Source organism: Vombatus ursinus, unplaced genomic scaffold (assembly GCF_900497805.2).
Source record: "Vombatus ursinus unplaced genomic scaffold, bare-nosed wombat genome assembly UNPS02014872.1, whole genome shotgun sequence".
Taxonomy (NCBI): domain Eukaryota; kingdom Metazoa; phylum Chordata; class Mammalia; order Diprotodontia; family Vombatidae; genus Vombatus; species Vombatus ursinus.
This window is the reverse complement of record NW_020954650.1, coordinates 7,257,557-7,379,452: the sequence shown is the minus strand read 5'-3', so window position 1 is coordinate 7,379,452 and position 121,896 is coordinate 7,257,557. Positions and strand designations below refer to the sequence as shown.

The 121,896-nt window shown below is 37.8% G+C and overlaps 1 protein-coding gene and 1 pseudogene across 5 annotated transcripts; both read left to right on the top strand.

Moving 5' to 3' along the window:
* The first annotated feature begins 1,171 nt into the window (after nucleotides 1-1,171).
* XG (Xg glycoprotein (Xg blood group)) lies at nucleotides 1,172-63,051 on the top strand. Of its 5 annotated transcripts, none has more exons than XM_027842445.1 (11): nucleotides 1,172-1,523; nucleotides 26,316-26,357; nucleotides 32,159-32,206; nucleotides 46,614-46,676; nucleotides 48,663-48,731; nucleotides 50,898-50,939; nucleotides 51,268-51,303; nucleotides 54,810-54,854; nucleotides 55,341-55,376; nucleotides 56,607-56,723; nucleotides 61,686-63,051. In XM_027842445.1, exons 1-11 carry the CDS (start codon nucleotides 1,463-1,465, stop codon nucleotides 61,700-61,702), a joined length of 576 nt encoding a protein of 191 aa, XP_027698246.1. In that variant the 5' UTR covers nucleotides 1,172-1,462; the 3' UTR covers nucleotides 61,703-63,051. The 5 variants fall into 5 exon arrangements, with proteins under 5 accessions (XP_027698246.1, XP_027698245.1, XP_027698247.1 ...); XM_027842444.1 differs by having other exon boundaries at nucleotides 50,898-50,945; XM_027842446.1 differs by lacking the exon at nucleotides 51,268-51,303 and having other exon boundaries at nucleotides 50,898-50,945.
* LOC114028208 lies at nucleotides 2,077-3,365 on the top strand (annotated as a pseudogene).
* Nucleotides 63,052-121,896: the final 58,845 nt, after the last annotated feature.

The following is a 121,896-nucleotide window of genomic DNA, read 5'->3' as shown; positions in this document are numbered from 1 at the left end:
GGGGGGGGCAATTGGGGTTAAGTGACTTGCCCAGGGTCACACAGCTAGTAAGTGTTAAGTGTTTGGTCTGAGGCCAGATTTGAACTCAGGTCCTCTTAACTTCAGGGCTGGTACTCTATCCACTGCACCACCTAGTTGTCCCTGAGATTTAATTTAATTAATTAATTTATTTATATTTTGGTGAGGCAATTGGGGTTAAGTGACTTGCCCAGAGTCACATAGCTAAGTGATTGTTATGTGTCTGAGGCCGCATTTGAACTGAGGTCCTCCTGACTCCTGGACTGGTGCTCTATCCACCATGCCACCTAGCTGCCTCTAATCACACATTTTTTTGCCTTTTTTTTTTTTTTTGGTGAGGTGATGAGGGCTAAGTGACTTGCTCATGGTCACACAGCTAGTAAGTGCCTGAGGCTGGATTTGAACTCACGTCCTCCTGACTCCAAGGCCAGAGCTCTATTCACTGCGCCACCTAGCTGCCCTTTTAGAATTCAATTTATTACTTGTTTGTATTTCCCAGGGTAACTGGAAGAGCACAATGCATGTAAAAAAGAGCTCAGTGGGGCAGCTAGAGGTGCAGTGGATAGAGCACCAGCCCTGGAGGACCTGAGCTCAAATGTGGCCTCAGACACGTAACACTCACTAGCTGTGTGACTGGGCAAGTCACTCAACTCCAATTGCCTCACAAAAAAACAAAAACAAAAACAAAATAAAAACAACAACAACAACAACAACAACAAAACAACTCAGTATGACTTGCAGGATGAACTTATGAAAACACAGAAAAGGCATCTGGAGGTGGAGTGGGGTTGAGGTAGGTGTTCAACATTTCTAAAGTCTCTTCCAGTTCTCACTCTACGAACCTAATACCATCCAAAGGTAAAAGATTGACCAGGTTTCTGCTCTCCCAGTTTTTTTCCACAAGGGAACATTGAATCACCTGAAGTTTTGCAAGCTACTTACGAACTTGTGTGTGCTCTTGGTGCAGGAAAACCAGCTTCTTGCCGTGGCTCTAGGGTAAGTGCCTTTGAACTTGGAGTACCACCCCTTTCCAAAAGGGAGGCAAGGTATAGGAGCAGGCTATACCAGCTTCCAGAGGCCCCATTTTCTCATTGGCGCTTTAATGACAAGCCATGCCATCCTATTAGCCGTACATGGCAGCCTGATTGACACCTCGTAGTGAGAAGCTAATTACGCACGCATACTTCAAGCGTGCATGTACCTGTACCTGCCTTTGTTCTTTGGCTGCCTGGACGTAGAATATTCTTGACAAGTCTATGAGTTTTTGGTGAAGGTGGAATGTTGCTCTGGCTAATGCTCCCTACCTAAGAACTGTTTGCCGCGTAGCTCGCCCCTTCTCTCATATCTACACTTGAAGACTAGACATCCACAAAGGTGGGAGGGATTTTGAATATTGTTGTTTATTTGGAATGAGCAGCTGTTGAAGTTCCCTCCACTGAAGACCATGGAAAGATGGCAGAAAGTATTCTTCCTCATGCTCCTGTGCTTTCTGATTCACATTCAAGGTAATGGGGGTGATATAATTTGGGGGATGTTTGTTTAGGTGTGGACTTCCCCTCTGTAACTTTTTTTCCTCCTTTCTCCAAACCAGTTTCTAGCTAGTGCTTTATAGCAATTTGTAAGAGACTTGATTTAAAAAAAAAGAGAGAGTTTACTTATTAGTTTTTTGGTGGTGGGTGGAGACCAAAACCCAATTAGAGAACTAGGAAATGGAGTTACAACCATAGTCACTAATCAGCAAGAGACTAAGTCATAGAACTGGAAAAAAAAATTTGTTCTTTGTCCCTAAAATAAATAAATTTCTATTTTGTTCCTATTTGAGTTACAAATGGGTATATTTCCTCCAGTTATCTAAATAGATGACTCTGTTTTTGTCATTTTTAATCACCTCCTTCTACTTGAAAATAGGTAAGATGATAGATGATTTGTAACCCTGTGTCTTTTAGCATTATTTATTTGGGAGATGATGAGATTTATCAAAAGTTTCATCTTTTAAAGCCTGTTCCTAAAGGATCAAACAACAGCAGCTTTTATTTTCCCACTTTAAAAGCACTGAAGAGGGGTGGAGCAGACAGCGGTGGTTGGCAGAGCCCCAGTGGCAGCCGGCAATCCTGCTGAAGCCAGAGGTGCTGGCCCTAGATGAGAACGAGGATAACTTGGAAGTCTTTGGCAAGGATGCTTCCCTGATGGACATGAACTCTTTTAGTTCTTTGATGCCAACATCCCCTTTATCCATGATAAACCAATACAAGTTTGAACAAGAGCTGGTCTTAAATGACTTTTTCATTACAGTTTATGATCTGGAAAGTCACATTACTACAATCGAAACTTTCATCACTTACAGAGTTACAACTAAGACATCTTAGGGTGAATTTGATTCTAGTGAATTTGAAGTTTGAAGATGTTATCAAGATTTCTTTTGATTAGGAAAACTTGACGAAGCACATCCTACCCTCCTTATTCCTCCTTTGCCTGAAAAATTCATAAGGCATAAGGCATGGTGGAATGGTTTAATGATGACTTCATAGAGACTTGAAGAAAGGCACTGCATAAATTCTTAAATTGAATTGCTGATCACCCAACTTTAACTTTTAATGAAGACTTCAAAGTTTTTCTTGCTGGGCAAGTCTGGGAACTCTCTTCAAACAAGAACAAGGTTCTGGATTGCTTAGCAGGATGGAGTAGACAGTCAGAGCTGTAGCATCTTCAGTGAGAGGAGTTAAAAACATCCCAGATGAGTTCACTGAAATGAATGATGATGTGGGAACATTTAGCCAGGAGATAAACTTAATAGACAAAATATCTCATGGAATTTACAAGGAAGAAAAGGAGTGTTTTTGAGGAAATGAAGGAATGTGGACCAATCTGTACCTGGTGGTCTGCATCAGAAGATGATCTGGTTGACTCCCTGAAAGGTGTGGCCAGCTGCATTGACAAGTGCTATAAGGTCACTGAAAGACAAATATTTGACCTTTTAGAGCCACTTTCCAGTTGTACATGAATATGTTCTTTGTAGTGAAATATTAATGAGGGTTATGAAAAGAAGAGTCCAAATTCAAGCAGAACTGGATTCCAGAGTCGAAGCTTTGATCTACAAAAAGGCTGAAAAAGAGTTGCTTACAGAAGAGATGAGAAAACTAGAAGATAAGATAAAATGTGCTAATAATTCTCTGAAAGCTGACTAGGGCAGAAGGAAGCAAAACATGCTAAGTGATATCAAGTTGGCATTTACATACATAGCTGAGAAAAATATCAGCTACTATGAACAGTGCCTTGCCACATGGGAGTCCTTCCTTACAACTCAAACCAACCTTCATTTGGAAGAAATATCTGAAGGTAAACCTTGAGCATACCTAAGGATGTTTTGCCTACCTTTGGTGATACAGTGTCTACCAACCAAAGACATTTTTTATGGTGTGGGGTGCATTTAATATAACTGGGTCAAAATGCAGTCACTGTGTCTGGAAAGCCAATACTTTGAAAACTCAGGTACTCCAGAGTTCTTACCTGCATTTTGATCATGGTATACATATACATACATACATACATACAGATGGATATATGTGTGTAATATATATGTACATATCCATATCTATATCTATCTATCTATCTATCTATATATATATATATATATCTTATTTTGTTTTTTTGTTTGTTTGTTTTTTGAGGCAATTGGGGTCGTGACTTGCCCAGGATCACACAGCCAGTAAGGGTCAAGTGTTTGGTCTGAGGCCAGATTTGAACTCAGGTCCTCCTGACTTCAGGGCTGGTGCTCTACCCACTGCGCCACCTAGCTACCCCTATATATATATATCTTATTTTAAATTCATTTATTTCAAAATTTTTGTCAGTAAGTACTTTCATATGACAATTTTTTCTCAAACATCTTGCAACTGGTATATGACATTTTAATTAGGTTATAAAGGCTCCATTGAATAAAAAAGTTTAGTAAAATCATCCAAAAGGTTTTCCTCCCAAGGGTTTCAGGATGAAAGTTCTCTTACCTAGACATAGATTTTCCCCCTGTTCTTTTTGTTTTTGGAGAGTAGCTTATCCTATTTAAGAAAATTGTAATGATTAAAAACACATTAAATACAAACAGTGATGATGCTGGCCGACTACAAAAACAAAGATTAATTAAGCATTTACCATATGCAGAGCAGTGTGCTAAGTGCTGAAGCTGATTGAAACCTTAGATGGGATATGACCTCCCCTTTTCTCTAGGACCTGATAATCTTGTGTAAGGATAAGACACAACATAGGTATGAAACTTTAGTGCAGCGGACTGCAAACCAGAGCCCAAGGGCCAAATCCCTCAAGCTAAAAATGATTTTTGACATTTTAAGCTTCATTTTAAAATGTCAAAACCATTCTCAGCAACCAGGCTGTACATAAACAGGTAGTAGGGAAACATAATTTTCTGATCCTGGCTTTAGTTCATCAGATTTACAAATCCAAGTGATATGTGAAGTCTGAGTCAGAAGGTGGTGAATAATTATGAAGATTAGGGAAATAGCAAAAGAGAGGTGACATGGGATCTGGGCTTTAAAATAAAGGTAGGAATTTAACAAATTAAAAGAAGGAAGAGTGGGAATCCTAGCCTTGCTTAGGGAATAGTGTGAATAGAAACAAAGGAAGAGCTCTGTCAGGAGCCAGACTAGTCCAATCTGTTGGGAGAGTAAAGGAGAATAGTGTGAAAGAAATCTGGAAGAATAAAGTGGCATCAGGTTTTGAACTGCCTCTTCTAACTCTGTGGAATAAAAGGAAGTAATCACCAGAAAGTGAGAGGTGCTATTGCTGGAGTTGTAGATGTAATGACCTATAGGCAAAGGCTGGCTTTCTTTTACTTAGTTAAAAAGTACTGTATAGGTGGGAGTTAGTTATTTATGAATTGCTTTCACCCTGGGTGGTACATCTGATTGTCTAGTCCAGGGGTGGGGAACCTGTGGCCTTGAGGCCACATGTGGCTCTCTAGGTCCTCAAGTGCAGCCCTTTGACTGAATCCAAACTTCACAGAGCAAATCCCCTTATAATGATTAAAGGATTTGTTTTGTAAAACTTGGACTCAGTCAAAGGGCCTCACCTAAGAATCTGAAGGGCCACATGTAGCCTCAAGGCCTCAGGTTACCTACCCCTGAACTAGTCCAATGAGCAAAGTTACCTTTTTAAACCCATCCCAAAGGAACTTCTCTACTTGGAAAATTTCAGAGAAACTTCAACGAATCCTTTTTTTATATGTAAAATAGCATTTTCCAAGTTCCAACATAACAGTAATATGTAGTTTACTATGTCATAATATAATTACTGTGCAATAATAGTAACAATAGCTCATATTTATGTAGCACTTTGAGATTTGCGAATTACTTTTAGATGGAAGAGGGTGTTGGTAATATTTTGTCTTTGCTGTCGTTCAGTTGTTTTAGTCATGTGTGATTCTTTTTGACCCCATTTGGGGTTTTCTTGGCAAAGATACTGGAGTGGTTTGCCGTTTCCTTCTCCAGCTCATTTTACAAATGAGGAAACCAAGGCAAACAGAGTTCAGTGACTTGCCCAGGATCACACAGCTAGTAACTGTCTGAGGCCAAATTTGAACTCAGGTCTTCCTTCCTCCAGGCAGGGTGCACTATCTACTGCACCACCTAGCTGCCCTGATTTACCAATCAATAACAATCTAGTGGAATACTCATTTTGGAGGATAGGATAAGCCCCAACCTACCTTTCTAGCCTTTTGACACATTGTCATTCTTCCCACATTCTGTGGTCCAATCAAACTGGCCTTTTTAGAGTTCTTCACTCGTGACAGATGGTGATCTGCCATCTCCGTACCTTTGACTTCAATATCTGGAATTCTGTGACTTCTCGCTCCCACTTCTTAAAATTCCTAGGTTCCTTCCAGTGCCATCAACTCAAGTGCCATCTTTGCCATTTCATTCTTCCTTGATCCCCACACCCGCAAGTTACCTTCTGTTCATTTTGTCCATATTTTGTAAATAAATACACAAATATATGTACAGGCTATGTTGATTTCCTTGGTAAAATGTAAGATCTTTGAAGACAGGGACTATTTCACTTCTTTGTATTTCCAGCTCTTAGCAAAGTGCTGGGCTCATAGCAATCATTTAATAAATATTTGTTGATTGATTGACCAAAATCACATTTTTCAAGGCTGGATAGAAGCATGTTGTAAAGGTCAGGAAAAGCACACTATTGTCTTTGCTTACTATTTTTTAGAACAAAAATAAAAAATTGGGTCATGTCCACTTTACCTGACTTTAATTCATCTTGCCCCTCAAAACTGAATGGGCTTAAAATGATATTGAACAAGAGATGGGCTTCATATAAATTTGAAAGGAAATGAATCCAACTGCTGACTGTTATCCATGTTCCTAAACATAGCATCTAATTGTGTTTTGTACAAGAAACTATACTCAGTAGCCATGATTTTCCATAGTATATCTCCAATTTTTACGTTTCCTTAGTCTTCCATTCAGCATTTTTATAGTTCCCCACCCCCACCCCCCATAGTTACTAGGGCATACAGTTGCTCCATGAATGTAATAATAATAATAATAATAATACCCTTTCCCTTATTAGTTCTTATAGCATCTTTATGACGTTTGCTGTTATGGAAATCAAGCTACTTGATCAAGGACACTTCATTTGCCTAGGGTCACTTAGCCAATCAGCAGTGAAGTCTATCCGGTAGAACCAGCTGCATAATCTTGAAAGGCTTAAGTTGTCTTATGTTATCAAGGCTCCAGAGTTAACATTGTTGACCTAAATTGAGATACTGTGTATTGTTTTTTGCCTTTATATAATTTTATATTAAACCATGAACACTTTGTGGTTTTAATTGTTATGTAATATAGAAATGATTTTATAGAATGTTTGTAATAAAATCAAGAAAAAAAATCATAGAACTGAAATCTTTTCCCCCTAGAGTTCAAGGTCATGACACATTTTTTTTTTTTTTGGGCATGTGCTCTTTCTAAGAAGACTAGGTTAGGGAAATGATTATTCCTCATATTATGTCATTGAAAAAAAATTATAATGACTAGGAATCTTCAAGGTCATTGTAATGAAAGATGCATTCTATGTCTGCTCTACTAAAATGCAAACACTCCTACAGTATCTTTAAAACACTTCAAGTCGTGATAAAGGGTTTTCTTGGCAACAGCTGAACATTACTCAGGCCTACGCATCACAGTCAAAAATACTTTCAGCAATGTTTGTTGCTCCTGAGCTATTCAGGACAGAAAAGGACCTATTACATTCTTTTTTTTCCCCTTCTTTCCAATTTTTTTCTATTACCATAAACTGCAGACTTGGCATGTCCACCTTTGACTACTTGATATGACTGTTTCAGGAAATGCTTAAGTGCCTGATGGCCTTGGCTGGATTGTTTTAAGTTACTTATCCTTTTTCAAAAAGTGATTTATGATGAAGCAGTTCAGTTTAGAGGGGAGTCAGAGCACTAATTCTCTAAAAAAAGAAAACAAAAGCGAAAACAAAAACAAAAATAAAAACAAAAAACCAAACCCACTCATAATTCTCTTTCAATGCCAACACAAACACAAACACAAAATTGTCATTAATCTTGCTGGTGTCAGCAGAGGCCACATTGCTCTCAAGTGTAATGCTGAATTTTTATGCTAGTAAATAAATACTTTCTGTAATTTGGTTTTATTTTGCTAAGACTGGAAGAAAAATCTACTGCCCCTCTTCAGAGCACAGTAGACCGTGGGTCTCCACAGTGTGATACAAAGCAGTAATCAGGTTTCTAAACACAGAAAAAAACTACCAGGACATCAAACAGTCTCTAAAGCCTTTACTGGTGGTGTTCACTCTGGAGATCAATTGATGATACCTATACATCTCCAAGGTTTCTATTCTCTGACATGGACTTAGGATCATGGGATTTAAACCTCAGAGGTCATCTAGCCCAACCAGCTCATTTTACAGATGAATAAATTGAGAACTAAGAGACTAAATAAATTAATAAACTAAGAGAGAAGTTAAATGACATGCCCTACCTTACCCAGGTAGTAATTATTAGGACCCAGGTTCCCTGACCACAAATCCAGGACACTTTCCACCTTACTTTTGTACTGGCTGTGCCCCATACCTGGAATGTGATCCCTTGTGACTCTGTCTTTACTCTTGCCTTTTATAGTCTCTTTGGGGACTGTCTTCAAGTGACATCTTCTACTTGAAGTCTTTTTTTGTCTTTTTTTTAGTTTTCAACATTTACTTCCACAAGATTGTGAGTTCCAAATTTTCTCCCCATTACTCCCCTCACTTTATGATGGCATGCATTCTGATTACTCCTTTCCCCAACCTGCCCTCCTTTCTATCACCCCCCCATCCCCTTCCTCTTTTATTTTCCTGTAGGGTAAAATAGATTTATGTATGCCATTGCCTGTGTATTTTATTTCCCAGTTACATGTAAAAATACTTTTTAACATTTGTTTTTAAAACTTTGAGTTCCAAATTCTTTCCCTCCCCCCCCCGCCACTCTCATTGAGAAGGCAAGCAATTTGATGAAGGTTATACATGTGTAGTCATGCAAAACACTTCCATGATAGTCACATTGTGAAAGACTACCTATATTTCCCTCCACCCTATCCTGTCCCCCCCTTTTATTCTATTCTCTCCTTTGACCCTGTCTCTCTTCAAAATTGTTTTCTTCTGATCACCTCATCCCCCAATCTGCCCTCCCTTCTATCATTTCTCCCCTCTCTTATCCCCTATTTTCCTATAGGGTAGGATAGATTTCCATACCCAGTTGAGCGTTTATGTTATTAAGCCAAATCTGATGAGAGTAAGGTTCACTCATTCCCTCTCACCTCTCCCCTATTCCCCTCCATGGTAAAAGGTTTTTCTTGCCTCTTTTATGTGAAACAATTTATCCCATTCTACCTCTCCCTTTCTCCTTCTTCCAGTACATTTCTCTCTCACCCCTTAATTTTCTTTTTTAGATATCAACCCTTTATATTCAACTCACCCTGTGCCCTCTGTCTATATATATATATATTCCCTCAAACTACACTAATAATGAGAAAGGTCTCATGATTTACAGATATCATCTTTCCATATAGGAATGTAAATAGTTCAACTTTAATAAGTCCTTTATGATTTCTCTTTCCTGTTTACTTTTTCATGCTTCTCTTGAATTTTGTATTTGAAAGTCAGTTTTTCTGTTTAGCTCTGGCTTCTCAAGAATGCGTTAAATTCCTCTACATCATTGAATATCAATATTTCCCCTTCATTGATTATCCTCAGTTTTGCTGGGTAGGTGATTCTTGGTTTTAATCTTAGCTTCTTTGACCTCTGGAATATGATATTCCAAGCCCTCTGATGCCTTAATGTAGAAACTGCTAAATGTTCTGTTATCCTGATTGTGTTTCCACAATACTTGAATTATTTCCTTCTGGCTGCTTGCAAAACTTTCTTCTTGACCTGGGAACTCTGGAATTTGTCTATAATATTCCTAGGAGTTTTCCTTTTGGGATGTCTTTCAGGAGGTGATCAGTGGATTCTTTCCATTTCTATTTTACTCTCTGGTGCTAGAATCTCAGGGCAGTTTTCCTTGATAATTTCTTCAAAGGTGATGTCTAGGCTCTTTTATTGACCATGGCTTTCAGGTAGTTCAACAATTTTTAAATTGTCTCTCTAGGATCTATTTTCCAGGTCCATTGTTTTTCCAATGAGATATTTCACATTGTTATCCATTTTTTCCCCATTCTTTTGGTTTTGTTTCATAATTTCTTGATTTCTCATAGAATAATTGACTTCCATTTGCTCCATTCTAATTTTTAAGGAATTATTTTATTCAGTGAACTTTCGGACCTCCTTTTCCATTTGTCCAATTCTGCTTTTTAAGGTCTTCTCTTCATTGGCTTTTTGGACCTCTTTTGTCATTTGGTCTAGTCTATTTTTCAAGAGGTTATTTTCTTCAGTATTTTTTTGGGTCTCCTTTAACAAGATTTTGACTCATTTTTCATTATTTTCTTGTATCACTCTCATTTCTCTTCTCAATTTTTCCTCTACTTCTCTTACTTGATTTTCAAGATCTTTTTTGAGTTCTTCCATGGCCTGAGACCAAGTCATATTTTTCCTGGAGGCTTTGGATGTCGGAGCTTTGACTTTCTTGTCTTCTTCTGAGTGTATGTTTTGATCTTACTTGTCACCAAAGTAAGTTTCTAGAGTCTGAGTTTTTTTTCTGTTGTTTGCTCATTTTCCCGGCCTATTACTTGACTTTTTACCTCTTTGATAAGGTAAGGCTTTGCTTCCAGTGTGGAGGGCATACTGTCCCAAGCTTCAGTGGTTTTGTACAACTATTTTCAGAGATATTTCTAGGGACTGGTAAGTTTTCAGTTCCTCCAAGGTGGTATGACCTAAGGAGAAGTGTTTACTCCTCTCCTGGCCTGTGATCTGGTCTGTGAGTAGCCACAAGCACTCTTTTCTGCTGTGAGGATGGTTCCCTCTCCACTGCTGCCACAAGCTTTGCTATGTCAGTGCTCATCCTCTCCCCAAGACTGCCACCCAGGACTGTGGCCCAGATCCAAGTATGGACAGAGCAATAGAGTCCTGCCTCAGTGCTAGCAAAGAAACCCCTATAATCTCCTTCTAATCAATTGTTTGATACCCTTATAGTCTGTGGGCTGAGAGCACTGGAACCAGCTGCTGCCGCCACCCGAGGGCTGCGCTGGGGCCAGAGATGGACTGTGCTCCTCTCTCACCCAGATCCTATAGACCTTTACTACTGACTTTCTTAGTTGTCTTTGGCATTTATGGGTTGAAAAGTCTGGAAACCTCCACAGCTGCCAGTGATTCTGTGTCCTGAAGCCTGCTCCGAGTTTGCTGGGTTCCAGTCTATGCCGGCACAACTTGTGCTGGACTGTACTCCTCTTTCAGCCCAGCACAACAGACCTTTCCTGTTGACCTTCCAGGCTGTCTTGGGCTGGAAATTTGTTTCACTCTGTCTTTTTGTGGGTTCTGCTGCTCTAGAATTTGTTTAAAGACATTTTTTATAGGTATTTGGAGGTGTTTGAAGGAGAGCTCAAGCAAGTCACTGTTTTTACTCCACCATCTTGGCCCTGTCCCCCCTTGAAGTCTTTTCTGTTCCTGCTATCTGCTAGTTCTCTTCCACCCCACCTCCCTCCCCCCATTTACCTTGTATTTATCTTGTTTATATTTTGGATATACATATTTAAGCACATGTTGATTTCCTGAGAGTGTGTAAGCTCCTTGAGGGCAGGGACTATTTCATTTTTTTCTTTATATCACCTTACACATAGGAAGCAGTTAATAGTTGTTTGTGGATTGACCAGAGTTGATTGATGCATCCTATTGCTTCTCTAGTACCAACCTTTCCACAGGGTAAATAACCCAGTCCCTTGGCTTTTTGGGCCTGCCACATGTGGGACAACTCTACTGGAATTCCCTGTGTCAGGTCCTAGTGTGTCATGTAGTAGCCACCAAACCCTATATTTTTTCTCATCAGCAAGCCAGCATTTTATTTCAATCACCTCCCACCAAGCTGAGCTCCTCACCTACTATTTTATCTTCAGCACAGGAGTCATGCTTTCTTTCCCCTTCTCCCTTCCTCTGCTCTTTTGTTTAAAGGATCTTTACTTACCCCTGATAAGGAAACCCATAGCATGATGTTACAAAGTTATAGAGATCTTTACTATTTATCCTGGTCTTCCCTGCTTATGGACAGGGAAATAGCTTAGCCTTAATATTTCTTGGTTTCCTACATCTTGCTAAATGAACCTCTTCTTTAAGCTCTTGTTTACAGTGTCAGCCCAGTCCTATCTGGGCTGGAGGCTGGATTCAAGCCTATGCTTTCAAGCTAAGGTAGTTTGGCAAGATTGCTAGATGTCTCAACCCTTCCTAGAACCTGTTCCCCAACCTTAGCTCTGGGTGTGGAAGCCTCAGGCTTTCTGAAGGTCCATCTTCCCTGGCATCTTTAAAAAGTCCTCTTCTAGCTTTCAGGCCACCTCAAAGGGGCCCTGTTTTCCTTCTCTCTTTTCACCCTTCATCTCAATGGCCAGAAGTGATCTGAAGTCTTGTCCTTGGCCATGGCTTCCTTGGATGAAAAGACTCTTTCCTGTTCAGCCTCTAAACTTTCTCCCTTGGGATCTGTTATAGTGGAAGTATTACCCATGCTGATGAAATAAGAGATCTTTCAAAGTATTAATAACTGACATTTACAAAACATTTTAAATTTTAAGTAATACCTCATTTGAGTAATATCTCATCAACCCTATAAGTTATTCAGTTTTACAGAGTAGAAAACTGAGGCTCAGAGAGGTTACAGCTCAGTCAGTATTAGAGGTAGAAATCTGAACCACGGTAGGAGTGCCAGAAGCCAGCTGTCCCTATAAAGATTTAGAAATAAACTGAATGGTGAATCAAATTAATGCCAATCTTTATTTTTATTTAACTGAACACACAAATCCAACCAAATGGCATAAATAGCAAGTGAACCAGTTTGAGTAGTAAAAGGATCTATGTATTTTTTGGAAACAATTGAATCAGTCAGTCAAGCAATAATTTATTAAGCACCAGATACTGTACTAAATAGTGGGGATTTAAAGAAACACCAAAAAAAAGCAACCAGTTTTTGACTACAAAGAGTTCACATTCCAGTGGGGGAGATGACATGCAAAAAGCTATTTGCACATTCAAGATATATACTGGGTAAATGGAAGGCAATGTCAGATGAAAGGAACTGAGGTGGGGGTAGGGGGTGGGAAAGGCCTCTTGTAGAAAATGCGATTGAAGTCTTGAAGGAGGCCAGAGAATCCGAGAGTTGGATAAGGAAAGAGACAATATTCTGATTTGAGGACAGCCAACAAACAGAGGTACAGAATCTAGAGATGTAGTTTCATGTTCAAGGAATAGCAAATAGGTCAATGTTGCTGGATTATAGAGTATCTGGAGCAGTGTTTGAGGAGGCTAGAGAGATAGGAAATTTAAATAGTATTCTTGTTGAAGTGATATTTCACTCCCATCCAATTGAAATTCTGGTTACAGATAACGGAAAATTCTCAAGTTTCTTTATAGAATCCTTGAAAGGTGTTGCCAATATAGGTGTAAGATTTGCAAAATGACTTTGTTATAGCCATGTGCCATACAATGGGCCATAGTGGAAAAGATATAAATTGATAAATTACTTTAATACTAAAGTAATTCAAATTCCATGAGTAAAACTGACAATTGTTGAAAATGCAAATACATATGAAGACGATGTTTTGGACAGTTGAGAAGAAGATAGTTTTTATATTTGTCCTCAGATTTCAATTGCTATTGAATTTGAATGTGGTAACATGGATAAATCAGATGCAGATTAATATTAGAGCAACTAGGTGGCTCAGTGGATAGAGAACCAGACCTCGAGTCAGAAAGACCTCAGTTCAAATCCAGCCTCAAACACTTACTAGCTGTGTGGTCCTGGGCAAGTCACTTAACCCTGGTTGCCTCAGTTTCCTCATCTGTAAAATCAGCTAGAGAAGGAAATGGCAAACCCTTCCAGTATCTTTGCCAAGAAAATACCAAATGAGATCACAAAATGTTGGACATGACTGAAAAACAAAATTAACATTGGATTGTTAACAAATTCAGCTGACAGGGAAAAAAAATTAGTCAATAGTTATATTTTTCATTTCTTCCCTTTTCTTTTCTGAGCTTTCAATAAGCTGCTATTTTCTTCCTGTACAAAACTAAATAATTCAATGAAAATTGATGGTTTAGCTATTTCATGGTTTCATTTGTTCACTATGTGATCACTAACCTTTCCCATATAGTTATTGTTCTTTATTTGTCAGTGGGAACTTTTTTTATTAATTTATTTTGACTTATCAATAATCACTTCCATATGCTTTTGAGTTTAAAATTTTTCTCCCCCTTCTTCCCCACCACCCTCCCCAAGATGGCACACAATCTGATATAAGCTATACATTTACATTCATATTAAACGTATTTTCACATTAGTGATGTTGTAAGTAGAAATTAAAACCAATAGGAGGAACCATCAGAGAGAGGAAACAAAACTCAACAGAAGAGAAAAAAAATAACAATTCGTCTTCCATAGTTCTTTCTTTGGGTGTGAGCAGTATTTTCCATCACAAGGCCTCTGGAGATGTCTGAGATCCTTGTATTTCCAGGAAGGGTTAAGTTTATCAATATTAGTCATCACACAATGTGGCTGTTATTGTGTACAATGTTCTCTTGGTTCTGCTCACTTCACTCAGCATCAGACCATACAAGTCTTTCCAAGTTTTTCTGAGGTCAACCTGTTCATCATTTCTTATAGCACAATAGTATTCCATCACATTCATATACCACAACTTGCTCAGCCATTCCCCAATTGATGGGCATCCTCTCAATTTCCAATTCTTTGACACCACAAAAAGAACTGCTATGAATATTTTTGTACATGTAGGTCCTTTTCCCATTTGTGTGATCTCTTTGGGATATAGCCCTAGAAGTGCTATTGCTGGGTCAAAGGGTATGCACATTTTTATAGCCCTTTGGGCATAGTTCCAAATTGCTCTCCAAAATGGTTGGATCATTTCACAACTCCACCAACAATGACTTAGTGTTCCAATTTTCCCACATCTTCTCCAACATTTATCATTTTCCTGTTTTGTCATGTTGGCCATTCTGATAGGTGTGATGTGGTACCTCAGAGTTGTTTTAATTTGCATTTCTCTAATCAATAGTGATTTAGAGCACAGTGGGAACTTTCAAGGCATCTTCATTGATAGCAATTATCCCACACTTAACTTCGCAAAATTCTTTACATTCTCAGTTGATTAGTAGGGATATAAGTATCCATTACAATAATGACATATCCTACTAGGAAGACATTGGAATCTGACTTTAATATAATTTTATTCAACGTACATATAGCTTGGCCTCTATCCAGAGAAACTTCATTGTTGGAGGATCCAGAAAGACCAGTTTCACAAAAATAAAACCCAATTTTATCAGAATTCATTTTTTTTTTTAAATTTTTAACATGTGTTTTTAAAACTTTGGGTTACAGATTTTCTCCCTTCCTCCCTCCCCACCCACCCTCATTGAAAAGGCAAGCATCTCTATACAGGTTATAGATGTGTAGTCATGCAAAACACTTCCATAGTAGTCATGCTGTAAAAAACTAACTGTATTTCCCTTCGTCCTATCCTATCCCCCATTTATTCTATTCTCTCTTTTGACCCTGTCCCTCCTCAGAGGTGTTTGCTTTTGATTATCCCCTTCCCCAATCTGCCCCCCCATCAACCCCCTGCTCTCTTGTCCCCTTCCCCCTTTATTTTCCTGTAGGATAAGATAGATTTCCATACCCCATTGTGTATGTTATTCCCTCCTTAAGCCAAATCCTGTGAGAATAAGATTCACTCATTCCCTCTCACCTTCCCCCTTTCCCCTCCATAGAATTTGGTTTTATTAATCATACTGAGGAAGCACTAGGCACAGGGTCAAGAATGCTGAATTTTGAGTAAAAGGATGGGTTTTAATCTTGGCCCTGCCGTTTATTAACTGTGGCAAAATAATAAACTTATTAATTTTACCTCTAACTCCAGTGAGTTTGGAAAAGCAGGACATTGGACTTTAATTCATTCAAGAAATATTTATAAAGCACCCCTTTCAGCTTTATTATCTATTCCCTATGACTTAACCCTATCTCAATAACTAAACACAAAAGTTCTGAATTTATAGCAAAGAGAAACCATTCCATATTATTGTTTCCTGGGAGGGTTTGGGAGGTCAGTCTTATATCAGTCAATGAACAAATATTTTTAAGTACCTCCAATACACAAGACACTGTGCTGTGCTAGTCTCTGGAGATAATATATGTAAAAACCTTCGATGTAATTTTTAAAACTAAGTACAAAAATCAAAAGTGTCCTGCTCATTCTAAAACTTAAAAAAATTTTTTTGAAATACAATATTTATCAATCCCTTTATTACATTTATTCCCTTCTGAAGACATGTTTAATTAAAACCTATTATTGCTTCCTGAAATAATCACATTCCATTTATTTAAGAATAAAATATTCAGTGCCTCTTGAAATGTTGGGGGCCAGAGTCTCAGATTTTCCTGCTTGAGCTCCAGGCCAAATTTTGCTAGACAGAAATAACACCTCCTTCAGTCTGGCAATTAAGTATTATTATGAATCACAGCATCTCAATTCAGGGTAGTTTTGTGAATAGAGGTTGTCAAAAGGACTTGGAGTTAGGAAGACCTGGCATTTTTTTTTTAAATTTATTTATTTTTAGTTTTCAGCATTCACTTCTACAAAATTTTGGGTTCCAAATTTTCTCCCCATCTAGTCCCCCCTCCCACCTCAAGATAATGTGCATTCTGAATACCTCTTCCCTCTAATCTGCTCCCTCTTCTCATATCCCCTTTCCCTTCTATTTTCCTATAAGGCAGGATAGATATCTATACTCCATTGCTTTTATATCTTATTTCCCAGTTGCATGTGAAAACAATTTTTGACATTTGTTTTTAAAACTTTGGGTTCCAAATTTTTCCCTCCCCCTCTCCCCATCCACCTTCATTGAGAAGGCAAGCAACTTGATACAGTTATACATGTGTAGTCATGCAAAACACTTCCATAGCAGTCATGTTGTGAAAAACTCACTATATTTCACTTCATCTTATCCCGCCCCCCCCATTTATTCTGTTCTTTCTCTTTTGACCCTGTCCCTCCTTAGAAGTGTTTGCTTCTGATTACCCCCTCCCCTAATCTACCTTCCCCTCTATCATCCCCCTGCTCTCTTATCCCCTTCCTCCCTATTTTCCTGTAGAGTAAGATAGATTTCCATACCCAATTGAGTGTGCCAAATCCAATGAGAATAAGAGTCACTCATTCCCTCTCACCTTCCTCTGTTTCCCCTCCACAATAAAAGCCTTTTGTTGTCTGTTTTATGTGAGATAATTTATCCCATTCTATCTCTCCCTTTCTCCTTTTCCCAGTATAATCCTCTCTTACCCCTTAATTTTATTCTCCAGATATCCCCCCTACATCTTCAATTTACCCAGTGCCTGCTATCTATCTATCTATCTAAAAATACATACATATAATTTTTTCCCTCCAACTACCCTAATACTGACAGTTTCTCATGAGTTACAAATATCATCTTTCCATGCAGAAATGTAAACAGTTCAATCTTAATAAGTCCCTTATGATTTCTCTTTCCTGTTTACCTCTTCATGCTTCTCTTGAGTCTTGTATTTGAAAGTGAAAATTTCTATTCAACTCTGGTCTTTTCATCAAGAATGCTTGAAAGTCCTCTATTTCACTGATTAATTTTTTCTCTTGAAGGATTACATTCAGTTTTGCTGGGTGGGTGATTCTTGGTTATAATCCTATCTCCTTTGACCTCTGGAATATTATATTCCAAGCCCTCTGGTCCCTTAATGTAGAAGCTGATGATAAATCTCTTGTTATCTTGATTGTGTTTCCACAATACTTGAATTGTTTCTTTCTGGTGGTGGATTCTTTCAATTTCTATTTTATCCTCTGGTTCTAGAATCTCAGGGCAGTTTTCCTTGATAATTTCTTAAAAGATGATGTCTAGACTCTTTTTGTGATCATGACTTTCATGTAGTCCAAAAATTTTTAAATTATCTCTCCTGGACCATTTTCCAGGTCAGTTGTTCTTCCATTGAGATATTTCACAGTTTTCTATTTTTTCATTCTTTTGGTTTTGTTGTATAATACCTTGATTTCTCATAAAGTCACTGGCTTCCATTTGCTCCATTCTAATTTTTAAGGAAGTATTTTGTTCAGTGAGCTTTTGGACTTCCTTTTCCATTTGGCTAATTCTGCTTTTGAGGGCATTCTTCTCCTCATTGGCTTTTTGGACCTCTTTTGCCATTTAGGTTAGGCTATTTTTTCAGGTGTTATTTTCTTCAGTATTTTTTTGGGTCTCCTTTAGCAAGCTGCTGACTTGTTTTTCACGATTTTCTTGCATCACTCTCATTTCTCTTCCCACTTTTCCTTCTACTTCTCTTACTTGCTTCACAAAATTCTTTTTGAGCTCTTCCATGGCCTGGGATCAATTCATATTTTTCTTGGAGGCTTTGTATGTAGGAGCTTTGACTTTCTTGTCTTCTTCTGGGTGTATGTTTTGATCTTCTCTGTAACCAAAGAAAGATTCTAGGGTCTGACTTTTTTTGCTCTGCTTACTCATGATCCCAGCCAATTACTTGAGTTATAAACTCTTTGTTAAGGTAGGGATCTGTTTCCAGTGTGGAGAATGTACTGTCCCGAGCTTCAGGAATTTTGTGCAGCTATTTTCAGAGATACTTCTAGAGACCTATAAAGGTTCAGTTCTTCCAAGGTGGTATGATCTAAGGAGAGGTGTTTACTCCTTTCCTGGCCTATGCTCTGGTTTATGAGTGACCAAAAGCACTCTTTTCTGCCTTGGAACTGTGAGGAGGATTCTGTCTCCACCGCTACTACAAGCTCCACCATGCCAACACTCCTCCTTGCCCTAGGATTGCCACACAGAACTGTGACCCAGATCCAAGCACAGGCAAAGCAAGAGATTCTTGCTTCAACACCAGCAAAGAGATCCCTGCAATCCCCCTCTGATCAGCCAATTGATTCCCCCTCTGTCTGTGGGCCAAGCTCAGGAAGCAGCCACCACCCTGGGGCTGCGCCCAGGACTAGGGCTAGGATTGAACTTCTCTCTCACTGCAGTCACAGACTTTTCCTACTGACTTCTAAGTTGTCTTTGGCATTTGTGGGTTGAGAAGTTTGGAAACTGCCACAGCTGCCTGTGATTCAGTCTTGGAGGCCTGCTTCAGGTTAGCTGAGGCTGTTTTTCCTGTGTGCCCTGGCTGAACTGCGTTCCTCTCCTAGCCTGGTGTGATAGACCTTTCCAACCAACCATTCAAGTTGTCTTGGGCTGGAAATCTGTTTCACTTTGTCTTTTTGTGAATTTTGTTGCTTTAGATTTGTTTAGAGCCATTTTTTACAGGTATTTGGAGGGGTTTAGGGGAGAGCTCAAGCAAGTCACAGCTTTTACTCCACCATCTTGGCTCTGCCCCAAACTTAATTTTTTTTTTTTGAAAACAGACTCTCTCTCTATCTCTCCCCTACTGGAAGCCCAGTGACTAATTGCTCAAAAGCTGGTTCCACTACTGGCTGTATTTCCAGCCTACACCATTTCATCTCTCCTTAGGCAGCTTGGTGGGCCCCCTGCTCCTGGAGCTCATCATGTTGGTGCCAAATTTAGTGCAGATATTAGACTGGCAGGGCCTTCTGCATCTCAGAATTTCTGAGTTCAAGAGATCTGCCATCCTTGGCCTCCCCAATAGCAGGGATTACAAAACCTCTGTGGCATTCAAAAAGTTCAAAAGACTTAATTTCTGGATGATTTAATAATTTTATTAATAATGCCAGAATGTTTATTAATAAAAGGATGGTCATTTGGCCATCTTTCTCTTAGATCAAAGACAATCATGGTGTTGGGCTCAGACTTTGGAAGAGGAGTTTTCCTGAGGGTGGCAATAAGCTCTGATTGGTTTACAATTAATGAGAGAATAAACATTACAATGAGGGACTGAACCTATTCAAATGAACTTTGACTATGTCATTTACTTGTAAGTTAACCTAACCTTGGGCAATCTATTCAAATTTTTTATCCCTACCTAAACCTGAGTAGAGCACAATGGTTTTCCCACCTGGGTGGGATCTGATCAAGATTGTTAAGAAAGTTAATCCAATTTCATTATCAGTAATGTCCTTCAAGAGACTGAACTTTTGAAATCAGGATTTTAATAAAAGGGGAAGCTCTGGATGTCCCCCAATCATTGGGTATTAATAATCATTTCTCTTACCTCATACTTAGCACTGTATAAATGTTAACTATTATTATGGTTATTGTTGTTATCCTTTCCAAGCCTCAGTTTGTTCATCTATAAAATATGGAGGTTGGAATAAATGATCTCCAAGCTTCTGTCCAATTCTGACATTCTCTACTTCTAAAAATTTACATTCTGATGATATTGAATGTCAAAAATCAATAATGATCAATAATGCAACAATATTGGTTGAGAAATTTTTTTTTTATTTCCTTTAGGAATTGAGGAATCAGAGTAAGAGAAGGACTTGATCCCAAAGAACGTGAGCCCTTTGTGGGCAGGTGCTGTTTCATTTTTGTCTTTGTACCCCAGAATCTAGCCCAGGGCCTTGTTGGATAAATGCTTGCTAAATTGAATTATCCGTTCAACTGATCAAAGCTCACTAAGCTTATTGATGGAAGACACAAGGACAGGATTTGGTTTCCAGTTCCCTGAGTGGCAACTATGACTCTTGAAGTCAATTTTTAATGATGAGAGCTTATTTCAGTACCTCAGCAGTCTCCCTGCTGCCTGCTTGCTGAGCAAGGTCAAACTTCTTTGCCTGGAATTCAAGGCTCTCTACATTTGAATCCCTTGTATTTGTCTATCTTTGCCTCACAGTATTCCTCTATATGTACTATAAAACTACAGTCATATGGGCCTTCTCTCTATCCCCACTCCTGGAAACAAAACAAAACAAAAAAAACAAACAAAAAACCCCCAGTGCTCTGTGGCATCTCTATGCCTTTGTTTTGCTCTTGGTTGCCCTGGTAATATTCTCCCTCCAACTCTGTTTTCCTATTGCATTGCCACTTATCTTTTAAAGCCCAATTAAAATGGAATCTTTCTTCATGATCTTCCCTCATCCACCTTGCCATTAACCAACCTCGTGGATGCACTTATTTTAGTTTACTGTTTTTCTGTCTAATGAGGGAAGAGAATAAGCATTTACATAGTGCTTACTATCTACTACGGCCTGTGCTGAGTGATTTTCACAAATATCACCTCATTTGATCCTCACAATAACCCTGGGAGATAGGTGCCATTATTATCCTCATTTTACAGATGAGGAAACTGAGGCAAATGGCATTTCAGAACTAGGTTGTATTACTCTCTGAGGTTTATTAATTTTATTTTGTATTATCATTAATTTATTACTCTTTATTAACCTGTGCCCCGAGTCACACAGCTAGGAAGTATCTGAGGCTGGATTTGACCCAGGTCTTCCTAACTAGAGTCCACTAGAGTTGTATCCACTAGTTGTCTCTGACAGAGAGTAAGTAGTGAGGATCATGGGGTGAACTCCTTCTTTGCCCTGCTAGTCAGCCAACAAAACCTGCAATAAAGCTGGAGAATCATAGAAACAGAATTGCAGAGGTGGAAGTCTTCTCATTCATCATCTAGTCTCTCTCTATGTTTAAGAAAAAATACACACCTACCAGATATCTAGCAAGAAACGATGGTGGATAGAAGACTGGTCCTGCAGTCACAATGACCTGAGTTCATATTACTATTAGCTGTGTGACCCTTAACCTCTGATTGCTTCAGTTTTCTTATCTGAAAAAGGCGGATGATCATAGCACCTACCCCATAAATTTGTGGTGAGGGTAAAAGGGAGGTAATATTTGTAAAGCTTTTTGCAAACCTATATGAAAGCAATATGTAAATGCTAATTATTATTATTATCACCTTCCTCATTAAAAGAATCAGTATATGATATGTCAGATAGGTAGTTCAAACAACGCATACCATACTGCATGTGTAAAGAGCAGTAGGAGGTGATTGGTAGGTTGGGTTCATCAGTAGAAGCTTCATGAAAGAAATGGGAAGGAAGCTGGGTACATGAAGAGGAGAGAAGGAAAATAAAGCTCCTTGAAGGGAGATACTATTTCCTTTTATTTTTCTATCTCCAACATATAGTACCTCCAACTCCTAATTGGTATTTAATAAAGCACAAGCTTTATGGAAGAGAAAATGCAAAAGATGGTTGTTTGTATGTGTATAATAATAATAATAACTCAGATTTATGTAGTGCTTTTCTTTCCTACACACACTATAAATGTGCTACATTAGTTTGCTTCCTGTTCTTCATATAGGCCTTTGTAATGGCTGACCACCCCTGCCCCCATGTCTGGAATTTCTAATTTCTCTGAATTCCTTCAGAACAAGAAGTCTTTCCTAGCCCTCCCCACCCCCACCCTCAGCCTTCCAGTCTGACATTAACATCCACTGACACTCTGTATACCTGTACGTACATAATTATTTGTATGTTGTCTCTCTTGTTGGAATATGAGCTTCTGAAGGGCAGGTGCCATCCTTGGCATTCCCAGAGCTGACCACGGTAATTGGTGCACAGAAAGTCTTTAATAAATGCTTGCTGATTCTAAAATTTTGTGAAGTACCTTTACATACATAGTCTCCTTTGATTCTTACATTAACTCCAATATAATATCCACTTATCTAGGGGCAATCAGCAGATCAAATTGAGGCTCAGAGAGACTAAGGGTTTACCCAAGGTCAGTCAATTTACCAAGTTTGTTTGCAAGGGTTCAAATCCAGGTCCTTCTGACTCCAAATCCAGTGCTACTGTCTGTTACACATGACACCTAGCTGTCATAGTTTCCAGTTAGCCTCTATTGTCCTTGAGAATGGATCCTGTATCTTACCTCTAAACTTTGAATCTCCTGAAGAGCTTACCTGACTCACTGCTCTGGGCTCTACAGTGGAGAATTATTAGGTTACACATTTAGAGCTGGAAAGGATATTAGAGGCCCAGAGGTCCCACGCCCTCATAGGTGCTTAATAAATGTTGAATGAATTAAAGAATTAATGAATGTTAATGTAACCAGATTTTCTGACTGTCCAAATCCCTTCCTCTGCCCATAAGAAAATTAGTCCAAACTTGTCTGAATATTGTAAAATATTTAAAATCTAACATTCAATGTACAAGAGACCTGGGGTTGAGTTGTGTGGTCCCTTAGAAGGTGTTGCCCAAGAATAAATGCACTCCTTCCAAAGCAGCAGGGCCATCTGTGACTTTGGTTTTATCTGCTGGCCTGAGCAAGCATACAGAGCCTCAGTTCAGATCATGAGGAATGGTGGTGCTCCCACATTTCTTGTAGCATGTATGAATAATGCAGCCATCTGCTCCACCCAAAGTGACTCATAATCACATTCCAGTTCCTTTGGTTAAAATTCTCCTAATGATTTTCTCCACACCCCACCCCAACCCCTGCTTGTTGAGTAGTCTCTCTTGGTTACAACTTCAGAGTTGCATTATTTAGTTACTGAAGTGGTCTGAAGTCACGGGATTATATCCTAGTTTTACCAGCAGTAAATGACTTCCAGGTCATTTTACATGCTTACTCAAGTAGTAAATTAATCTATCAGTCAACATTTATGAAGCACCCACTATGTGCTAGGATACAAAAAGAGGTAGAAGACAGTACTTGCCCTCAAGGAGCTTCCAATCTAATGGAGGAGACTATATTCAAACAAATATGTACAGAGCAATCTATATACAGGATAAATAAGGGATAATTAACAGGGAGAAGGCACTGGAATTAAGAGGGGTTGGGGAAGGCTTCCTATAGAAGGTGAGATCGTAAAGGAAGCCAGGGAGGTCAGCAGTCAGAACAGAGCAAAGCAAGTGTTCCAGGCATGGGAGACAGCCGAGAGAAAATGACCAGAGCTGAGATGTGTGTCTTGTTCATGGAACAGCCAGGAGTCCAATGTGAATGGATCAAAGAATACTTGCTGGGGAGTAAGGTATAAGAAGACTGGAAAAGTAGCAGTGGCATAGATTATGAAGGGCTTTGAATGTTAAACAGAGCAGTTTGTATTTGGTGCTGGAGGCAGTAGGGAAGTCACTGGAGTTTACTGAGTTGGGAGGAGGGGGCTGTCACATGATCGGACCTATGCTTTAGGAAAATCACTTTAGTGACTGAATGGAGGTTGGATTAGAGTAGAGAAAGATTTGAGAAAGGTAGTCTCACCAACAGGCTATTGCAATAACATTTTTGTGATTTACATATTTTTGGCTGGAAGGAGATGATGGATGTAGAATTTATTTTCTAAACAAGAGGAATGACCTTACTCCAAGTTTAAGAAGAAAAGCAATGCTATGAGTAGAATCATTGTTACACACTCTGTTTTTAATCATCATTTTTCAAGCAAGTTTTTTTTCGAATACTATACGTGTAAACAAATTCTTTAAATATTTATCCTGCCTCAACTCCTCAATAATTCATTTGTTTGTCATATAATTCAAAAGGCTTTCATGGTAAGATTACAGAAATATGAAGGGTGCTTGTTATTTCCACTTTAACACACTCGAGAGACAAGAATTGATCAACCTATCTAGGCTTGTAATTGAGTAGTTATTGATCTTATATGAAGAGATAAAGGATTTTTCTCTGTTTGCTTTTAGGATGCATACTTGTTTAAGTGAAAAGACAAAATGATTATTCACAAAATATTCATACTAGGCTCTTGTTCCCTGCCTCTTCCCTCTTTCTTTAGAACCAAAGTAACTATATCTAAAATTTTACTTTAAGCCTTAAATTTTTATTTCTTAAGAATCAGTTTCCCCTAATTCCTTCCTTCCTCATTTTTTTTTCAGATGCTATTTATCAATTTGATAACCTAAAGAGTCAGGTTGAGTTGGGAATAACAATAGCACCTGTCTTACAGGGTTGTTGTGAAGATCAAACGAAACAGTATTTGTGAAAAGGCTTAGTCCAGTGACCAGCACATGGTGGACATTATGTAAAAGCTTATTCATCTCTCCTCCCCAGTAAATGAAACTATCTTCTACGACATTGGTTCTTAACCTCTGTGTGTGTGTGTGCTGAACCTTTTTGGCAGTCTGGTAAACTCTGTGGGCCCCTTCTCTTAACAATATTTTTAAATGCATAAAGCCAAATATGTTGAAACACAACTATCAAAATATTTTTTTTAAAAAAAACTTACAAACCCCAGGTTAAGAAACACTGTTCTAAGATTAGGTGCACCTTCCCCAAATGCCAAACCTACCACTTGACAGTAGCTTAGAAACATTGGTTTCTCATTTACAGAGAATGCTACAGGGGTGAAGAGCGAGCGGCCTTGAGGCCCCATGTGGTCCTCTAGGGTCTCCAAGGACAGCCCTTTGACTGAATTCAAACTTCACAGAGCAAATCCCCTTAATAAAAGGATTTGTTCTGTAAAACTTGGACTCACTCAAAAGGCCTCATCCAAGGACCTAGAAGGCCACATGTGACCTCGAGGCTTGCAGGCTCCCCACCCCTAAAGAGATCCCTTTTCTTTATTTAGTGACTAACACGTTTGGCATATAAGATGCCCAAAGTCAAGATTTAACCACATAGGAAGGGGCTAGGATACACAGGATGCCCTTGCCGATTGAAAAATAACAAGAACTGCTTATTAAGCAATGCATTTTAATTCAAACTTTAGATAAGACTGTCTCTGTTGTTAGAAAGCTTACAGTCTAGTCAGTGATGTACTGCAGAGATTCTGTGCCTAATTCTTTAGCAATTCCCTGTCCAAACTGTAAAATAGAAATAATATTTGCCACTTAGTTCACACTTGGTAGAAATGAAGAAATCTACTGAATTGAGATCTTGAGATGTTTAATATTCTATAAGCACAGTTATCGTTTGCATGAATATGCAGGGGAGGTGTTATGGTTATACCTAAATTCTCATTATGAAAGACTTCAAATTCCTGTCTGGAATGGTAAAAAGAAATGTTCAAGTTTAAGATATATTAAAGAAAGAATCATTCTTATGAATGGAATAGTGGCAGAAGATTGAATCAAGACAGTGAATGTAAGCTTCTTGAAGGCAGTAACTGTTCCATTTTTGTCTTTGTATACCCAACGTCTAATATAGTACCTCATACATAGTACTTACCTTATATATATTTATTTAATTGAATGGAATACTGGCCTGCAGGATCAAATAAGGTCAAAATGAAACTAATGAAATCATAGATTTAAATTTGAAAGGTGCCTTAGAGGTCATCTAGTCAAACCCACTTATTTAGCAGATGGGGAAACTGAGTCACACATAAAGGAAATAAATTGCTCGCGGTCACAGAAGTGAACCAGAATTTGACTCTACCTCCTGATTGTAATTCCAACATCCTTTCCTCTGTAGAAAGAGAAACTAATTTCCCAGAAGAGGAGCATAGTTTTCTTTTCCATACTATCATTTTTACTGATAAATCTTCAAAAGCTTCAACTGTAGGTATTCCCTTAGCTCCCTTCATAGTGCTTCACATGCAATAGGAATTAAAGAAATGGAAAATGAATAATTCAATGAAACATAGGTTAATGGATAGAGCATAGGAACAGCAGAATAAAAAAAAAAGTTTAGTTTTTTTCCATCAAGGTGTGACTTAATCATGTTTATTTTTCCAATAGGTCAAGGTGACTTCGATTTAGCAGATGCACTTGATGATACTGGTAAGTAACTGTCTTACCAAAGAATATAGAACTCTAGTGTCCTAGGCTGAGAGTATGAAGATACTTCAGGGGTCATTAAATACAACAGCCACAAATCATAGATCCAATCAGTTTGTCAAAAGTTGTCATCTTTTCCACTCCCATTGTGATAGTCTAATGGACATCAGTGCTTGGTTTTGAATCTCAGGATGCAGGAAGTGACCACACAAGACTATTCCATAGTTACAGAGTGAAGCAAGAGTTAATGAATGAATGTCCAGAAATGGGTGGAAATGAGCCTCCTCTTTGAGTGAGTGAAGTTGCTGCAGGTTCATTGCAAGCTGCCATAAGCTGAATATCCTGGGTACCAGTTTCCAGATTCTGGTGGTTATATTAGGCTCCATCTGTCCAGACATTCAAAGCAGCATTCAGCAGAGCCTTTGCTCAAAGATCTTAAAGGCTGCAGTATAGGGAGATGATTTTTACCTCTCAGGGACCAGGTGGAGAAGTACTGACACAGCTTTTGTCCTCCTCCTACCCTACCCCACATTGCAGTTCTCGGAGGGTAGATGAATAAAATCGAGTTTCTCATCTTGCTTGAAAATTTTTCATTGTTTCAAGGAATGGTCTCTACCTGACATCCTGGTGATTATGGAGTTAGTCAGTCTGCTGACCTCTAAACTTTCTTCCATCCACAGGCTTACAGCAGCCTTCTCAAATCAAAGTCATGTCGTCATCTCCCTGATGTCATGGTCCACTTCAAGAACAAATGACAAACCACACAACAGCCTACAACAGCCTTCTAACTTCTTTCCAGACTCTAATATCTCCCCACTCCAATCTATCTTAAATACTCTTTGGGAGTAGGGGTGGGGTGAGGTGGAGTCTGGATCTATGATTTCATTGGTACAGGAAAATTCCTTGTCCAATGCAGATCAATAATAGTCCTACAACTTTTGGTCTTAGAGAATTCCCTGATGATACAAAGAAATTAAGTGACTTGCCCACAGACACCTTAGACGGTATATGTTAATGATGGGAATTAAATTTAGATCTTCCTTACGCTGGGCCTGGTTCTCTAACCACTATGCACTGTGTCTTGGCTTCCTAAATGATTACTTTGATCATGACTTGCCTTTGCTCAAAATCTGTCAGTGGCTTCCCATCATCTATTAAATCAGCAGTACAAAGAGGCCTTTGATTAGGGCTGCACTTGAGAACCTAGAAGACCACATGTGACCTCGAGGCCCCAGGATCCCCACCCCTGTACTAAATGAAGTACAGACTCCTTTTCTGGCATGTAAGGTCCTCCATGATCTAGTCTCAACATACTTTTCCAGAATTATCTCCCCAATTTCCTTATCATACCCTCTATTCCAGTCAGTTGGACTAGTTATTCTCCAGAGAAGAAGGAAGCAAAGGTAGGTGTGAGTGTGCCTATTTCTGAGCTTGCAAAACAAAACAAAACAGAAAAAAACAAGAGTTCATAGAAAGCACCAGCCTGTCACCCTATCTGCACTAGAGGCAGAATGAGCTGACCTGAACAGCCTTTATTCTCTAGTTTTACATCTGCTTTCAGGATACATTTTATATAGATACTGTCACCTCTCTTTTTCCATCATGCTCACCATGTTTTCTTTTTGTTTTGTTCCTGTCCATTCATTTGAACTTGTAGTCATTGATATCTTTTATACACAATCAGTTGGATTCTTTGCCCCTCCCTTTTCCCCAATATTAATCAGTTTATTACATAGTTTATTCAAGAGCCACAGCTTGAAGATTACTGTAGAAGGTAGAGAAGGACCTTCTCTGAGGTCACTTTATAGACTATATTCTCCCAAATTATAGATTGTAAAATACAGACTAGCCCTGAATGCCTTTATTGGCTTTTTATCCCTTTCAAGTTTTTTTTTTTTAATGCTTGGTAGAATTCTTTTATAGATTGCCAATTCCTATGGAATAATTTCATGCCCCCATAGCTGAGTCTGTTACATTTTGTTTTTCTTTCTGCTGACTAAGAAATTCATCATGGTCAGGCCCATAATTAGCCAGGTACAGGCAATGATCTTCTTGGGGAGGAAAACAGTGGTGTCTTAGATTTCTTTTTCTACTTTTCCTAATCTTTTCCTCTTCTCCCAGTTATTCACTTTGGAGCAATCAGGTGCTCATATGAGGTCTCTATCTCTCAGATGTTCAGAGGAGGCCTTTATCTCTCAGATGTTCAGATGGGGTCTCTATCTCTTTGTCTCCCGCCCCCTCTCTTCATCCCCCTACCCCCCAATTAAGTCAAAATCTCTATTATCGTTGTTGCCTCACCTTTAAGGACAGGAAAAAAGATTTTTTCCTAGGACTTTCCCACAAATCTGATCTGCCTGTGGTTGCCAGTCTATGTTTATTGTGGTAAATATAGAATGAGGATGTGAGAAAACAAAGCTACAACAATAAAGCCTTATGAAGCATACTCTTTCTTGGATAGTATTTATTCTGTATTCTATGAATTCATGGATTTGATGTTGTCAACTCAATTTTAAAAATCATTAAATTGATCTTCATAAAGCTAGTTCTGTTGAAATCATTATATGTATTATGTGGGTATATATATATACATACTTACACACATGTACATATATACACATATTACATATACATACGTGTGTGTGTGTGTGTATTTGGCAAGCTCTGGCTCACTCTTCCAGAGAAAGGCTGGGTACATCCACCCATTCAGGTTTGAGGAGTATCCTGAGGCCTTTGGGGGATGTCTTTTCTCTGCTGCTGTCTGCTAAAATCCCTCTGTTATGTCCTTCCTACTGTTAGGTGCCAGTGAGTAGCTCCCAGCTCCATTTTAGCACTTGACAACAATTAGTTTTTATAAGGCATATTTAATTCAAAGCTATAAGCAAGAACCAAAATACAAACATTTTCCCCGCACTACCTCAGGGAACACTTCTATCCCACATAGGTCTCTAGGGAGAACTGGATCACTCAACACAGTTTCTCCATAACAATGGTCCCACCAAGTTCCTATCCAGATGATTCATGACTACTAGATGAATCTCTGTATCAGTAATCACTGAGCTGGGTCCCAAAAGGTCAATTCTTGGTTCTTGGGGCATCCAGGATGAGCTGATTGGAAATCCTGATATAGAAATGCTGGAACATCCAGGCACTGGAGCTCCTGGACACTCAGTCTGCTGATCTTAAGGTCACAGTAGCTCATTTAATATCCTTCACCTAAAACTGAAATAAATACTGAGGCAGGCAAAGAACCTAGGTCCATTTTCATAGGGCCATATGGCCTCTGAGAGAAGGTCCAATGCTTCTCCCCTTATGGCACAGTTTCTTACCAGACTCTGCCAGGTAAGGAGTTAAACTATAAGAGTGCAGCGGAAAAGAAGAATGAGCCAAAGAGAAAATGTTACTAGTTACTAGTCCTTCTTGAATCCTCTGCAATCAATCAAAGTACCTCCTATCCTCTTACTGGAAACATCTGTGGCACAGAATGTCTATGCTCCAAAGTCTCTCCAAGGCATCTCTATTACACATCATGTGACTCTCCCAGAAACAGGCTCTCCAGCTCCTCCCATGGGATGGGAAACACTGTCAATATTTTCTGTGCATGTGCCTCTCCTTCTGTGTGTGTGTGTATGTATGTATGTGTATATATGTGTGTGTGTGTGTATATATATATATATATTTATATATGTACATGTGTGTATTTAAATGACTGCTGCCTTACAGAGAATTTTATTACAGGAAGGAACCTTATTGATCACCTGTAAAATGAATTGTATTAGATTAGGCTGCTAGGTGGTACAGTGGATAGAGCCTGGATTGGAATCAGGAAGACCTGAGTTCAAATCCTGCCTCAGACATTTACTGGCTCTGTGATGATGAGCAAGTCACTTAATCTCTTCCAGGCTCAGTTTCCTCATCCTGAAAACACGATAATGACACAGATAATAGAATCTACCTGACAGGGTTGTCATGAGGACTAAATGAGATAATACTTAATATGCTTTGTAAATTTTGAAGTACTACTGTTGTTATTATTAGATATGGAAAACAAGTTCCAGATAATTATAAGTAATTTTCAAAAATCACACTTCTAGTTAGAGGAAGAATATGGTCTAGAACCCAGGTCTTTTCACTTCTAGTCCAAAGTCCTTTTTTTATTTCACTCTTAACGCAATCACAGAGATTGGCTTTAAGACAATAGCTATCATCAATAGCCTTAACAAAGATAACAACCTCTCTCAAACTCTGAGACAGCCCAAAGGAAGTAGAGGAGAGCAGGGTGCGGAAATAGGCTGGTGTGAAAATGGACTGATTATACCACAGTGGCACAGCTCTATATTTTTGAAAGAGGAAGATAAAGAGCAGCACTGAAACAAATTTGTAGCAACATTAGTTTGTGCCAGAATAGTGCAAATGGGATGCTCCCTAGTGGTTTGCCCTGTGCAGATGAACAGGGAATGTTCCCTCAGTGCATTTGTCTTTTTGTTATCTATAGATTTCTGAGTAAGTCTTCAATTAAAATAACAAAGGGGTTATCAAGCACCTACTATGTTCTACGCACTGTGCTAAATGTTGAGAATACAAAAATGTTCCTGCTGTAAAAGTGTTTGTACAGGGAGTAAAACAAACAAAAAATTATGGGGAGGGGGTGGGTAAGCACTAACAAATGAAGGCAGGGTCAGAAAAGACCTCTTGTAATAGGTTGCACTTGAATCGAACCTTGGAAAAAGTTGGAAGAGATCCAAGAGACCAAGGTGAGGAGAGAGAACATTTTAGGCATGAAAAGAGCAGGGGCAAAAGGCACTGAGGTGAGAAATAGAATGATGTGTTTGGGGAGCTGCAAATTGCCTGAAGTCTTAGCTACAGAATTTGGGAACACAGAACTAGAAAAGGAACCTCAGAGGCTATCTAGTTCCACCTTTTCCCTCATTTTACAGGTGAGGAAATTGAGGCACAGGAAGCACAAGTGACTTTCCCAAGGTCACACGAGTAACCTAAAGCTAGATTTGAACTCAGGTCTCTAACTCCAGAACAAAAGATCTTTCTACTGTACAATACAGAAAAAACTAAAAGATTTGGCTAATTATAATTTCACATCAAAAAAGAGTTAGGTTGATTATAATTTTGCATCAAAAAGCCAGCAACAGCTTCCTTCTTGGGAGCATATCCTGAGTCCTTCCTGTTGGGTCTGCTTATATTATTCTACCTTTACTTTCCCTCAAGAAAGGAAGGCTAGGCTGTCAATAACCAATTGGCCTCAGTCCACCACAGCGTTAGGACAGTTTCTCAGGGACATAAGTAAGGATGTGATTTCAGGGCAAGCAAACAACCTTGTCTCCAGTATTCTGTTATATCTATATATCTATGTCTACACAAGCACAGTATTCATTATGCATGGATATCTCTACTCACATATACATATATACACATATAGTGTACTCACATACATTTGTGTATATAACATATATGTATATACATTAAAGGCTACAAGACTCTGAACACCCCCAATGTAGACTCTAATATGAGGGAGAAACATCAGAACGTGTCCTTTTGACATAGGTTTGCCAAGCTTCTCTAACTTAGTCCTCTGCTCCAACTTAACTGCACTAATGTACAAAACCATAGAGTCTCAGATTTAGAAAGGACCTTAGAACTCATCTGCTCCAATCCTGTCCTGATCAAGAATACCCTAGAATCTAGACAATACCAGAAAATGGGTAATCTACTTGAAAACTACTTATTTGAATACTGACAAACTCAATTTTTAATTATTTCAATCTCAATCTCTCTCTCTCTTTTTATTGTAGATGAAATTACAAGGAGACCTAACCCAGTTACTAAGAAACCAGGATCAGGTGGGTTATATCTTTAACTGGTTGAAAACATCTTAAACTGTAGTGTGTGTGTGTGTGTGTGTGTGTGTGTGTGTGTGTGTATGTATATGTATTTGTATAATACACACACACACACACACATACGGTTTGTGCTAAACGAGGGTACAATTGTTTAGTCACATATCTAGGTTCAATTTTTCTAGCAAGATGTAAATTAAAATTAACTTAATGGATACTAAATACTTAATAAACAGCTAGGTGATACAGTAAATAGAGTGCTGGACTTGGGGTCAGAAGACCGTGAGGAATTCCAATGAAGAGAAACTTAAATCATCTGGAGGCAGTCCTGACTACTTTGGAATAGCACTAATTATTATAGGCTAGAATTGATATGATGCTTTAAACTTTGCAAAAACACTTTACATATATCATATTTTATCCTCACAACAACCTTGAGATATAGATGCTATTATTATTCAAATCTAACTTTAAAAACTTATTAGCTGTGCAACCCTGGGCAAGTCATTTAACCGTGTTTGCCTCAGTTTCCTCATCTGTAAAATGGGCTGGAGAAGGAAATGACAAACCACTTCAGCATCTTTACCAAGAAAACTCCAAAAGGGGTCACAAGGAGTTGGATGTGACTGAGAAAGACTAAACAACAAATGGATTCTTAATAAAAATAGTAGCCAGTGCTGATAATGTCTAGTGGTCTAAGCAAGTCCACAAGTCCACAAGCATTTATCAAGCTGTGCCAGGAATGTACCAGGTATAGGGATAAGCAAATACAAGCGAAAAAAGAGAGTGTTTCTGCCTTCAAAAAGCTTACATTTTAATGAAGGAAGACAACACATAAAAAGAAACTGACAATGAAGTTAGGGAAAAAAATACCAGTGTGGAGGCATGGTGGAAAAAGAGATCTGGAAGGTCAGGAGCAGAGCCCAGAGAGGAATAAGAAGTGAACATGGCTGGCCTAGGAATTTTCCTTAAAATGGAGGTTCTAGGAGGAACTTGACCAATCACAAGAAGAGGCCACAGGGAGAAGATAATCTTTTAGGGTGAAAAGGTAGTCTGGGTCATGACAGAGAGATCCAGACAGTCAAGAACAAAGCCCAGAGAGCAATGAAGGATTGAACAATGAATGATCTTGGGAACAAATAAGGCTTAAAAAGAATTTTTAGTTAATCAAGAACTCAGAGCTGTAATTCTAGATCCATTTCTGTCTCCTGAATATCATAAGGTCAATTCACCTCAAACTCAGTTTCCATAGTTGTAAATGAGGATATAAAGATACATGATGGTAAAAACCCTTTGAACAGAGAACATTCTCTCTCTCTCTGTCTCTCTCTCTCTCCATCTTTTCTTCCTCTCTTTCAAATAACTGTCTATATAGTGTAGAATTTTAGACTTAGAAATTACAATCACAGAACCTCTGAGGGACCTCATTGATGGGACAAGTAGTCTAAGTTATACCTGGATAAGAGCTTCATCTTTAGCATATACCTGACAAACAGTTATCTGGCCCTTCCATGAAAAATTCCAGTGAAGAGGAACTTAAATCATCTGGAGGCAGTCCTGACTACTTTGGAATAGCACTAATTATTATAGCTAGAATTTATATGGTGCTTTAAGTTTTGCAAAAGCTCTTTACAAATATTAGCACATTTTATCCTCACAACAACCCTGGGGTATAGATGCTATTATTCCCATTTTATCTATGAGTAACCTGAGGCAGACAGAAGTTAAGTGGTCACACAGCTAGTAAGTATCTAAGGCCATATTTGAACTCAGTTCTTCTTGACTCTAGGTCCAGGCTTCTATCTGCGTGCCACCTAAGTGATCCAAGATACTTAGGCAATTTTTCATCATATAAAGCCTAAATCACCTCTTTGCAATTTCTATCCATTATTCCTTGTTCTGCTCTCTGGAATTAAATAGAAATCTAATCTTTTTACCATAAGAAAGTCTATGAAATATTTTCAGACTGCTGTCATGTTCCTTCTAAGACTTCTCTTCAGGCCGGACATCCCTAGTTCCTTTCATGAAGCCTCATATGGCATGATCTTGAGCCTTTATTCTTATTGCCTTCCTCTGGACATATTCCAGTGTTTCAATATTTTGAATATGCCTAGTATAATCTAACACAATATCCCCAGTGTAGTCTAACCAGGGAAGAGTACAGTAGAACCGTCATTGTTGATATCAAGAATTATTCAACTAGAAAATTTTATATAAACATATATGTATATATGCATATATAATATGCACACATATATATGTGTACATGTGCATGTGCTATATGTGTGTAGAGATACAGGGTGTGCTATATGTGTATAGAGATATATATGCATATAGCGTGTATGTATAGACATAGATACATAGATATAACAGGATGTTGGAGACAATGTTGTTTGCCTACCCTGGCATCACTTCCTCACTTATACCCCTGAGAAATTATCCTACCCCTGTGGGGGACTGAGACCAATGGTTATTGATAGTCTAGCCTTCATATTCCGAGGGAGATGAAAGGTAGAAGCCACAGTCAGACATAAACTTGGGGAGTCAGGGGACATGGAAGAGAATGGACGTCACCCTAAGAAACTACAAAGGTAAAGAGCCTTAGGCTCTTTACAATGGGCTTAAAGGACACTAACTGAAGTATGTGATTGGGCCATTGAGGAGTCATGGAGTTGATTCTGGGTTTGCTGAAACTGTTTGAATTGCTGAAGTCCAGGCTATTGATTCCTCATGCTCATCCTCTGTCACATACTGTTGCCCTCTTAGGGCTGGGGGGTGGGGGTGGGAGTGGAGTACTTAATCATTTCCGAGCACAAGGTCTTTCAGCACTGAACCAGCACATGTGATTCTCCAGAAAGGGCCTCACAAAAAGCGTGAGCCTACTTCCAAGGGTTAACTTTAAATTAATTATAGAGAGATGTCTGTCTCTGTTTTAGGATTTTCCTAACGGGACTCAGAGCTTTTGTGATTGAACTCATAACTTTTTATCTAAAGTAGACTCCCTAAAAAAAAACAAACAAATTATAGAAAAAGGAACCACATGGACCTCAGGGGCCACTATATCACCCCCTAAACTTAAAATGAGCTAATTTTTGTGTGATTGTAATTATTTGCCTCTCATTTGAGCCTCACAACAACCCTGTGAGGTATTATTTTCCCTACTTTATAGACAGGGAAACTGAGGCTCAGAGAGGTCAAATGACTTGTCCATCCTCACAGAGCTAGTAAGTGTCAAAAGCTGAATTCAAACCCATATCTTCCTGGTTCCAAATCCTATACTCTTTTGCCTACATACTAACTCTCTAAAGACACAAAGAAATAAATCCTGTCTTCCACATTACAGCTGTTTATTTACTTCAATGCAACTATCATACCTTGTTCTGAATTCAAATGAATGCAATTTAAGATTAAAACAGCTTTCAAAGTATATTTTTGCATTACCTTCTTTTATTTTAAATTATTATTTGGTAAACTGTCCCCCCATCAGATAGAGGTTGAAATGCTCCTAACAAATTTCTCTTTTAACCTGATTTATTAAAAAAAAAATCAGCCAGTAAATAAACATTCATTAATTGCCCACTATGCTGGGCACACCAAAAAAAAGGCAAACAATAGTTCTTGTCCTCCAGGAATTTAATGAGAGAAAACTACATGAAAACAACTATGTACAAACAAAGTATTATAGAGAGTAAATTGGAAATAATCAACAGAAGGAAAGCATTATCATTAAGAGGGATTGGGAAATGTTTCTGCTGGAAGTTGGGATTTTAGTTGGGACTTGAAAGAAGCCCCGGAATCCAAGGGTCAGAAAAGAGGAAAGAGAGCGTACCAGGCATGGGGGTCAGCCAGTGAAAATGTCCTACAGTTGAGAGACGCTGGTTCTTTTGTGAAGACCAACAAGGAAGCTAGTGTCACTGGATCATAGAATAAGTGGGAGAGGGAGGGGATGCGAAGTGTAAAAGAAATGAAAGGGTTGGAGCAGGGGGTGGGGGGAAGGGGGGTGGACACAGGTATGAATGTCTCTGAATGCCAAACCAAGGATTTTATACTTGATCCTGGAGGTAATAGGGAGCCACTGGAGTTTATTGAGTGGGGAGTGGGGTTGGGAGGAGGGATATGATCAGACCTGTGATTAGGAAGATCACTTTGATAGATGAATGGAAGATGGACTGGAGTGGGTAGAGAACCGCCAGCAGGCTATTGCAATAGTACAGGCCTAGGGCCTGCACTAGGCTGGTGGCATTGGCAGAAGAGATATACATAAAATTTCCCAGAAACATGTCAAACAATGAAGGTAAAATTCTTAAAATCCTTCAAAAAGTAGCTATCAAATGCCTGATGTAGCCTTAAGCCATGTGCTAGGTGCTGTTTGGGATATAAAACTTATATTTAAAAATATATATTTTCTGTCCTCAATACATGACTCCTTTGGTGATGAAATGGCTAGCCTATTTTACTTTTAGTTAATTAAGACTGAGGGGACTCTCCAAAACAGGCTAATTCAAGGAAACAATAACCCGTTGTAGAAGAGGAGAAACCATCATTTATTATCAAAAAAGGCTTATATAAAGATACTGGCACAGTGGATAGAGCACTTGACTTGGAGTCAGGAAGACTCATCTTCATGAATTCAGATCTGGCCTCAGATGCTTACTAGCTGTGTGACTTTGACCCTGGGCAAGTTATTTCATCCTGTTTGCCTTAGTTTCCTCATCTGTAAAATGAGCTGGAGAAGGAAATGGCAAACCACTCCAGTATCTTTGCCAAGAAAACCCCAAAGGAGGTCGCAAAGAGTCAGAAACAACTGAAATGATTCAACAACAGCAATAACATAACACACAGATGGAAAAATAAATGTATAAAAATAATTTTTCACTAGAATAATTGATTTATAGAATCTCAGCACAAGGCAGCACCTCAGAGGTCATCTAGTCCAATTCATAACTGAACAGGAATCCCCTCTACAACATACCAGAGAAGGATTCATTTAAGATTAAGGGAAGATCCTCTCTGATAGTGCTTTGGTACCTCCCAAAGTAGTCCACTCTACTTTTGGGTAGCTCTAATGGTTAGGAAGTCTTTCATATTGCTTGAAATTCTGTTAGTGAGTTCCTCTTTAAAATGTAAATTCCATACCAATCTTCCTACCTTTGCAAATTATGCAGTCCTCTGTTGGCAAACAGCAGGATTTTTGCATACCTTCTTAGACATTTTTTTCATCTGCTATTATGAAGAATAAGATCTTTTCCTTTTACTAAGGAGAAAGGGCATGTGAAATCCTGATTAAAATTTTAAAATAGGAATCCACAGAGTGTGGTTCTAGTCTGCAATTCATATATTCTACGCCTCTTTTTCTTTGAAATTGTAATTTCATGTCATCAGTTTTTTTCCTTTCTTCTCCCAATACGCCTCCTGCATACGTAAGGTACTCTCATATGGTCACAAAGATACAATGATCTAGTCAATATTTTATTAAATTAATAAAAAAAATTAAAAGATGGGGGAGTAGCACTGCCTAGAGGATACAGCATTAGATATGGAGTGGGAAGACTGAGGTTCTTAAGCTGTATATGATGCCTACCAACTGGGTTACTATGGGCAAGTCACTAAACATCTTAGTGCCTCAGACAACTCCCCAAGTCACAGGCTGGTTGTTTTGATGGAGGGACTTCCTGTAATGGAGTTTCCCTGCCTAATGAAATTGATTCTTTTAGATAATTTAAGAATGGAAATACCATGGAAATATGTAGTAGTTGGAGCTCCCTTTGTATCATCAAACCATTTGAATTAGAATTCCAAAGAAGGATCTCTGGTAAATTAGTAGAGAAGAACATGGTTCATATAAAGCACAGTGGAGATTATAAGTAATGGTGTTGTCCTGAATTATCAAAGAAATTTAAATTAGACTTTTCTAGAAGTATTGCTCGTGCAGTTGTAGGTTAATTGCTTCTCTTCCCCTTTTTAGAACTCGTTAAGAATTACAACATATACTATTTTAATTGGGATAAGAAGGAAGGAAATCTTTTTAAAGTAAATTATATTTTAATTTCTTTAAGGAACAAATTTTAATTTAGATGATGGTGGTAAGTACTAAGAAGAAATTTCTCAATACAATCCATATATAACAAATTCTCAATCAGTATATTTTCCCAGGGATTGTTTCTAATGATAACTACCTAAACGTATGAATTAGGAACCAAAACTTTAAAAAATTCCATTTATAGAATGCAATTTTTATAGGTACACATTTGTATGTGTCCAGATAATTGATGTGACCTTAACATCCAGTTTACCCCCTATATGGCTTGAATGTTCATAGCTATTTGCAAATTGTCTTCCTCACTAGAATGTAAGCTCCTTGAGGGCAGGTACAGTTTTTGCCTTTCTTTGACTTTCACCACTTAGCACAGTTCCTGGTACATAGTAAACACTTAATAAATGTTTGATGGTAGCATAGTATTTTGGCATGATAGAAATATAATACTCAGACAGAAATGAACTCCTACCCCTAAAAGTGTCCATACTACTCAGTATGGCTAGGTGATGAGGCATCATCAGCATGGTGCAATAGACAAAGTGCTGGTTTTAGGGTCAGAGGATCTCATGTCAAATATTAGTTATACCCTTACTACCTGTGTGAACTAGAACAAGTCACTTGTCCTCTATGGAACTCAATTTCCTTAGGTATAAAGTGAAAGGGTTGTAGTAGATGGCTTCAGAGGTCCCTTCCATCTCTAAATCTGAGATCTTACGTTACCTTCTGGCTATTTTGAAATGGACAAAGGAGAGATTATTACATACATAGGGTTTGGTGTAAAAACATGTCAAACTCAAAAGGGAAACATTGTTAAGATGTGAATAACCTCAAACCAAAATTTTCTGATTCATGTGTGTGTGTGTGTGTGTGTGTGTGTGTGTGTGTGTGTGTGCAGTGTGGAGTATACAGTATAGAATATATAGCAGACTATACCAAGGAGAGTTGGGTAATATGAACTAACGCAAAGTGGAATGAATAGAACCTGAACCACAGTTTATACAAAGATGGCAACACTAAATAAAAAATAACTTTGCAAGACTTAAGAATTCTGATCACATCAATGACCCACCATGCCTCCAGAGAACCTGTGATGATACATGCTACACATATTCTGACAGAGAGGTGATGGACGCAGAAAAAGACATAATTTGTTAACATGGCCACTGTTTAGATTTGTTTTGCTTAACTATACTTATTTGTCATATGTGCCCACCACCCCTGCCTTCTTGATATTTATTTTTTGAGGGGATGCAGCTAGAGGTTTAGCAATAGTGACAAGAGGGTCACTGGAACATTTTTAAAAATGAACAGAAGAGAACATAAGGAAGTTTAGAAGGTAGCACAGACAAGCAGGTCAGTTTTGAAAATAATGTGGAATTTGTTATATATTTGGAATTTGTTATATACTTAAAAAAAAGAAGCGATAGGCAGTGGAGATCTGCTGTTTCATATAGAATATTTACTTTTTGTTCTGTAGTATATATTGAAGTGACCTTTTTTGGTGTCTATTTTTAGAATTAAAAATAATTTTAAAAGAATGTGTTATCTCAAAAAGAAGCCTCATATTTCTTTTTTTCTTTTTCTTTTTTCAAGGCAATTGGGGTTAAGTGACTTGCCCAGGGTCACACAGCTAGTAAGTGTCAAGTGTTTGGTCTGAGGCCGGATTTGAACTCAGGTCCTCCTGACTTCAGGGCCGGTGCTCTATGCACTATGCCACCTAGCTGCCCCAAACCTCATATTTTCTCAAAAAATAAGTTTCTACTTCTGACATCCTGTCCATGTCAATGATACAACCATGTACCTAATCACATGTCAAATGCTTTTGATTCTACATCTTCATAGCTGTCCCTTTCTTTTTATTGCCCTTGTGACCCTCTTGGTACAGGCCCTCATCACCATTTTTCTGGTCAATTTTATTTGCTTCTAAGTAGGTCTTCCTAATTTGACTTCTTCCCCAGTTTATCTTCTGTATTATGGGCAGATTAATTTTCCATATTCACAAATGTGGATTTATTATTTTTTCTACTCAAAACCCTTAGTGCCTATCAATCAACAAACATTTAAGTACCTTCTATGTGCTAGACATTGTCATAGGTACTTGAGACACAAAGTCAAAAATACTAAATAAAGTTATCCAATAAGGTTCCAACTCTTTAGCATGTTATTTAAGGCCACCCACAATTGCATACCACCTTGACTTCCCAGGTTTATCTGACACAGCTCTCCTTGGTAGAGTCTACAATGCATATTCTACACTGCTTTCATGCTGGCCGTTTGTCATCTCTTACATACATCCCATGCCTCTGTGTCCTAAGCATTGAGTGCTCTACTCTACCACTTTCTCCACCTGTTGAACCTATCCTTTAAGTTACCTTCTCCATGAAGCCTTTTCAGATCACTCATCCCTTCCCTACACACCAGCCTCCCCTAACCACTAATAGGTAAGGATACTTCTCTACCCTCCTTGTGTAACATTTAGTTTGTACTTCTCTTACTTATCCCGCTTCATCTTGTGTTACAGTTATTGAGGTATATGCCTATTTGTGTCGTCCTTATTCATGATGACTCAGAGTCAAAGCACCCTGAGGGAGAGACAAGAGGCAACATATAAAGGCAAATAAAACCACCACTGCAACCTTGACCACCATATCCCCTAAAGCCCTCATAGAAAGAGTCCGGGACCCTGAAAAGAAAAACCTTTGGAATAGCAGTCTTGCCCAGGTCACTGGACCCCATAATCATCATTGAGGAAAGTAATCATTGAGGAGAAGGGACTCACCTTCCTCATCACCACTAGCAAACAGCTGCTAGCCAACTGGCACAAATGAAGGAACCATGGGGATGGCACCCTTAAGACAGGATCTCCCTAGATCCAAATTCTGTACTAGTGCTCTCAGCCATTGTCAGAGGAGGCAACTCCTATGGATGAGGGATGAGCCACTCCCACCAACTGCCAACAAGTTGCCACTTCACAGGACAGACAAGCTATTAGAAAAGAGGCATTTATTATCAGCTTTGCTGCTCTACTCTGAGCACTATGGTAGTTTTCTATCTAACTTGCAGTTGAAACCTTCCATATGTATAGTTTTACCCATCATAATGGGAACTTCTTTAGAGAGGAAATTCCGTCTTACTTTTCTCTCTGTATCACCAGCTCTTAATACAGTGCAGTACACATAATAAGAACTTCATTTATCCGTTCACGAAAAGCATCAGTTAATATTTAGTACTTCAATGCAGTAATGACCGTGGGACACATTGAGATGAACAGAGGGTGTACTTTGTGGTCCAAAACTATTCTTATTTTTGAGTTCCTAGGTTTTACTTTATTTTCTTCCTCAAATTTAATTTTGATTTTTTCTTTCTGATTAAAAGACATTTATTTTCTTCCCCTCTGATTCCCTCCTCTCCACTAATAAAAAAAAATAAAACCTTCATAACAAATGCATATCATCAAACACTGGAATATATCCTAAACGCTCTGAGATTAAAAGTATGTCAGCATTAAAATCTGTATTTGTAATTTGAGATTATAGATTAGCTTGCCAAGTAATACTTTTGCTATGACCACTGATCAAGTAGGGATTTAGGAAAGTCCAAATGACTCCCACTTTCAGCGAGTGGGCTAATAGACTATTGTGCTGACTGAATATCTCACAAAACTGACATAATTTTCCATTCTTCTGGAGGTAGGAGAGGAGAGAGGGAGAGTGGAGCGCATTTGATGAGTCCTTGTAAGACTATGCATAGACTTTTGTGAAAATGTCCAACTCCACAGAAAATTGAGAATATAATTCTTAACAGTAACCTTAAAATTCAGAAACATGAACATTCATGTAAATGGGATGGAGTTAGATAAGAAATCAATATCTCTCCTCAGGTCCTGTTGGGTTGGCTTATGCCACAGAAGTTTGCATGGCCTATTACTTCCAAACCAAAAGAACAATAGGATAAAGAAAGGAAACACTGTGGCTGATATTGGCTTAGCACCAGACTGGGGGCTATATCCAGTGTCCTGATCCATACCTGGCCACTGGACCCAGATGGCTAGGGAGAAGAAAGTGAGACTGATGACTTTGCACAGCCCTGCTTCACTTAAATCCAATTCACTTGCATGTCATGGCACCATCTTCCTGATGTCATGATACTCTTCGAGAACAAAGGACGAACAACAGCAGCGCCAGACCTGAAGATAATGTTGGGAACTCTGATATGGCCACAAGAAGAGCCAGAAAGAGCTGGAAGGGCTGCAAGTGGACCACAGCTGCATCTGGCAGAAAAGGTGGCCAGAAAAAAAGGGAAAGAAAACAAAAGTCCTTCATGTGTCATAGCTATGAAATTTCCACTATTTATGGTCAAGAGCTGTAATCTGGGTGGATCTTCCCTGAATCCTTGCTTGCTTGATCCTTAGCTGTTCTACAGTGTTTGGTTGGGGTTGGGATGGTGTTGGGCAAAACCTCATTGTTCAAACCTTCATACCAGATTTTGAGGTCATATGTTCATACATAGAAATCAGTTTTGACCTAAAATGTTCAAAGCTTTTTAAGGACAACAATCTAGTATGTAAACAGTGACTACTCCTACACCCAAGGACTCTGATTTTTGCTGGTGCTAGATGATAGGAAGGAATGCATGATTATAAACTTCTCCTTCCAGATAGTTAGATGGGAGTGAAGTGTTAATCAACAGTGACAATATAGCCGAGGACAGGTAAGCACATGAGGCAGTAATAAGGTCTTTTACGTTGATTTAGCCAGAAAGGACCTCTAAGAGTCAGCAGAATAGGTGGTTGACTGCATAGAATGAATTTTAAGGATATCTGGAAGATTCCCTTATGAAGAAATGCCCTGAAAGATGAAGAAATAGCTGCAAAAGATATTCCTTTAGTGGGTGACCCCATCCCAATTCCAATCCCACTCACTCTTTTCTCTCATTATTCTTTTCTTTGGTTCTAGAAAATACTCACTAATTTTATGGCAACCTGTCTGTCTACCAGAACAATATTCTATTTGGCACAAAACTTCCTTCTTTCGCTTTCCTGATATTGCTATTTTTGCTAAAAAGGAGAAATTGATTTGTCTCTTCTTGCCAGCTGTCACCGATCAACCCTCAGCATTATCAAGCTTTACTATGGAATTAAAGGGAAAAGTAAAGCAAAATCTATCGACATACAAAATTTAGGACCATCAAGAATGTGAAGAGATGGAGACCTTTTTCAGTGAACTCCTCTGATCTCCCAATCTCAACACCACTCTATTTTCTCTTTAGGTTTTCTTTCCTTTTCTCTGGTTCTAGTTTTTTATAGAACTGGGCTGTCTAATAGAACACAATGACTTGCTTGTAAATTGGATTTAAGTGAGACAGAGCTGTGCAAAGTTATCAACCCTCACTGTCACCTGAGTCCAGTGGCAAGACAAAAGTCAAGTTAATTGGCAATAGGCCAGGATGCGATGGGTGACCTTGGCTTTTCTAAATTAAGGTCTATCCTCAGTCTCAGTTTGCTGAGGCAATGCACATTCAATGACTAAGGGCTAAGTAAGAATCTTCAGGTTAGTAAATTGAGGCTGAATTTGAGTGACTTGTTCAGAGTCATACAGATAATAAGTGTATGAGGCAAGATGTGAACTCAGGCCTTCCTGATTCTAAGACTAGCAGAAGAGAAGAAAATTGTCCCTTCTCCCTAACCCTGCCCCCCAACCCTACCCTCTACCTTGCTAAAGATCAGTCACTTGGTTTTGAAGGGGAGCTATTGGATTAGTAGGAGGCATCCAGAGACACATTCTAGAAAAAGATGTAAAGAAATAGCCACCCAAGTCAGGTAGCAGCTTCAAAAAAAGAGAGACCCTGACAAGTTTGGATCTGTAAAAAGGAAGAGACTCTGACAACTTAGCAAGAGGATTTTACAAAGAAAGAAAGGATTTCTAGACCTTGAATTTACAGCAATTTCGAGCTGTCTTTGTCACATACATATCCTACGTGTTTGTCTTGCTGCCATCGAGCACCCTTTGAGCGCCCCCTTCCTATGGACACTGAGTGTATTTGTGGGAGAGTGCACCCTAGTTTTATGGAAGAATGGTTTTGCAGCTACCGTTCTTGCAATACCATTTGAGTAAATACCTTTGCTAAGAGATCATTGAGACCACTGGCTGATGGATTGTTGATGGGAGGCATATTGGTGAGGACTTGTAATCTAGACACAGAAGGGTCAAATACATGCCCCTCCAAACTCCCTAGTGCAGCCTGAGCCTGATTAAAATGCATTTGGGAAATGGTTAACAAAACTAATAAAAATACAGTGCAACATAGAAATAGTGATGTAAATTAGTGGTTTTCTAAATCAAGATGTGGGCAGAAGGGATCTGTTTCCATTTGAGTTTGACAATGATGGGGATGCGATCTGAACCCCTAAAAGGAAAAGACCATATCTTTGGGATCTGGACCCCAAAAAAGAAAATTCCTGGACTTTCCCCAAATCTCTGACGTTTGCCTGAGGCTGTAATCCCCTCAGTTGGCCTTTTATTGTGGCTATGCCCATCTCCCAATTCTGTTCTGTTGCCTCCAGATTGCTCCTGGCCACTTCCCACCCTTAATCCTATCTAGACTCCATTCTCCTTTGGCCACATATTCCAGGTACCTGGCATTCTGTTACCTCTCCTCAGACTACTTGCCCACTCCTGGATCCCTCCCACAGTCTTTCTGTATGTAAGGTTCATCTTGTCTCCATTAAGGTGCTCAGATTCTTATAATCTAGACAATAGCTCACAAATGCTCGGATTCTTTAAGAATCTGACCAATATGGTAGATCTTTAATAAACCTTGTCTTTGGCTGAAAGAAGGCTTGGGTTGAATTCATTTGGGCAGGATCCACCTGTCATGATTTTGGGGACCCGGCACCCCTAAATCTCTAAACCTCAGCACCACCACTGATCTAGAATATTAAAAAGGTGGCTCCATAGATTTACTCCTAGAACCTGATATAGCAGCCACCCTCTAGGGCCCTAGCTTGTGAGTGCCAGTGACAAGTTGTAGGAATAGTCCAGAGGGCACTACATTATGTAGGGTCTTCACATTTAAAAAAACAATAGTGACATGGTTATAGAGGCAACATTGTGATAGCACAGTATTGAGCTTGGAGTCAGAAAGATCTGGGTTCAAATCATACCTCTGATCTTTAAGAGAACAAAAGGGATAAGCATTCATTAAGCACCTACTTTGTGCCAGGCAATGTGCTAAACCCTTTACAAATATCCTTTCATTTGATCCTTACAACAATTTTATGAAGTAGGTAAGTCCTTATTAATTGGATGACTATGAACAAGTCACTTAAACTCTTGTGGTATCAGGTAGCCCTCTATGATATACCACTTAAGTCAGGGAAGGTTTTCAGTCCTTTTGTGAAGGGAGATTCCCTCATGATAGAAATCACAGATAATAAAAAGAATCTTAGAGGTAGAGCTAGAAGGGCCCCTGAAGTCATTTAATTGAAAAAGCTTCATTTTGTAGTTGAAGAAACTGAGGCAGAGCACATAGGTTATTAGTGGCAGAACTGGGATACTTCCTATAGTTTATTAGCAGGTTGCTCACAGATTGAGTGATGGTTTTTTGAGCCAAAAGAACTGCCAAAGACCAGCTACCAAATTTGCCATCTATTTGGGGATAAAGGAGGAACACAAATAAATGAAGTCATGAATCATTGAAGTATTGCAATTATATTTTTTTTTCTTAAATCATATTGTCAGAAAAATGAATATATGGTTTCAACCACTTTCTTCCAGATCCAAGTTAGTTTATGTTTTCTAACTGAAAATCAAAAAGAAGCAAAACAAAACAAAACACAATGGGAAGAAATCATTCTGCAGAAGTTCTGGGATAGTCCTGAGTAGGTGTACAGAAATAAAGCTTATCCAAGCAGTAGAAGCAGGTGTTTAATGATGAGCAGTTTATATACTTTGGGAATTTTGAATTTTCACCCTCTTCAGTTAACCTTATGGGGGGTAGAGGTGGGGAGGAGAAGGAGACTCAAATTAGTCTTTGTAAATTATTCTGTCACTTATAATAACCCTAAAGCAGTTGTTCAAATCTTTCATGCTGGTAGCATCTGTCACATTAATTGTAGGCAATTACACTAACTCTTTGCCATGAAAATTAGACTTAGAGCCTTCAGGAACAAAAATGAAAAATATGTTTTTTTAAAAACAACCCAAAACTTTTGACTCTGGTTAAGCTTGGTTAAATTATAACAACTTAAATCTTTAAGTAACAACTTTGAACCAAAATCCTAAAATTTTAATATTTAAATGTTCTGGATTTATGCTCTGTAAATATTTGAAGCACACTTTTTTCCCTAAAACTTTGGTATTGATCTTCCAACAGGTATTTACCCCAACCCCAATCCACCCTATCGTCCTCAACCTGGAAGCTATAACAATCCTGGAGGTAAGAATTCTAGAGATTACATGTATTAGATACTATATTTATTGCATTTCAGAAATGGCTTAATATTTTTTACCAGTGAGCTATTTGAAATTTTAGCCTGGTCTTGAGTAATTGTAATAATTTAAAAAACAAAAAGTTTGAAGCAATTGTACAACAAATAAAATGGCAGGTTTTATTTTTTTTCTCTGTATCTTTCCCCACTATCCAAACCTAAAATTAAAGGAAATATATGCCAGATATAGATTAATTATAGTTGAATAAACAAGATAGTAAGATGGAACAACTAAACAAGGTAAAAACAGGGATAAATCATATCATACTCTCCCTGCAGTGGCCAATCATGGATCTTGTCAAAGGATGAATACTCTTTACCCTTAGAACTCAGTTCTCACCCACTTTCCCTCTCCTGTGAAAGCTCCTATCTTTCCCCTCTCTGAATTGGGTGTGTGTATCTCAGAGCACTGATAACCTAACTTCAACCTAGGCACCTACAGGAGCAGCTTTGCAGGTGCCATTGGGAAAAATCTTACCCTAGCTTTCAGCATATTCATCAGGAAAGAACAAAAATTATAAGAATTCATTATCAAAAACAGTTTGGAGAACACAAGGCAGTGAGGCTAAGCCTTGATACAGCTAGCTAGCTAGCTAGATATATATATATATATATATATACACATACATATCTATCTATCTATATATACATCTATATCTATCTATAGATATAGATATAGATATAGATAAATATAGATTATATATATATATAGGTATATATATACATATAGATATAGTTGTGGCTAGACAAAGAACCAAGTAGTGAGGTGCAACCATAGCAGTAAAGTACAATGGCAACAATTAGGCAAGTTTGCTAGTGACAAAAAGTCTGTTCATAGCAGGGCTATGACTAGAACCTGGTTCCTGCAGGTGCTTATCTGAGCTCAGGGGACTGCCTGGAGCTGGTCTGGGCCAATTCTGCGATTTTGCTGCAGCAGAATTCATCCAGAGGGTGAGTGAAAAGGATTGTTGTTATGCCAGGCTCAGGGCACAGCTTACTTAAGGCCTTAACTCTAGGAAATAGAGTTTTCTCCTAATAGTAAGAAAAGAGAGGAGTAAATAGAGGAGTGGTCTTGTGGTGGGAGTCTTGACATCCTACTAATCTTCCCCACCAACCCTCTATTCCCTCCCCCATCACACACAATAGATAGCCAGTGTATTGTGGAGTCTCTGGAAAAAAGGAGAAACAACAGTGCACCAAGGCTATGGGGCTGCCCTGGGGGTGTATCAAAGGCCTCTGAGAGATGTTAATTCAATTTATATAAATGATAGAATGGGATGAGGGTGATGGCCCTGATTATGGGAGATTTAGAAGAATGAGTGAGATGTTTATACTAGGTCAAGAGGACCTGAGGTGAAATCTGGCTTCAGACACATAACACTCACTATCTGTGTGACTCTGGGCAAGTCATTTAACCCCAATTGCCTCACCGAAAAAAAAAAAGTGAAAGGCATTTTAGTTGGCTACAAGGTTAGTGAAAGTTGTAGTATGACTGTCAAAAAAAAGTTAATATAATCTTTAGCTGCATACATAGAACTAAAGAATACAGATTAAGGGAGATAATAGTCCCATTATAGCTCACATGTGGTATATCATACTTATTTCAAAATGCTGCATTTTAAAAAGAGGATTGATAGAATGAAGACAGGAGGCAACCAAGATAGTAAAAAACCTGAAAACAGTATCATAGGAAGACCACATGGGGGATTCATATCCTAGAAAGGAAAAGACTCAGAGAGAGATCAAATAAAGTTTTAAAGAGCAATCATATGAATGAATGTCTATGTAACCCTGTGCCTCATTATTACTTCAGAAATTGAAAAATAAAATAAAATAAAATTGATCATTTTAGTTTTTTATTTTTATTATTTTTTTATTTATTTATTTTTTATTTAAGATAATTTTACATATTATATTTTGCTTTGCATCAACAGGTAACATTAATGATATAGATTTGGATGATGGACGCTCCCCACCCAGACCTAGACCTCGACCTCCAGCAGGTATGATAGATGGTGAATTATTTACATTGTATTCAGTCAGTAAGTTTTTGTTAAGTGCCTAATATATGTCAGGCACTGTGTTAAGCTCTTTTTTTTTTTGGTGAGACAATTGGGGTTAAGTGACTTGCCCAGAGTCACACAGCTAGTAAGTATCAAGTGTCTGAGGCCGGATTTGAACTCAGATCGTCCTGACTCCAAGGCCAGAGCTTTATCCACTGAGCCACCTAGCTGCCCCCAACTGTGTTAAGTTCTAGAGATACAAAGAGAGACAAATGATGAACTCTGCTTTTAAGGAGTTCACAGTCTACTGGAGGAAGACAATAAGCAAATGTACAAACAAGCTATATACAAGATAAATAGGAAATTATTAACAGAAGGAAGGTCCTGGAATTGAGATAAATTGAGAAAGGCTTCCTGTAGAAATAGGGATTTTAGTTGGGACTTGAAGGAATCCAAGGGAAGCCAGTAAGCAGACATGAGAAGGGAGAGCTTTCAAACATAGGAGACAGACAGAGAAAATGCCTAGAACTGAGACAATGTGTTGTGTAAGAAGGCTAGGTAAGGTAGTGGTGGGGAGAACATCATGAAGAGTTTCGAACAAAGAGAGGATTTTTGTATTTGATCCTGAAGGTGATAGGGAGTCAATGGAGTTTATTGAGTATATATGGGAGTGATGTAGTCATATCTGTGCTTCAGCAATATCATTTTGACAGCTGAATAGAGGATGGAATGATATGAGGAGAGACTTAAGTCAGGCTATTTCGAGTAGCCCAGGTATGAAGTGATGAAGGCCTACACCAAGATGTAGCAGTATTAGAGGACAGAAGGGACAATTCAAGATATTGCAAAAATGAAATTCACATACCTTGGTGACAGATTAACTATGGGGTGGGGTGGGATGGGGGTAGTGTGAGAGATGGTGAGGAGTTGAAGCTGTGAGTTTGGGGGACTAGAGGATGATGGTGTCTTCAACAATAATAGGAAACAGAGGGTTTGGGAGAAAACCTGAGTTCAGTTTTGGGCATGTTGAGTTTAAGATGTCTACTGGACATCCAGTTGGAGATATCTGAAAGGCAGTTGGAAATGCAAGACTGGAGATCTAATTGTTAGCTGATATCACTACAGTATGATTCCCTTTAATAACGAATAGATTTTCATTTAAGAAAGCTAGATGGACCAATGGAAAGAGAACTGAGCCTGGAGTCAGGAAGACCTGAATTTAAATCCAATCTCAGACATCTACTAGCAAGTCACTTAACTTCAGTCTGTTTTAAAATGAATATAATAATAGGAACTACCTCCCAGGACTGTTGTGAGGATAAAATGAAATAGTATTTATGAAGCATTTTGCAAACCTTAAGGCACTATGTAAAAGGTAGCCATTATTTAGTGCATGCTGGACAATTAACAAATGTTTTGGAATGATGATGACAATGACAATGATGACAGTACAGAAGATCTAAATTCTGGTGCTTTGAGGTTTAGTGTCTAGGTATCCACTTTATATATGACATTTGGAGGAGCTCTTAAAGTGGGAAAAGTCAATGACACAACAGGGACTTTGGAAATAATAATTTTTAAACTTTTGGTTCCCTTTTAATAATGATGTTACACATTTTTCTCTACCACCTGGAAAAATTAAAACTCATAGTGAAGTATATTATATGTATAATAAAATAAATAGCAGGAATGATACGAATGGCACTTTTATTGTTAGACATAATGCTCTAATTAAATATTTAACATTTAGAATCTTATTTTCAAATGTGTGGTGTTTTCTCATTTAATTAATTCTGAGATTTTGTCACATAGAAAAGAAATAACTTTTTTGGGGGGGGTGGCAGTGGGGTACAAAATCACATCCTAGAAGTTGCCTTAGAAAAGATAATTCTTATTTTTTATTTGGGGTAGTTTCCTCTCTGTAAAAAATATTTTATTCAAAACTCAAATGCACTTAAATGATGGATATTTCTATTTTAAAGATTTTTTAAAAGCATTTAAAAATATAAGCCAAAATTAACATCAAAACCTCTAAATTTATAAATTTGAAATTACGTAAAACTGCGAATTAGGAGACCTGTTGACTGGGTGAGTTTCATAACGCTTCTTATAAATGCAATCATGTATTTCTGTTTGAAGTGTTAGTCCCAATTTTCTTTCCTGTAGGAGGAGGTGGATACCATCCCAATAATTTTGGCAACACTCATGGTAAAAGTATGACTTGGGAAGGCTGAGATGAAACAGCATTTTTGTAGGGCCACACATCTGAAGTGAGCTGTCCCTTACAAAGAACTAATTCTTTCTGCAGGGCAACCCACTGAGTTTGAGCTCTCCAAGCTATTGCTTTTCTGTCTTTGGCAATTAATTATCTTTGCTTCTCTTTTGGGTTAATCTTAAAGACTCGTGGGCTTTGTTGAATCAGCAAGCTTAGCTTATTAGTTGGCATGTCCCTTACTTTAGGAATGTTTTTTGGCTGGGAATTCTGGGCTTCATCTGAGTAAACTTTCATTAATTTGGTGTTTTTTGTTTCCTGCAGGAGGAGGGGGCTATAACTCCAATTACAATAACCATGGTAAATGCATGATTTGAGAGGAAGGAACTTTTTTTTAAAAAAAAAGTTTTCCAGTTATATATGAGCTTTTCCTGTCAGGGAATGGGTTTACATTGTGTATCTGAGGGTCCATTGTTTTATGTTTGCTCTTTCTGCTGATTTCTCCACCATTCACATCTTCACTCTCTGATCATTCTTTTTTTGGCTTGCCATGAAACTGTAGCACCATAGGTCATGGATTTTAGGATTAAATTTAGATAGGATAGAAGCAAAAAATTCTTTACCAACACAAAACTATTAGAATTAGTAAGTTCAGAGATCTTTGGTATACTCAAGTGGTTATAAATCTGCTTTACTAAGACCTTCATTGAAATTTTAAGGGAAGAAACTATTTGATCCTCTACTACAGACCACCTGGCATTCTAGGACCTTGTTGTCCAAAACCCTTGTGGTCCAGAAAAGAAAGCTCTCCTGGCTTCTCTTCTTGGTAGGCCATTTAATATTTCCCTCTAGATCATGATTTCTATGCAGGGCTTGCTAGGAGGGGTTACTCCCCAACCCCACCTTCTTTAAAATATTTATGTTTGTTATTTTAAAACAAATTAACTCAGTAAGTTTTCTAATGGGCCAGTGATTATTTTCTACTAAGCTTTCCCTAAAAAAATTGTTCATAATTATAGATACATGGTAATATTCTTAAGAAAAGAATGGTCCTTCAAGATGGAAAATGCTATTCATATCCAGAAGAAGAACTGATGGATTCTGAATGCAGATAGAGGCAAACTATGTTCACTTTCTTAATTTTTTTCATGGTATTTTCCTTTTGGTCTGTTTTTTTCACAACATGACTAATATGGAAATATGTTTTACATGATTGCACATGTATAACCTATATCAAATTGGTTTCCATTTTAGGAAGGGAGTAGAGGAAGGAGGGAGAAAAATTTGGAACTCAAAATTAAAAAAAATTAATGTTGGAAATTGTCTTTACATGTAATTGGAAAAAAAATAAAAAGCTATATCTTTAAAAAAAAATAAAGAATTAGGGGCAGCTAGGTGGTACAGTGGATAGAGCACTGGCCCTGGATTCAGAAGGACCTAAGTTCAAATCCGGCCTCAGACACATAACACTTACTAGCTGTGTGCCCCTGGGCCAGTCACTTAACCCCATTGCCTACCCAAAAAAACAAAACAAAACAAAGTAACATTAAAAAAAAAATAAAGAATTGTCTGGCTGCTTAGTATGGCCCAAACTTATGAGGTGTGCTACTGTCCTTAGAACCAGAATAGGATTGCTACCAAATTATTCTATTATTTATTATTTATTGGCTTTGCCTCGGTCATGAACAAATAGCAGTGGCTTTACAGAACTTCTCTTGGGAAAACCTTCCTGGGAAAATGTCTTCTTAAGTCTAGCCCTCTTGTCAAAAGAGGAGCACACTGGGGCAGCTAGGTGGTGCAGTGGATAGAGTCCCAGCCCTGAAGTCAGGAGGACCTGAGTTCAAATCCGTTTGGTCTGAGTCAGACCAAACACTTGACACTTACTAGCTATGTGACCCTTGGCAAGTCACTTAACCCCAATTGCCTAAAAAAAAAAAAAAACAGGAGCACACTCTTTTCCCTGTCCTAGATCATTTATAAGGATTTCCACCTTTCTGTAATATCCATGAGTAAGGTAAACAGCATCAGCCCTAAGACTAAGACTAAGAAGATTAAGAAGAATCCCAAAGACTTGAATAAATCAGGGTGAGTCAACTGTTCTTGGTAAAAACACTATTCAACCTGAGAAGTGACCAAACCTGTTTTAGATTACTTGTCTAGGTTGTTTCCCCTCGTCCTTAATGGTGAGAGAGAGAATTCTTATTTCCCTTCATGTTCCTCCAAGTCCAACTAAAAACAGAAAAGAGGACATGCTCCTGCAGAGGAGACAGGAGAGAAAGGAACAAGAATATTATCTTATTTGTCCTACCTCTGGTTTTCCTGAGCCTGGCTTTTAGTGGCCAAGATCCCAGGACACCATTGTAAGATCATGTATTTAAAACTGGAAGGGACCTTAGAAGTCATATTGTCTAAAACTTTCCTTTTCTGGATGAGAAAAATGAAACCCTAAGGGGTTAAATAAATTGTCCAAGGTCACACAGTAGTAAGTAGCAGAACCAGGACTGGAATCTAGGTCTTCTGACTTTAAATCCACTGACATTTCTTCAGCACTATGTTACTAAACAGTTTGATTGGATGAGGTAATTAAAAAAAAAAGATCCCCTTGCATCTGAGATAAGCTCTAATGAATAAGCAATTTCCCTCAAAGAGCAGTTAACTTTCTGCATTATCAGATATAATGTTTTCAAATAATGGCTACATTCATTTTTAGATTAAAAAACATTTTATTGATGTGTTTGCTTTTAATCCATGGCTTATTTCCTATTAATAATGACTCACCCCACTAACAATGAAACCCTCTCTTGTAATAAAGAAAAACTTTTAAATAAAACCCTTAGAGATGGCCCCTGAATGGGTCAACATATACCATTCCACATTCCAAACCCACATTTCTGTCTCTGGAGAACAGCAAGGTATATTTCATCATCTCCAAATAGATATCCGTCCTTAAAATTTAACAAAATTTGACTGTCTTTCAGTGTTGTTTTAATTTACTTTGCTATAGTCATTATGTTTATTGTTCTCTGATTCTGCTTACTTTGCTCTGCATCAGTTAATACAATCTTTCCCATGGTTCTTTGAATTCTTCACATTTATAATTTCTCATGGCAAAATTAAGTTCGGTTTTGTTCACATATTGTAATTTGTTTATTCACCAACTGTTTCAAGTTTTTTGTTATCACAGAAAGTATTACTATGAATATTTTGGTATATATGGGATCTTTTTATTTAATTTTCTTGGGGTTTATACCCCCAAAAATATTCTTATATTTTTAGGTCAAAATGTATGAATAAATCAATGACTTTTTTTTGCATAATTCCTATTTATATTCTAGAACAGTTGGACAAATCCACCAACAGCATATTACTGTGTCACATATCCCTCTAATTATTTTAATTTTTTATAATCATTATTAGGATTTTTAAGTTTTAGTCACAAATTTTCTTCCTTATCTCAAATTTTTCTTAAAGGAATTGATATAAATATGTGGTATAAATAAATAACTCTCTGAATGAAACTCCCATTCTTAGGTATTGCATTTTTCCTCCTAATTATCCAATTTAACACAACTTAGACAACCGTATTTTTCTCATGTTTCTTTAATCAAACCAAAACAAAAATAAACCTTATACAGCTTTTTTGGTTGTTCCTAAACTGTACCTTAGGCTGTGAGGGCTTAAATTTTACTGTTTTGTTATGTGAAATTGATTACTTACTTTGGGGATGAAAACATACTAATTTTTTCAGCTTTTACATCAGGTTGCTTGGGACTGTGCATGCTGCATGAGCAAGAGTGGGGTTTGTTGTGAAGTCATACTTTATTGATAGCTTTTCCAATTTAATGGAATATTTTTCTCTTCTACAGGAGGAGGGGGATATAATCCCAGTTCTCATTATGGAAATACTTATGGTAAATCAATTAATTTGAAGTAGTGTTAAAGATGGAATTAAGAAAAGAGATATCCTGGTAAATGTTTAACAACTGGCTCTCCAAAAAAATATTGCTCAGAAAAAAGTTTAATCTGCTTTGTTAATATTTTCTCCATCACTTTCCTAAGTCTAGACATTCAACAAAACAACAAATCAAGCTCTGATTTGTAGTCTTTGCCAATTTCTGAGAGAGTAAGTGCTTATACTGAAAATTGAACAGTGGGATCTCAAGCCAGTTGGAGCTGGCCCCAGCGCACCTCTGAAAGTAACACTTTTTTGCAGGCCCTGTGGCAGAATATATTCATTCTTCATTGTTTTGTTTATAACTATTGACTAATTAACTCTACATTTTCATATTTTTGTGTTGTCATCACTCACCTGATAGTATTTTGGGTGTGGTTTAGCTGTAATTAATTTTTTTTTATCTAGAATTGTTTTGTAGTCACATTTTTTTTTTCCCTTCTAGGTGGAGGAGGATATTCAGATTATGGAAACACACATGGTAAATGAAAAACTATTTGATTCAGTTCTCCTGTATAAGGGGAAGACACTGTCATAGAGTGTTGGTATGGATAATGCAGGTTTACTATAATGAAAGGGGAGTGATAACCCATCACTCTAGTCTATCCTACACACTGGTGCCAAAGAAATTTTCCTTAAGCACAGATAGGACCATGTGACTCCTCTATTCAATTAATTCTGTTAGCTTCTTATTGTCTTGAGGATAAAATATAAACTCACAGTTTTAGCTTTTAAATCCTTACATCACCGATTCCCACCCTACCTTTCTAACCTCAGTTGACAAAACTCCTCTTCCATCATTCTATGATTCCAACTAATCAAGTCTTTTTAAAGTTCCTCACAAGTGACACTTCATTTATTGTCTCCTATCTTTTGTATTCCCCATCCCCATGCTTGAAATGCACTCCCTCCTTAACTCTGTCATCTCTCAGAGCCCTTCTCTTCCTTTAAAATACAGTTCAGACACCTTCTCCATGAAGCCAATTTTGATACTTAACTTGTAGTGCCCTCCTTCCCAAACTGTCTTGTATTTAGCTAGTACATATATATGTGTATGTATATGCATATATATATATATATACATGTACTTATTAACTTTATGTTTATGCTATACATAGTATCATTAGAGCTCATCTCCTCTACTAGAATATAAGATTATTACTAGTAAGGGATTGTTTCATTCTTTTTTTTTTTAAATCCCCAGCACCTAGTAAGGTGCTTGGCACAAAATGACACTTAATACTTAGAGCTGATGAACTCCTTCCCACATTTCTTAAATGCATATATAACAAATCATATCATGCTATATAGAACTCAAAGAATTTTCTGAGATCATTTTTCTCGTTTTGCAAATGAGGAAACTGAGGCTGGAAATGTTAGATGAAGATCCTACTTGATGTCTCTCTATTCCCTGCAAAGTCCTTCTCTGATATCTTGTAGGATAGAAAAATATATTAAAGAGAAGGGCTTTCAAAAGGCGATGCCAGGACATCAGGGATCTAAGTTTTTTTTTTTTTTCCAATTAATCCCCTGAAGTTTTCTATAAGTATTTTAAAGTAGACTTTTTTTGTCATTATGTTCTAAAAATAATTCTTGTTTTGTTCTTCTCAGTGTCACATGGGTAGCTAGAATGTTATTTATGAATAATGAGAGAATTTCCATCTTTAAGTTAAACTTAAAAAACCCCAACAACTTCTTTTCTTTATCACAGGTGACTCAATAGCTAGAATTGTTTCTCCCATTGTTTCTGTGGTTGTGGTATCACTTATTGGAGCAGCAACCAGCTATTTTGCTTACAACCGGAGGAGAAACTGCTGCCGAACAAATGGTGAGCTTCAAACGAGATTTTACAGATTTATGTTACACAGCTTCACCTCCTTAATCAACTCATTATTCCTCTCTCCACGGTGACTCTTTCTCTCCCAACTCACTCAGTAGAGGACTTTGTCCTATATTGTACAGAAAAAAAGTTGAGGCCATTTGCCATGAGATCCGCCTACTCCCTTCTTTCTCATCTCCTATCACACATATGCCTTCTGCCACTCTCTCCTTCTTCACCATTATTTCACGTGAAGTGGCCTTACTCTTTACCAGACTGACCCTTTTACTTGTTTAAGTGATCCCATTCTATCCCATCTCCGCCAACAGATTGCTCCCTCTGTCATCCTCACTCTCTCCTCTCCTTCTCTACTGGCTCCTTTCCTACTGCCTAACAGCATTCCCATGTCTCCCCTATCCCAAAAAAGCCCTCACTTGATCCTTCCATTCCTGCTCACTATTGTCCCATTTCTCTCCTGCCCTTTGTAGCTAAACTCTTTGTAAAGCTGTCTACAATAGGCACCCCCCACTTTCTCTTCTCTCACTCTCTTCTTAACCCCCTGAAATTTGGCTTCTAACTTTATCATTCCGCCAAAACTGCTCTCTCCAAAGTTACTAATGTTCTTCTAATTGTCAAATCCAATGTCCTTTTCTCAATCTCATTCTTCTTGACCTCTTTGCAGCTTTTGACACTGTTAATCACTCTTTCCTCCTTGATACTCTCTTTTCTCTAAAATTTTGGGACATCATTCTCTCCTGGCTTTCCTCCTACCTATCTGATTACTACTTCTCTGTCTCCTTTGCTGGATCCTCCTCCTGGTCATGCTCTCTAACCAAAAATGTCCTTAACTGCTGTACCGGGTCCTCTTCTCTTCTCCCTCTATACTGCTTCACTTGGTGATCTCATCAGCTCCCATGGATTTAATTTCCAGCCCCAATCTCTCTCCTGACCTCCAACTCCTTTTAGATATCTCTAACTCAGTGTTCAATAAATATCTCAAACCCAACATGTCCAAAATAGACCCACCATCTTTTCCCCTAAACTATTCCCCACCCACCTTCTACCTTCCCTATTACTGGAAAGGGCCACACAGGTTATTGTTTGTCCTTGTTCTCAAAGCGGACCATGACATCAGGAAGGTGATGTCATGACTTGCAGGTGACTTGAACTTAAATGAGGAAAGGCTGCGCAAAGTCACCAGCCTCATTGTCTTCTCCAGAGCCATCCGAGCCCAGTGGGGAGATATAGATCAGGACTATTGGAGATGGCCCTGGATGCAGTGGGAGACTTTGGCCTTTTTAAGCCATCCCCAATTATCCTGTTCTATATCTTGCTGTGGGCCTAGATGACTCTGGAGGAAAAAGTGAAACTGGTTACTTTGCATAGCCCTCCCTTACTTAAATCCAATTCACTTGCAAGTCATGGCATCACCTTCCTGATGTCATGGTCCTCTTCCAGAAGGAAGGACAAATAACAACAACAAAGGGCAAGACCATATTCCCAGGCCCTCAGGCTCACAACATAGAAGTTCTCCTGGATTTCTCACTATTTCTCACTTCCCCTGTCCAATCTGTTGCCAAGGCCTGTTGATTTTACCTTTGCAACATCGCTCAAATATGCCCCTTTCTCTCCCGCCACCACTCTAGTGCAGGACCTTATCACCTCACCCCTGGATTCTTACAAGAGCCTGCTGGTGGGTCTGCTTGCCTCAAGTCCCTTCTCACTCCAGTCCCTTATTCATTCAGCCACTAAAGTGATTTTCCTAAAATGTAGATCTGATCATGTCACTCCCTGTCCCCTCTCATACCCTAATAAACTCTAGTGACTTCATGTTGCTTGCAGGAACAAATACAAAATGCTTTTTTGGAATTCTAATAGTAAGTGGTAAATAGAGGTTTTCTGAAACCCCAGGCCTTCTGCCTCCAAGGGTCCCACCATGCTGCCTCCTCATTAGTACAGTTGTAGAGAGCAATACTTTTCACATTCAGCAATACCAAAGAAAAACCTTAACTTTTTTTCTGTGAAATTTTTCATTCATTTATAATTCATTTTTATAAGTGCATGTAAAACATGAAAATTTTTATTCAAAAAGTCACAAAAGAAATACAAGCTTTCTGCTGAGTACTTTAGCAGGCTAAATAAGGCACCTAGCAGGAGGCATCAGCTCACCCAGAAGCTACACTGAAGAGCTTTGATTTGCCAGGTGCAGTTACTGGGCCACAATATTCATATTTAATTTTATTTTAAATCCATAAAGACAACTCTAAGACACAGATCAGAAAAGAGGAAATGGTGCTTGATCCCAACAACATTAATTAAAAATGTAAATATAGGCCCTAGCCTGGAGTGTTATGGATCTTACCTTTATTTTCCTGTGTGAAGATATAAGAATTGTGATCAGATGTCATATTTTGAGCCTCAATCTTCTGTAAATTGCAAGATGGTCTCCCTCTGCTGGCAGTTGAGCAAGACTGCAATGTCATGCCTCACTAAAGTCAGATCTCTTCTTACAAATTTTCCTAAATAAATTTATGAAAGATAAATTAAACCATTATAGATCATTTTTATCTTAATTTTTGATTGCTCTCCAGTTGACAGGGGCTGCTAAGATCTACAATTTGCCCATCATCCTTATTTGATTTGTGCTTTTGGGGAAAGGGGATCCAAATCTGTGATTTAACCAGTTTAGGGAACTCCCAACGCAGAAACCCTCTTTATAAATGCAACTCAACACCTTCCTATGTAGGAAGCTTCTCTGGAATCAGGAAGATCTGAGTTCAAATCTAGCCACAGATACTTATCAGCTATATAACTGTAGGCAAGTAATTTAGCCTCTATCTGCATCAGTTTCCTCATCTTCAAGATGGGGGTAATAATAGTACCTACATTCTAGGATTGTTCTGAGGATCAAATATACATAAAGCATTTTGCAAAACTTAAAGAGCTATATAAATACTAACTATTATTATTGACTATTATAAGGGGGAACCTAGTACTTCTCAAAGCATACACTTTTTGGCTAACTATCATTTGTAGATTGTTGGGTTTCCCCCACCCTTGTCTCAAGCCCAAATTTTTCCCCTCTGCAACTTCTAACCATTGCTTCTAGTTTAGCTCTCTGGGACCAAGCAAAACAAGTCTAATATTTCTTCCACACATTGACCCTTCAAATACTTTAAGTCTTAGGATCAAAAGCTGATAGCCAAAGGGGAACTTGGAGAACACTTAGTCCAATCTCTTCATTTTTCAGGTGATGAAACAGAGTCCAAAGTATATGACTGGCCTAAGCTTACTAAAGTTGTGATTGTTTTAGTTTGTCCTTCATTCTCAAAGAGGACTATGACGTCAGGAAGATGATGCAATGACTTGCAAGTGAATTGGATTTAAGCGAGGGAAAGCTGTGCAAAGTCACCAGCCTAACTTTCTCCTCCAGAGCCATCTGGGTCCCAGTGGCCAAATATAGATCAAGACAACAGGAGATGGCCCAGGATGCAGTGGGAGACCTTGGCCTTTTTAAGCTAAGGTCTTTCTGAGCTCTTATTTGACTGAGGTAAACAGCGATTAGGGATGTTTAAGAAATGAGCCAAAGGATGGCTCCTTTAATTAAAAAAACAATGAAACTGGGAGTGGGAGACCCTCAGGGTTGTTGCTGGCCAAAAGAGAAACAATTACTATTTACATTCACTCTGAGCCATCAGGGCCCAAAAAATAACCATTAATTGGTCCTTGGCCAATCAAAGAGTTAGAATGAATTGGGTTTCAGGCCTGGTCTTTAAGAAAAAAAATTCTGTCCAATAAAGCCCAAGATATTAATTTACCTTCCTTTGGGCAGAGTACCCTCAGGTAATGGCATGTGAAGAGAGGAGCTGAATTGACCAACTGGAACTGGTCAGTTGGTTCCCAGTGTGGCAGCTCAGGTTACTGAAGTACAATGTTGGGATACTGCACTGCCTCCTGTGACAGCTTGAAGACAGCTATCATATTTCCCCTAGGATTTTTCTTCTCCAGGCTAAACATATCCAATTTCAACTGATACTCATATAGTAAGTTCCAAAGGCTCTCATTATCTTGGTTGCCATTCTCTGGAAAGTCTCCAGCTATTAACAGTCTTTCCTAAAATATGGCATCTAGAACTAAATGTATGATTCCAGATATACTCTGATATGGACAATTATTACTTCTCTTTTTCTGGACATTCTGCTTTTTATAATGCAGTCTAAGATATCATTAGCTTTTGGAGCCATCACACTGGACTATTGACTCTTATTGAACTTTTAGTCCATTAGAAGTTCTAGCTCTTTTTCAGATTAACTAATACTGAGCAAAAACTACTTTATTTTATGTTTGCAAAGTTGACTTTTTGAACTTGTGTAGATTTTGATTTTATGCTCATCTTACTAAAATTAACACAGGCTTTTGGCATGTTTAGGTATTTTTGGATCCTCAATCTGTCATCTAACTTATTAGTTATTCCTCTTAACTTTGTGTCACCTAAAAATTTGATGAATGTGATATTTATTCCTTCTCTAAAATTGTTAGAAAGAGTTGTTAAGTAGCTGGAAATGTGTTGGATTTATAGTCAGAGGCCCAAAGGCTGAATCTGGGCTTTGCCACTTGTTACTCATTTGACTTTGGAAATATCACTTAATCTTTATGGGCCTCAGTTCCTCATGGGTTAAGATGAAGAGGTTGGACAAGATGCCTTCTGAGGTTCTTTCCAGGCCTAGATCTATGATCCCATGGACAAAGGACAGATCCTTAAAACAAAGAGACTTTGTTTTTGTTATTAACTCTATATTAATAGTAATGGTAGTGATTATTTTAGAAGTTTGGTCATTCAAAATCTACCTAACTCTACTACCTTTTTATCTACAAATTTAAATTGTCAAATGCTTTGCTGAAATTTAGGTAAATTATATCAATATTGGGCATTCCAGAGAATAACATTTTCTTTACAATCTTCCTTTTCAGAGACAGAGAATGTCTGAAAGAGGCAGGAATCTGTAATGAATTTCACAAGAACTGGAAAAAGATGGGAGTGGACATTTATCGTGTATGTTATATAGATTTTTTTCTGTGTGTGCAATGAGGACCCACCAACCTATTAAAAGAATTTTCTTCTCCTAAAACATCTGATTCACCTAAATGAGAATTCCAAATTTCTTTATATAATGAGGATACAAGGATATTTATCTGAAGTATAATGAAGCTTAAGAAAAAAAAAGTCTGATTTAATGGATATATTATTTAATGTGGAAATGAGAACTTGGACTCTGTTCCTCGTTCTTAGAAAACCTTTTATAATAATGTATAAATGATTTAACTCCATTTCTTGTGTCATGATGCCTGACTAGCACAGTTTTAGGGGGAACAACTATAGATGCGCATAGTTCCCCAATCCATAGACATTTGGTGGCAGTGAAAAGATGAAGAAGATAGCCCATTCCAATGATATTTTTGTGGAGAAAGTCACCAGCACAAATGATAAGAGTTTTTATTTCAACTGTTCACCTTAATTACGAATGAAATTGAGTTACTTATTTCCAACATTGATAGGAAAACCTGGATACTGCACTGTCAGCAGATATTTCTGTGACTATTAGGGAATCCTTAGTAGGAGAAAACTAAATAACCTTATTAAATTGAGATTATAAATGCAAAGTGCTAAAAACAAAATTCCTAGAGCAGTGATTTTGAACCATTGTTCCATTCTTCTTAGGATTTTTTTTTTAAAATAAAAGCTAGACATAGAGACTATTTTGAGTCATTATAATTTCTAGCTCTTTAATTTGTTGCCATAAGCGCTCAGATTTAATTCAAATTGGTATTCCACTTCCTTCAATGGGATACTTTTGTATCATCACATGTAAATTTTTAAATGCTTTAATCTTAGCAATTATATTGAAATGCTTATATATGAATGTGTGATTTCCATCACTAGAATTCAAGCTCCTTCAGGGTGAAGAGTGTTTCTTTCCTTTTTCTTATATCCCTAGGACCCAACATGGTGCCTGGTACTTCAATGGTGCTTAATAATTATTTTTAATTGATTAATTAATAAGACATATATGACACCAGTTTCTGAAGGAAAACTAAAGAGATGCTTAGTTATTCATGGCAGGTATGCTCAGCAACATTGAAAAAAAATGGCAAAGAGCCTACTCCTTGGTTTAGTACAGTGGAAGAGCTAAATTTTTCACAAGATCTTAAATTCAGAAATGGACCAAATCTGATCCAGCTGCCACCTACTACCTTCACCTACATATTGTTTTGGGGGAATGGGAAAGGGAAATGCTTTGCTGTAAGTGTTTATTAATAAATGAAACTTTATGTAATATAGAATGGATGTATAATTTTTCAAATCCTGTTGAAATCTCACTACCAACTGACCCCATAGAGCTAAAATCTATGAATTGCTTTGTCCTACAGCTTATTGGTTTTTAAGACTTCAACTTAAGAAGTTGGGATAAAAAACATTTCAAAGGATTTTAAACCATGAGAAAGACTGGAAACAAAACAAAACAAAAACACCAAACTGGCTAAAACATTAATGTAGAGTATCATCACCATATAACACTGAATCACATATAAATTATCATGTAATTTGAATTCATCCTCATTTTGTCTCTTATTTAAATGTTTTTCTAGCATTCATTTATGTGTATCTTACATTGAAAGTGTCTAGTACAAATATAATAATAATCACCCTACGTGATAATCTAGTTTGATATCTTAAAAATGTGTTCAACATATATTAGAACATTGTAGGATGTTTGGGAATTTTTTTTAATGGAATTTTTAGTGTCTTACAGGGATGTTATAGAATTGTTCCAATAATTTTTAAAAAATATGTTTAAACAAAAAATAAATCTTTTGCTTGTTACTTAGGTGTTTTGTATTATAAATGTCATTAAAAAAGATTCATTGGGAAAACCATTTGATGTCAAAATTCTAAAACTACCTGCCATTGTATATAGTTAACCTATGTTTAAGTGAAATATACCATCTATTTTTAATTTCATGCAAACGCCTTTTATTTTTAGTAATATATCATATAACTAATCTTTTCACATCCCCATAGATTTTAACAAAGGTAAGTGGGAAATAAGAAGGCTTTGCACTGGTTCCAAGAGACAGTGCCACTAAAATAAGGGCATTTACACATTTTTGGGATAAAGGTGTCAGAAATGAGAAAAAAAGCACTGAATATATAATTAATTTCAAATATAACATGTTAAAAAACTAGTATCAGAGTTCATACTGTCTTCTGAGTTCCTGAGAAGCATTATAGCCACCATGGGAAAGACTTCTGGAATTTAACAGAGGAGAGTGTTCATAAACTAGTAAAAGATTTCCATCCAATGTGAAAGATATTATCTTAAGACAATTAAAAAATTATGAGCATTTATAATCTTTCTCCCCTGTCCCTTAACTGAACAATTAAAAAAAATTGAACTCTCACAAAAATATTCATAATTATGCAAAACAAATTTTGGACTTTGGCCATGTCCAAAAATGTGTATCATATTCTTCATTATAAGAAGCCATCACTTCTCTACCAGAAGGTGGGTGGTGTATGTCATCTTCAGTCCTTTAGATTCATGGTTTATTTTTTATTGTATAGATCAGAATTCTACTCACTTCTCTCTGAATATAGATATCTTCCTCTGGAACTGTCAATCTCATCATTTCCTGACACAATAATATTCCATTATATTTATATACCACAATTTATTTTGCCATTTCCCAATATCTGAGCACGTCCTTAGTTCCCGCTATTGGACTACAATAAGGGAGAGATAATAAAGAATATCTACTAGTAATAACTAACATTTGTATAGCACTCAAATGTTTGAAAAGTGCTTAACATATTTTATTTTATTTGATCCTCTTAACCACCCTGTAAATCAGTCAATCCATAAATGTTTATTAAACCCCAACTATGTGGTAGGCATTCTGCTAATCACAATAGTGTTATTGTTACCCATATTTTGTTGTTCAGTTGTTTCAGTTGTGTCCAATTCTTCATGACCCCATTTAAGGTTTTCTTGGCAAAGGATGTTGGAGCAATTTGCCATTTCCTTCTCCAGTTCATTTTTCAGATGGGAAACTGAGGCAAACAGGGTTAAGTGACTTGCCCAGGATCACACAGCTATTAAGTGTCTGAGGCTAGATTTGAACTCAGGAAGATGAATCTTCCTGACTCTAGGTTAGCACTGTATTCATTATGCCACATAGCTGCCTTATCCATATTTTCCAGAGGAAGAAGTTGAGAGTGGGAGAGGTTAAATAACTTGCCTAAGGTCATATTAATAACTGTCTGAGGCAGGATGTGAATTCAGGTTTTCCTAACTCCAAATCCAGCAATCTATTCACTTACTCACTTGACTGCTTCTAGTAACAGCTAGCATTTATATAACACTTTTAAAAGACTTCCAAAGCACTTTATACATATCTCATTTGAGATTGGCAGCAACCGCATGATCTAACAGACACAATTATGATCCCCACTTTACATATGAGGAAAGTGAGGCTGAGAGTAGTGTCCCTTCCAGGGTCCCTCTAGTAAGTATCTGAGGCAGGATTCAAATTAAGGTTTCCCTGACTCCAATTCTATCCATTGTGCTGCCTAGTTGCCTCTATAAGAACTTCAATAAATATTTTTATTTATAAAAGGACTCATATAAGTTTTTCTCTTCATTCTTTGTTCTCTTTTGAATATAGGTCTAGTAGTGAGATGACTGAATCAAAATTTATTAATATCTGGGACAGGGTTCCAAGTTGCTTTCTAGAATGGCTGGACCAATTAATGGGCCCACCAACAGTTCATTCATGTGAGGATTGAAGTTGGGTTTGAATTCAAGTCTTTATGAAAGGTTTATTTTCTTTCAGTCCTTCCAACAGTTGTTGTTTTCTTCTTTTGTCATATTTGCCAATCTAAAAATGTGAGGATAAATATCAGAAATACTTTAATTTGTATTCCTATTATCATTAGTAATTTGGAGCAATTTTTTTCCTATGGTTGTTGATAGCTTGGATAGCTGTCCTTGAAATCTACTTATTCATATTATTTAACCCTTTATCTTCTGGGGGATGACTCAGGCTTATAAGTTTGAATCAGTTCCTTTCATGTCTTGGATATGACATATTTATCAGAGAAACTTGGCTCAAAGAGTTTTTTTTTCCAGTTACCTTTCATTTTTTAATTTTAACTGCATTATTTTTGTTTTTAGAAAAACAAACATTTCCTAAAATCTTAATTGTTCATTTTATCTTCTATGATCCTGTTTATCTATTGTTTCATCATGTGTCCTTCCTCTAGCCATAAGTTCAAAAGATCTTTTCTTTCTAGTTCATCCAATTTCCTTTCATTAATTTTATGTCTAGGCAATGAAGGAATGTGGTGGTAAATGTTTAATAACCAGATTTCTGGGGAGAAAAATTCTTTGATATAAGAGACGGCTCTCAGGGTGGGGGAGGAAGAAAGATACAGGGGAAAATTTAGAAGATGTAAAGACAAAATTGTCAACAAAATTTTCAAAAAAAATTTAGCATTTACAAAGCCTTCAGAGGACAGAACAGTTTCCGTAGCAGAAATGCTGGAAAAAAAATGATAGAGAGAAAGAGATTGTGCAAAGGCATTCCTAATGAGCATAGTGAGTGTGCATGCCTACGGAGAGGAACATTTCCATTGTCTGGAGTATATCCTAAAAGTTTTATCAAAAATGACCAAAAAAAAAGCTAATGGTTAAGATATTTTCATAGCAGTATTATGTGTAATTGTAAAACCTTCAAACAACCTATATGTTTAACATTAAGAGAATGGTTAAACAAATTGTCAAACACTGATGTCATGGAGTATAATTCATTTAAGATAGACAAGTTTGAAGAATTAAAAGAAAGCTACAAATATCTCCATGAAATAAAGTAAAGCCAAAAGAAGTAGGACAAGAAACCTAGAACACTAAGACTAATTCTGGGCAAATAAAAGAAAAGGTGAATAAAAGTGAATGAGAAAAAGAATGCTGACAGAGATCTAGAATTACTAGAAATTGATGATATCTTATTGACATCATTATTAAATTATTACTGAAATTAATTAATTTTATTATAAAGTATTACTAAGCAAACAGTCATATAGATATTGAGTATTAGGTTAATGAATCTTTTTTTTTTTAATAAAGAGAATAGAAGTGTGGGAGACAGGAAAATAGTAATTCATTCAAGGTCACACAGCTACAGTGTGTGAGAGGTAGGATCTGAATGTAGTTCCATATGTATTTCATGAAGTGACAGAGTTAAAGTTCATCAAGAATTCTTCTAATACACCTGTATACTGGTATCCTCCAGAGCAGGGGTGGGGAACCTGTGGCATTGAGGCCACATACGGCCCTCTAGGTCCTCAAGTGTGGCCTTTTGACTAAATGCAAACTTTACAGAACAAATCCCTTTAATAAAAGGATTTGGTCTATAAACCTTGGACTCAGTCAAAAGGCTGTGCCCAAGGACCTAGAAAGCCACATGTGGCCTTGAGGGTGCAGGTTCCCCAGCCCTGCTCCAAAGCAATACTTCAGGCCTAATCTTTACCTTCAAGACCACACTCTAGCAGACTTACAGTTTTGTCAATGTAAATGTTACTCCAAACAATATTGATCCAACCTCCCTAGGTCCTTCTCATCCTGCCTATTCTGATCCATATTTTCCCATACATCCTCTATGGAAGATCTATGGCAGCTAGGTTGTGCAGTGGAGAGAGCACTAAGCCTGGAGTTTGGAAGACTTGAATTCAAACCCAACTTCAAAGATTTATTAGTTATGTGACTGTATCACTTTACTTCTGTTTGCCTTAGTTTTCTCATCTATGAGATGGAGATAATAATAGCTCCTGTCTCGCAGGGTTGTTTGAGGTTCAAATGAGATACTAATTGTAAAGTGTTTAGCACAGTACTTGGCATATAGTAAGTTTTATGTAAGAGTTAACTATTACTACTGTTGTTGTTGTTGTTGTTGTTACCCAGCATGCTTTAGGTCTCTCTTCTGGTTTTTTTTTTTTTTTTTTAGCTTCTTGAGAGTATCAAAATTCAATATGAACATCCATGGTTTCTCATTCTCATTACATTGCTGGCCCACCTCCTTTTCCTCTCATTTATTTCCTTGATAACATCTTTTATACCACAAATCTTTTGAAAATGATTGTTGTTAACTTGTGGCAATGGGTTTATATTCTCACACATTTTTCTCATTCTTTGTTTTTGGCTTATTTATAATTTTAGTTCGATTCTAGATCAAAATCTTATTGAATTGAATTATCTGGAGTCTCATCAATGTATGCACTACCTCCTGCAATGAAGGTTGGAAGTTGTCTGGCCTTCTCTTCCTGTTCAATTCTTTATCATGTCCTTTCATAAATCTTTGTTAAAGGTCTACACAACCTCAAGTTCTTTTAATATTTCATTGCCACCAGTACAAAGTCAGAATGTGTATTTGTTATCTCTTGCTTTCACTATTTGAATGGTTTTCAGGGAAGGAAATAAAAAGAAATTTACACGATTATTACATATTTAAAAGAAATTGCAAGTTGTACATATTAAATTTGCAGTTTCATTTTTAAAAAAATTATACTATATTGTGGAAATGTTTGTTTTATTCCATAAATTAAAAATAAAATAAATAAAAAATTTTTGAAAAGAAATAGACAAAATATTACTTAATCTATTTTTCTTTAGGAAATCAACAGCAGAATCTTCTCAACAGAGCCTAGCATTGTGTATCATGTTGTTCTAATCTTTACAGGCCTTCTGTTACTTTGCTGGCTTGATGCCAAACCACATCTGTCTGGTTGGGTGACAACCTTAAGTAGGTACTTTTGGAGCAGCCAGTTCCAAATATAAACTCAGGATACTCTCGGGTTTCCAGCTAGCTATTTTCACATCTGTCATTCTCAGCTGTCTTATTTCTCAATCCTATCCGCCTGCGCCTTTTCTAGTTAAAGGGACACTAGTCAAAACAAATTTCTCTCTTTGAATAGAAAATGATGCATAGACAAGAAACAAGATGACAGTTTCTCACCTTTCCCTCGTTCCTGAAACTAACATTTTTTAATATCTAACTTACGGCATTTCATGACAGTTAAGTCAGGCATGATGGTAATCAGTAGTGGTGGTGGTGATGGTGGTGGGTGGTGGTAACATCCTGTGTAGGCTTGCCCCATCCTAAGTTGGTGATCTACATAACAGATATTTTTCAGAATTGGAACAAACTTCTGGATCCTAAACAGGCAAACCCAGAAGAGTGTGGAATTTTCCCCTTTATGCTTTGGTTAGGTGGAAAAACTTCTGAGACTTTGTGGCCAATCACCAGACTTAATAAGGGCTGACTGGAAGACAGCTAGGTATATACTTATACTATGTATAGGACAGGAGATAGGATCTGGGTCTGTGATTTCACTGGTTTTTGGAGCTCCCTGTACTACTTCAGGTTAACATCTTATTTGTCACTTACATTAGCTGCCTACCCTAGAGCACTGAGAGGGTTAGGAAACTTACCCAGGGTCACACCACTAGTATGTGACTGAGAAGGATGTGAACCCAGATCTTCCTGACTTTAAGGCAGACGCTCTATCCATTATGCCATGATACCTTTATACTTTGTAACCACTAAAAACTAATTCACAAGTATAATTTTTTAAATACTGGGAAAGTCTTTAGATCTAGGGCCATTTTTGTTAAATTTGGAAATGAGGTCAACATAAAGACAAATATAAACTAAATATTTTTAAACAGAAATACATCTGACATGACATATATAATATCTGATTCAATTCAATCAAACTACAATTTATTAGGTACCAAGCTTATATAGAAAACTGTGTTAGGAGTTAGAAAGATAAAAGTCTTAGATTAGAAATGCCTTTGCTTTTATGGAGCTTACCATATGATAGATGATTACATTTCTTAGGCACAAAAATATAAGTGCAATGGAAGTATAAAGAGACTGAATGAGGAATCAAAAGAACTGGGTTGGATTCCTGGATGCAATGCTAACCTGAATCTTAATCTCCTCATTTTATAAATTATGTGGTGAGTTGGACTAGAATCTGGTTCCTTGATGATCACCAAAGTCTCTTTCATCTCTGACCCTAGGAAATTAAGTCAATGCCTTTTTTTTTAAGGACTTTACTGAGGTATATAGGAGTAAAACAAAATCTCCATATAGTGGCTGCCAGCACAAGTTGGACCTTCTGAGAAGTTTCTTTAAAGCCCGAAGTTATCTTATGAGGGTTTATTGACATCCATTTCTCTTCATTTGAAGTGTCAAAGCTGCACTAACAACAAAGAGACTGCAGTACAACTCAGGTTTTATTCTGTTCATCTGGAGCCCACAGATTTATTTATATTCAAAGTCAACCAACTTTCTGAGAGCATATTTATTTACTGAAACTATTTACTTTGTTGTAGAGAAAGGGCAGAAGGAGGAAATAAAACTATGAAGTCAGCCTTACACTTTTAGGTACTAAATAAATGTTTATTGATTCTTTCCATCAGTACTTCCCTACAATTTATGAATACGGTTACTTCTTTCAAACACAGTAAATATTCATTATTTAGTCTTCAAAGCTCGTAGGACGATAGGATATAGATTCAGAGCTAAAAGAGGCCGTCTAGTCCAATCCTCTCATTTAACAGATGAAGAAATTGAGGCCTAGAGAGTGACTTGCCCAAAGCCACACAGGCTGTAAGTAGCAGAGCTGGGTTTTGAAACAGGTCTCTAGATCTAATGTTCTTTCCATTGCACAAAAAAAAATGTGATGTTTAAAACTCATTCAACAAGGTGCTTTATCTAAAAGAGAGTAAAAGACTAGCATCCTTCTTCAACAATAAGCTTTTATATCAGCTTCAGCCTTTAGCTTAATTTCTTCTTTCAAGCCTTTTTTATGGGAGAAGAAATATCCACTAGCATCTTTGTCATGTTGCCTGGGACAATTTCCCCCCTAAAAAACTCAGGAAAAATGTCTCTTGAGACTTGATTGGTTTAGAACACCAGGGCTTGAGCGATTGATAACACCTGAACGCTTGGGTGCATAAAAAGGCCAGCCCATGAGGAATCAGTGTACTTTAGACTGATGTGATAGTCAACAAACTATTCTGACCAGATGTGGTTCCATATGAAGATTGGAAAGTGGTGTTTGTATCCACCTGAATCAGCACTATGTGCTTGCTAAATATCCTTTCCATGCTATGTCCTAGAGAGTTAGCATGAGGTAGTGGATATAATATTGGACTTGGAGTCAGGAAGACTTAGTTTTTATCTCACGTCATTTGCTCATGTCAACTATTCACAGCGTTTGGTCTAACAAAGACAAACATGATTAGGTTGTGTCCGTTATTTCATTTCTCTCAAAGTTTGTGGCAAGCATGCATGGGAGCTGACAGTTTAGAACTGAGAGCTCATTTGGGGGTTTGGGTGCACAGGGGTGTACATCATCATTTTACCTCTGGACAGAGGAAATACCTCTTTTACCAGACCCCCGGGATTTGGTTATCTAGACAAAAGAAGCTTTCTCCACTCAAGCCTGAGCAGAACACAATGGGGCTTCCCTTACCTTAGATTAAATTATTTGCAAGCTTAAGTTGGGGTTTGACCAGGATAAGGAGAGTCACTGTAATCACATTATCAGGAATGTCCTGAAGAAACAGTGAACTTAAAGTTAGGACTTTGAAAGAAGGGGGCTGGGGGAAGTTTTGAATTTCCAAGATAATAATTATTAAAAGTCATTTTTCACACTCACCAGTCAGGGGTGGGGAACCTGTGGCCTCCAGGCCACATGTGGCCACAAGTTCCCAGACTCTTGAAGGTGGTGCAATGGATAGAGCACTGGGCTTGGAATCAGGAAGACCTGAGTTCAAATCCAGCCTCAGATACTTAATAGCTAAGTGATCCTGGGCAACTTGCTTAACTCTTATTTGCCTCAGTTCCTTAATTATAAAATGGGCACTCAATGGACAAGGAAATGGCAAACTACTGCAGTATCTTTGCCAAGAAAACCCTATGGACAAGTCCATGAGATAACCAAGAGACAGACAAGACTGAACAACAACAACAAAAGTCACTTACTGCCTAAATGACCTTGAGCAAGTCACTTATACTTATTGTTCCTAACTTTTCTTATCTATAAAATGACCTAGCAGGGGCAGCTAGGTGGTGCAGTGGATAGAGCACCAACCCTGGAGTCAGGAGGATCTGAGTTCAAATTCCACCTCAACACTTGATACTAGCTGTGTGACCCTGGGCAAGTCTCTTAACTCAATTGCCTCACCCTCCAAAAAATAAATAAATAAAATTATCTAGCTCAGGATGGTCCAGTGGTTCAGGTTCAAGATTTGAATGAAATGAGACATTTGTAGATCATCTAATAGTTTGCAAAAGGAAGTTTACTAAGCCAAAGTATTATAAATTTAGAACTCAAGGGAACCTTAGAGTTCATCAAGTCCAACTACTTCATTTTATAGAACATTTCATTTCAAGCCCATGAAGGCAAGGTTCAGTTATATGATTAATATCTTTAGAAAGCTTTTTAAAGTTTACAAAATAATTTACATATGCAAACTTGGCAAATCTCATTTAATCCTCTCAGCAAGTGAGTCTTACCAGGTAACTAAGTGGCATAGGGGATAGAGTGCCAGGAAGACCTGAGTTCAGATTTGACCCTAGACTCTTACTAGCTATGTGACACTGAGCAAGTCATGACATGAGTAAACTCTGTTTGCCTTGGTTTCCTCAGTTGTAAAATTAGAATAATAATAACACCTACCTTCTAGGGCTGTCATAAGGATTCCTTGAGATAATATTTGTAGTACTAGCATGTAGTAGGCACTTAATAAATGATTGTTTTCTTTCCTCCCTCCCTCCCTTTCTTCCTTCCTTCTTTCTTTCCTTCCTTCCTTCCTCCCTCCCCCCATTTTTCCTTCCTTCCTTCTTTCCTTCCTTCTCTCTTTCCTATATGGTGAGGCAGGTATACAAGTGATGAGGAAACTGAGGCTTAGCATAAACTGAGGCTTAGAAAGGCTAAATGACTTGCCCATGGTTAAACAATGAGAGTCAGAGTTGGGATATAACCCTGTGTCTCTCCTGACTCCAAATCCAGCACTCCTTCCGATTTCTAAAAGAAGCTCAGCAGTTTTCGCTCTGTTTAGAAAGAAAAGAAATGATTGCTACGTCAACAAAAGGAAAGAAAAATCCTAAACTAGATCTTAAGGAAAACAACTTTTCCTTTTTACTCCCTCTACCAGCTAATTAAATCCTATATTTAACTTTTTTTTTAAGAGTGTTTCACAGTGAATTTAATCATTACCCAGGTCAGATCTTTGATGACTATCTCCAAGTATCTCAGGCAACAATTATGTAAATACCCTGGTGGTAGAGAAGGTGAAAGAGCTCTTTGCCTAAGGACCTACCTATAGAGAGACTTCTGACTGAAGAAGCCTCTGGTTATATTCAGTTCAGAATCCTTTCTTTTACTTTTGAACTAAGTAGACAGCTCTAGGCTAGAGCAATTTCTTAACTCCAACGTAAATAGGAATTGTCTGCTATCTATATCCACTTATAAATGGTATTTTTGTTGAAAAGAAAATAAATTCAAAGGAACATTAGTGATGATTTTTCTCTCCTCCTGAGCCCCCAACAAAGAAATACTTGCTTTTGTCCTCAAACCCCTGTGTCAGAAGCTCTCATAATACATAAGGGCCAGGTTTGGAGGGATTTTTCATCTCTTTGGAAAATCACAACCAGTTACCATCCAGCATGCTTCCAGGAACTCCCTTTGCAAGCACACAGTTCACCAAATTAAAGAAGGAACATTAATTGAAAGATAGAGGGGAAAAAAAATGGATCATCAAATTAAATCAAATTAAGGCCTTTCAAGGAGCAAATTACTTTCTATCTTGGAAAAATCTTTGACTTATCGTCCCAAATTCACGGGACCCCCTTTGTTTCTAGTTTCCTGTTGCTCCCGACAGGTGACATCAGTCATTATTCTACCCCACTTATATCCTTTCTTACCCAGGAAATGCTGACAGGATTACAGTCTTCACTATTGCACAGAGAAGCCATCTAACTAGTAGGAGACCCAGTTCTCATTGTGTGACAATTCCAGTCGATGTAATGTCACACTAGAGACTTCTTTCTGAGGTTCTATTTTTCAACACTCCTGTCAACCTCAGGCCACATGCAAGTTTGCCATAGAAACAGGCTTCCTGTTGTTCCCATGTTTCAAGTGACTCCTTGTCACTAGCTCCTTCTTCAGATAAAGTGACCACAGATTCTAATGTTTGTCTTCCTCTGACACATTGGAGGGGTGACTTTGATGTAAGGGTCCACTCCCTACTTGTTCAAGGGCTAAGCAAACATCACAATTTCTTCTAGTGATCTTTTAAGTAATGATGATCTTTTTCTTTTTTAAAGTAAGCTGGCAGGACTATTCAAGGCAGTATGGTACATTGAATATAGAGCTTGCCTTGGAGTTAGGAAGACTTGGATTCAAATCCTGTCTTAAATGTTTTATATGATACTAGGCAAATCACTTGATTTTCCAATGTCCCAGGTAATTTTTTAAAAGTATAATTTATAGGAGAGTTGTTGACCGGTGCTTGAGATTCCCTACATCAATGAAATCACAGAAATAAAACTTAAAAAAAAATTCAAGTAAAACACATTATATTCTTTGCCAGTTATTAATGCTAAAAAAAAAATAAAAAAGTAAAGGGTCTGCAGGGGGGAAACCTGCAACCTTGCCACATGTGGCCTTCAAGGTCCTTGGGTGTGACCTTTTCACTGAGTCCAACTTTTACAGAACACATCCTTTTATTAAGAGGATTTCTTCTGTGAAGTTTGGATGCAGTGAAAGGGCCTCACTTGAGGACCTGCAGGGCCACGTGTGGGAAGCTCCCCACCCCTGGCTTTGGGAAGAACTGTATGAACATTAGGACATCATTTATTCCCTGGAAAGTACCAATTATTTTGGGATGGGAGGAAAGAAACACCATTTATTTGGGGGAAAAGGTAAAAGGAAAAGTCCCAACATGAGCTATATATAGTGGATAAGTATATAAGTAGATGATAAGTAGCTACATAGGAGCCAAGTATAGTACAATGAAATGATAATTTTTTTGGATAGAAAGAGAAGTGGAAGGGCAGAATAGAACTGGAGAAACTGAGGCTGATGACTCCTGTGACATTATGTTGCTGCAACATTTGGCAAAAAATAAGAAAAAAGACCAGAAAACACATATTCCCTTTTCCTGGAAGCTGTGGGAAATGCCTGATGTTCCTTATTACTGTGGTCAAAAGTGACCCCAGCTGTTGAGTGTGTCTATTTTTTATAGCTATGACCATAAGTTTTCATGTTGGCAGAGTAGGGATGTTTTTTCCAGGTATTGTTCAGCTCCTGGGGCATCCAAATCTTGTATTAAGGTCTGGGGGCATTTTGAAAATGAAATGAAAATTAAAATAAAAAACTGATTGCTCAGAGCAAACTCTGGCTCACATTTTAAAAACCCTGAAATAGGAAAGTAGCCCTGAGTACTACCTCTGCATTTAACCCAGGGACAAAGTCAGAATGGACATACCCTTAATATGACCTCAACGTTAAATAATATTAATATATCTATTATATTCTTCCTCTGCCAACAGACTTGGAGAGTTTAAATATGATGAATGGTGGTGCAGGGAATAGGGTGCTGGACCTGGAGGTAGGATGACCTGAGTTTAAATACAGCCTCAGACACTTATTAGCTGTGTGGGCCTGGGCAAGTCATACCTGTTTGCCTCAGTTTCCTCATCTGTAAAATAAGCTGGAGAAAAAAATGGCAAACCATTCCAGCATTTTTGCCAAGAAAACCCCACAAGGGGTCATGAAGAGTTGGACATGACTGAAAATGAACAAACAATACAACAGTAAACTGTTATACAAAGGGTTGTACTTAATTAAGCCCGATATTTGGCGAAGACTTTCAACTTCTTATGTGCTTGAGAAAGAACACTTTTACCTCTCATGTAGGAAGATAGTGGTATGTATATACATACACACACATGCTGTAACTATGTTGTCTTGTATATACACTCAATAGTTTCATGAGCATTGACATGTAAAATACTAGGGTTTTTTTTCCCCCTCTGTCCTTCTCTTGTCAAAAAGCAGTTCTGAAAGGGATAAACATAGAAATGACCAACCACCTCATGATGAGAGGATAAATGAGATTGGAGAGCTACTTCTGCCAGTATAATAAAGTAACCATTGATTCAACAGCACTAATTCCTTGAGACTAGGTTGCTTACCTCAAAGAAAAGCTGTTATTTCCTTCTTACCTGCGATGCTCACACTTTGAGGAGATAAAGGCAAGAATGAAGGAAGGTAGAATCACCTTTCTGCTACTTCTGCAGAAGGGAGAGACATCGAGGTGTTTTTGTTTGTTTGTTTTGGTGCTGGCCAGGATATAGCACTGAAACGATTAATTTTTTGTTTTGTTTTCTTTTTCAAATCACAGATATGCCTCTGTGTCCCCTTCCAGATCTAAATCTATAGTCCCTATGCTATTCGTAATAAAGTCAGCAATGTGGCCCTAGGCAATATAGAACAAACTTTGCCTCCTTCCCTTATATTTTGGTTTCTCTCACACTTATTTCTGAGCTAAGCCTGAGAATCTCTTGAGAATATCTAAGCATATGTGAGATAATTTTCTGAAACAAGGGGCTGAGATTTCTGCCCAGACTTAGGGGGTGAAAAGAAAAAAAAATCATCACAGCCTGGGGTATTCCGCCTGGCTTCTATTAGCCAGGAATGATAGTTATCACTACTATCAGTGTCAGTCTGACTTTATTAGAGAGAAATTCTAGTGACTATGCTTTAGAACAGTAGTATCAAACTCAAATAGAAATGGGATGGAAGGGGCATTAAACCATACATAATGATCCTTGCGGACTGCATATTTACTTAGAAAACTGTATATTAGCATTAGCTATGCTTTATCATATTTTTATTTATTCTGTTAAATATTTCCTAATTACATTTTAATCTAGTTTGGGCTGCACTGGAGGGTTTTGTGAGCCCTGTGTGTGATACCTCTGCTTTAGAAGAGTGGATTTGAGATGACTAACAGCTGGTCCTGAAGAGATTATGCCCAGAAGGGAGAAATACCCAGCCCAACGCCGGAGAAACTAGAGGATCCAGCAGCCATCATGAGTGAATGAAGCTGAGATTATGAATGAATGAATAAATGAATTAATGAATGAAAAAGTATTTATTAAATATTTACTATGTGAAAGCACTGTGTTAACCACTATGGATACAAATACAAAAGAATAGTTCCTACTATCAGGGGCTTCAAATTCCAATAGAGGAGACAACACACATAGATTGGAACCCCAAGTCAGATGGAAAGATCCCAAGGTTCTTAGAGTGCAGAGGCAAAGCAAATACTAATGCCTCTTTCTTTAATGTTATTTACTCTCATATAGTCATATCACTTTTTTTAAATGATTTCTTTTTATTTAAAAATTTTTTAATTAATTTTTGGTTTTCAACATTTGCTTCCATAAGCTTATTGAGTTTTCAATTTTCTCCCCATCCTTCCCAGCCTCCCTCCCCAAGATAGAATGTAATCTGATATAGGCTCTACATATATGTTTCTATTAAACATACTTTCATATTAGTCATGTTTTAAAGAAGAATTACAACCAATAGGAGGAACCATCAGAAAGAAGAAACAAAACAAAACAAAACACTCCTATCACTTTCTAATGGTGCTTAGACATTTGTCAGTGCCAAGAACTTTGGTGAAAAGAACGTTCTTTCAAGGCCTTCAGTATCTGTAGCTATACAATCTGTAGAAGGAGTTGCCAGTCACATTTCTGTTGGGCTTGCTTCCCAAGATGACGGCTGTGAAGGTTGGGCTAAAAGCACTGCTGTTGCCAAGGATCTTAGGTTCAGGGTCCTGGCCTATTTCCCCTGGGGTCCAAGGAGAGGTTGTAGTAGAGATAGTGGCAATAATTTGACTTTTCTGGCACTTGCCACCTCCTGTTTGTCCTCCAAAGTGTCTTGTTGCCTCAGACAGGTTGGCTTGCCTACTCTGTAAGTGATAGTCAGCATTTGGTGTGAGTGGATGGCCCTGCCTCCACAATGGTTGCTTCTTAGGATGATGGCTACTGGGGCTGAAATGGAAGCAGGACCAATGGTTGTGGTAGGGGAATGGCCGCTCTCAGAGCTCTTGGAGTTACGTGTTTGTTGATGGTAGTTTGTCAGTGCTTGGTTTTGGTGGTATTGAAGAAGGTGGGCCCCCCTTCGCAGTGACTGCTCCCCTCAGTGATGTCCAGTAGGAACCAACCAAGTCATATGCTCAATGGGGATACCACATCTATCAGGGAATAAGTCCACTGAGAATAGCACAGTGATGTTGCCATAGGAATTTGGTGGTCCTACAACAGTAAAGGCATGAGTTGCCCATCTATGCTTGTGTACAAACACAAGAATACTAACTGCATTCCCTACTAATTATTTTATCTGACTGATGAAAGGGGGAAAAAGCAACACATTGATGGGGTTCATGAGCTATGGTTTTGGATGAATGTGTTCCCATAGAGTAAGTAACCAGAATGTATCCTCCTATGGGCCTTCTGCATGTTAGGAGGTGACCGTGGTGAAACGCTAGAAATTGCGTGGTGAATGGTTCAGCATTATTTCCTCAGTTTGTTTTGTATTTGTAGTTCATGCTTAAACAATTAGACTTGCATACTGAATAAACAGCAATTTTATTTTCAGGGTAGCTCACTGGAAATGTAGCATGTCCTTGACAAAAATGCCCCCAGGGTGAGAGAGATACATAAGATTTTTCTGTCTTCCCTATCAAGCCCAGTGATCTGCCTTCTCCACTTCCGGGAAATTTGAGTTTCAATAAGAATGATTTTGTGTCATCCTTGCTGGGGATAGATTTTTACACAGAATTCAGAGATTTGGACATTTAATCATTCCCCTTGAGGACCCTGCAATGACTTTCTGATGGACTAAAGATTGTATGTGCAAGTCTAGAAGTTGCTGGCTTTTCAGAAGCCTAGAAAATAAGAGTGCTTATTCCCTTTTTGGCTTCCTCATCCTGAAGTAGAAGCTACCTCAGAATCCAGAACAGTCTCAGAACGTGGTGGTTCAGCAACAGCAGGTGGGGCTGAAGAGTTAGATGAAAGCATCTGCATGGAGTCAGGGATGGGACCCAGCAAATCCAATCTCTGCTGGCAGAAGCTCAGATATCACTGGCTGGCTGAGTGGGAAGAGGTAGCCCTGGGCTCAGTGTGGAGGTGATACCACTCTGAAACACTGGGGTTGAGCACACCCTTCTTTAGACACTCAACAGGTTTCCAGGGCCAAGGTGGTAAAAGCATGGGAGTTGGTGGCATGGCAGTTTTCCTTAAAGTGTCAGCTGGAGAATGGAAAGGGAGAGGAGTGTTAGAAGAGGGTGAGCCCATGCAGGAACCTAGGTAAGGATGAAAGTGCGCTGGGGAAAAAGTCGCTGGTGAAATTGGGCTTGCAGCCCCCAATATAGCATTGCTTCTCCTCTTTAAGCTGCCTGGAGGGAGGGAAGAGGAAGAGGGAGATGTGTGCAAATCTATGGCAAATCAAAGGTAATTAATTAATTTTTTTTTTAAGGCAGAAATCCAACTTTCTACCTCCTCCTCCCCTCCCAACACACACACACATACACACACACACACACACACACACACACACACACAGAGACATACTTGTATCCTTTAAGAATAATGACAACTCTCTTTTATATATTGCTTTAAGTTTTGCAAAATGCTTTACGTGTGTTATCTTACTTGATCCTCAAAACAACTCTGTGGGACTGCTGCTGTTATTATCATCCTTATTTTACATATGAAGAAACTAAGAGCAGTTAAGTGTCTTACCCAGGGTCACATATCCTGTAAGTGTCTGAGGCAAGCTTTGAACTCAGATATTCCTGATTCCAAGCTCAACACTCTATGTATAGCTCCACTGAGCAGCCTAATTAGAAAGTTAATACATCTGAAGTCAAAAGACCAGCCCTGATGTTTATTATTTGATTAACCTTGGGTGAATCATATCTGGTGGCAGTACCTCAACTGTAAAATCGGAGTTAGGAAAGATGATCTGTCCATATCACTTCCATTTCTATCCCTATGAGCCAATGATCTGCAACCTTTCTGGTAGACAGTGGTAGTCTGTAGAACTCTCTTTTCAACTGTACCACAGACATATCCACATCTTCAGCTGTCTTTTTGACTTCAGATGCTTAAGAAGTGTATTTTCTTTCCTTTTGACCCTGGAGGTGCTCAGTGTGCCATTTATCTTGAGAAGTTTGTGCAGTTACTGTAGTGATTTTACTTTGGGTATACATTTCACAATAACATTTCCTTCCCCAACTCCCTTTGTGGGAAGCAATGTATTGAAAAGTGCTTCCAGTTATTTACTGCTACCAAGATTCATTGTCATAAATAGCACAGCCACATTATGCATTCTACCATCTGGTCACTGGGAAGAGTACTGGACTCCTTTCTGAGATTTATGTAGTAATAAGAATTCATTTTGCCATGTGTTGGTAGCTTTATATCATAACCATATGATGGGAGGTTTCATGATATAGTGGAAAGATTGGATTCAGATCTGGGTCTGACTCTGAGCTTTAGTATATGGAAACTAGGAGAAACCTCTCAGCTTACTCATGTTGTTGTTGTTTGTCCTCTGCTCTTTTTTTTTTTAATTACGCAATTGGGGTTAAGTGACTTGCCCAGAGTCACACAGCTAGTTAAGTGTTAAGTGTTTGGTCTGAGGGCAGATTTGAACTCAGATCCTCCTGACTTCAGGGCCGGTGCTCTTTCCATGGTGCCACCTAGCTGCCCCTTGTCCTTTGTTCTTGAAGAGGACTAGGGCATCAGGAAGGTGATGCCATGACTTGCCAGGGAATCAGATTTAAGTGAGGAAGGGCTGTGCAAATTCACTAGCCTCACTTTCTCCTCTGGAACTATCTGGGTCCAGTGGCAAGATATAGATCAGGATAACTGAAGATGGTCCCTGCTTACTTATGTATAAAAAATGGGGATAACAGCATCTGCCAGTCTGCTTTATGATATTGCTATGAGGATCAATGAGATAACAAACACATATAAAAGTATTTTTAATTCAATTGCACAAACATTCAATTATACAGCTTACTGTGGCAAGGAGAGAGGCACCCTGACATAGTAGATAGAGTCTGAGAGTCAGGAAGACATGGGTTCGGGTTCTATATCTTAAACATACTTACTGTGGGCAAATCACTTAACCTCTTTATATCCCCAGCCAACTCTTAATGACACTAATATGAAAAGCAGTTGCCCACCTGCAAAGGTTTGGGGAAGAGAGGGAGGGTTTCCTTTTTGGAAATCACTGCATGGATGAAATCACAGGTCCAAATAATAACAACAACAATAATAACAAACAATTAAAAATGTGCTAGGTAATGCAGGGGATACAAAGACAAAATAAAAATAGTCCTTGCCCTCAAGGAGATAATATTCTATTTGTAAACCACAAAGTGCTATATAAATGTTAGTGGCACTAATTTCCTTAAGATTTAAATTAAATTTGTCCCTTCACTAAAACCTAATGTTGGAATTTGGAATCAAAACATATACCTTTATAGCTGATTTATAGATTGATGAATGATTAGTACTATTTTTCAAAAACACTGAAGCATATAATTAACCCTTAATGAGGATGCCTAGATGGGAATCTTTAGCATTTATGGGAAATGAATAATTACAGCCTTACTCAGAGTTCCCAGTGTAAAATACTCCTGCGTAGTTAGGTTAAACATCTTCAGACTACTAAATGCACTTTAGTCATGTCTAATCACAGGAAAGTGAGTAGGTACTTTCCTTTAATCTGAACTTTATGAATGTAAGTGCTGAACAATTGACCCCAGGGACCTAAAGTAATTTCAAGTAACTCAGGGCTCAAGCGTATACATTTGCCTAAGACTTTTCACCATGGCAAAGAGAATGATTACTCATCAACTCTGCCCAGTAATCAAATATCCTCTCTACCAGTAAGAAGAGTCTTGTGTAAATGCCTAGGCTTGACCCCTGGATTACATTCAAAAGATTTACCTTTACAAGGTGAAAAAGAAGACAGTATCGTAGGGCTGGGACAGCTAGGTGGCTCAGTGAATAGAGTGCTGGCCCTGGAATCAGAAGACTCCTCTTCTAAGTTCAAATCTGGCCCGAGACAGTCACTAGCTGTGTGACCCAGGGCAAGTCACTTAACCCTGTTTGCCTTAGTTTCCTCATCTGTAAAATGAGGTGGAGAAGGAAATGGTAAACCACTTCAGTATCTTTGCTAAGAAAACTCCAAATGTGTTCACAGAGAGTCAGACATGACTGAAAAAAATGACTGAACAACATAACCATGGAGCTGTGTGACCAAGGGCAAGTCAATTACCCTAGCTCAGTCTCTGTGTCCTCTGCAAAATGGGCATAATAATAGGCTACTACCTACTTTATTGCTTTGAGTAAAAGATTTTATAAACTTTAAAGTACTCTACAAATTCAGGTAATTATTATTATTATGGGAAATAAATAGGAGAAGAGTTGACTGTATTGCCTTCAGGAAATTGCAAGGCTTTCTTAATGGAGCTATCCTTTAAACTTTTCCCATAAACAAATTCCTATCTTTCCTAAATGTCAGTATTCTGATGGTGATGTTATATAGCTGTGAAATATGGAACACAACGGTCTCTGAAGAAAGGAAAATAAATATCAAAGAAGGCAATGGAGAGATGTTTGATAGGTGTGAGCAGGAGGCAACAAATAGGAAATGAAAAACTTTGAAGATCAAGAAGAAAATATATCATTATTAAATGCATGATAGAGAAAGGAGATAGTCTAGTTACGTAGAGAGGGAGAGGCATGACAAGTGGACAGGCTGAGTGCTCCATTGATATGGAAGGCCTTTTTATATCGGATGCCCCTTCCCCACAGCTTCTCTACTCCTCTACCTTCCACTTCAGGATGAGAAGGTGAAAAGGAGAAGGGGCACTCATATTTCCCATGCTTCTGAGTAGATTAGGGAGGTGTAAAAGGATTGCCTTTCTGCAGAAAGGGCCAAGTTGAGATTATGTAACAAAAAACACATATATACAGTGTATCCAATCTGTACAGTTTCAGACAAATACACACAATGTCCATGAGGAGAATGGGTTGAAACTTAGAGAAAAATGGTAGTGAGGAACACACTTAGAAAACATATGTGATAAAAGATTACCTTCCATTTCTGCCTCTGGTAGTTTTTCTCCCATCGTGGAATCTTTATGAAATTCCTCTTATGTGTAGCTCTCTGCTACGTTCCCAGCATCAGCGTCCTTTTAGGGTCAATAGCTGACATTATTTTCCCCACATGAAGGATCCTGCTCTCTGAAGGTGCTGCTGTCATCAGGTGAGCATCTTTTCATATGTTCCTGTAGCTACCTCCACTACTGTCACTGCTACTACTTCAGGTGCCACCGTTACTGTGATCATTCATCTCTGACAGCTAGTGCAACCTCTGATGGGACCTCTGGATCTTTCAAGCTTGGAAGGTCACTCAGACACTTGAATCTCAGAAGGTTCATTTACCGAAGATTGCTAAAGAGCAAATACAGGAGACGGAATCAGCTGTGTTCTTACGGTTGTCGTAAGTCTCCTTCTCCTAACCTGGAAGTTAAATGCAGTACTGTCTTTGAGGCGGTTAAAAGTAGTTCTGCTTCCTCTCATCGGCAAAGGAAAAAGAGAGATGCAAAGGTAAAGTTATCCCTGTTGTAAACCCACTCAGTTCCAGATAAGCTCCCTAAGTCATTAGGTCTCCCAGCTCCATAGCCAGTTGGAAAACTTTTCATTTTCACACAGCACCTGCCCGTCACCCAGGTTCACCCCAAGCTTCCATGGGGTTGCTTGGACTAAAACCAGGCAGAAAATATCTGGGAATGTTTGAAGGACTGGCCCTTAACTATTACATATTATATTTTTGTTAGCAAGTAAGCTTACTGAAGGCAGGGACTGTCTTAGCTTTTTCTTTGTATTCCCAACACTTAGCTCACAGTAAATATTTAATAAATGTTCGATTAATTTAGACTTTTGGAATGTAAGGGGAAAAGAATCCGTGATATGAAATGAGTTTTGAAGCTCTTATCTAGTACATTTCTGATTTTTAGTGCTGTTGCCTTCCTACAAATCTAGGAAGGAATTAGTTTATACGGAAGTTTCTCTTTCTTATGAAATAGTGAACTAGAAATTTTAGGTGCTGACAATGGCCTGCAGCCTTGGCATTCTAATTTCTTACTCTGGCCTTGGGCAAAATCCACAGTTTCCTAGCATATCACCATTACAACAATTAGTTTTAAGACTAGCTAGCAATATGGTGACCTCTAAGATCTACATGATTCTCTCCTTTTTGGCTGTAGGGAATTTATTTTAAAGAAAAGGTTGTGAATTCAATCACTATGGCTCTAAGACCCCAGTTTAAAAAAAAAAAATCTCAACATTTAAGCAGAGACTGGGTTCTTGGTCTACTTCATATTTATGTCTATTTCTAGTTAACCTCTGACCTCTCAGGCTGGGGCAAAATTTTCTTTATTGGGAGCATTGGAAACAAAGCAGCCCATCATAACATAGTATCTGTGGATGGATAAGCACCAGAACAAGTTGGAGAAAAGAAAATTAACCTTTTTGGGGGATTTCCCTTAGCTTAAATCCTTTGCTCTGAGATACTTGTAGAGCCAATAACCTCCCTCAGTATTATCCTTTTCTACCACAGCTGAGTCCTACCTTTTTCCTCAGGGAAATTCTGAAATAATAATACTACTAACAATAGTGACAGCTAACATTTGTGTTGTTATTTAGCCCTTTTTTTCAGTGGTGTCCCAATTCCTTTTGGGGTTTTCTTGGCAAAGGTACTGGAGTGTTTTTTTTTTCCCTTTCCTTCTCCAGCTCATTTTACAGATGATGAAAGAAGAAACTGAGGCAAACAGGGGTAAGTGACTTGCCCAGGGTCACAAAGCTAGTAAGTGTCTAAGGCTGGATTTGAACTTAGGAAGAAGAACCTTCCTGACTCCAGGTCTAGCACTCTACCCACTGTGCCATCTAGCTGTGCCATTTGTACAGTGCTTACTATGTTCAGGCACAGTGCTAAGTTGTGCTTTGATCCTCACAACTACCCTATGAGGTAGGTGCTATTATCCCCATTTTACAGATGAGGAAACTGAGACAGAAGATAAGTGACTTGCCCAAGGTCACACAGCTACTAAGTGTTTGAGGCTGATTTTCAATGCAGGTCTTCCTGACTCCAGGCCCAGAGTTCCATTCATTGCATATTCACAGCTGGCTCTAAGCTGCCACCCTTGCCCCAACCTCTAGAATTAATGTGGTTCTAACTAGATTGGTAACTTGTGCATGATTTCTGGTTATGGCCGAGTTTCCCCAGGCTATCTGAACAAATCTTTTAGTAAAATCTCTACTGTGCAAAGGACTTCTTCACACTTAGTTGAAGGCCTCAGTGGGAATGATTGATTAGGCAACTTATTACCTACTTTTAGTAGGGTGAAATTGAGTACATTATATGCATATATACACACATATCCATATATATATGTATGTCGCAAATTGCATCCCTTACCACTTTCATTAATATATTTTTTTCCTCATAGAACCATTGTCTTTTATTGATAACAAGCTCTTAGAGTCAGAGACAATATTATGAGAAAGTTTTTGAGGAAGTTCAATATGGTGGTATGTGTACACATGATTTCCATGGGATGCCATAAACTGGGTCAGTATAGTCTGGTCAATTGAAGGACCAGTCTACCTATGTGGGAAGAGGTTGGTCACTGGTGGATTGGCCACTAGGTAGTGAATTTTGGGGGCTATAGCTTCTCATGCAACAATCTCCGAACTTAGATATTGAGAGGTTGTGATATACATATGTGGAGGGAATGCTGATAGAAGTATAGATCCTTGGAGTATCGAGTATATGTTATATACTCAACATGCAACCCTAAGTGAAAGAGAGATTATGACTAAACATAGCCTCTTCTCAGGCAGTCAGAAAAGTAAAATTGGTATTTTTCTAAACTGTCAAAATGATAGAGAAGGAATAGGTGACATTTGCCTTTATGATTTGCAGAAAAGCACATTTACCCTGAGAAGTAGGTGGTGTATTGTTTATTTCCATTTTCCAGAGGACAAAACTAAAGTATATGCAAGTTAATAGTCTGTTAGATCAGACTATTAGATCAAAAACATCATTTATCAATACCCAAATTGGTGATACATCTATCAATTAGCTAATAGTTAATTAGTCCTTTCTATGTACTGAGTACTATGATAAAGGGGAAGTATTAAGAAGTATAAAAGGATTGATGCCCCAAGGAATTTATAGTCTAGTTACAAAGACAAAGCATAAATGTGGAAATATATACATAGTACTGCAATATATACATAACATGTGTGTGTGCATAATGCACTCATATATATGGGATATAGACATATGTTTACATGTATATATCAGCATCTACATCAGTAAGAAGCTTCCTCTGTAGATAGTAATATTTGACACATTGTCTAAGCCAGGTCTTCCTGACTCTAAGTCCAGCTTCCTAGCACTGTGATACAGAGATAGACCTAGAGATAGAGAGACAGAGATAATGAGAGATAACAAAGAGATAGAAAGATAAGATGGAGATAAGAGAGAAGAGGGAATTATAAAAAAAGGCAAGAGAGACAGAAAAAAGAGAGAGATAAGAGAGTTAGAGAGCTAAGAGATATCAATCTATACCTGTAAATGTATATGTATGTATATGCACATGTGTATATATGTGCATATATGCATGTAAGTGCTTTTGTGGATAGATAGATAGATAGATAGATAGATAGATAGATAGATAGATAGATAGATAGATAGATAGATAGATGGATGGATGGATAGATTTATAGATAGATTTAGAAGGATCTGAACATGAGGTTTCATAGGCAAAGGGAGCTCCCAGTAAAGTACTGAGAGATTAAATGACTTACTTAGGGTAATACAGCGCATGTGTCAGAGGCTGAACTTGAACCTTGGTCTTTTTTACTATAAGGTCAGATCTTAATCAACTAATACTGCTCACTCCTCCACAACCACTCCCTTCAGCAGCCTCACACCAATCCACAATAGTATATTATGTGTCAAATGTATGGAATAGAAGGGAAGGAATATTTCTTCAGAAACTCCAAATTTAAGCTGAATTTAGAAAGATGAGAAATCTGAAAGTTGGTAAGGAGACCTTCCAGATAGGAGGAAACAGTGTAAAGGAAGGCCTGGAGATGGGCCAGGTAAGGCACACTGGGGTAGAGTGAGTAAACAAATTTGATTCAAGCAGGGGATTCATATATGAGAATATTTAGGGGTAAGGTTGGAAAGATAAATTAGAAACAGGTTACAGAGAGCCGTAAATGCCAGGCTAAATCCCAGGGCAGCTAAGTGACACAATGGATAGTGTTGGACCTGGAGTCAGGAAGACTCATCTTCCTGAGTTCAAATCTGGCCTCAGACATGTACTAGCTGTGTGACCATGGGCAAGTCACTTCTCCCTGTTTGCCTATTTCCTCATCTGTAAAATGAGCTAGAGAAGAACAGGGTAAACCACTTCAGTATCTTTGTCAAGAAAACCCCAAAAGGGGTTATGAAGAATCGGGCACAACTGAACAACAAACACCATGCTTAGGAGTCAAGACTTTTGGTCTATACACAGTGAAGATCTACTGAGAATTCTTGAGCTAGGGAATAACATGACAGAAACATTGTTTTAGGAAAATAATCTAACTAGAGCGTCCAGGATAAATTGAAATGTGGAGAGACTGATGGCAAATTAAATGTGTAAATGTAAAGGTCGGAGGTAGTATGTTTCCTCTAGTGGAATCATAATTCTTTATCCTTCCTCCTCCAGATTTGGAGAATAATTTCTGTTGTCTTGAAGGTACAGGAAAAGGCCCATCTGTTCAATTTGGCTTATGTACAAAGTGTCTGTAGTTATTTTAGATGAGGGAAGAGCCTCTGGTAAGCTCCTGGAGAAATATGAAAAATAAATCATGAACATCAAGGCTAGAACTAGGAGATGGTGAACATTGGTCTTCTGGATGGGGATTTAAGTTCTACATCCCGTGATCTATCAGGACAAAAAGAGGCTATTCTCTTGATGATAAATGGCCAACAGTATTGGAATGTTTACTCATTTTTTCTTGTGCATGAGTTTGTGTTCCACAGTAGAATGGACTCGAGGAAGACTTATATCCCTGAGTTAAAATCTGGCTTCAGACACTTACTAGCTGGGTGATCTTGTGCTTCCCTTGCTTGCCTCAGTTTCCTCATCTGTAAAATGAGCTGAAGAAGGAAATAGCGAACCACTGTAGTATCTTTGGCAAGAAAACCCCAAGAATTGGACACATATGAACAACAAAAAATTCTGTAGTGGAGTTTTTTTTTTAAAGTGTCACTCAATTAGGTAGAAAATGAGCAACGAGAAAGCAGGAACAAAAGATTTCAATTTTTGCTTTTTCCACCTACAGCTTCATTTAGAAAGTCTAAGGAAAACACATTTTGTTTCAAGACTCACAAAGGTAAAAATAGTCTACTGATTATTGCTATAGTTTCATTGAGAATACAGTGAATTGTCAGGTGAAAGAAAATCATTTTGATTTCAAAGGCAGAGTGATTGGCAAGTTTTAGAATAACAATGGAGATACATGGTAATCATACTTGTCAACTCCCCCCTGCCTTTAAGATAGAGAAAAAGTTATGGCTGGACCAGAATGGACTTAAAATAGTTACTTAAAAAAAATATGTCACTTGACCTACCTTGCTATACTCCTAAGCACTGGTTTTCTTTCTCTACTATTTCCTAAATCCTTGAAGCATATTGAGATAGAGTCAGTTTAGTATAGTGGGAAAAAATATGGTCTCTGGAGTCCAAAGATCTGGGTTCCAATCCTGCCTTTGATGTTTCTGTTACTCATATGACTTTAGGCAAGAAGTTTAAAAAAAAAAATCTCTTTATGCCTCAGTTTCCCAATTTGTAAAATTACAAGATCAGACTACGTCATTCCCAAGTTCCCTTCCAGCTCCCGACCTACAATTTGTTATAACTTTTCAGGTGGCTTTTACTCCTTTGTTGTTTTTCAGTCATTTTTTATTCAACTCCTCGTGACCCCATTTGGGGTTTTCTTGGCAAAGACACTGGAGTGGTTTGCCATTTCCTTCTCCATTTGTATCTCTAGGGGTTGCTATGTAATATCAATGAACTGTCTGACCATAAAGAGCTTCCTGTAGCCCTAGATTCTGAAAGGCCAAATTATTTCAACAGTCATATATTTGTTGTCCAGCCTTTTCTAGAAACCCACTGCCTTCTGCTACAGCATTCACTGGAATGTGGTAAATCTGATAGAATGATAGAATTCAGGGATGTGAATTGCTTGGATTTTGTCTGTGTAATACTATTTTTTTTTCCTCTCCCCATCCCTGGCTCGCCTTATCCAGCAGTTAGAAAAAGGAATCTAGCTATAAAACCTATGTTAAATGAAAGAAGAAATCAAACAATCTAGTAGGTAGGCAGGAGGCAGGGTAAAGAGAGCTTAAAGGAACATAAAATGGATATGTTGCTTGAAGGAACTACTGAAAGGATTTAAAGATGAACTGCAAGAACAGAGCATAGAATTGTATTAACCCTCCTGCTCCATCTGCTCATGCCCTACTGTTATTGAGAATTAGGATGAAATAGAAAATGATGTGATATGGCAGTAGTAAAGAGAAAATACAGACTAAATGTCTTAAAGGTCAGAGTGATGAGTAGATCACCAAAATGGACTGACCAGCAGGCTCTCCTTCATAGTCTTGGCTACTGAATCTATTCTCTTTGTTTGAGAAACAGTCAGAGGTCCCTATTAGTGACCGAAAAACAGTGGCCTTAAGAAGATTCAGTTTTCACTGGATATGGAGTCCATGATCCATCCCATTTCAGACCTTGGGTGCCTAGTTCCTGATGTTTCACCTAAAGACATGGCCTATGAGATGCATAGGTAATACCTAAGTTACAAAACTATGTTGTATTGGCTACACTCCACTGACTACTTACAGGAAGAATTGGCAGTGGGGATGTGGACAATCAGTTTGAACTGTGCATTGGGGATAACTACTAGGTTCAGGCCAGTGGAGTTGCTGTCTGGAAACTTCCCGGATTTGGGGGGTAAATGAGCGGTAGATGTTTTATTATGTATAGTTTCACTGTTATTATGTATACTTTTATTACTTTTATTCGTTCTCTCCATATGCAAGGAGTCTCCATATGTTCCTGTCCATCACTGTGGGTAGCAAACTTCCCTGTGTTATGGTCACATCCTGAAATAGTAAAGTCAAGGAAGAAGCAGGATTTGACAAAAATGGAGGCTTGAGAGTTGATTATCATTAGGTAAATTGACAATAATCCATACCTCCTAGATTTCAAATTCATGTGGCTACCTAAAAAAGGCAAGAGTGATGGATAAAAGGTCATCTATTCTCTGAGGACTACACTTCTATGGGACTTCTCCAACCTTTCTGCTGCTGGCATGAATACGGTACCGTGGAGCCCCCCACTTGTTTGATCCTTCCTCTTGAACAGATCTAGAGTAGTAGTTATGAGTGCTACCTCATGATTAAGGAAGAATACAGCTGAAAAGGACTTTAGAAATCATCTAGTAATGTGACAAAAAGAAAAGATGGGCTGGTAATTTAGCAAGAATGAAAGATATAAGGTTTAGAGCCAGAGTGCTCCACTGTACTCTCTCAACATCAGAAGAGATTGATGCAATTTTTTTTTTCAATGAGTATAAACAGGTCCCCTACTCGTTTAATTGATAAGAAGAGGGGAGAGGAAAAGATACAGGATAATAGCTAATGTAAGATATATATATATATATATATGTATATATACACATACATATAAGATAATAGATAATAAGCAGTATTGGGGTTCTAGAGGGCTCCCTCCCATATTGGGCATGAAGGAAACCAGTAGATACAAAGAAATTGAAAGACATAGAGAAAAAGATTATGGGAGAAGGAATAGGATTAAAGATACATATAGAGGGGCTGGCCTGGGTGATGTCTCTGTAGAAGCTGGAGTAAAGGATGAAAGAATGAGAATGGAGGTTAAGGACTTTTGAGACAGCAGAAGAGGAGAGAGAGCTCATGGGAAATAGTCTCTATTTTGTGAGTATTAATCAAGGTGCTCAACTTAGAGAATGAGGTAGGGAAATATAAAAGCTTGAGGTGAAAAGAGGTCTGAAAGAACACCTGCTATGAGTGGGTTAGAGAATCAATTAGAGAGAAGTAAAGAGATTCTATTACATCTGTGATCACCTCATTGATATTAGAAAACAAATTTGTAGTTGACCCAGGTTTCTAGATTTCATAACTTCCTTAGATCTGGTCAGTAGCATCTGAGGAGTAAAGAAGGAGGACATTGGCAGAGTTGGGAGTTTGATAAAATGCGAATATTGAAAAGACCTTTTTATTTACATATGAGGAAACTTAAGGAAAAAAGATGAATAAAAATGGCTCCATGGTTAAAGAAGCATTGTTTATTCTAACTAGATACCATTAGGAGATAGGATGAAGACTTTCAAAGAATATAATATTGGTAATTTGAACCAATAGATTCCCTCAGAGAAGGAAAATAAAGATAAAATTTCAGTTGACAGGAAAGTGTGAGTTAAACCTTACTGTTTTCTTAGGCTTTTAGGTCTAATTTCTTTTCTTAAATATTTTAAAAGCTTTTCTTATGCTGTTTTTCTGATTCTGTCTATGAGAAACTTTGAGGAAGTGACTGTAAATTCTTTAGAAGTAAATAGCATGAAGCAACATGATTCTGGTCATGAAGTCAAGGTTAAGTGAATTAATGCCTTGAAAAGATTAATCAGTCATGAATAATCTTTACGATCAACATTTATTTGGGTCTAAGTTTGAACAAATTTTTCTAAGTCTCTTCTATAGGTTATGTGTGTGTGAATATTTAAGGAAGTTTCTTTTTAATTATTTCGAAGTTAATCAAGGCTTCAGTAATTGGACAATTTAATTTCATTCGGTAAGCATATATTAGGTGCCTACTATCAGCTGGGTACTGGCAATACACAGATAACAATAAAGCAATCTTTTCCCTAAAGGAACTTACCTAAATGAATTTATTTGTGTTTAAATATCAGAGACTGACTAAATGCAACAAAAAAGGGATACACAAAGCAGAGACAATGCTCAAAAGAGTCTGATGCAGGAATTCTTTCCAAGGAAGCAGATAAAAACTTACTTATCCTTGCCCATCCTGTACAATTCTTTCCCACAGCTTCCCTTAAATTTGCTGTAAGAGGTCTATTCGACACATTGGGGGTCTGCCTTGTATCTTTTCTGACATTGAGAGGATACAATTAAACACTCTAGCTCTTAACCTGCCATTTTTCATTCTTGCCAAATTACCAGCCCACCTTCTCTTCTTATCATATGATTCATTGCGGACTTTTTTTTTTTTAAACTTGAAGTTAAATCTTGAAGTTCCTCTTTGGTTATAATTCATAACTTGCTTATATCTACCGTATCTTGCTTTATCTACCGTATCTCTCTTTATCTATCTTTATCTACCGTATCTTTATCTACCGTATCTTTATCTACCGTAAATCTCTCCATTGCCCTCAGGGTGATTCTCTTTTTCAGTTCTTTGGAGATAGTTGTATTCCATAGCAACCCTGGTAGAATGTTCATATTGAAAAGATAAACCTGTGCTTTTATGGAAGCTTGGGGTAAGGAAAGGAGATTTACAGTTTTCTGAAAGTAATCCAGCCTACTGTCTTCCATCTTTGCAACACTGGGCCCAACTTGCTGTTTTATCTTTATTATCTGTTCCACATATAGATACTATTAAAAAAGTTCTATAAGGTGTCCATCCAAATGAATGTTGAAATCTTGTCAACAAACATTGTTTATCCACTTAGTTTTTCCTTTTTGAATGAAAAGATCAAATTTCTTTCAGCAATTACCCGTCTTTTCCAGGAGCCTCCACGATCTTTCGGGACTTGAGGCAATCAGCACAATGTCATATACAAACAGGAATATACGGAGGACCCCACTTTCCACAGTGAATCCTTCTTGGATCTGAATTCTTTACAGGATCTGCTCCATTAGAGTAATAATACTTTTGGCCTGCAAATTACAAATCTCCCTGTTTTATGCCTTGCTTGATCAGAGGGCCACTGAACAGGGGTTTGTTTGTTTGTTTGTTTGTTTTTTCCCTTCTGTTCTGTCTTCCAAGGAATTTTCAATGATTTTGAACAAAGTATGTTTTAAGTTTATACAAAGTAATTTATTTAAAATATTCCCCTTGACTGTTTATCTACAACCTGAGCTGTAGCACAACATATGCATATAGTCCTTCTTGCAAAAAATAAGCTTTATTACAGATGGGTTATTTCAGTTTTACAATCATGCAGCTGCCTTTTCCCCTTTTTGTTGAATTTAGTCAGTCTCTGATGTTTAAACACAAATAAATTCATGCAGACCTCAAGCATTGTTGAGTGGAAGTACTTTATTGTTTAAACCACAGGCCAGATGAGAGTAACTGCTTCTGGAATTTTGGGCATGTTTATGTGACAAAGATTTAGAATAGCTCGTGCTGCCTATGAGACTAGCCTGGGGAAAAAAATGTTTCATAGAATTCAAAAAATGGAAGAAACCTTAGAGATGATATTTTGTTGTAGAGAAGTTAAATCAGCTTCCACATCTAGTTAGATTTACAGCCCAGGTTAAAACCCAAGTCCCATAATTCTCTGTCTACATGTTGGGATATGAAATATGACAACTCTTGATTTTTCCCTTAGCTATAATAAAAGTAGCCTTAATCTAAGGTGAGGATAATAACTGAGGAACTAAGTGATTTTTCAATAACCAAAGTCATTGAAAGTAAGTAATTCCAACTTTTGGGCATTTTAATACATTTCCTGGATGTGTCCTCATTAGTAAGTACAAAATTGATTTTGGGATAGAGAACATTCCATAAGAGGAGTGGTAATCAATCAACAAGCATTTATTAAGTGTCTACTGTGGGTCAGGATGGGATTAATTATATAAAGTCTGATCAATAGGAAGATAGGTAGGAGGAATTGAGAAGTTTCTAGAAGCTGAATTTTTACTTGAAACATTCTCAAAGAAAATGGCTAATGGAATCTTCTGTTTGTAGTACAGCTTTCAGGAACTTGCTAATTACTGATCAAAGAGAACTGAGAAGGCTAGTATCATAGCCTGAGAAAAGGAAGGAAAATCTTCTGTAAATATATTTTAATTAAGCATCTTATACCTAAGCATTACTAATAGGAGTAGTAGATAAATTGGGCATGGGATTTGGCCAAAAGGGCATCAGGAAAATGACTTCTAGAAATTGTGAAATTTTGCAATGACATGCAGAGAGTATGATTTGTGTGTGTGTGTGTGTGTGTGTTTAAATCTTCTAGTGCCAAGTAACAGATAGATATACATCAAATTCAAGCTGGTTTTTCCACTTAAAAAGTTGAAAGGATATACACAATATTTTCACATTCCTCTGGTTAATAGGGGGTAATTAAGTCTACTTTGAAAAAACGAGGGAATTTCCCAATATGTAAGTATTCAAAGGATATGAACAAAATTCTCAGACTCTCAAACTATAAATAACTACATTAAAGAATGCTACAAACCACCACTTATAAAAGAAATGCAAATCCTAACTACCTTGAGGTTAGACCTCACACTCTTCAAATTGGTAAAGATGATACAAGATTGGAATAGTCAATATTGGTGAGGTTGTGGAAAGATGGCACACTAGTGCATTGTTGGAGGAGCTGGGTATCATCAGTACCGTAATTTTAGAAAGCAATTTAAAGTTATGCATTTTCCATAACCTTTGACCTAGATATTCCACTACTGGTCATTGATAAGAAGAAAGCTCCCATATACAAAAAAAAAAAAATCATAGCAAAAGTGTTTTGTTTTTTTTTTAATGGTAGCAAAGAATTGGAAACAAAGTAGATATCTGATTGGGGAATGACTAAGCAAACAGTGGTATATGAATGTAATGTAAGATTATTGAATTGTAAGAAACTATGAATATGACTAATATAGAGAAGAATGGGAAGACTTACATGAAATGATGCACAGTAAAATAAGTAGAGCCAAGAAAATAATATATACAGTGACAACCATGTAAACTGAAACAACAATCACTACAGAACAATTATAAGTGAATGTCGGCAAAGTTAAAAAGAACAAACATGGCCCCAAAGAAGAAGTCTGAGAAAACACTCCCACTCCACTCCTTTACAAAGAAGGCCATGAGTATGGAATGTTGCATATATTTAGAGTAGGAACATGAGCAGCTGAGGGGGGTCAAAAAATGCTACAAAAATAGGTGTTTGAGGTGAGTTTTGAAGGAAATTAGGACTTTTGGAGATGGAGTTAAGAGGAAGCACATTCCAGGAATAGGGAATAGAATGTGAAAGGCACAGAAATGGAAGATGGAGTTTCATGTGTGAGGAATATCATGAAGTTCATTTGGGTTTGACTTAGAAATATATAAAGGAGAGTAGTTAAGTTATAAGGTTTGAAAAATAGCTTGAAGCCGGGTTGTGAAGGGCTTCAAATACCAAAGAGAGGTGTTTATATTCTATTTTAGAGGTAATAAGGAGTCACTAGAGTTTATAAAGTAGGGGAATAACATGGTCAGATCTATACTCTAGGAATGTCCCTTTGCCATGGATTGGAGAGGAGAGAGACTTTAGGCAAGGAGACCAATTAGGAGAGTAGTCCAATCAACAGATGATTAGGACCTAAACTAGACAGCTGGCCCTAGGAGTGGAAAGAAAAGCACTGATGAAAAAAAAATTGTTGAGATAGAATTGACAAGATTTGGCAACTGGTTGGATTTGTGGGGTGTGGTAATAAGGGGTTGAGGATGGTTTTGATAAATACTTCTTTCCACTATGAACCACTGAGCTTGACTTTGGTTTCTGGCAAAATTCTAGAATGTGATAATTAAAGAATGACTTATGTACATAGGGAAAATGATGCATTGATCTTTGTATGATCAGGGAGAGAGAGAAGGCACAAATTATAGCCCCATAAGGGGCTATTACCATGAGTTCTGATATCCCTGCCTTCCTTTAAATCCCAACTAAAATCCATCTTCTACAGAAGCCTTCCTTAACCTCTCTCATATGCAATGCCTTCCCTTTGTCAATTATTTCCTATTTATCCTGTATATATATCTAGCTTTGTAAATATTTATTTGTATGTTGTCTTCCCCACTAGATGGGCAAGGAATATCTTTTGCTTCTTTTGTAACCCTAGTGTGTAGCACAATGTCTGGAACAAAATAGTGTGCAGGGTGAAAGATGAAATGACGGAGGAAAACAAAGGTTTGATCTTCTAAGGATATTGATTTATTAAGCAATAAATGTCAATTGCCTAACAAAGCAGGACCACACCTTCATAGCTTAGGCCTGGACCTCGAATACAGAGGGAGACTTTTATACGTTAAAAACAATCAAATAAAACCAATTTAAAAATGAAACAATACAACATTAGGTAATCTGATTTCTAATTGGAGGAAAGATTAGGGACTTTCCAAGTTGGGAGAGGAGAGTGAACAGGTGACATTCCCTGAATCAAAAAAGGAGGTGTCCTACTCCCCAAATATCTGTAAACAATCAAGGGAACATGGAAACAATAACTGATTGGTCAGTACGGGGCCAGTTGTCAGGTAAGATATATGGGTTGTTTGAGGTGTATTGTGAGATGTGTTCTAATTGTGAGAAAGCTCTTTGCATCAGTCTTTAGATCTGACTGGATTTCTGGTTAACATAACCAAGGTCCTTAGTTAAAGGTCTCTACGCAACAGGGAAAAGTGGTCCAGCCTCCCAACCACGCAGGGTTAGGTTCAAACAACATGATAAGGTGGTTTTTTTTCCCCCCAATTCCCACAATTGAAAAAAGTTTGCTCATAAGACAGAATTGAACTATTCCCATAATTGAATGGAAACTAAACTAACTCCAAAATTGAGTCACGAGATGGAGTCAGTGTGGTTCATTCAATTCCCACAATTAACCACTTGCTTTTCTAAGACCCTCAGTTCCCTCAACAGGTATTTAATAAATGTTTTTCAATTGATTGATAGTATAACTCAGATAGGGTATTTCAAGTAAATATAGAGATGTTTGTATTAGCAATTACATATGTATGTACGTATATATACAGAAAGAGATACATATACAGTATATTTGCTTACATATTTAGTAGCATACATACATTTATATGCACATTTATAGACATATATGATTTTGTAATACCTTTTAACTTTCCTGTCACACCTTCAAGAACATCCAGGCAAGGGTGAAGTTAACCAGCCCCACATTTAGCCACTTAACTAACAGAAACGAACTCTGAAGTACAGATCTTGAAGTGAAAAGAAAAGTATTATTTCTCAGAAGTGGGGTACCCTTAACCAATTTTGATGCCCAAAGGCCCTATGGTAGAAGCAATATCGTGACGTTTCCTACCATGTACATAGGCTAGTTTTCTCTAAAAGGTAAGAAAAGTCTTTCTAACACTCAATTGGACTAGAAGACTACAGGTTGAGCCCTTGATGAGGCTTCCCGGTCACCTAAGTTCAGAAAGGAAACTGGCCCATAAGGAGTCAGCACTCTTAAGACTCAGCACATATCCCACTGTCACGTGAGTCATTACATGCTACCCTCTGACCTGACACATTTATGTACAGAGACCAAGGGCCATATTTATTTTTGCCAATACTATAACGTTACTGGGTATTCTTTCCATACCATTGCTAAATAAGCCTACTTTCGTTAACTATTGAATAAGCGTCTCACTTTGTTCTAATCTGGAATCTAAACTACCCGGCAGATATATGTGTTATCTGATATTTATTTAAAATTATTCTCTGCCAAGCGGCTTTTCAGTTTTACCAGCAGTTCTTGTTCATCATGTTTTATTAAGAATCTTAATATCTGGTCAAACATGCATGATGTTAGCATATTTCCTTTTCTTTTAAAAAATGACTCTAGTACATTAAAGAACTTAAATCCCAAGACAAAACAATTAGTTGTTGGCTTCGCTAAAGCCAAAAAAAAAAAAACCAACAACTAAAAAAACCCATTTTAATGAAGTTGATCACATGGAATAATAATAATTATATATATTACATATAATAATATACATATAATAATAATTGGTACAACACTTTAACACATGTGACTTCATTTGATCTACATAATGATTCAGTGAAGTAGGTGTGATAAATATTTTTATTCCCATTTTACAAAAGAGGAGGTGAAGCTCATGGAAATAGAATGAATTGGCCAAAGTCAAGTAATGTAAATTGCAGAGCTAGAATTAAAACTCATGTCTCCTAACTCCAAGTTCAGTGCTCCTTGAACTGTAGCACTATAATACACTCTGTAAGTGCTGAATAATTCATTCATTTTCTTCAAAGAGAACATTATGCTGACTGTTCATTTTGAATAGAATAATACCATACTGAGGCAAATATTGATAAAAATTATTGACTATAAAGATAAAGGGTTCAGTGACAGAAAAGGTAATGCTGAGCTGTAGGATTGATGCTGCTATGATATGATATTGAAGCAAAACTGAGTTATTTAAATTGGCAGCTAATATTCCTATCAAGTTCTGTCATCAAAGAAAGAACCACTAATATAGAAGTAGCTAAAGCTGATTGCTGGTTACCATTTAGATGTAATTTTTTTCTTTTCTATTTAATGACTGTAATAAAATGTGTTTAAAAACAGCAAAATCTCTTTGGTGTGTTTAAAATAGATAAATCTGCCCTGTGGTAGATAATAGAATGATATCTATACCTACGCACACATGCACACAAATGCACACACACACATGAACATTTTTTTTACTGTCTTGCACAATATTAACCATTTTCTAGAAAATTAGTAGCACCTTGATATGTTTTAATAAACTCTGAAGCCTGAAATAATTCAACTGGAAGATTATAATCAATACTTTAGAATGTGTTATCATTTTTACTTGTTCACCACAGTCAGTCAAAGGTTAATTTATTTTTAGTTTCTGGAACTAAGAAGTTAGTATTCAGTTCATAACTGATTATTCCAATCATTAGACAGGAATCTGATATGGGGTGACTCTGGTTAAAAAAAAAAAGGGAGGGCATTAGTTTTTTCTTTGAAGGTGGAGTCTTAAGAGAATACTAAAAAATTATTTGACTGTGAGGACAGAGAAGATATATCTCATGAGCATCTATTTTTCATAGGCACACATGGAGGCACAGAGATCTTTCAATTGAATCTGTTTAACTATGAATACATTGAAAATTTTCCTTTATACTTCATCTGAAACTGGTGCAAATGTTACAAGTGGTGGAAAAAATACACATTTCACAAAACAGAATCTACAAGCTATATAAATCACCATCAATTAATAAGCAATAAGTGCCTACTATGTGCCAGACAATATGATAATCAATATTAATGAAGGATATTGAGTAGATTTAAAGGCCCTCCTTTTTAATGCGATATTTTATCAGGGCTATTGTATGATGGAGAGTCATGGGATATTTCATTCTCCCAAAATTTGAAAATAAGTATCATTCAGAAGCAATGGAGAGGCACATGGTAGGTCTGAGCAGTTTGCAACGTATAACAAATGAGAAACTATAATGAGGACCTTGAATAAATATATATTATAAAAGAAATATGTAATTGAAAAAGAAAATAAACTGTTCATATAGCAAGGGCCGGGAGATAACCTGTGTGCTCCTTTGGTATCTTCATATTTTCCAGAGAAAGTGAGGAAAGATCATAACATGGTTAATGGACCCCTTGTGATGAACTTATGGAATGAGATAGACTTTTAAGAGAACAACAGTAGTGATCGGCATGAATGGATTCATTGGAGGGAACATTCACAGAGACAGAATCAGAAATCCATTGGAAGAATTGAGCGTTGAGCATACTGAGCTAATAATATTAATAACAATAATAATAATAATAATTTGTATTTACTTACTGCTTTAAGGGTTGCTTACTTCTCAACCCTGTGAAATAGACCAATCAATAGATATTTACTGTCTATTTTCTCCATATTATGGATGAGAAAATTGAGGTTCAGAGATATTAAGGGACTTGCCCAAAGTCACATAGCCAGTAAACTTCAGAGCTAGGATTCAAATCCATATCTTTTGACTTAAAAATGGATGTTTCTTTCTACTACATCACCCTACCTAAATCAGAGAAGCATTCATATACTCTTCCTATTCCAGGGAACCAATACTCTTGTTAAAAGGAGCAGATTATTATAGTTCTTTCCTTAGATAGATGGTTTAAGTACATGTCAACAATCCTTTTTTCAAGATTTCAGGAGGGCATGCTTTAAATCTTAGAATGTGAACTCCATTAGAATGTGAACTTCTTGGGGGAAGAAACTGTATTTTTACCTTTTTTTGAATTTCAGGTGCTTAGCACAGTGTTTGGCATGTAATAAGTAATTAATTAAGGCATGCGGATTGAGTCTCTGAAGAAGATATGTAGTGCATGCTACCAGCATGTATAGAACTTTTGTTCTCTTTAGGCCTAGTATAATAATTGTAACAACAATAATAAACAATAAATACATAATGATGATGATGATGGCTAGCATTAGATGTCACCTTAAGATATGCAAAACATTTTTACAAATATTATCTTATTTTATTCTCACTACACCTCTGAAAAAAAGCTAATATTATCCTCATTTTATAGATAAGTAAATTAAGGTCGACTGAGTTAAGTGACTTGCCTAGAGTCACATAGCAAGTAGATGTCTGAGAAAGGTTTTGAACTTCGTCCTTCTGATGCCCAGTGCTCCATCCATTGAGCCAATAGATGCCCCTAGTAGAGGGGCAAAAAGTAATGTTCATTAATCACTTACGATCCATGAGTACATAGTTGTGGAAACATAATGCAACTGGTAGAACTTAGCACCATAAGAAATGCACTTATGAAAGGACCATAAAATTGTCACAATGTTAAGTATGAAATTTCACTGTCTGAATTCTGTGAAATTTGTTCTTGTTTGTTTTTGCAGTGTTTTATTGGCACTGGTAATCCATTGGAAATGCTAATTAGTTTTTCCCTGTTCAGATGCTTCCAGAAGAAACACTGGTAATGGTCTGTCCTACTCCCTTCCCAGAAAAATCAAATATGGAAGATGTAATTTTATGTGGTACAGAGGAAGCAAAAGATGCTATTTAGGGGGGACATGACTAAGGGGAAGCATCCCATGTTTGAGAATCCCCTTGCTTTTGCATTGATTTGATGTTTGAACATCTAATATGATGGTTTAAACAATCTTCTTGATCTACACCATCTCTCTCTTCTCCACGGTCTCTGAAACTCACATCCCAATTCAATTCCCCAAACACAGAAGGTGCCCTGGACTTGAAAATTAGCTTTCTTTTGTCTCTCTGCAGGCCTATCCTTGCAATTTGGTTTAGGTTTCTAGTTCCAACAATAAAGAATTAATTGAGATCTCATTATCACCTGTCAGGACACATACCAGCATTAGAGAAGAAATACATTTTAATTTTAGTAAAACACAATTTTTTAAACTTTGGATTTATATTATTAGTACTTGTAACAGATGTATATAGTGCCTCTCAGAAACTGACTGAGGTAATTTATATCAGCAAGATAATGGAAGAGGTAGAAAATATACACTGGAGTACATTTTCCAACATCCTCAAGTTTCCTTTCGCCTTTGTCCTACCAGACTGCCAGGCCATTCTTTCTATGCTGCTGTCAGGGCAGGCAGCTGTCTGGATGCCTTCTGTCAGCTGCTTTTTGCTCACTGTGGCTATGACTGTAGCTATAATTTAAGCGGGGTACATGAAAGATGAATTGACTAGATCCTGGTGAACTAAACTATTAAAGATGAAGACATGGAGCAGAGATGGAACCAGAGTCCCAGCTAACCTATCTTAGACTTCTTCCACTTCTCTATCATCATCCCAGGAATCTCATCACTGGGAAATCTCATCATCTTCCAAGATCCAAGCAGCCCTGGTGCTCAAGCATCTCATTAGTACCCTCAGCCCCACTGAATGGAGTATGGAGGGGAGGGAATAAGCATTTATGTAGTGCCTACTTTGTGCCAGGCAATGTTTTAAGCACTTTTATATATTAATATATTATGTATTTTTACAAATATTATCTCATTTGATGGGGCATAGCTATGAACTCCTCAACCCCCATTTAAGGAGAAGACAAAGGAGGGACATCTCATTTCCCAGCCGGTTGTGCTCATTTTGTAATTCTTTGACTTATCCACCATGCCCTGAGCCAAGTACTTCACCTCCCCCTTTTTAGTTTTCTCTTGTGTATTGTCTTCTCCCATTAGATTGTAAGCTCTTTGAGAGCAGGGACTGTCTTTTTCCCCCAAAATCTGTATCTCCAGTGCTTAGAACAGGGACTGGCACATAATAGGTACTTAATAAATGTTTATTGATTACTGATCCATGGAAAGTAACCAGCAGGATGGATCAGATGTGATGGTGAAGTAACACTTTTGCTGTGAGGGATGAGCTCTGGGGAAGATTACATCAGCAACTGCTTTGAAAACTCATATTGGTGAGATCAGGTCAAGAAGCTAATTCCAACCCTGCTCTGACCCTATTCCTCAACATTTTCTGTGTTTTTATAAAGCTGATTGGCAGGTTCCAAAGATGCCAAATATTTCTTTACTCTTCCCCATCTACTGGCTGAGAGGTTTTTGAAAGAGAGATAATCAGATAAAATGGTTCTTTTACAATTTTGCTATGTGACAGTTAAATTACAGTTACTTTACTGTTTAACAAATCACGTGGCCACTAAAAAGTCATTTGCCTGAGTCTTATGAATGAGATTGGTGGATAGAAGTTTTGCCAAATATGTAATGGGGTTAGAGTGACTGTTAAAGCCATAATGAGCTTCATAGTTTTGATGTTGTAGAATAGTATTCTATATTTTGGTTCCATACCTAGAGATTGGTACTGAATCAGAGCCACTGTGCCTGCCACCAAGTAGAGCCTTATGAACTCAAAATGGTGGGAGGGGGAGTAATCTAAACCCTTGTAGGTCGTATGACCTCTGGCAATTAGTGGAAAAACTGAAAACTTTGAAAAAGTCAACATGTGAACACTGATGAAACCATTTGACTGGCGGCATGAAAGTATTGCCACCTGGTGGCTAAATTCTATACTATATTCCTACAGAAGCACTCACCATGGGTCTACTTAGCTCGCACAAGTCGGCTTTTTTTTTTTTAAAGTATTGTTCAGCAATGATCATTGCATGTTAGTTTACAAGTATACTTTTAAATTACCCAGGTGGATATAGCCCTATTTCACTACTCATTGAATTGGAACAGCACAGTACCTAATTAAACATTTCTTTATACAGTGTGCCTTCAGTTATGTTTCAAAAAACGTCCTATTCAGAGAACACTTCCATAAAGCATTTTACTTAAAATGAATGATGTAGACAGCTAATGTCATATATATTATTAATTTACTTGATTGAATGTGAATTGTACATGTAATCAAATGAATTGATTTAAATGATATATGTAAGCAAGAAAAAAACCAGATATTCATTTGTTTCAAAATAAATTATATTAAATAAAGCCATGGTTTGTATATCTTACAATTCTGTTGCCTCAAACTGGAATGGCTTAGATACCTAATTTTCAATAACTGCATTGTAAAATGATTGCTTTGTTTCTTATCATCCTGTCAAAGCTTTCAGTTTTACATGTAGGGGTGAACTTGGGGGTGAGAAGGTTAAAAGGAAGTAATTATCTTATTGACATATAACACAGCTTTTTGAATAGTCCTGTAATGTCTGACTTTAAAGGGTTCGAGTTGTAATCAATAGATGTTGTAGTATTAGTACATATTTCCAGGTAGAGCACTGGAAATTTTATAAAACATAAACAAAATAAAAATATATGAAACTTCCTGTAGGAGCACTTTCTGGATTGCTGAGATCTCACAGGGATACCCAGAGTAAATAGCATTCTCTTAAACTTTGAAGATGAAGACTGAGATGAAATGGAATATTTAGTGACTTTAATTCCTTCTCTGCTAAAAGGATAAAGATTTGAAATTGGCCTGTGGAATATTGCTCACGTGAGTGAAATAAAGCCTGATTTTTTAGGTTAGATTGGGAAGAATCAACTTGTCAGTTTGCTGTTAGATTATTTAAGAGTTAGACCTTTTGATGTTAAGGGTGAGGAGTGGATGGCATCTATGATTTCATTGGTACAGGAAAATACACCCCAGGATATGGAAATTCCCTCCAGCAATGAAGGTTCACATCTTCTCGGCATCTTGGAGCCTAAGGAAGTACATGGGATGCTGAAACACTAATTGACTTGCCCAGGGTCCCACAGATAGTATCAGAGGGGGAACTGGAACCAAAGAATGACTGATTCCCAGGCTGACTCTCTACACATTACCCTGTCGTTATTTGTTGATATGTTTAAATCATTGGTCAGTATACATAACTATCACACAAAAATGACTCCATCGAGTATTCCCCCAAGGAATCACACACAATCACACACTACAATCAACACAATCAATTTCATTTGATGTTATTGTAGTAGAAGTCTTTTAGTGTCTGGGCTGTGCTGTGGTAATATTGTGTTCCATGTGGCAGCTCCGTGGTTAATTAAGCAGCTTGACTGCCACCTGGAGATTCTTTATAGAAACAGAATGTCCGAACAAAAGGAGACCTTAGAGAAACCTTAGATCTAGAACAATACCCTGAGTTTATACCCTGAGAGATTGTGAGTTGTCTGATGGTATATGGTTGGTTAATGAAAGAGCCAGAACAAAATTTCACATTTCCTGACTCTCGGTTGAATTACCACTTCTGCCAGGCAATTGTAGTAGTGATGTGATAAATTTCTCATTTACAAGAAAGAAAAAAAGTAGAACTCCTGGATTATTTTCTTCAAAAACTAGTTTGAGAATATAGAAATGGCTGCTTGGGTCAGAACCATTGTCCATTAAGTGGTTTAATCTTTCTCTCACCATGGTACCCAGGAATGGTATGACAGTGGAGAACATACTAGATTTGGAGAATCTGGGTTCTTCACTCAATACCTGGGTGACCTTGGGCAGCTAGGTGGCACAGTGGATAGAGTGCCAGGCCTGAAGTCAGGAGAACTCATGTTACTGAGTTCTTGAGTTCAAATCTGGCCTCAGACACTTACTAGCTGTGTGACCCTGGGCAAGTCACTTAACCCTGCTTGCCTCATCTATAAAATGAGCTGGAGAAGGAAATGGCAAATCACTCCAGTATCTTTGCCAAGAAAGCCCCAAATAGGTTCATGAAGAGTCAGACATGGCTGAAATGACTAAACAACAATGAGTCATGAAATAAACAAACAAAAAAATGAATACCTCTTGCTCCTACAGAAATGGTGATATGGTGGCAAAGAATGCAGGAGGTTCTCACAATTTTTACACTATCAACAAAACTTGATTTGACTGATGATATTCTAAATGTAAAATCCTTTTCTAATGACCAACAAATGTGTGAGAAATGAAAGAGTTAAGTTTCCACATAAGTAGATAAGAAATCAGCACAGACAGGCTAACTTCTCCATCCAAGGAGGGGAGTGATAACACAGTTCTAAGCACATAAGGTATGTTAGGGGTGGGCCATATAAAGAAAATTGTAACCCAGAAGAATTAGGACCAATCCTGATCCAGAAGGAAGGAGTTAGGCAATTACTAACTATGAAGCTTGCCCTGGCTTCTTTTACCACGTACATTTTCTGTCCTCCCAAGGAAGTACACCCGCTTCTCGCGAGAATTGAAATGGCGCACTTCAACTTTTTTAATAAAAAGTCTTTGAGACACCACTCTTTGGAACTGAGTCTGGGGTCATGTTTATGACAATGAATTAAATCCGTTCTCTGGATTGCAACAAGATAAAAATGACAGCTAACATTTACAGAATCACCATTGCTTCCATGTTGGCTGTAACTGGATATATACTACTGTCATTGAAAATACGAAAATTTTTTGCAGGGTAAGGATATCACTAAAGTTTAACCTGATAAATTTCGGGAGGATTTATTAGAAGCTTAATTAGACTTTGAAGATGTTTTGTATCATATGCTTATTCACAAGGTTTCAAACAATAGACATCTTTATTTATTTAGGTTCTTTTTTTACAATCTAAAGTTACCCCAAAGGTTTTCCTATTGTGTGAATAAGAATCCTGGAGTTTTAGTCAGGAGACATGGGCTTGAATTCCAATTGTGGCCCTTAGTAGCTATGGGATCCTGGGCAAGTCACTTCTTATCACTGATTCTCAGTTTATTCACCTGTAAAAATTGATACAATCATATTATACTAACTACTTCACTACGGTGTTGTAAAGAAAGTATTTAAAAATCTTAAAATGCTATAGAAATGTAAGTTATGTTAATGTAATTACCATTAACATAGTAATAATAATAGCTGATATTTCTATAGCACTTTCAGGTTTGCAAAGTGCTTCACATACATTATATTTTTTTAATTCTCACAGCACTGGATGTTAAGTGCTATTATTAAAAATATTTTTATTGATATCTTTTTGTTTTTATAGCATACAGTTATCCCTTCTACATTGTGTGAGTTAAGGGTACAGCACCTCTTTGGTCAATAAAATCTGTGTAAAATTTTTTGGCCCTTCATTCAAACCAGAAAATAAGTCTGGATTTTTTTTAATGGGGTATTTATAGTACCTCATTGTAAAATTTGGGTTAAATATTTGGTCACAGGCTCTGTCACCTGTTGGCCTTCACCTGCCACCTGAGACTTCTGCAAAACTCCCCCAAAATTCCAATTTAATTTCTTATGCCAACCCAGGATATATTAAAACCGTGCTGAGGAAAGTCATGATGTACAAGGGATAACTGTAGTCCCTTCTGGTTGGAAAAAATCTCTTCCCTCTATGCCTTCAAAATTCAACCTTCCCTTGTGACTTCATCCCCAAATATCACAAACTTATGCCTTTACTTCTTTGCCATGAGAAGGGAGATATGTTTCATTATCTGTTCCCAGGATTTTCATTGTTTTTTTTTTCTCTCAGTTTGATTGGTTAATTTTACAGTATTTTATCTGTATTTTTAATCAATTCATCAACAAACATTTATTAAGCACCCGGTACTATGCTAAGCACTGGAAATATTAAAAGAGACAGAAGACAGTTCATCATTTTTATCATCTTATTACATAATCTTATTACATATTACATTCTACTACATCCATATGCAACATTTTTTCCCAGCCATTCCACAATTGATGGACACTCACTTTCTTTCCAGTTCTTTCCGATTACATATAGTAGTCCTAACATTTTTCAAGAATGAACAGATCTACATGTTATAAAAGGCTTGAGAAATTAGTGGCTTTGTCACTCCTTAACATTCTTAGAAAAGTGTGACATAAAGGCCCCCATGTGCAAAAATATTTATAGCAGCTCTATATGTGGTGGCAAAGAATTAGAAATTGAGGGGATGCCCATCAATTGGGGAATGGCTGAACAAGTTATGATACATGAATGTCATGAAAACTATTGTGCTGTAAGAAATGATGAGCAAGCAGACTTCAGAAAAACCTGGAAAGACTTGTATGGACTGATGCTGAGTGAAATAAGCAGAACCAGGAGAGCACCGTACACAGTGACAGCCACACTGTGCGATGACTAACTTTGATAGACTTAGCTCTTCTTAGAATGCAAGGATCTAAGACATCTCCAAAAGTCTCATGATAGAAAATATTATCCACATCCAGAGAACTATGGAGTTTGAATGCAGATTGAAGCATGTTATTTGCTATTTTTTTTCCTCTTCTGCTTTGTTTTGTTTCTTCTTCCTTGTGGTTCCTCCTATTGGTTCTAATTCTTCTTTACAACATGGCTAATGTAAAAATATGTTTAATAGAATGTATATGTAAAGCCTATCTCAGATTGCATGCCATCTTAGGGAGGGAAGTGAAGAGGGAGGGGGAGAAAATTTAAAACTCAAAAGCTTATGGAAGTGAATGTTGAAAACTAAAAATAAATTAATTTTAAAAAAGAGATGTCAAAACTGCCTGTTCATGTCCTTTCATCATTTGTCGATTTTGAATGACTTGTATTCTCATAATTTTGACTCTATTCTCTATGTGTTTTAGAGGTGGGACCTTTGTCAGAGACATTGACTGTAAAACAAAAGTTTCCTATCTTTCTGCTTAGGAGGTGTATTCTTAACCAAAAAATGGATAGATGTAACTGGATAAAATAGATAACTTTGATTATATGAAGCTGAAAAGCTTCTAAACAAATGAAGGTAATGCATCTTGGATGTGAAGGGAAGTGATTGAATGGAAATCCATGGAATTTTGTATTAAATTTCTCTGATGAGGGTTTGATATCCATGACACATAAATGATGCATAGATCTTTATGTATATACACATATATAGAGAGAGATTGATCAATTGATAGATAGATATGGATAACCAATGATCAAAATCATTTCATAATTGGTATTTTCAAGGGATGTTAACAAACTGTTCTTAAAAAAAAGGCAAAAAAAAGTTCTTGAAAAGAGAATTAGGAACTATTAACTACCACATAAAATAGTTTTGCAAATCATTAATGATGAAAAGAAATACAAAATAAAAACAAAGAAAAAGAAAAGAAAAGTGTGACATAAGCAATGTCTCTTGATTAGGAGTGTTCTATCTTTTTCTTGGGTTAAAATGAAATCTTATTTTTCAAAACTAAACTAAACTAAAAGCTAGCAATCTAGCTTTCTATATTTTTAAAGAAATTATTTAGGGGCAGCTAGGTGGCACAGTGAATACAGCCTTGGAGTCAGGAGGACCTGAGTTCAAATCCAGCCTCAGACACTTAATACTTACTAGCTGTGTGACCCTGGGCAAGTTACTTAACCCCAATCGCCTCAGCAAAAAAAAAAAAAAAAAAAAAAAAATATTTCAACAAGATTGACATATAAATTACCAAAGTTTTGAATCATTTAGGCAGCTGATTTCCATATTTTCTTATTCATTCTTTATGTTCACTATTAATCCAAATCCAAATCCAAGAAACATTTGGTAAACACTTACCATGTACAGATCACCATGGAGGATGATGGGGAGATACAAAATGTAGGTAACACATTGTCCCTGACCTCAAGGAGTTTATAGTCTCATGAAGGGATAAGATGATAACATAGATATAAATTATATCTAATTTTACAGAATCATAGAATTTCAGAGTTGGATGGGATCCCAGCAGCTACGTTGTCCAATCCAAATGCTTCCCCCTCCCAGTTCTCCAGTACTGTACAACATTCCCTGCAAAAGGCCATTCAAGGCATTGCTTCAAGACCTATTAAGAGGAACACTACTTCCCAAGGCGATCCATTCTATTTTGGGAAAATTCTGATTATTAGGAAGTTTTTTTTCAGATATTATTTATGAATTTGCTTCCCGCCTTTCTATATATACTCTTTGCTCCTAGTTTTTGGTCTCTGATGCGCAATAAATGTATTTGATTGATTTAAAAAAAAGGTTTTTAAGTGTTACGTGAGTTCTGAGGGGAGTGCCATCCCTAACTAGGAAAAATAAGGGAAAAAGACAGACACTTTCTTATTTTTAACTCATTTTCACGCAACAATAAAAAAAAAAGCTTTACAGAATATTCCCAATTAAATTGCAGAAAACTGATGAATAAATGTAAGCTATCATCAGGAGTTTGGGAAAGTGAGACTTTTCTTGTTAGGATCATGCTTCTTCAAAGAGGATAATGAAATTCTTCAGATAATTCCTTGCAATTAATCAGTCAATCATCAATCAACAAGCATTTTTAAAATGCTTTCTATGTGTCGGACACTGTGATAAGTGCCAGGCACTCACTCATACATTTTGATTGAGAACCACAAATTATTATAACTAGGAAATTTGAAGGGTATTGCAACAAAAGAGCTAGTCGTTGTTTACTTGAGTAAAATGTACTCATCTATATAGATTCTTAAAAGCATTTGAAGTCATGATAAAGGGTTTTCTTGGCAACAGCTGAACATTCTTGGGGCCTACGCATCAGTCAAAAATACTTTTAGCAATGTTTGTTGCTACAGTGCTATGTGGGGTGGAGAGGAGCTATTATAGTCTTTTTTTCTCCTCTAATTTTTCTATTACCATAAACTGTACACTTGGCATGACTGACTTTGATTACAGGATACAGCTGCTTCAGGAAGTGATGAATGCTTGATAGCCAAGGCTAGATTATTTTGATTTGTTAGTATTTAAGAGCGGCTGACAAAGAATATCACTTTTACTAATTCTTTATAATAGAGATATCAAATACTTTTTTTAAATTAAAAAAAAAACCCTTAAAAATCTCACTTGGAGCAGTGCAGTCTATTTCGGTTTTAATTTAGAAAAGAATAATGGTTAGTAAAGCACCATCCCTAATATGGCTTTTTTTTTTTTTTTTTTTTTTTGCTAAAACCATCTTGCTCTTGGGCTTGTATTCAACACAATTATACCAAGAGCCCCTTCAGTCATTATTATTCAGCATTCCCCAACTTCCCTACCTCTCACCACTAGCCCCAGAAGTATTGGCCTCTTAGGGTAGTTATTACCTAATTTTGACCCAGAGAGCCTCAGAAGTTGTCTGTGCCTCATTATTTTCTTTTTGGTGGAATAGAATGAGCAGGCATCATCTCATCTCGTTACTTTTCCATCCAAACCCATCCTTCTCCTGGACTTCCCCATTACTGTCAAAGATACTATTATCCTTCCAGTTGCTTGGTTTCATAACCTCAGCAAAATTCTCTGCTCCTCACTCTGCCTTCACTCCACATATAAAGTCTAAAGGCAAATTTTAGCTTTTTCACTTCCACAACATCTCTCAATCTGTCCCCTCCTCCTTACTAACATGACTACCACCCAAGGGCTGCCACCCTCAACATCTCCTCACCTGTACTTTTATATTAGCCTCAGCTGGGGAATTTCTGAGCCCAGATAGCTTAAGTTCCTCCAGGAGGGTAATTCCATTCTCCTAAGTGAGTTTTATTGGAGGTCAATAAATCAAGAAGCAAGGCCAGAAGATAAAAATATGAATTAGCATCAGTTAATGGGCAGTTGCCAGGTAGCTAGCAACTTCTCCAAACAGAGGAAGATAGACACATTTATAGGGTTTTACACAGCTTTAGGGCAGACAACAAAAGGATCCTATCAGGTGAGGTTGCTCAGCCACGTTCATTCCTTATTTCTGAGGTTGAGTAATAGGGACAGATTAGGTGATTTGGAGGATGGGGCAAGAGAGATGTCATAATTTTGGAGTAACCTTGATGTTACCCAATAGGGATATTGCCCTATAGTTAATCTGATCAGACCATGGTTGGGGATGATGTCTTTATTTAATCTCATGAGAACTTCTAAATGGGACCAAGAGGTCTAAGATAGTGGAAGCCTTCCTCTTTTCTCATGATTTTCTTGTATCACTCTCATTTCTCTTCCCAATTTTTCCTTTCCCTCTCTTACTTGATTTTTAAAATCCTTTTTGAGCCCCTCCATGGCCTGAGACCAATTCATATTTTTCTTTGCGGCTTTGGATGTAGCAGTTTGGACTTTGTCGTCTTCTTCTGAGTGTGTGTTTTGATCTTCCATGTCACCTAGTAACCTTCTATAGTCATATTTTTTTCTCTTGTTTGCTTATTTTTCCAGACTATTTCTTGAATTTTAACTCTATGCTAAAGTGGCGCTGTGCTTCCAGGGTGAAGGTTGCACTGTCCCTAGCTTTAGGGTTTTTGTACAGTTGTTTTCAGAGATAATTCTAGGGACCTGTAAGTTTTCAGTTCTTCCAAAGTTGTATGATCTAAAGAGAGGTATATTTACTACTCTCCTGACCTGTGCTCTGGTGTGTGAGTGATGACATGCACTGTTTTCTGCCCTGCAACTGTGACCAGGGTCCCTGCTCCCTTGTGGCAACAAGTTCTGATGCGTTAGTGCTTCTCCTCATCCTTGGACCGTCACCCAGGACTGCAATGTTGTTCTGAGTATGGGCAATGCAACAGAATCCTGCCCCCAGTGACAGCAAAGGGACCCCTGTGATCTCCTTCTGATCAGTTATTCAACCCCCTGCTACTGTCTGTGGGGCTGAGAGCTCTGGAAGCAGCCACTGCTGCTTCTGATTCAGTAGCTCCCAATGCCCACCTCTGGTTTGCTGGGGCCTGGTCTGTGCTGGCTCAGCCTGTACTGGACTGCACTCAGCTCCCACCCCAGTGTGACAGAACTTTCCTGCTAACCTTGTAGGTTATTTTGGACTGAAAAATTGCTTCACCCCGTCCTTCTCCAGGTTCTGCCACTCCAGAATTTGTTTTGGGGGGAAATTTGGGAGAGCCATTTCCTTTTCCAGCTCATTTTATAGATAAAGAAACTGATATAAACAATGAAGGGTTAAGTGACTTGCCCAGGGTCACACAGGTAGTAAGTGTCTGAGGGTGAATTTGACTCCATGCCTGGTACCCTATCCACTGAGCCACCTAGCTGCCCCAATAATCAGCCTGAGACCTTGTCTTTATTTCCCCAACCTTATGGACTACATTCCTTTCACCTCTATTTTTAGAGAGTTGTCTTCCTAAAACTCACTGCACACAGGTTTTATACATTTCCTCCACACCTCCAAATTGGTCTCTCTACCTCTCCCCACCCCAATCCATCCTCCATGAAGCTGAGAGTGAATTTCCTTAAGGGCAAGTCTAACAATGTTGCTCCCCTCCTCAATAAACTCCAGTAGCTTCTTATTGATCTAAGGATCAAATATTATTTCATTTTATGTCATCCTTTTAAAATTTCTATTTTTGTCTCAGCTTTATGAGGGCTATAATTTTAGTAAAATGGTACACGTATATAATTTATAAGTTAACACTTTGTTGTTGTCAATGCTCAGTTGTATCCAACTCTTTGTGATCCCATTTGGGGTTTTCTTGGCAAAGATATTGTAGCGATTTGCCATTTCCTTCTCCAGCTCATTTTACAGATGAGGAAACTAAAGCAAACAAGGTTGAGTGACTTGCCCAAGGTCACACAGCTAGTAGATGTCTGAAGCTGGGTTTGAACTCAGGAAGATGAGTCTTCCTGACTCCCTACAGGTGTTCTATCCACTGTGCCACTAGTTGCCCAATACATAAATATAAACACTCATTTTTTAACTGATAGTTGTATAATTTTTAAAAAATGGAGCCTACTATTATAAGTAAGACTTCTGTAGCTTCATGTTAGTTCTAGAGGTGAAATGAGGCACCCCATGAACCCTGCTATTCTTTCACCAAAGGCGCTGAGCACCTGGCTTCTTTGCTTCCCTCACCAATTTCTTGCTGCCATCATTCCTCCTACTCAAGGTCCCTCAGCACCCAGTTTTTCCTCTAGTTAGAGACACTCTTCTCTCCTATCTTGTTTCCCCAAATGACTGAATAAACCTTTCTTGATTTTCTTAAAGGTACCACACATGGTCTTAGCAGAACAAAGGTAGAAATCAAATCAAGAAGCATATGTTAAGTGCTCATTATGCATCCAGCACTAAACCAAGAGCTTGGGATACAAAGAAAAGTAAAGATTCCTTGCCCTTAAGCTTCATGTCATAATAGAACAAAGACATTTTAACGCTGAATTTTGTTTTTTTTTTTTCTCCCAGGCATTTGCAGTACTATACATCTTTCCTGATTGAATCTCTTTTTCTAGATTTTTCCAGATCTAACAGATTGTGAGACCCATTTGAAATCCTTTGAAAGCTGACGGTCTCTGAAGGATGATCAAAAAGATTTTCCATGAGTTAGTGAATGTCTGACCAAGTTAATCTCTTGCTCAAACTCCAGTGACTCCATGGTCCTCTGACTAACTTTTAAAAGCCTTTACAACCTCCTCCAACCTACCTTTCCAGTCTCATTATGCATTCTAAATTGACTTATGTCTTGCCACTGGACTTCAGTGACCCTGGAGGAGAGAGTGAGGCTGATGACCTTGAGATGTTCTGCCCCACTCATATCCAATTCATGTGCAAGACAAGACATAACCCTTGTAAAGTCATTGGTCCTCTTTAAGAACAAAGGACAAAACAATGACATTATCCATTATTCTCATTGCTGTACTCTTCTGTGAAGCCAAAATGGTCTTCTTCCTTTTTTTTTTTCTCAGATGACACTCCATCTCTGTCTTTGGCTGTTTGCCATGCTTGTAGTATATTCCCTCTTTACCTCTTATAATCCCTTGTTTCCTTAAAAACCTTAGTTCAAGGTAGGCAGGTAGGTGGCACAGTGGATAGAGCACTGTCCCTGAAGTCAGGAGGACCTGAGTTCAAATCTGACCTCAGACCAACCACTTGACACTTACTAGCTGGGTGACCCATGGCAAGTCACTTAACCCTAATTGCCTAAACAAACAAACAAAAAAAAAACCTCAGCTCAAGTGCTTCCTTCTATATGAAGCCTTTCCTGACTAATATTGCCTCCTCCCACCAAATTATTATTTTTTATTTATTTGGTACATATGTATATGGCTTAATTGATAAAATAAAAGCTATTTGTGGGCAGGAATTTTCCCATTTTTGTCTTTGTATCACCAGCGTTTACTGTTTATAAAACACTACTTTCCACTGAGGGAGATACAGAATTTAAATGTGCCATGGTCCCTACCTTCATGAATCTTATAGTCTAATAAAGCGAAAGAAACAGATAACTATAACATATAATAAAAGCATTAAAGGCAACATGAAATGCTATGAGACTTTGGAGAGAGGAAGAAGTGATCAAGAAAAATATCATGAATTAAATGGCATTTGAAATGGGTTTGAAACAATCAGCATGGCTATGCATGATTAAATGAAGGAGGGCTATGCAAAGTCAACAGCCTCATTTTCTCCTCTGGAGCTACCTGGGTTCAGTGTCAAGATATAGATCAGGATGACTGGAGATGGCCCTAGATGCAGATAGAGGGGAAGGGAGGAAATTCCAAAGATATGGAAATGGTGGGAATAAAGGTAGGGATAGTATCCAGAAGGAAGAGATAGTCAACATTGTCAAACGCTTGTGGTCAAAGATGACCAGAATTGGTTAAAAAAAAGACCAATGGATTTGGTGTGTAGGAGCTCATTGTTGACATTTTAGAAAGCAGTTTCAGTGATGTTTGATAGCGTGGTTGGTTGGTTGTTGTCCTTCATTTTCAAAGAGGACCAAAATGACATCACTACGCCAGAGTCAAGTTTTAGTGTGTCCAAATGTGGCTGATCCGATGAATACGAGCTCAAAATGTTCTACCACAGGTTGGGCACAAATGGTCCCTGTGAACCTTTTGGGTGGATTGTCCATGTTTGCGAATCTTGTGTTTCTCTTGAGCTATTTCAATTCTGTTCTGCCCAGAGAGCATAGCACCTTTTCTGATGTGGGTACACCATGCTGAGCAGTCCTGTGCCAGTGTCTCAAATGTCACACAATCAATTCCAAAGTTCTTAAGAGAGACATGTCGCTTCTTCTGACCACCGTGTGAATGCTTGTCCTGTGTAAGTTCTCCATAAAATAATAGTCATTTTGGCAAGTGTACATTTTGCATTTGAACAACGTGGCCAGCCCATCAGAGCTGCACTCTCTGAAGCAGAGTTTGAATGCTTGGCAGTTTAATTTGAGAAAGGACCTCTGTGTCTGGTATGTTATCCTACCAGGTGATCTTCAGAATCTTCCTAGGACAATTCAAATGGAAGCAATTCAGTTTCCTGGCATGGCACTGGTATACTGTCCCAGTTTCACAGGCATAAGACAGTGAGGTCAGCACAATGGTTCTTCAGTTTGGTAGTCACTCTAATACCTCTTCTCTCCCATACTTTCCTTCGGAGCTGCCCAAACACTGAGCTAGCTCTACCAGAGCATATATCAACCTCATTGTCAATGTGTACATCTCTGGAAAGTACATTACCAAGGTAAGTGAACTTATCCACAACAATAAAAACTTCTCCATTTGTTGTAACTGATAGTTCCACATATGGACGGTGTGGTGGTGGCTGATGGAACATCTGGGTTTTCTTGGTGTTAATTGTTAGGCCAAAGTTAGCAGAAGCAGCAGAGAATCATCTATACTTTGTTGCATCTCAGCTTCAGAGGCTGCATTGAGTGCACAATCATCTGCAAACAGAGAATCATGCATCAACACTTCATCCGCTTTGGTCTTGGCTTGTAGTCTTTTCAAATTGACCAATTTACCATCAGTGTGGTAGCTGACCTTGATGCCATGTTCATCCTCATTGAAAGCATTTGACAAAATGACTGAGGATATCATGCTAAAAAGCATGGGAGCAAGCACACAGTCTTGTTTCACTACATTGGTGACTGGGAAAGCATGAGAGCATTGTCCATGATCCAGAACCTGGGGAAGTATGGCCATCATGAAATTGATGTACAATGCTGATGAAATTCTTTGAGCAACTAAATTTTGACATAATTTTCCACAAGCCCTCATGACTGACAGTATCAAAGGCCTTGGTCAGATCTACAAACATTGTGTACAGACCTGTGTTCTGCTCATAGTATTTCTCCTGGAGTTGTCAGATAGCAAATACCTTATCAACCATTCCTCACCCCTTTCTGAAGCCACATTGTCTTTCATGTAGATGACCATCTACCAGGTGAAGGATCAGTCAATTAAGGAGGTCTCTGGCAAGAATCTTGCCAACAATGACTAAGAGAGAGACCCCCTGTGATTGTCACAGGACAACCTATTTCTTTTACCTTTATAGAGATGGACAATGGAGACATCCTTGTACTCTTGGGTGATTACCTCCTCTTGCCATATAACCTGAAAAATTTCAGTCAGCTTTTGTATGAGCAATGGACTCCCTACCTTATAAATCTCAGTTGGAATAGAATTAGCACCAGGTGCTTTGCCACATGAAAGGAGACTAATGGCATTCAAAACTTCTTCTTTAGTTGGAACTTCAACTAGGGAGGGATTGACTTCAACCTGAGATAAACAGTCAATAGCCTCAGCATTGATTGATTGACGATGGTTTGTTCAGAACACTATGAAAGAAAGTGTTCAGCCCATCTCTCTAGTATCATATCCTTATCACTAATCTATGTGGCTCCATAAGCACTGAGTAGTTGAGATGCACCATAGGTCTTTGGCCCATAAATAGCCTTCAGGGCATCATAAAAGCACTTTGGATTGTTACTATCAGCATAAAACTGAATTTCATCTGCCTTCTTGCTGAGTCAAGAATCCTGCATCTCTCTAAGTTTTCCTTGTACTTTACTTATGATGGAATTAAATGCTGCCTTCTTAGAAATGAATGAACTGTCCTGCTGGTAAACCCTGTGGAGTTCTTGTTTTTCATTTAGTACTTCTGAATTTCCCCATCATTTTCATCAAACCAGTCTTGATGTTTGCAGGTGTTCTAACCCAAATGAGTAAATGCAGTGCTGCACACCAAATCTCTGAAAGCTGCCTACCCCTTTTCTGCTCCACCGTTGCCAACCATGTGTTGGCTCAACTTTACTTCCGAGTTAGCAACAAACCATTCCCACTCAAAGAAGAGCTATAATCTGTTGACATTAATTCTTTTTGTAGTCATTTTGCCTTGGGGATGCTGCTTTTGTTGAATGTAAATATTTAGCTTGGAGAGGATGTCTATAATCAGTCCAGCACTCTGAACCACACATCACTCTCACATTCTGTCTGTCTCTTCTCCTTACAATCACATAGTCTATTAAATGCCAAAATTTGCTGCGAGAGTGCATCCATGAAGTTTTATTGCATTTAGGTAAACAGAAGACAGTGTTGGTGATGAGAAGGTCATGAGATACACAAGTCTTTAGTAGTAAGTGATCATTGCTGTTGCTGTTTCCAACTCCATTCCTCCCTAGAACTACCTGCCAAGTCTGATAGTCTGAGCCTACTCTAGCATTAAAGTCACCCGGAATTATAAGCATGTCCTCTTTTGGCATATTGATGATAAGGGTCTCCAGGGCTTCATGAAATTTTTCTTTAACCTCATCAGGGTTCATTATGGTGGGAGCATAGGCACTGATGATGATGGCATGATGTTTTCCTTCAAGTGGCAATCGCATTGTCATGAGCCTGGTGTTCACTCCTTTTGGAGAGTGAGTGATAAGGAAGCAGTGGCAGTCAATGGGAATGAAATTTGAAGTAGAAGTTTGTCAGAGAAGATTGTGAAAGAAATAGCATGATAATTAGATATGGTAATAGAGTCAAGGGGAAGCCTTCTTAAGATGAGAAAGACCCTCTCATTTTTATAGGCAAGTGAGAAGGAATAAGTTGAAACTGAAGATGCATGAGAGAGAGGATGACTGGTGTAACTATGATAGTTAGTCAGTAAATATTTATTAAGTCTTGTTATGTGCCAGGCACTGTGCTAAGTGCTGGGGATACAAACAGAGGCAAAAGACAGTCCCTGCCCTCTAGGAGCTCACCATCTAATGTGGGAGGCAACAAGCAAACAAATAAGTACAAACAAGATAAATAGGAAATGTTTAAAAGAAAGAAAGCACTAGAATTAAAAAAAGGTTGGGAAAAGCTTCCTGTAGAAGATGGGGTTCCAGTTGGGACTTAAAGGAAGCCTGAGAAGCCAATAGGTGGAGATGAGGAGGAAGAATATTCCAAGTCTGGGGTACAGCCAGAGAAAATGCCTGGATGAGGCAAGAAAGGAATCAAAGTCAAATGTACAGAGATTAGCCTTAGTGGAGAACAGGAATGGGTTTTTTTTTTGCTTGTTTTTGGTACTAGAATGGAGGAAGAGTGATAATACTGAGAAGTTTTGAGGCATGGACTCAATTTTCTAAGTGAAGTAGGAGGCCAAGTCATCTGCTCTTAGTGCCCAAGGCAGGGATGTAGATCATAGCTTGAGGAGAGAGGAAAAGATTTGAAGGTTTGCTGTAGGACATGACACAAGAAATAGATAAAAAGAGAAAGATAGACCAGCAGTGAGGGACAAATTGAGGTTTTCCATACAACCCCAATTAGCAGTTTACTTATTTATTTGTTTGTCTGTCTGATTATCTGTCTATCTATTTCTTTTTGCATTAATACTATATAGCATGGTAGAGCAGGAAGCTTTTTGGCCTGAATCTGAGACATCGTCTTAGTCACAGGTATATCCAACCCAGGCTGAATGATCTTAGTGAACTTTTCTGAGGCTGTTTCACATCTCTAAAATGAAGATAATAATACCTGCAATTCCTATACTGTAGGGTGGTTTGAGAAAAGTCCTTTTCAAATTATAAGGTGCTCTGCCCACATCATTGTCTTGCACAAGAAGCTTTGGTAGCTTCCTCTCTAGCATAAAATACTCGTATTTGTCATTGAGTCATGTCTGACTCTTTGTGAACTCATTTGGGATTTTCTTGGCAAAGATAATGGAGTGGTTTACCATTTCCTTCTCCAGCTCATTCTCCAGATGAGGAAACTCAGGTTAACAGGGTTAAGGTACTTTGCCCAGGGTCACGCTGCTACTAAGTGAGGCCAGATTTAAGTTCAGGAAGAGGAGTCTTTCTGACTCCAGGCACAGCACTCTATCCAGAGCGCCACCTAGTTGCCCCTAACAAAAATACAACCTCCTTATTTTGTCATTTAAAACCCTTCATAATCTGGTTTCATCCTACTTTTCCAGACTTAATTTACATTACTTTCCTTTGCACATTCCAATCAATCAATCATTAAGCACTCCAGAAAAAAAAATTGGCCTACTAGTTGTTCCCTGAACTCAGAATTCCATCTTTATACCTTGTCTTCTATGCCTGGAATGAACTCTCTCCTTTCCTCTGCCTCCTAGAATCTTTGACTTTCTTCAAGGACTAGCTCAGGTACCACCTCTTATAGGAAGATTTTTTTCTGATGTCCTTACTTATTTTTGCTCTTTCCCTTCTCTGATTATCGAATAATACATACATACATATACATATATTATCTATTTATCATCTATCATCTATGTCTATTGATGATCATTTAAGATCATTTGAGCCCCAATAAGAGCCAAAGCCTGAACTAATCAACCAGAAGAAGCACCCCAACACAACAGACATGTTCTTCTTTATTCTCTGAATGTACTCAAAATGCCCCTTCCTGTGTCAGCAACTGAGGCTGAACAGGAGCATTCCTTTATTATGGCCACTAAGGATAAGGTGCCTTAACCCAGACACTATATTGAATAATGAGACTTTTCTTATCTTAGTATTTTATGGACATATACTACATATACACTTCTCCTATCTTATTGTATTTACAACTTATTTAATTAAGAAAATTCCTTTCTCATGCTATGGTTAAACATATACGGAGACCATAAATCTGAGGAACACAGACATCATGAGTCAGGGTTTAAATGTCCTCCTAAAATTGCTTGATTCAGTCAGAGTTAAAGCTTTGACTCTATGTACATGTCACTAACTTAAGGGAATAAATAATATGGATTTCCTTATCACCTAGCTTGTTGCCCCTTTAACCAGCATTCATTTAACCAATATTCTCTGTCCACATGTTGAGATTCCCAAATACAATGTAAAGTTCTTGAGGACAGAACCTATTTTGGTTTTGGTCATCATGTCCCTAATACCTACCACAATGCCTTGTACATAGTAGGTGCTTAATAAATACTTATTAAAATCAAACTGAATTTGCTATAAAAGTTATTCAAACTGAGTTATGTGTGTAATCATATATTGTCTTTATTACTACACAGTTCAGCTAAGGTGCTAAAAACACATGGTAAGTGGTAAAAGAAAACCTTTTAAAATTTGACTAGTAGGATTTATCCTATATTTGACATTTTCTTTAATATCTTTTTCAGAGCCAATGATGTCTGAGAACGGCAGAGATTAGTGATGACCTTGGCATGAACATGAGCAAGACATTAATTATTCACAGAATAGAAAAGTGACTTCTAGCACAATAAGTCAGAGTATCTACTAACTTCTAAAATTTTGCTTTTCTCAAAATAGTTGATTCATCTAACATTTAATTCTCAGTATTCTGGATTACTTCTACCCAGCATATTGCTATTTTCTGATCCAGTGGGAATATCACTAATCTAGAAACTAACTGACTTTATTCCTACTTTTTGGTTTTTTTTTGCTTTTTTGGAGGATGGGTCTCCTTATCTTGCCCAGGCTGGAAGTGCAACATTTCCCTTAGGACCTAATCCCATTGCCAATCACAAAAGCTCTAACCAGCTGTTTCTGAATAGGGCTGGTTCACCCCTCCATAGGCAGCCTGGTGGCCACCCAGATCTTGGAAGTTTACTGTATTAGTGCCAGACTTACTAAGGATACCTGACTATCTTTAGCCTTACAGTTGCTCAGAAACCCTGAGCTCAAGTGATCTACCAGCCTCAGTCTCCCCAGGAGCAGAGATTATGATGCATACTACCAGGCCCAGCTAGTCCTATTTCTTTTTACAACTTTTCATAATAGCATATATATTCTTATTATTCCAGAATATTTATTTGGCTATAGGATGCACTCAATCTTGAAAGTTGATATTGTCAAGCTGGGAGGAAAAAAATCATATCTCATGATATATTTATATTCAGAAACACTGGAATGGAGGAGACCTAGCCCATTCAAAAGATACTTTCATGGGGAAAATGCCCTAAGCCAGAGACACATTTTTTTAAAATGTATTTCAACCTTAATTCCTTGTGAATTGGCTCAGGATTATTTAACCTCAACACTGGCAGCCTGAATACTCCTTTAACCAACTTTTCTTTGAGTTGAAATTATACATTCTTGATGCTAAAACAATTCACTGGGCAACGATTTTGAATTGGCCTTCTCTATGTTCTATTGGTTTTCAGGACTTTTTTTTTTTAATAAAAGACAGAAATTATGGCTGCTTTTGAGATATCATAACCCTTTCTAGCTGTTAATTTAATGTTGCCTGAAGCACCAGTATCATCTTAATACCAATATTCTGCATTATTT

Excerpts from the sequence above, each read along its gene's own strand:
- XG (XM_027842444.1), top strand. The coding sequence starts at position 1,463 with ATGGAAAGATGGCAGAAAGTATTCTTCCTCATGCTCCTGTGCTTTCTG. Across the intron at positions 1,524-26,315 it reads CTTTCTGATTCACATTCAAG|GTCAAGGTGACTTCGATTTA; the intron begins GTAATGGGGGTG and ends TTTTTCCAATAG. Across the intron at positions 51,304-54,809 it reads CTCCAATTACAATAACCATG|GAGGAGGGGGATATAATCCC; the intron begins GTAAATGCATGA and ends TCTCTTCTACAG.